Source organism: Coregonus clupeaformis, chromosome 34, assembly GCF_020615455.1.
Source record: "Coregonus clupeaformis isolate EN_2021a chromosome 34, ASM2061545v1, whole genome shotgun sequence".
In the NCBI taxonomy this organism is placed as follows: domain Eukaryota; kingdom Metazoa; phylum Chordata; class Actinopteri; order Salmoniformes; family Salmonidae; genus Coregonus; species Coregonus clupeaformis.
The window spans coordinates 34101085-34206475 of record NC_059225.1 but is presented as its reverse complement, the minus strand read 5'-3'; the positions used below and the strand labels follow the sequence as shown (position 1 = coordinate 34206475).

Here is a 105391-nt window from a genome sequence, read left to right as displayed (position 1 = left end):
ACAACATTTGTTTTCTTTATCAATCTACACACAATACCCCATAATGACAAAGCGAAAACACGTTTTTAGATTTCTTTTTACAAATAAATACCTTATTTACATAAGTATGCTGACCCTTTGCTATGAGACTTGAAATTGAGCTTATGTGCATCCTGTTTCCATTGATCATCCTTGATGTTTCTACAACTTGATTGGAGTCCACCTGTGGTAAATTCAATTGATTGGACATGATTTGGAAAGGCACTCACCTGTCTATATAAGGTCCCACAGTTGACAGTGCATGTCAGAGCAAAAACGAAGCCATGAGGTCGAAGGAATTGTTGGTACAGCTCCGAGATGGGATTGTGTCGAGGCACAGATCTGGGGAAGGGTACCAAAACATTTCTGCACCACTGATGGTCCCCAAGAACACAGTGACCTCCATCATTCTTAAATGGAAGTAGTTTGGAAGCATCAAGATTCTTCCTAGAGCTGGCCGCCCACCCAAACTGAACAATCGGGGGAGAAGGGCCTTGGTCAGGGAGGTGATCAAGAACCCGCTGGTCACTGATAGAGCTCCAGAGGTCCTCTGTGGAGATGGGAGAACCTTTCAGAAGTACAACCATCTCTGCAGCACTCCACCAATCAGGCCTTTATGGTAGAATGGCCAGATGGAAGCTACTCCTCAGTAAAAGGCATATGACAGCCCACTTGGAGTTTGCCGAAAGGCCCCTAAAGGACTCTCAGACCATGAGAAACAAGCGGCAAGGTTTTTCAGCGGCAGGGACTTGGAGACTAGTCAGGCTTGAGGGAAAGATGAACGGAGCAAAGTACAGAGAGATCCTTGATGAAAACCTGCTCCAGAGCGTTCAGGACCTCAGACTGGGGTGAAGGTTCACCTTCCAACAGGACAACGACCCTAAGCACACAGCCAAGACAACGCAGGAGTGGCTTCGGGACAAGTCTCAATGTCCTTGAGTGGCCCAGCCAGAGGCTGGACTTGAACCTGATCGAACATTTTTGGAGAGACCTGAAAATAGCTGTGCAGCGATGCTCCCCATCCAACCTGACAGAGCTTGAGAGGATCTGCAGAGAAGAATGAAAGAGACTCCCCAAATACAGGTGTGCCAAGTTTGCAGCGTTATCCCAAGAAGACTTGAGGCTGTAATCGCTGCCGAAGGTGTTTCAACAAAGTACTGAGTAAAGGGTCTGAATACTTATGTAAATGTGATATTTTAGTGATATTTAATACAGTTGCAAACATTTCAAACCTGTTTTTGCTTTTCATTATGGGGTATTGTATATAGACTGAGAAAAAACAAAACAATTTAATCCATTTTAGAATAAGACTAATGTAACAAAAGGTGGAAAAGGTCCAGGGGTCTGAATACTTTCCAAATGCAGCGTGTCTGTTTGCTTTCTCTTATATTCTTTGCTTCAGTCCAAGGCATTGAAGTTTGCCTTGTTCTGAAGCATGGAACTCACTCCTCTTTCTCCGTCCTCCCCGTAGAGATTGATGCCTTTTTAAGGTTCTCCAAAAATGAGGTATATTATTTCAGCACTTATTGAAATGTTTGTAGAGCAGGTCTCTGACATGTAACCCTGGTCCTGGAGAGCTTCAGTCAGTGGCTGCTGTCTGACTTTTTCTTTTTGGGCTTCAAACCACCTGATCTGTCTCCTCTCATGAACCAATGAGGTTATCACAAAGGTCAGGTGGTTTAGATTAGAATAACCATGTTTGCATTTCCTTAGGTTGAACAGAGGGTTAGAACTAAGAAGAGCTGCAGTTGTGTTCATACATTTTTGTCAAAGCCAATCGAAATGAGATGTAGAATTGGCAAATGGATGTTCAGAGTTGTGGAGGGCACTGTAGCACGTGACGCATTCTATGGTCCTCTGCCAAAACATTATGGGTGGAAGTAGTGAAAATGTCTACTGAGGACTCTTAGTCGAAGAACAGTTTAACAAAAAATAAACAGTAATCCTTGTGAAGGGTGTCCTGTCTGAGTTCTTAACCTGGAAGTAGCTGTTTGTTACAGGTAAGCTAGATGTTCAAGTAAAAGGCCACACTGAGAAACCAGTCTGCATGAGTACTGGCAACTGGTAAGTACTGCATTTCAGTAAGCACAATAATGCACATGGTCTAATTAATTATATTTTTGAGCACCATCTTGGGTTGAGCCTTAAACGTCATTACAATTTAAAATTGGAAAAAGTTCAAACCACTTTAGGCTCAGGTCTTATTTTTTGGACAAATCTTTGGTAAATATAGGGAGTGGACTAGGCACATTTATGACATTATCAGAGACCACAGATTTATTTTTTCCCAATGCTCTTCATTGGCTTCCTTTCCTTGTCTCTGTCTCCACAACTTCATGACTACTGACCACAAAGAACTAGTCATAACATGAGTAGTCATAAAGAAGAGGAGGCAAAGAGAGGAAGCCAATAGGACTCGTGAGTACCGGGACCTAGCCAAAGACTGCTACAGGTGCAAACAATATGTAAATCTATTGTCTTTCATCTGGTGCAAAGGCTTATTAAATATTAGCTGAGTTTACTCAACTCCACATTATAAATTGGGTGGTTCGAGCCATGAATGCTGTTTGGCTGAAAGCTGTGGTATACCACAGGTATGACAAAACATGTATTTTTACTCTTCTAATTACTTTGGTAACCAGTTTATAATAGCAATAAGGCACCTTGGAGGTTTGTGGTATTTTTTACATTTTTTAGTCATTTAGCAGACACTTATCCAGAGCAACTTCCAGTTAGTGAGTGCATAAATTTTTCATACTGCCAATATACCACAGCTAAGGGCTGTATCCAAGCACTCCGCCTTGGTATGTTGGCCATATACCACACCCCCTTGGGCCTTATTGCTTAAATATACAACAGAGTTGAGTGGCAACGAGTGTGGGCCGACTACATCGAGTCGCTGTCAGTCAATATATGTAAAAATGTCCATTAATGCTTTCCATGTACAGTGCCTTCGGAAAGTATTCCGACGCCTTCACTTTTCCCATATTTTGTTATGTTACAGCCTTATTCTAAAATGGATTAAATAAATAAAACATCCTCACCAATCTACACACAATACCCCATAATAACAAAGCGAAAACAGTTTTTTGTTGTTGAAATTTTTGCAAATGTATATAAAAATAAAAAACAGAAATACCTAATTTACATAAGTATTCAGACCTTTTGCTATGAGACTCGAAATTGAGCTCAGGTGCATCCTGTTTCCATTGATAATCCTTGAGTTGTTTCTACAACTTGATTGGAGTCCACCTGTGGTAAATTCAATTGATTGGACATGATTTGGAAAGGCACTCACCTGTCTACAGTGGGGGAAAAAAGTATTTAGTCAGCCACCAATTGTGCAAGTTCTCCCACTTAAAAAGATGAGAGAGGCCTGTAATTTTCATCATAGGTACACGTCAACTATGACAGACAAATTGAGAATTTTTTTCCAGAAAATCACATTGTAGGATTTTTTATGAATTTATTTGCAAATGATGGTGGAAAATAAGTATTTGGTCACCTACAAACAAGCAAGATTTCTGGCTCTCACAGACCTGTAACTTGTTCTTTAAGAGGCTCCTCTGTCCTCCACTCGTTACCTGTATTAATGGCACCTGTTTGAACTTGTTATCAGTATAAAAGACACCTGTCCACAACCTCAAACAGTCACACTCCAAACTCCACTATGGCCAAGACCAAAGAGCTGTCAAAGGACACCAGAAATAAAATTGTAGACCTGCACCAGGCTGGGAAGACTGAATCTGCAATAGGTAAGCAGCTTGGTTTGAAGAAATCAACTGTGGGAGCAATTATTAGGAAATGGAAGACATACAAGACCACTGATAATCTCCCTCGATCTGGGGCTCCACGCAAGATCTCACCCTGTGGGGTCAAAATGATCACAAGAACGGTGAGCAAAAATCCCAGAACCACACGGGGGACCTAGTGAATGACCTGCAGAGAGCTGGGACCAAAGTAACAAAGCCTACCATCAGTAACACACTACGCCGCCAGGGACTCAAATCCTGCAGTGCCAGACGTGTCCCCCTGCTTAAGCCAGTACATGTCCAGGCCCGTCTGAAGTTTGCTAGAGTACATTTGGATGATCCAGAAGAGGATTGGGAGAATGTCATATGGTCAGATGAAACCAAAATAGAACTTTTTGGTAAAAACTCAACTCAGTCGTGTTTGGAGGACAAAGAATGCTGAGTTGCATCCAAAGAACACCATACCTACTGTGAAGCTTGGGGGTGGAAACATCATGCTTTGGGGCTGTTTTTCTGCAAAGGGACCAGGACGACTGATCCGTGTAAAGGAAAGAATGAATGGGGCCATGTATCGTGAGATTTTGAGTGAAAACCTCCTTCCATCAGCAAGGGCATTGAAGATAAAACGTGGCTGGGTCTTTCAGCATGACAATGATCCCAAACACACCGCCCAGGCAACGAAGGAGTGGCTTCGTAAGAAGCATTTCAAGGTCCTGGAGTGGCCTAGCCAGTCTCCAGATCTCAACCCCATACAAAATCTTTGGAGGGAGTTGAAAGTCCGTGTTGCCCAGCGACAGCCCCAAAACATCACTGCTCTAGAGGAGATCTGCGTGGAGGAATGGGCCAAAATACCAGCAACAGTTTGTGAAAACCTTGTGACTTACAGAAAACGTTTGACCTGTGTCATTGCCAACAAAGGGTATATAACAAAGTATTGAGAAACTTTTGTTATTGACCAAATACTTATTTTCCACCATAATTTGCAAATAAATTCATTAAAAATCCTACAATGTGATTTTCTGGATTTTTTTTCCTCATTTTGTCTGTCATAGTTGACGTGTACCTATGATGAAAATTACAGGCCTCTCTCATCTTTTTAAGTGGGAGAACTTGCACAATTGGTGGCTGACTAAATACTTTTTTCCCCACTGTATATAAGGTCGCACAGTTGACAGTGTATGTCAGAGCAAAAACCAAGCCATGAGGTCGAAGGAATTGTTGCTACAGCACCGAGACGGGATTGTGTTGAGGCACAGATCTGGGGAAGGGTACCAAAACATTTCTGCACCACTGATGGTCCCCAAGAACACAGTGACCTCCATCATTCTTCAATGGAAGTAGTTTGGAAGCATCAAGATTCTTCCTAGAGCTGGCCGCCCACCCAAACTGAACAATCGGGGGAGAAGGGCCTTGGTCAGGGAGGTGATCAAGAACCCGCTGGTCACTGATAGAGCTCCAGAGGTCCTCTGTGGAGATGGGAGAACCTTCCAGAAGGACAACCATCTCTGCAGCACTCCACCAATCAGGCCTTCATGGTAGAATGGCCAGACGGAAGCCACTCCTCAGTAAAAGGCATATGACCGCCCACTTGGAGTTTGCCAAAAGGCCCCTAAAGGACTCTCAGACCATGAGAAACAAGATTCTCTGGTCTGATGAAACCAATGTTGAACTCTTTGGCCTGGATGCCAAGCTTCACGTCTGGAGGAAACCGGGCACCATCCCTACGGTGAAGCATGGGGGTGGCAGCATCATGCTGTGGGGATGTTTTTCAGCAGCAGGGACATGGAGACTAGTCAGGATCGAGGGAAAGATGAACGGAGCAAAGTACAGAGAGATCCTTGATGAAAACATGCACCAGAGCGTTCAGGACCTCAGACTGGGGCAAAGGTTCACCTTCCAACAGGACAACGACCCTAAGCACACAGCCAAGCCAACGCAGGAGTGGCTTCGGGACAAGTCTCTGAATGTCCTAGAGTGGCCCAGCCAGAGCCCGGACTTGAACCCGATCAAACATCTCTGGAGAGACCTGAAAATAGCTGTGCAGCAATGCTCCCGATCCAACCTGACAGAGCTTGAGAGGATCTGCAGAGAAGAATGGGAGAAACTCCCCAAATACAGGTGTGCCAAGCTTGTAGCGTCATACCCAAGAAGACTCGAGGCTGTAATCGCTGCCAAAGGTGCTTCAACAAAGTAATAAGTAGTGTCTGAATACTTACGTAAATGTGATATTTCCGTTTCCAAACCTGTTTTTGCTTTGTCGTTATGGGGTATTGTGTGTATATTGATGAGGGGAAAAAACAATTTAATCAGTTTTAGAATAAGGCTGTAACATAACAAAATATAAAAGAAGTCATGGGTCGGAATACTCTCCGAAGGCACCTTACCTATGTTTGTCCTGTGTAAATGCAAGATATTCTTTGGGTGCTGAAATCCGTTGATGTGCAGACCTAAGTGACCACACACTCAAATGGACAGACAGCTTGGGTAAGATTCTTCCATCATTCACACACAGTAGATAGACATGGTGTAAACCACCATGTTGTCAACAAAATGCTATCCTCAACGCTTATGGTGTATTGTGTACGACTCAATTTGTGGAAATGCTGTGATCACTCATCGTCTTTAATGTTGTGATTCACAGACACACGATGACCACGATTTGAATGCTGCAACTGAGGCGGAATGATGAGGCTTCAAGGGACAAGCACTGATGGTGCTTCCAAGGCAGGTCAAATCATGACGTCAGTGATCTTCAGGTCAGAAAGTCAGAGCTCTAGAAAGATGCCAGAATTTTCCCAGTCGGAGCAGTTTTATTTGTATTTTTTATTTGTCTTGAACGCACAGAAGTCTGAGATTTCCGAGTTCCCAGTTGTTTTGAACGCAGCATGAGACTCCGAGTATCACTGGACATCAGTGGAAGATGCTGAAGGAAGGACGGTTCATAATAATGGCTGGAATGGAGCGAATGGAATGACATCAAAAACATGGAAACCATGTGTTTGATGTATTTGATACCATTCCGCTCCAGCCATTAACTCAAGCCCGTCCTCCCCAATTAAGGTGCCACCAACCTCTTGTGCTGGACATGGGCAGGATATTTGTGACGACTTAAAAGGTGTACAGAAGCACATCAGCACCCAATGTTGTGTTTATTCTAGGGCCAACCCTCTATCTACCCCTTATTCCACACAATGCCCCATGGTCCCTCAACTCTGGAACTCTCAATCTTATCTCTATAAGCCCACCCTACCTTCACCCACTTTCCCTATGCTTCTTCCTTCACTTGTTCTTCTCCTGATTTGATAACGTCTAGACTCAGTAACACGTTTTAAAAGTGTTGTGGTGTACTGTTTTTTCTACCTTTTGGTTTCACCTGTGTAATGCTGTCCTCCTGCTTATGCTGGGGTTTAGACTGAATGCAGTGGTAAATGGCCTAGTATTTTATATTAAACCTACCTCACGCATTCTGTTTTTCCAATTGTAACTCACCCACCAAAGATCACAATATGCTGTTTTAAATTTTGTGTTATTTGTGCTGGTCTAATTCCTAAAATGGAAAAGCAGAAGAATCTTTGCGCTCTCGGATAGTAATAATAGTTCATATGGTGCTCTTCACTGTCCCAGATTTGGGGCATTGATAAGTAATTTAATGTTTACTTCAAGTCAGATGTATAAATACATATATGTTATGTATAAAATCCATATGTATGCATTATTTACTATTGTGATTTCTTTAAAGCATTGTAATTGTTGGAGATCAGGTGTTTGATTGGTGACTAGGTGCATTCTTGTCAAATAAATATGCTTATTCATTCATGATTATGGATACATTCTGCAATGAGTTAATATGGATTTTAATTTGTATGTCAACAAGTTAAGTCATGAATTGAAATAGATTTCAGGTGTTCATGTAGTTGGGAGAAATTATAAGTGATTAAATATACTGTGGAACTCCACCGGCTGAAGGAGAAGAGGATCTGGTAAAATAAGGAAGGGTATGTTGCTAATATCATCTAGGTAGATAGCTAGTTTCTTTGCAACAAAAAAAACTAGCCTAGTATTCATGGCACATTGTAAATATGACTGCTACAAGAAAGGGTTAATTAATAACACACCCTCTCATATTCCTACACACTTGCACATTTTCTCTCTTTCTCAATTCCTGACCTTAGAACGTCAACTCTGAAAATATATGTTTTTACTACTTCTATACTGTAAACTTTTTTGTTAAATATGACGAGGGCGAGGAGGGTTTTGTCCCGCAGGGGAGCGTGATTAGTCCTCTGTTGTTCTCAATCATGATCAATGATGTTTATTCTCAGGTACAGCCGGATATAGGGAGGTCGTTATTTGCAGATGATGGTGCCTTATGGAAGAGGGGAAGTAATGTGCCATACATAGTCAGGAAGGTACAGGAAGCAATTGATGAGGTAGAGCGGTGGGCATTAATGTGGGGATTCAGGTTCTCTGTAAACAGAACTCAAACAGTGTTCTTTACCAGGAGGAAGGTGGGAGATGAGGTATGCTTGGGGTTATATGGGAGAAACTTGGAGAGGGTGGGGGCCTTCAGGTTCCTTGGGGTATACTTTGATACTAGACTGACCTGGGCAGAACACATTGAGAGAGTGGTTGGAAAGTGTAAGAAGGTGCTAAATGTGATGCGCTGTCTGACGGGGAAGGAGTGGGGGACTGGGCGTTCCTCATTGAAGACCATGTATGTTGCATTGATCCGATCTGTAATAGACTATGGAAGTATAGTGTATGGTTCGGCAGCCCGGACCTCACTGGAAAGGCTAGATGTCATACAGGGGCAAGGACTCAGAATATGTAGTGGGGCGTTTCGGACATCCCCAGTGGCTGCATTACAGGTGGAGATGGGGGATATGCCGTTGCAGATTAGGAGACAGCAGCTGGCAATGAATTATTGGGTCAACCTACAAGGACATGGGGTGTCTCATCATGCAAAAGGGATTTTACAGGCATGCTGGGAACATAAGCGAAGAGTTTAGTCCAACGGTAGTTATTCCTGTAAGTCCACCATGGCTACTCCCGCCTCCAGTACTTGATCTAGAAGTGTTGGAGAGACTACAGAAAGATAGGGAAGGGGTTGATCCAGCTGATTTCTTTAAGAGACGTCTGGAAAATGTGTCTCAGGATTTTGTGGCCATTTACACAGATGGTTCAAAAGATCCAAGGACAGTACGTACTGGGTCAGCATTTGTAGTGCAGGAATGTGGGGTGGAAGTCAGGAAACATATTACAGATCATCTGGCTGTATATATGGCGGAGCTGATGGCCATACTGTTGGCCTTGCAGTGGGTGGAGGAAATTAAGCCAGACAGAATAGTTATTTGCTCTGATTCATGTGCAGTGTTAATGAGTCTCCAGTCCTTTAGCTCACGTAGCAGACAAGACCTGTTTTATGAAGTGCTACAAACCCATGGCAGGATTAAACAGATGGGTATTCAGATAAGATTTACTTGGGTTCCAGCCCATGTGGGGGTGGAGGGAAACGAGGCAGTAGATGAACAGGCTAAACAAGCACTTAGTAGTGGGGATGTTGATGTTGAAGTGTCAATGAGCAGGCAGAGGCAAAAAGACTGATATATACAGTGATGGTGCAGAGATGGCAGGAGCAGTGGAATATAAATAATAAGGGAAGGCATTTCTTTCAAGTATAGAGGAAAGTCGGGGAGGACGGCAGGAAGGGACAGAAGAGAGGAGGCTATTTTTACAAGATTAAGGGTGGGACACAGCCAGTTGAATTAGACATTAAACGTGATAGGAAAGCATCCATCAGGAAAGTGTGATTATTGTCAGGAAATAGAGACTGTGGAGCATGTATTGCTAGTGTGGGCAGTATCAGAGGGAAAGGGAGAGGATGAGATTTAGTATGAGGGAGAAGGGGATACAGAGAATTAGTTTAAAGAGTATATTGAGCAGAACGTCATTAGATATAGTCTCAAATAGTTTAGATTTTTTAAGAGAAACGGGGTTGGCAGGTAGGATTTAGTTTCTCCCTGTCTCTGGCCCACATTCCAGTACGGTAGGTGGCGGTAATGCACCATAACGTTGGATGCCAACCGCCGATAAACCCCACTGAAGAAGAAGAAGGGTTTTGTCCACTGGGGGTTCATTCTTTAACTTTTTTTTGTCGAGCAATTGGTGAGTGGAATTTTCCTATGAGTCATGCTAACTAACGTTAGCTGTGTTGGCTAATTAGCTAGCTTCACTCACAGTGCTCATAAAATGGTAGCTAATAATAACATTGTAGTAGCGCATATATAAATTGTATTCCATTGTAAATACAGATGTGAGATGTGTGATAATTAGCTATAAACTAATCAGAGAAAGTGTTTCGAATCAATTTGGGTGGATGTAACGTTACCGTTAATAGCTAGCTAGCTAATGTTAGCGAGAAAGAACTATGCTAAATTGTGAACGAGATTAACATTAGTTATGATTTTTTAAGGGTATTTCGTTAGCCGCTCAAGCTGACATTAGTTACCAGTTGTGCTCTGCCATGCTTTGGGTGAAAGAAAATAGAATATACTGACGTGACTGAAAACAGAACCAAATGTGCTAACTAACATTATACAGTACAGGTACAGACACAGCCTTTTGCTTTGTAGCTAGCTAAGTCGTTGTTTCAAATGATGAACTAGGTAGTGATTTATTGCCAAATGGCGAACTTGTCACCAATCGCTGATCAGACAACATGGACTCATTCCCTCTTCTAAGCTAAACTACAACTAAAGTGTTGTACTTCCTTCTGTAGGTGGAAACCTGGTGAAAATCCAGTTAGGTCAAAATGTAAAAGAAAATACACTTTTGGCTGACTACTGTTCTCGCTTCTTGAAATTACATAGCTAGCTAGTTGTAATGGCTACTCATACAACCTAGCTACAGTCCCAATTATGAATTTAATCTGTGATTTAGAGCTGATGAGAAATGATATGAATGAACTACTGACTGTAACTAGCCTTCTGCAGGATGTTGAATTGCAATACAGCTAAACCTTTCTATTCTCTCAATCAACAGACATGATGGAGTACAGATTCGGAAGGGAAACGGAACCTTTACTTGGAAGTTGTGAACTGGTGGACCACTCACACTATAACGGCTTTCGATTACAAACTGATGTGAATTGACATGGGAGAGTGGACATCATTTTCAGAAGCTGCCTTCAACCTCTTTTACAAGTTGTTGAGTAGCATTAAATGGCAACGGCCAGGGTGCAACTTTCTTTGGGGGGAGGGGGGGGGACATTCTGTTTATTCGCAGTGCTGAGCTAGAATTTGTAACTGACATGTAACGTTAGCTAATGTTTCATCCCCTCTCGACTGAGGTGAATGAATAAGCTTCGCTAGTGAGTAGCTACCACAGCCAGGTCAGCTCTATCCTCTAGTTATCTGTCAGGTAGCGATATGAGGTGGCTATTATTACTATCTAACAGCAGTTGTTTGTAGCCTTTGTTTTGTCCAGTTTCAGAAGTAAGTGAACTTGGCAAGCGAGAGAGAGCTGGTCAAAAGTTGGCTTACATTAGCTATTATTTGATATGGCTTTCTGTCAGACTCCCACCCGCTACTGGAAGATCTGGTCCCAAACCCAACCGTAGTCCCGCAATGTTATTTTAGGCGTATGTGACGCAGCTCACCTGCCAGCCATGGTCCCAGCAATTTTGGGCCCTATAGGCAATATCAAATGCCACAAAATAACTTAAGAAATAGGTTAAATTACCAGAAATTCTCACATGGCCCTTACATTTTATTACTGGGGTATATCAGCCAAAATGCTAGATTTAGTTTGAAGAGAGCAGAGTTGGAGGGACTTGTACTTTCTCTTTAGCTATTTTTATAGCCTAACTTTTAGGAGTGGGTGATCAATATGTAGGCCTATTTCTAGGTAATGTAGTAAACTATAGCCTAATCATAGGCCTATTCAGGAAGTACATTTCCTTGGGAAGATAACTGCCCTGTGCTTCTCCGCCCATGTATACATAGGCTATAGCCTACTCTATTTAATTCAGACCACACACGCACCTGATCTCGCAGGTATGGCTACTGAACTGGAAGCAGCAAGAATGACGACAGCGACACTTGTTACGTCTTGCATAGTCCTATAGGTTATAGCCTACCGTTTAGGAGGAGGATTTGCAGGCAGAGACAAATAAATGGGTAATCAATATTTATTGAAAATGAAAAGGTGCAACGCTCGCTCACCATAGTAGCCTAACCAATGTGCGCGTTGTGCCTTTTCCTTTTCAATGATGATTACATTTTTTGATTGCACTTTGACTCACGTTGATTGAGCGCTCTCCACTTCTTTTCATTATCAATATTTATTTACAGACACTGTAGTAAACTACAGTCTAATCATATTTAAGTTAATTTCATATTTATGTTAACTGCCACATGATTCTCCGCCCATGTAGTCAGCCTTCTCTATTTCAATGAGACTACACATACTTGGCACACTTGAACTCTCACGCCCAACTAGGAGAGGTAGGCTACTGAAGTTGAAGCAGCGAATTCTGACTGTGTGAATAATGCAAAAAATATTTGCTTTTAATACAATTGATAGGTTAACGCATATAAAGCAGAAAGAGGACCGTTTCAAAATAATCAGTGGGACAACAAAAATATGGAATGCAGCCCTCTAGTGCAGTCAGTACACAACACTATGCTCATCATCTTTTAGCAGGGTCAGATGGTGACAGGGGTCCCAGCAGTGTCAGACAGCCAGGGAAGACCAGTCTACAGAGCTAAGGTACATTTTGCAGTATATTCAGTGAATAATACAAAGTTCCATTTTGAATTGATGGGTAGACCTACAGTAGCTACAGGACATCAGTTTCAGCTTAAAGCTACAGTCTGGGATCTGGGAATAATGGTCATTTCAATTATTGAACCATTGATTCTATTCTTGGATAATACAATGTATAAATGTACACCAAGGTCATTCTTTGTCATGTCTCATTTTAGGAGGATCAGATGGTGATAGGGGCCTCAGCAGGGTCAGGCAGCAAGGGAAGACCAGTCTGTGACAGAGGTGAGGTGAGGTGAATTTTTGCAGATAGAACACTTTATTATTTCTGTCCAGCAAACACTGGACAAGCCAGATTTTATTTTAAGACAGTCTGACAAACCTCCAAATTTGATTTCCAAACTGTATCAAGGGGTTGATAGAAGCTTTTCCACATGACATAAAACATGTCAAACAAAAATGTGAGGAAGACCTGGGAGACGCTATTGATGATGATGATGAATGGATCTCATATAATCTCATACATAAATTACTGCAGTTTAAGACCATCCATAGAATGTACTATATGCCAGTGAAACTGAATATCATGCACTCAGAAATTTTAATATTCTGCTGGAGGTGTAAAACTCAAAAGGAGACATATTTGCATATGTTGTGGTCTTGTGAAGGCTGGCTGAATTCTGTCAAAGAGTATGTCCTTTTATCTCAGCATGTCTACAGATTCTCCCTTCTCACTGTTTTTGTTTGCTTGGAAATGTTGATACTGGAGACTGTTATCAGATGAAAATGTGAAACCTAGCATTTATAGTGGCTAATAAATGCATTGCCATTAATTGGAAGGTTGGTTATCCTCCCACAATGAATGGAAGAAATGTCAAGTTATGTACAGTATCACTAGATTTGTTTTAAGATTAAGGGTATACTGTGCAACTTTCATAAGGTCTGGATGCCTTATATGGAATACTATAAGACAAAAGGAGTCTGTATTGAAAACATGCCCACGTCAGGGAAGATACCTATTTAGGCAATCCCTAGCTGCTGGGCTGCTCAGTCCTGGCCCTGGGGGTCTGGTGTACTGTTGTCACTCTGGACTTGGCCTAACACACCTGAAACCAATAATGAATGTTTCACTAAGATCCTGAAGCTGAGTGGGGTGTGTTGGTGGGTTACGCTACAGGGCCGTGGACCCCTAAAGGCAGGACGGGGAGACCCAGCTATATTGTGTGCAAGTAAAAATACCTCTACTGTACTATTAGGCATATGATATGAATTATATGGAGGGTGTACTTTTTCTAGGTGTATGTGTGTTTTCATTCAACTTTTGTTTTCCAAACCTTTCCCTTGAAAGTATTCAGACCCCTTCACTTTTTCAACATTTTGTTACGTTACAGCCTTATTCTAAAATGGATTAAATCGTTTTCCCCCCTCATCAATCTGCACACAGCAAAAACAGGTTTTTAAACATTTTTGTACATTTATAAAAATAAAAATAAACATTTACATACAGTACCAGTCAAAAGTTTGGACACACCAACGCATTCAAGGGTTTTTCTTTATTTTGACTATTTTCTACATTGTAGAATAATAGTGAAGACATCAAAACTATGAAATAACGCATATGGAATCATGTAGTAACCAAAAAAGTGTTCAACAAATCAAAATATATTTGAGATTCTGTTATGAGAATTATTTAACAAACTATTTCAGTGTCTCTGTGCGTCTCCCAAAATCAAGAAACGGACAGAGTCCCGGTCTGCATAGTCAGAGATGTTTATTCATTGAGAATTCTGCCACAAAATGGTCGTACAATATTTTTATACGCACACTTCATATGAAAATCCCTCCCCTCTGTAGGCAGGCTGTAGTTTACCACTTTATAATTGCTCTCCTGACCATCAGTTCACACACACACTTTCTTATCATAGCCTACTCCCTGCATTCCTCAGTTATCGCCGTTCTCACAATATTCTGCACCATGTTTAACAGTTCTCCTTCTTCTTCGCCGTCTGGTCTAACTCCTACTCACATTGCTAAATAGTAACACAATGTCATAATCTTTACTGGTCCTACACTCACACATTACCAGGTAGTAGATTCTAACTTATCTCACACAGTTTCGGAGTATAGTAATTAGTCACTACTAAGAAAGTACTAATCACTTAAAACAAGAACATTTCACAACTATATTTAAGGGTGGAACATTTAGTCATTACTTTTAACCTGTATATATTTTAATTTCTATATCAGATTCTTCAAAGTAGCCACCCTTTGCCTTGATGACAGCTTTGCAGCTTTTTCCAACAGTCTTGAAGGAGTTCCCACATATGCTGAGCACTTGTTGGCTACCTTTCCTTCACTCTGCGGTCCAACTAATCCCAAACCATCTCAACTGGATTGAGGTCTGGTGATTGTGGAGGCCAGGTCATCTGATGCAGCACTCCATCACTCTCCTTCTTGGTCAAATAGCCCTTACACAGCCTGGAGGTTTGTTTTTGGTCATTGTCCTGTTGAAAAACAAATGATAGTGCCACTTAGCGCAAACCAGATGGGATGGCGTATCGCTGCAGAATGCTGGTTAAGTGTGCCTTGAATTCTAAATAAATCACTGACAGTGTCACCAGAAAAGCCCCATCACACCACCTCCTCCATGCTTCATGGTAGGAACCACACACCTACTCAGTGACTCACAAAGACACGGCGGTTGGAACCAAAAATCTCAAATTTGGAATCATCAGACCAAAGGACAGATTTCCACCGGTTTAATGTCCATTGCTCGTGTTTCTTGGCCCAAGCAAGTCTGTTCTTCTTATTGGTGTCCTTTAGTAGTGGCAATTCGACCATGAAGGCCTGATTCACGCAGTCTCCTCTGTCTGAATAGTTGATGTTGAGATGTGTCTGTTACTTGAACTCTGTAAAGCATTTATTTGGGCTGCAATCTGAGGTGCAGTTAATTGCAGATTTATGAGGCTGGTAACTCTAATGAACTTATCCTATGCAGCAGAGGTAACTCTGGATCTTCCTTTCCTGTGGCAGTCCTCATGAGAGCCAGTTTCATCATAGTGCTTGATGGTTTTTGCGACAGCACTTGAAGAAACTTTCAAAGTTCTTGAAATTTTCCGGGTTGACTGACCTTCATGTCTTAAAGTAATGGTAGACTGTCGTTTCTCTTTGCTTATTTGAGCTGTTTTTGCCATAATATGGACTTGGTATTTTACCAAATAGGGCTATCTACTGTATACCAACCCTACCTTGTCACAACACAACTGATTGGCTCAAACGCATTAAGAAGGAAAGAAATTCCACAAATTAACAAACACCTGTTAATTGAAATGCATTCCAGGTGACTACCACATGAGAGAATGCCAAGAGTGTGCAAAGCTGTCATCAAGGCAAAGGGTGGCTACTTTGAAGAATCTCAAATATAAAATATATTTTGATTTGTTTAATACTTTTTTTGTTACTACATGATTCCATATGTGTTATTTCATAGTTTTGATGTCTTCACTATTATTGTACAATGTAGAAAATAGCAAAAATAAAGAAAAACCCTTGAATGAGTAGGTGTGTCCAAACTTTTGACCGGTACTGTAAGTACTTTGACCCTTTACTCAGTACTTTGTTGAAGCACCTTTGGCAGCGATTACAGCCTTGAGTCTTCTTGGGTATGACGCTACAAGCTTGGCACACCTGTATTTGGGGAGTCTCTCCTATTCTTCTCTGCAGATCCTCTCAAGCTCTGTCAGGTTGGATGGGGAGCGTCGCTGCAAAGCTATTTTCAGGTCTCTCCAGAGATGTTTGATCGGGTTCAAGACCGGTCTCTGGCTGGGCCACTCAAGGACATTCAGAGACTTGTCCCGAAGCGACTCCTTTGTTGTCTTGGCTGTGTGCTTAGGGTCGTTGTCCTGTTGGAAGATGAACTTTTTCCCCAGTCTGAGGTCCTGAGCGCTCTGGAGCAGGTTTTCATCAAGGCCTCTCTGTACTTTGCTCCGTTCATCTTTCCCTCGATCCTGACTAGTCCCCAAGTCCCTGCCGCTGAAAAACATCCCAACAGCATGATGCTGCCACCACCATGCTTCACCGTAGGGATGGTGCCTGGTTTCCTCCAGACGTGACACTTGGTATTCAGGCCAAAGAGTTCAATCTTGGTTTCACCAGACAAGATAATCTTGTTTCTCATGGTCTGAGAGTCCTTTAGGTGCATTTTGGCAAACTCCAAGCGGGTTGTCATGTGCTTTTTACTGAGGAGTGGCTCCCAATGGACACTCTACCATAAAGGCCTGATTGGTGGAGTGCTGCAGAGGTTGTTGTCCTTCTAGAAAGTTCTCCCATCTCCACAGAGGAACTCTGGAGCTCTGTCAGAGTGACAATCGGGTTCTTGGTCACCTCCCTGACCAAGGCCTTTCTCCCCCGATTGCTCAGTTTGGCTGAGCGGCCAGCTCTAGGAAGAATCTTGGTGGTTCCAAACTTCTTCGAGGACACAACCATTCAATCTCCATAGACAACCATTGGCAGTATAATTGCCTTACTGAAGAGCTCTGTGACTTTCAACGTGGCACTGTCATATTATATTTCCTTTCCAACAAGTCAGTTTGTCAAATTTCTGCCCTGCTAGAGCTGCCCCGGTCAACTGTACAGTGCATTCGGAAAGTGTAAATGTGATATTTAAGTTACATTTTTTACATACATTTGCAAAAATTGCTAAGAAACTGTATTTGCTTTGTCATTATTGGGTATTGTGTGTAGATTGATGAGGTGAAAAAAACTATTTAATCCATTTTAGAATAAGGCTGTAACGTAACAAAAGCCGAGACTCATACTGTCACGATCGTCTTCAAAAGGAGCAGACCAATACGCAGCGTGTTGAGCGAACATGATGACTTTATTATACTAAAGTGCAAAACAATAAACGATTCATGAAGTCCACAGTTACAATGACCGTAAAGGAACAAAAACCCACAACACTAAGGTGAACACTGACAGTTTAAATATGGCTCCCAATCAGAGATAACGAGCCGACAGCTGACACTCGTTACCACTGATTGGGAGTCACACGACCAAACAATGAAACACAACCAAATACAACACAACCAAATGAACACACCCTGGCTCAAAATACACAGTCCCGGTGCCAGAGCGTGACAGTACCCCCCCCTAAAGGCGCGGACTCCGACCGCGCCTACACCCCAAATAGGGAAGGGCTGGGTGGGTATTGCTCCTCGGAGGCGGCTCCGGCTCGGGCTTGACCACCACCCTACTACAATCCCCCGTAGTGCCCCCAGTCCGATCTGACCCAGCTAGCTGGATCAGGACTGCCGACGCGCACCCCTGGCTTGGCGCGTGAGGCAGGAATGGACCGGACCTGGCAGACGATACGCACCCTTTGCATGGTGCGTGGAGCCGGAACAGGCCTCACCAGGCTGAAGACTCGCATCCCTGGCTTGGTGCGAGTAGCAGGAATGGGCTGAATCCGTCTGACGACTCGCACCCTTGGCTTGGTGCGAGTAGCAGGAATGGGCTGAATCAGGCTGACGACTCGCACCCTTGGCTTGGTGCGAGTAGCAGAATGGGCTGAATCCGGCTGACGACTCGCACCCTTGACTTGGTACGAGTGGCAGGAATGGGCCGGACTGGGCTGGCGACGTGCACCACAGACCTGGTGCGGAGAGCAGGAACGGGCAGAGCCGGGCTGACGAGACGCACCACAGGCTTGATGCGGAGAGCAGGCACGGGCCGTGCCGGACTGACGACGCACACCACTGGCTTGGTGCGGGAAACTTGGATGGGCCGGACTGTACTGGGGACACACACCACTGGTCCTACACCGGGATCTGGAACGGGCCGGACCGGACTGGCAACACACGCCAGTACCTCTCGCCGTGCCTCTACTTCCTCCATCCCCTCTTCGACCAGTGGCCCCCGTAACCCGGCGGCCTTCTCCGGCAACCCACTGGGCCGCTCTATCGCGGCCTCCCGCTGGTCCGACGGCGTTAGCCCCCCCCTAAAAATTTTCGGGGCGTCTCTCCTACCCGTGGACCAGGTCTCCATGTCCCTCGCCAGCCTCTCGCCCTTCTGCCATAATGTCAAGCCCTTCTCTTCCTCACTCGGCTTGACCCAGTCCAGGAGGCGAAGGAGATCTGTGAGGGATCTCCCTGGCGATGGCTCCTGGACACGCTGCTTGGTCCCATCTTGGTGGGTTTTTCTGTCACGATCGTCTTCAAAAGGAGCAGACCAATACGCAGCGTGTTGAGCGAACATGATGACTTTATTATACTAAAGTGCAAAACAATAAACGATTCATGAAGTCCACAGTTACAATGACCGTAAAGGAACAAAAACCCACAACACTAAGGTGAACACTGACAGTTTAAATATGGCTCCCAATCAGAGATAACGAGCCGACAGCTGACACTCGTTACCACTGATTGGGGAGTCACCCCACTGTTTCAAACAATAAACACAACCAAATACAACACAACCAAATCTGGCTCAAAATACACAGTCCCCGGAGCCACGTGACACTGCAGAGTAGGAACTGATTCTCGTTGTAGTCTAGGTAGATCATACTGTCCGGACCAGATGCTTCAATGATGAACTAGGTTTAACCCACATTAAACCTCGACATGATGATACACTATAAATACAAAAGTATGTGGACATCGCTTCAAATTAGTGGATTCGGCTATTTCAGCCGACCTCGTTGCTGACAGGTGTATAAAATCGAGCACACAGCCATTCAATCTCCATAGACAAACATTGTCAGTAGAATGGCCTTACTGAAAAGCTCATTGACTTTCAATGTGGCACCGTCATAGGATACTACCTTTCCAACAAGTCAGTTTGTCAAATTTCTGCCCTGCTAGAGCTGCCCCGGTCAACTGTACAGTGCATTCGGAAAGTGTAAATGTGATATTTAAGTTACATTTTTTAAATACATTTGCAAAAATTGCTAAGAAACTGTATTTGCTTCGTCATTATTGGGTATTGTGTGTAGATTGATGAGGTGAAAAAAATGATTTAATCCATTTTAGAATAAGGCTGTAACGTAACAAAAGCCGAGACTCATACTGCATGCCTATAGATACAGGTCAACCTCAATCTGACCTGTTTTTCTATAGATATTGTCACTCCTTACACCTAAACATTTTCTATATCTCTCTATCAATAGGAATTCAGAGAAGGTTCATTAAGGAATAGAACTACCTTCAGTGGTGAGTTATTACATCAAGACCATGAATAAGCTTTCTCCATGCCATTATGGGGAGGTAGAATGGCTGTTGAGGCCATGTGTGTTGACATAACTGGTGAGTCCACTCTCACTTTAAAACAGCATACAGTCCCAATGATTACAAAAAAAACAATTTTCTTTCATTTGAACCGATATGAAATTACAAACCCATGAGGTACTGTAGCTAGCCTACTGCAGTTATTTAAGATTTTTTTGTGCATCTCGCTAATAAAATCTGCACCTTTCATTATCTAGGCTTTGCTTCCTCCTGTACGGTCGTCTGGGGGATTGCAGGCTGGACTCAACTCACTGGTATGCTAGTACTCCCTTATCTTTGCCAGAATAATGATAATTCTCTGTAACCACATGATGATATGTACTTTCTTGCTGCTGAGAATTTGTATTACCTGACACACTGCAGAGTAGGAACTGATTCTCGTTGTAGTCTAGGTAGATCATACTGTCCGCCGGACCAGATGCTTCAATGATGAACTAGGTTTAACCCACATTAAACCTCGACATGATGATACACTATAAATACAAAAGTATGTGGACATCCCTTCAAATTAGTGGATTCGGCTATTTCAGCCGCACTCGTTGCTGACAGGTGTATAAAATCGAGCACACAGCCATTCAATCTCCATAGACAAACATTGTCAGTAGAATGGCCTTACTGAAAAGCTCATTGACTTTCAATGTGGCACCATCATAGGATACTACCTTTCCAACAAGTCAGTTTGTCAAATTTCTGCCCTGCTAGAGCTGCCCCGGTCAACTGTACAGTGCATTCGGAAAGTGTAAATGTGATATTTAAGTTACATTTTTTAAATACATTTGCAAAAATTGCTAAGAAACTGTATTTGCTTTGTCATTATTGGGTATTGTGTGTAGATTGATGAGGTGAAAAAAACGATTTAATCCATTTTAGAATAAGGCTGTAACGTAACAAAAGCCGAGACTCATACTGCATGCCTATAGATACAGGTCAACCTCAATCTGACCTGTTTTTCTATAGATATTGTCACTCCTTACACCTAAACATTTTCTATATCTCTCTATCAATAGGAATTCAGAGAAGGTTCATTAAGGAATAGAACTACCTTCAGTGGTGAGTTATTACATCAAGACCATGAATAAGCTTTCTCCATGCCATTATGGGGAGGTAGAATGGCTGTTGAGGCCATGTGTGTTGACATAACTGGTGAGTCCACTCTCACTTTAAAACAGCATACAGTCCCAATGATTACAAAAAAAACCATTTTTCTTTCATTTGAACCGATATGAAATTACAAACCCATGAGGTACTGTAGCTAGCCTACTGCAGTTATTTAAGATTTTTTTGTGCATCTCGCTAATAAAATCTGCACCTTTCATTATCTAGGCTTTGCTTCCTCCTGTACGGTCGTCTGGGGGATTGCAGGCTGGACTCAACTCACTGGTATGCTAGTACTCCCTTATCTTTGCCAGAATAATGATAATTCTCTGTAACCACATGATGATATGTACTTTCTTGCTGCTGAGAATTTGTATTACCTGACACACTGCAGAGTAGGAACTGATTCTCGTTGTAGTCTAGGTAGATCATACTGTCCGCCGGACCAGATGCTTCAATGATGAACTAGGTTTAACCCACATTAAACCTCGACATGATGATACACTATAAATACAAAAGTATGTGGACATCCCTTCAAATTAGTGGATTCGGCTATTTCAGCCGCACTCGTTGCTGACAGGTGTATAAAATCGAGCACACAGCCATTCAATCTCCATAGACAAACATTGTCAGTAGAATGGCCTTACTGAAAAGCTCATTGACTTTCAATGTGGCACCGTCATAGGATACTACCTTTCCAACAAGTCAGTTTGTCAAATTTCTGCCCTGCTAGAGCTGCCCCGGTCAACTGTACAGTGCATTCGGAAAGTGTAAATGTGATATTTAAGTTACATTTTTAAATACATTTGCAAAAATTGCTAAGAAACTGTATTTGCTTTGTCATTATTGGGTATTGTGTGTAGATTGATGAGGTGAAAAAACGATTTAATCCATTTTAGAATAAGGCTGTAACGTAACAAAAGCCGAGACTCATACTGCATGCCTATAGATACAGGTCAACCTCAATCTGACCTGTTTTTCTATAGATATTGTCACTCCTTACACCTAAACATTTTCTATATCTCTCTATCAATAGGAATTCAGAGAAGGTTCATTAAGGAATAGAACTACCTTCAGTGGTGAGTTATTACATCAAGACCATGAATAAGCTTTCTCCATGCCATTATGGGGAGGTAGAATGGCTGTTGAGGCCATGTGTGTTGACATAACTGGTGAGTCCACTCTCACTTTAAAACAGCATACAGTCCCAATGATTACAAAAAAAACCTTCATTCTTTCATTTGAACCGATATGAAATTACAAACCCATGAGGTACTGTAGCTAGCCTACTGCAGTTATTTAAGATTTTTTTGTGCATCTCGCTAATAAAATCTGCACCTTTCATTATCTAGGCTTTGCTTCCTCCTGTACGGTCGTCTGGGGGATTGCAGGCTGGACTCAACTCACTGGTATGCTAGTACTCCCTTATCTTTGCCAGAATAATGATAATTCTCTGTAACCACATGATGATATGTACTTTCTTGCTGCTGAGAATTTTGTATTACCTGACACACTGCAGAGTAGGAACTAATTCTCGTTGTAGTCTAGTTAGATCATACTGTCCGCCGGACCAGATGCTTCAATGATGAACTAGGTTTAACCCACATTAAACCTCGACATGATGATACACTATAAATACAAAAGTATGTGGACATCCCTTCAAATTAGTGGATTCGGCTATTTCAGCCGCACTCGTTGCTGACAGGTGTATAAAATCGAGCACACAGCCATTCAATCTCCATAGACAAACATTGTCAGTAGAATGGCCTTACTGAAAAGCTCATTGACTTTCAATGTGGCACCGTCATAGGATGCTACCTTTCCAACAAGTCAGTTCGTCAAATTTCTGCCCTGCTAGAGCTGCCCCGGTCAACTGTACAGTGCATTCGGAAAGTGTAAATGTGATATTTAAGTTACATTTTTTAAATACATTTGCAAAAATTGCTAAGAAACTGTATTTGCTTTGTCATTATTGGGTATTGTGTGTAGATTGATGAGGTGAAAAAAACGATTTAATCCATTTTAGAATAAGGCTGTAACGTAACAAAAGCCGAGACTCATACTGCATGCCTATAGATACAGGTCAACCTCAATCTGACCTGTTTTTCTATAGATATTGTCACTCCTTACACCTAAACATTTTCTATATCTCTCTATCAATAGGAATTCAGAGAAGGTTCATTAAGGAATAGAACTACCTTCAGTGGTGAGTTATTACATCAAGACCATGAATAAGCTTTCTCCATGCCATTATGGGGAGGTAGAATGGCTGTTGAGGCCATGTGTGTTGACATAACTGGTGAGTCCACTCTCACTTTAAAACAGCATACAGTCCCAATGATTACAAAAAAAACAATTTTCTTTCATTTGAACCGATATGAAATTACAAACCCATGAGGTACTGTAGCTAGCCTACTGCAGTTATTTAAGATTTTTTTGTGCATCTCGCTAATAAAATCTGCACCTTTCATTATCTAGGCTTTGCTTCCTCCTGTACGGTCGTCTGGGGGATTGCAGGCTGGACTCAAATCACTGGTATGCTAGTACTCCCTTATTCTTTGCCAGAATAATGATAATTCTCTGTAACCACATGATGATATGTACTTTCTTGCTGCTGAGAATTTGTATTACCTGACACACTCCAGAGTAGGAACTGATTCTCGTTGTAGTCTAGGTAGATCATACTGTCCGCCGGACCAGATGCTTCAATGATGAACTACGTTTAACCCACATTAAACCTCGACATTATGATACACTATATATACAAAAGTATGTGGACATCCCTTCAAATTAGTGGATTCGGCTATTTCAGCCGCACTCGTTGCTGACAGGTGTATAAAATCGAGCACACAGCCATTCAATCTCCATAGACAAACATTGTCAGTAGAATGGCCTTACTGAAAAGCTCATTGACTTTCAATGTGGCACCGTCATAGGATACTACCTTTCCAACAAGTCAGTTTGTCAAATTTCTGCCCTGCTAGAGCTGCCCCGGTCAACTGTACAGTGCATTCGGAAAGTGTAAATGTGATATTTAAGTTACATTTTTAAATACATTTGCAAAAATTGCTAAGAAACTGTATTTGCTTTGTCATTATTGGGTATTGTGTGTAGATTGATGAGGTGAAAAAACGATTTAATCCATTTTAGAATAAGGCTGTAACGTAACAAAAGCCGAGACTCATACTGCATGCCTATAGATACAGGTCAACCTCAATCTGACCTGTTTTTCTATAGATATTGTCACTCCTTACACCTAAACATTTTCTATATCTCTCTATCAATAGGAATTCAGAGAAGGTTCATTAAGGAATAGAACTACCTTCAGTGGTGAGTTATTACATCAAGACCATGAATAAGCTTTCTCCATGCCATTATGGGGAGGTAGAATGGCTGTTGAGGCCATGTGTGTTGACATAACTGGTGAGTCCACTCTCACTTTAAAACAGCATACAGTCCCAATGATTACAAAAAAACCTGGCATTCTATTTGAACCGATATGAAATTACAAACCCATGAGGTACTGTAGCTAGCCTACTGCAGTTATTTAAGATTTTTTTGTGCATCTCGCTAATAAAATCTGCACCTTTCATTATTTAGGCTTTGCTTCCTCCTGTACGGTCGTCTGGGGGATTGCAGGCTGGACTCAACTCACTGGTATGCTAGTACTCCCTTATCTTTGACAGAATAATGATAATTCTCTGTAACCACATGATGATATGTACTTTCTTGCTGCTGAGAATTTTTATTACCTGACACACTGCAGAGTAGGAACTAATTCTCGTTGTAGTCTAGTTAGATCATACTGTCCGCCGGACCAGATGCTTCAATGATGAACTAGGTTTAACCCACATTAAACCTCGACATGATGATACACTATAAATACAAAAGTATGTGGACATCGCTTCAAATTAGTGGATTCGGCTATTTCAGCCGCACTCGTTGCTGACAGGTGTATAAAATCGAGCACACAGCCATTCAATCTCCATAGACAAACATTGTCAGTAGAATGGCCTTACTGAAAAGCTCATTGACTTTCAATGCGGCACCGTCATAGGATGCTACCTTTCCAACAAGTCAGTTCGTCAAATTTGTGCCCTGCTAGACCTGCCCCGGTCAACTGTACAGTGCATTCGGAAAGTGTAAATGTGATATTTAAGTTACATTTTTTAAATACATTTGCAAAAATTGCTAAGAAACTGTATTTGCTTTGTCATTATTGGGTATTGTGTGTAGATTGATGAGGTGAAAAAAACGATTTAATCCATTTTAGAATAAGGCTGTAACGTAACAAAAGCCGAGACTCATACTGCATGCCTATAGATACAGGTCAACCTCAATCTGACCTGTTTTTCTATAGATATTGTCACTCCTTACACCTAAACATTTTCTATATCTCTCTATCAATAGGAATTCAGAGAAGGTTCATTAAGGAATAGAACTACCTTCAGTGGTGAGTTATTACATCAAGACCATGAATAAGCTTTCTCCATGCCATTATGGGGAGGTAGAATGGCTGTTGAGGCCATGTGTGTTGACATAACTGGTGAGTCCACTCTCACTTTAAAACAGCATACAGTCCCAATGATTACAAAAAAAACCTGGCATTCTATTTGAACCGATATGAAATTACAAACCCATGAGGTACTGTAGCTAGCCTACTGCAGTTATTTAAGATTTTTTTGTGCATCTCGCTAATAAAATCTGCACCTTTCATTATTTAGGCTTTGCTTCCTCCTGTACGGTCGTCTGGGGGATTGCAGGCTGGACTCAACTCACTGGTATGCTAGTACTCCCTTATCTTTGACAGAATAATGATAATTCTCTGTAACCACATGATGATATGTACTTTCTTGCTGCTGAGAATTTTTATTACCTGACACACTGCAGAGTAGGAACTAATTCTCGTTGTAGTCTAGTTAGATCATACTGTCCGCCGGACCAGATGCTTCAATGATGAACTAGGTTTAACCCACATTAAACCTCGACATGATGATACACTATAAATACAAAAGTATGTGGACATCGCTTCAAATTAGTGGATTCGGCTATTTCAGCCGACCTCGTTGCTGACAGGTGTATAAAATCGAGCACACAGCCATTCAATCTCCATAGACAAACATTGTCAGTAGAATGGCCTTACTGAAAAGCTCATTGACTTTCAATGCGGCACCGTCATAGGATGCTACCTTTCCAACAAGTCAGTTTGTCAAATTTCTGCCCTGCTAGACCTGCCCCGGTCAACTGTACAGTGCATTCGGAAAGTGTAAATGTGATATTTAAGTTACATTTTTTAAATACATTTGCAAAAATTGCTAAGAAACTGTATTTGCTTTGTCATTATTGGGTATTGTGTGTAGATTGATGAGGTGAAAAAAACGATTTAATCCATTTTAGAATAAGGCTGTAACGTAACAAAAGCCGAGACTCATACTGCATGCCTATAGATACAGGTCAACCTCAATCTGACCTGTTTTTCTATAGATATTGTCACTCCTTACACCTAAACATTTTCTATATCTCTCTATCAATAGGAATTCAGAGAAGGTTCATTAAGGAATAGAACTACCTTCAGTGGTGAGTTATTACATCAAGACCATGAATAAGCTTTCTCCATGCCATTATGGGGAGGTAGAATGGCTGTTGAGGCCATGTGTGTTGACATAACTGGTGAGTCCACTCTCACTTTAAAACAGCATACAGTCCCAATGATTACAAAAAAAACCTGGCTTTCTATTTGAACCGATATGAAATTACAAACCCATGAGGTACTGTAGCTAGCCTACTGCAGTTATTTAAGATTTTTTTGTGCATCTCGCTAATAAAATCTGCACCTTTCATTATCTAGGCTTTGCTTCCTCCTGTACGGTCGTCTGGGGGATTGCAGGCTGGACTCAACTCACTGGTATGCTAGTACTCCCTTATCTTTGCCAGAATAATGATAATTCTCTGTAACCACATGATGATATGTACTTTCTTGCTGCTGAGAATTTTTATTACCTGACACACTGCAGAGTAGGAACTGATTCTCGTTGTAGTCTAGTTAGATCATACTGTCCGCCGGACCAGATGCTTCAATGATGAACTAGGTTTAACCCACATTAAACCTCGACATTATGATACACTATATATACAAAAGTATGTGGACATCGCTTCAAATTAGTGGATTCGGCTATTTCAGCCGCACTCGTTGCTGACAGGTGTATAAAATCGAGCACACAGCCATTCAATCTCCATAGACAAACATTGTCAGTAGAATGGCCTTACTGAAAAGCTCATTGACTTTCAATGTGGCACCGTCATAGGATACTACCTTTCCAACAAGTCAGTTCGTCAAATTTGTGCCCTGCTAGACCTGCCCCGGTCAACTGTACAGTGCATTCGGAAAGTGTAAATGTGATATTTAAGTTACATTTTTTAAATACATTTGCAAAAATTGCTAAGAAACTGTATTTGCTTTGTCATTATTGGGTATTGTGTGTAGATTGATGAGGTGAAAAAAACGATTTAATCCATTTTAGAATAAGGCTGTAACGTAACAAAAGCCGAGACTCATACTGCATGCCTATAGATACAGGTCAACCTCAATCTGACCTGTTTTTCTATAGATATTGTCACTCCTTACACCTAAACATTTTCTATATATCTCTATCAATAGGAATTCAGAGAAGGTTCATTAAGGAATAGAACTACCTTCAGTGGTGAGTTATTACATCAAGACCATGAATAAGCTTTCTCCATGCCATTATGGGGAGGTAGAATGGCTGTTGAGGCCATGTGTGTTGACATAACTGGTGAGTCCACTCTCACTTTAAAACAGCATACAGTCCCAATGATTACAAAAAAAACCTGGCATTCTATTTGAACCGATGTGAAATTACAAACCCATGAGGTACTGTAGCTAGCCTACTGCAGTTATTTAAGATTTTTTTGTGCATCTCGCTAATAAAATCTGCACCTTTCATTATTTAGGCTTTGCTTCCTCCTGTACGGTCGTCTGGGGGATTGCAGGCTGGACTCAACTCACTGGTATGCTAGTACTCCCTTATCTTTGACAGAATAATGATAATTCTCTGTAACCACATGATGATATGTACTTTCTTGCTGCTGAGAATTTTTATTACCTGACACTGCAGAGTAGGAACTAATTCTCGTTGTAGTCTAGTTAGATCATACTGTCTGCCGGACCAGATGCTTCAATGATGAACAAGGTTTAACCCACATTAAACCTCGACATGATGATACACTATATATACAAAAGTATGTGGACATCCCTTCAAATTAGTGGATTCGGCTATTTCAGCCGCACTCGTTGCAGACAGGTGTATAAAATCGAGCACACAGCCATTCAATCTCCATAGACAAACATTGTCAGTAGAATGGCCTTACTGAAAAGCTCATTGACTTTCAATGTGGCACCGTCATAGGATACTACCTTTCCAACAAGTCAGTTCGTCAAATTTGTGCCCTGCTAGACCTGCCCCGGTCAACTGTACAGTGCATTCGGAAAGTGTAAATGTGATATTTAAGTTACATTTTTTAAATACATTTGCAAAAATTGCTAAGAAACTGTATTTGCTTTGTCATTATTGGGTATTGTGTGTAGATTGATGAGGTGAAAAAAACGATTTAATCCATTTTAGAATAAGGCTGTAACGTAACAAAAGCCGAGACTCATACTGCATGCCTATAGATACAGGTCAACCTCAATCTGACCTGTTTTTCTATAGATATTGTCACTCCTTACACCTAAACATTTTCTATATCTCTCTATCAATAGGAATTCAGAGAAGGTTCATTAAGGAATAGAACTACCTTCAGTGGTGAGTTATTACATCAAGACCATGAATAAGCTTTCTCCATGCCATTATGGGGAGGTAGAATGGCTGTTGAGGCCATGTGTGTTGACATAACTGGTGAGTCCACTCTCACTTTAAAACAGCATACAGTCCCAATGATTACAAAAAAAACCTGGCATTCTATTTGAACCGATATGAAATTACAAACCCATGAGGTACTGTAGCTAGCCTACTGCAGTTATTTAAGATTTCTTTGTGCATCTCGCTAATAAAATCTGCACCTTTCATTATTTAGGCTTTGCTTCCTCCTGTACGGTCGTCTGGGGGATTGCAGGCTGGACTCAACTCACTGGTATGCTAGTACTCCCTTATCTTTGACAGAATAATGATACTTCTCTGTAACCACATGATGATATGTACTTTCTTGCTGCTGAGAATTTGTATTACCTGACACACTGCAGAGTAGGAACTGATTCTCGTTGTAGTCTAGGTAGATCATACTGTCCGCCGGACCAGATGCTTCAATGATGAACTACGTTTAACCCACATTAAACCTCGACATTATGATACACTATATATACAAAAGTATGTGGACATCCCTTCAAATTAGTGGATTCGGCTATTTCAGCCGCACTCGTTGCAGACAGGTGTATAAAATCGAGCACACAGCCATTCAATCTCCATAGACAAACATTGTCAGTAGAATGGCCTTACTGAAAAGCTCATTGACTTTCAATGTGGCACCATCATAGGATGCTACCTTTCCAACAAGTCAGTTCGTCAAATTTGTGCCCTGCTAGACCTGCCCCGGTCAACTGTACAGTGCATTCGGAAAGTGTAAATGTGATATTTAAGTTACATTTTTTAAATACATTTGCAAAAATTGCTAAGAAACTGTATTTGCTTTGTCATTATTGGGTATTGTGTGTAGATTGATGAGGTGAAAAAAACTATTTAATCCATTTTAGAATAAGGCTGTAACGTAACAAAAGCCGAGACTCATACTGCATGCCTATAGATACAGGTCAACCTCAATCTGACCTGTTTTTCTATAGATATTGTCACTCCTTACACCTAAACATTTTCTATATCTCTCTATCAATAGGAATTCAGAGAAGGTTCATTAAGGAATAGAACTACCTTCAGTGGTGAGTTATTACATCAAGACCATGAATAAGCTTTCTCCATGCCATTATGGGGAGGTAGAATGGCTGTTGAGGCCATGTGTGTTGACATAACTGGTGAGTCCACTCTCACTTTAAAACAGCATACAGTCCCAATGATTACAAAAAAAACCTTTTTCTTTCATTTGAACCGATATGAAATTACAAACCCATGAGGTACTGTAGCTAGCCTACTGCAGTTATTTAAGATTTTTTTGTGCATCTCGCTAATAAAATCTGCACCTTTCATTATCTAGGCTTTGCTTCCTCCTGTACGGTCGTCTGGGGGATTGCAGGCTGGACTCAACTCACTGGTATGCTAGTACTCCCTTATCTTTGCCAGAATAATGATAATTCTCTGTAACCACATGATGATATGTACTTTCTTGCTGCTGAGAATTTGTATTACCTGACACACTGCAGAGTAGGAACTGATTCTCGTTGTAGTCTAGGTAGATCATACTGTCCGCCGGACCAGATGCTTCAATGATGAACTAGGTTTAACCCACATTAAACCTCGACATTATGATACACTATATATACAAAAGTATGTGGACATCCCTTCAAATTAGTGGATTCGGCTATTTCAGCCGCACTCGTTGCTGACAGGTGTATAAAATCGAGCACACAGCCATTCAATCTCCATAGACAAACATTGTCAGTAGAATGGCCTTACTGAAAAGCTCATTGACTTTCAATGTGGCACCGTCATAGGATACTACCTTTCCAACAAGTCAGTTTGTCAAATTTCTGCCCTGCTAGAGCTGCCCCGGTCAACTGTACAGTGCATTCGGAAAGTGTAAATGTGATATTTAAGTTACATTTTTTAAATACATTTGCAAAAATTGCTAAGAAACTGTATTTGCTTTGTCATTATTGGGTATTGTGTGTAGATTGATGAGGTGAAAAAAACGATTTAATCCATTTTAGAATAAGGCTGTAACGTAACAAAAGCCGAGACTCATACTGCATGCCTATAGATACAGGTCAACCTCAATCTGACCTGTTTTTCTATAGATATTGTCACTCCTTACACCTAAACATTTTCTATATCTCTCTATCAATAGGAATTCAGAGAAGGTTCATTAAGGAATAGAACTACCTTCAGTGGTGAGTTATTACATCAAGACCATGAATAAGCTTTCTCCATGCCATTATGGGGAAGTAGAATGGCTGTTGAGGCCATGTGTGTTGACATAACTGGTGAGTCCACTCTCACTTTAAAACAGCATACAGTCCCAATGATTACAAAAAAAACCTGGCATTCTATTTGAACCGATATGAAATTACAAACCCATGAGGTACTGTAGCTAGCCTACTGCAGTTATTTAAGATTTTTTTGTGCATCTCGCTAATAAAATCTGCACCTTTCATTATTTAGGCTTTGCTTCCTCCTGTACGGTCGTCTGGGGGATTGCAGGCTGGACTCAACTCACTGGTATGCTAGTACTCCCTTATCTTTGCCAGAATAATGATAATTCTCTGTAACCACATGATGATATGTACTTTCTTGCTGCTGAGAATTTTTATTACCTGACACACTGCAGAGTAGGAACTAATTCTCGTTGTAGTCTAGTTAGATCATACTGTCTGCCGGACCAGATGCTTCAATGATGAACTAGGTTTAACCCACATTAAACCTCGACATGATGATACACTATATATACAAAAGTATGTGGACATCCCTTCAAATTAGTGGATTCGGCTATTTCAGCCGCACTCGTTGCTGACAGGTGTATAAAATCGAGCACACAGCCATTCAATCTCCATAGACAAACATTGTCAGTAGAATGGCCTTACTGAAAAGCTCATTGACTTTCAATGTGGCACCGTCATAGGATGCTACCTTTCCAACAAGTCAGTTCGTCAAATTTGTGCCCTGCTAGAGCTGCCCCGGTCAACTGTACAGTGCATTCGGAAAGTGTAAATGTGATATTTAAGTTACATTTTTTAAATACATTTGCAAAAATTGCTAAGAAACTGTATTTGCTTTGTCATTATTGGGTATTGTGTGTAGATTGATGAGGTGAAAAAAACTATTTAATCCATTTTAGAATAAGGCTGTAACGTAACAAAAGCCGAGACTCATACTGCATGCCTATAGATACAGGTCAACCTCAATCTGACCTGTTTTTCTATAGATATTGTCACTCCTTACACCTAAACATTTTCTATATCTCTCTATCAATAGGAATTCAGAGAAGGTTCATTAAGGAATAGAACTACCTTCAGTGGTGAGTTATTACATCAAGACCATGAATAAGCTTTCTCCATGCCATTATGGGGAGGTAGAATGGCTGTTGAGGCCATGTGTGTTGACATAACTGGTGAGTCCACTCTCACTTTAAAACAGCATACAGTCCCAATGATTACAAAAAAACCTTTCATTCTTCATTTGAACCGATATGAAATTACAAACCCATGAGGTACTGTAGCTAGCCTACTGCAGTTATTTAAGATTTTTTTGTGCATCTCGCTAATAAAATCTGCACCTTTCATTATCTAGGCTTTGCTTCCTCCTGTACGGTCGTCTGGGGGATTGCAGGCTGGACTCAACTCACTGGTATGCTAGTACTCCCTTATCTTTGCCAGAATAATGATAATTCTCTGTAACCACATGATGATATGTACTTTCTTGCTGCTGAGAATTTGTATTACCTGACACACTGCAGAGTAGGAACTGATTCTCGTTGTAGTCTAGTTAGATCATACTGTCTGCCGGACCAGATGCTTCAATGATGAACAAGGTTTAACCCACATTAAACCTCGACATGATGATACACTATATATACAAAAGTATGTGGACATCCCTTCAAATTAGTGGATTCGGCTATTTCAGCCGCACTCGTTGCTGACAGGTGTATAAAATCGAGCACACAGCCATTCAATCTCCATTGACAAACATTGTCAGTAGAATGGCCTTACTGAAAAGCTCATTGACTTTCAATGTGGCACCATCATAGGATGCTACCTTTCCAACAAGTCAGTTCGTCAAATTTCTGCCCTGCTAGACCTGCCCCGGTCAACTGTACAGTGCATTCGGAAAGTGTAAATGTGATATTTAAGTTACATTTTTTAAATACATTTGCAAAAATTGCTAAGAAACTGTATTTGCTTTGTCATTATTGGGTATTGTGTGTAGATTGATGAGGTGAAAAAAACGATTTAATCCATTTTAGAATAAGGCTGTAACGTAACAAAAGCCGAGACTCATACTGCATGCCTATAGATACAGGTCAACCTCAATCTGACCTGTTTTTCTATAGATATTGTCACTCCTTACACCTAAACATTTTCTATATCTCTCTATCAATAGGAATTCAGAGAAGGTTCATTAAGGAATAGAACTACCTTCAGTGGTGAGTTATTACATCAAGACCATGAATAAGCTTTCTCCATGCCATTATGGGGAAGTAGAATGGCTGTTGAGGCCATGTGTGTTGACATAACTGGTGAGTCCACTCTCACTTTAAAACAGCATACAGTCCCAATGATTACAAAAAAAACCTTGTCTTTCATTTGAACCGATATGAAATTACAAACCCATGAGGTACTGTAGCTAGCCTACTGCAGTTATTTAAGATTTTTTTGTGCATCTCGCTAATAAAATCTGCACCTTTCATTATCTAGGCTTTGCTTCCTCCTGTACGGTCGTCTGGGGGATTGCAGGCTGGACTCAACTCACTGGTATGCTAGTACTCCCTTATCTTTGCCAGAATAATGATAATTCTCTGTAACCACATGATGATATGTACTTTCTTGCTGCTGAGAATTTTTATTACCTGACACACTGCAGAGTAGGAACTAATTCTCGTTGTAGTCTAGTTAGATCATACTGTCTGCCGGACCAGATGCTTCAATGATGAACTAGGTTTAACCCACATTAAACCTCGACATGATGATACACTATATATACAAAAGTATGTGGACATCCCTTCAAATTAGTGGATTCGGCTATTTCAGCCGCACTCGTTGCTGACAGGTGTATAAAATCGAGCACACAGCCATTCAATCTCCATAGACAAACATTGTCAGTAGAATGGCCTTACTGAAAAGCTCATTGACTTTCAATGTGGCACCGTCATAGGATACTACCTTTCCAACAAGTCAGTTTGTCAAATTTCTGCCCTGCTAGAGCTGCCCCGGTCAACTGTACAGTGCATTCGGAAAGTGTAAATGTGATATTTAAGTTACATTTTTTAAATACATTTGCAAAAATTGCTAAGAAACTGTATTTGCTTTGTCATTATTGGGTATTGTGTGTAGATTGATGAGGTGAAAAAAACGATTTAATCCATTTTAGAATAAGGCTGTAACGTAACAAAAGCCGAGACTCATACTGCATGCCTATAGATACAGGTCAACCTCAATCTGACCTGTTTTTCTATAGATATTGTCACTCCTTACACCTAAACATTTTCTATATCTCTCTATCAATAGGAATTCAGAGAAGGTTCATTAAGGAATAGAACTACCTTCAGTGGTGAGTTATTACATCAAGACCATGAATAAGCTTTCTCCATGCCATTATGGGGAGGTAGAATGGCTGTTGAGGCCATGTGTGTTGACATAACTGGTGAGTCCACTCTCACTTTAAAACAGCATACAGTCCCAATGATTACAAAAAAAACCTGGCATTCTATTTGAACCGATATGAAATTACAAACCCATGAGGTACTGTAGCTAGCCTACTGCAGTTATTTAAGATTTTTTTGTGCATCTCGCTAATAAAATCTGCACCTTTCATTATTTAGGCTTTGCTTCCTCCTGTACGGTCGTCTGGGGGATTGCAGGCTGGACTCAACTCACTGGTATGCTAGTACTCCCTTATCTTTGACAGAATAATGATAATTCTCTGTAACCACATGATGATATGTACTTTCTTGCTGCTGAGAATTTTTATTACCTGACACACTGCAGAGTAGGAACTAATTCTCGTTGTAGTCTAGTTAGATCATACTGTCCGCCGGACCAGATGCTTCAATGATGAACTAGGTTTAACCCACATTAAACCTCGACATGATGATACACTATAAATACAAAAGTATGTGGACATCGCTTCAAATTAGTGGATTCGGCTATTTCAGCCGACCTCGTTGCTGACAGGTGTATAAAATCGAGCACACAGCCATTCAATCTCCATAGACAAACATTGTCAGTAGAATGGCCTTACTGAAAAGCTCATTGACTTTCAATGTGGCACCATCATAGGATGCTACCTTTCCAACAAGTCAGTTCGTCAAATTTCTGCCCTGCTAGAGCTGCCCCGGTCAACTGTACAGTGCATTCGGAAAGTGTAAATGTGATATTTAAGTTACATTTTTTAAATACATTTGCAAAAATTGCTAAGAAACTGTATTTGCTTTGTCATTATTGGGTATTGTGTGTAGATTGATGAGGTGAAAAAAACGATTTAATCCATTTTAGAATAAGGCTGTAACGTAACAAAAGCCGAGACTCATACTGCATGCCTATAGATACAGGTCAACCTCAATCTGACCTGTTTTTCTATAGATATTGTCACTCCTTACACCTAAACATTTTCTATATCTCTCTATCAATAGGAATTCAGAGAAGTTTCATTAAGGAATAGAACTACCTTCAGTGGTGAGTTATTACATCAAGACCATGAATAAGCTTTCTCCATGCCATTATGGGGAGGTAGAATGGCTGTTGAGGCCATGTGTGTTGACATAACTGGTGAGTCCACTCTCACTTTAAAACAGCATACAGTCCCAATGATTACAAAAAAAACCTGGCATTCTTATTTGAACCGATGTGAAATTACAAACCCATGAGGTACTGTAGCTAGCCTACTGCAGTTATTTAAGATTTTTTTGTGCATCTCGCTAATAAAATCTGCACCTTTCATTATTTAGGCTTTGCTTCCTCCTGTACGGTCGTCTGGGGGATTGCAGGCTGGACTCAACTCACTGGTATGCTAGTACTCCCTTATCTTTGACAGAATAATGATAATTCTCTGTAACCACATGATGATATGTACTTTCTTGCTGCTGAGAATTTTATTACCTGACACACTGCAGAGTAGGAACTGATTCTCGTTGTAGTCTAGTTAGATCATACTGTCCGCCGGACCAGATGCTTCAATGATGAACTAGGTTTAACCCACATTAAACCTCGACATGATGATACACTATAAATACAAAAGTATGTGGACATCGCTTCAAATTAGTGGATTCGGCTATTTCAGCCGCACTCGTTGCTGACAGGTGTATAAAATCGAGCACACAGCCATTCAATCTCCATAGACAAACATTGTCAGTAGAATGGCCTTACTGAAAAGCTCATTGACTTTCAATGTGGCACCATCATAGGATGCTACCTTTCCAACAAGTCAGTTTGTCAAATTTCTGCCCTGCTAGAGCTGCCCCGGTCAACTGTACAGTGCATTCGGAAAGTGTAAATGTGATATTTAAGTTACATTTTTTAAATACATTTGCAAAAATTGCTAAGAAACTGTATTTGCTTTGTCATTATTGGGTATTGTGTGTAGATTGATGAGGTGAAAAAAACTATTTAATCCATTTTAGAATAAGGCTGTAACGTAACAAAAGCCGAGACTCATACTGCAGCTCTATAGATACAGGTCAACCTCAATCTGACCTGTTTTTCTATAGATATTGTCACTCCTTACACCTAAACATTTTCTATATCTCTCTATCAATAGGAATTCAGAGAAGGTTCATTAAGGAATAGAACTACCTTCAGTGGTGAGTTATTACATCAAGACCATGAATAAGCTTTCTCCATGCCATTATGGGGAAGTAGAATGGCTGTTGAGGCCATGTGTGTTGACATAACTGGTGAGTCCACTCTCACTTTAAAACAGCATACAGTCCCAATGATTACAAAAAAAACCTTTTTCTTTCATTTGAACCGATATGAAATTACAAACCCATGAGGTACTGTAGTTAGCCTACTGCAGTTATTTAAGATTTTTTTGTGCATCTCGCTAATAAAATCTGCACCTTTCATTATCTAGGCTTTGCTTCCTCCTGTACGGTCGTCTGGGGGATTGCAGGCTGGACTCAAATCACTGGTATGCTAGTACTCCCTTATTCTTTGCCAGAATAATGATAATTCTCTGTAACCACATGATGATATGTACTTTCTTGCTGCTGAGAATTTGTATTACCTGACACACTGCAGAGTAGGAACTGATTCTCGTTGTAGTCTAGGTAGATCATACTGTCCGCCGGACCAGATGCTTCAATGATGAACTAGGTTTAACCCACATTAAACCTCGACATTATGATACACTATATATACAAAAGTATGTGGACATCCCTTCAAATTAGTGGATTCGGCTATTTCAGCCGCACTCGTTGCTGACAGGTGTATAAAATCGAGCACACAGCCATTCAATCTCCATAGACAAACATTGTCAGTAGAATGGCCTTACTGAAAAGCTCATTGACTTTCAATGTGGCACCGTCATAGGATACTACCTTTCCAACAAGTCAGTTTGTCAAATTTCTGCCCTGCTAGAGCTGCCCCGGTCAACTGTACAGTGCATTCGGAAAGTGTAAATGTGATATTTAAGTTACATTTTTTAAATACATTTGCAAAAATTGCTAAGAAACTGTATTTGCTTTGTCATTATTGGGTATTGTGTGTAGATTGATGAGGTGAAAAAAACGATTTAATCCATTTTAGAATAAGGCTGTAACGTAACAAAAGCCGAGACTCATACTGCATGCCTATAGATACAGGTCAACCTCAATCTGACCTGTTTTTCTATAGATATTGTCACTCCTTACACCTAAACATTTTCTATATCTCTCTATCAATAGGAATTCAGAGAAGGTTCATTAAGGAATAGAACTACCTTCAGTGGTGAGTTATTACATCAAGACCATGAATAAGCTTTCTCCATGCCATTATGGGGAGGTAGAATGGCTGTTGAGGCCATGTGTGTTGACATAACTGGTGAGTCCACTCTCACTTTAAAACAGCATACAGTCCCAATGATTACAAAAAAACCTGGCATTCTATTTGAACCGATATGAAATTACAAACCCATGAGGTACTGTAGCTAGCCTACTGCAGTTATTTAAGATTTTTTTGTGCATCTCGCTAATAAAATCTGCACCTTTCATTATTTAGGCTTTGCTTCCTCCTGTACGGTCGTCTGGGGGATTGCAGGCTGGACTCAACTCACTGGTATGCTAGTACTCCCTTATCTTTGACAGAATAATGATAATTCTCTGTAACCACATGATGATATGTACTTTCTTGCTGCTGAGAATTTTTATTACCTGACACACTGCAGAGTAGGAACTAATTCTCGTTGTAGTCTAGTTAGATCATACTGTCCGCCGGACCAGATGCTTCAATGATGAACTAGGTTTAACCCACATTAAACCTCGACATGATGATACACTATAAATACAAAAGTATGTGGACATCGCTTCAAATTAGTGGATTCGGCTATTTCAGCCGACCTCGTTGCTGACAGGTGTATAAAATCGAGCACACAGCCATTCAATCTCCATAGACAAACATTGTCAGTAGAATGGCCTTACTGAAAAGCTCATTGACTTTCAATGTGGCACCGTCATAGGATGCTACCTTTCCAAAAAGTCAGTTCGTCAAATTTCTGCTCTGCTAGACCTGCCCCGGTCAACTGTACAGTGCATTCGGAAAGTGTAAATGTGATATTTAAGTTACATTTTTTAAATACATTTGCAAAAATTGCTAAGAAACTGTATTTGCTTTGTCATTATAGGGTATTGTGTGTAGATTGATGAGGTGAAAAAACTATTTAATACATTTTAGAATAAGGCTGTAACGTAACAAAAGCCGAGACTCATACTGCATGCCTATAGATACAGGTCAACCTCAATCTGACCTGTTTTTCTATAGATATTGTCACTCCTTACACCTAAACATTTTCTATATCTCTCTATCAATAGGAATTCAGAGAAGGTTCATTAAGGAATAGAACTACCTTCAGTGGTGAGTTATTACATCAAGACCATGAATAAGCTTTCTCCATGCCATTATGGGGAGGTAGAATGGCTGTTGAGGCCATGTGTGTTGACATAACTGGTGAGTCCACTCTCACTTTAAAACAGCATACAGTCCCAATGATTACAAAAAAAAACCTTTCTTCTTTCATTTGAACCGATATGAAATTACAAACCCATGAGGTACTGTAGCTAGCCTACTGCAGTTATTTAAGATTTTTTTTGTGCATCTCGCTAATAAAATCTGCACCTTTCATTATCTAGGCTTTGCTTCCTCCTGTACGGTCGTCTGGGGGATTGCAGGCTGGACTCAACTCACTGGTATGCTAGTACTCCCTTATCTTTGCCAGAATAATGATAATTCTCTGTAACCACATGATGATATGTACTTTCTTGCTGCTGAGAATTTGTATTACCTGACACACTGCAGAGTAGGAACTGATTCTCATTGTAGTCTAGGTAGATCATACTGTCCGCCGGACCAGATGCTTCAATGATGAACTAGGTTTAACCCACATTAAACCTCGACATTATGATACACTATATATACAAAAGTATGTGGACATCCCTTCAAATTAGTGGATTCGGCTATTTCAGCCGCACTCGTTGCTGACAGGTGTATAAAATCGAGCACACAGCCATTCAATCTCCATAGACAAACATTGTCAGTAGAATGGCCTTACTGAAAAGCTCATTGACTTTCAATGTGGCACCGTCATAGGATACTACCTTTCCAACAAGTCAGTTTGTCAAATTTCTGCCCTGCTAGAGCTGCCCCTGTCAACTGTACAGTGCATTCGGAAAGTGTAAATGTGATATTTAAGTTACATTTTTTAAATACATTTGCAAAAATTGCTAAGAAACTGTATTTGCTTTGTCATTATTGGGTATTGTGTGTAGATTGATGAGGTGAAAAAAACGATTTAATCCATTTTAGAATAAGGCTGTAACGTAACAAAAGCCGAGACTCATACTGCATGCCTATAGATACAGGTCAACCTCAATCTGACCTGTTTTTCTATAGATATTGTCACTCCTTACACCTAAACATTTTCTATATCTCTCTATCAATAGGAATTCAGAGAAGGTTCATTAAGGAATAGAACTACCTTCAGTGGTGAGTTATTACATCAAGACCATGAATAAGCTTTCTCCATGCCATTATGGGGAGGTAGAATGGCTGTTGAGGCCATGTGTGTTGACATAACTGGTGAGTCCACTCTCACTTTAAAACAGCATACAGTCCCAATGATTACAAAAAAACCTGGCATTCTATTTGAACCGATATGAAATTACAAACCCATGAGGTACTGTAGCTAGCCTACTGCAGTTATTTAAGATTTTTTTGTGCATCTCGCTAATAAAATCTGCACCTTTCATTATCTAGGCTTTGCTTCCTCCTGTACGGTCGTCTGGGGGATTGCAGGCTGGACTCAAATCACTGGTATGCTAGTACTCCCTTATCTTTGACAGAATAATGATAATTCTCTGTAACCACATGATGATATGTACTTTCTTGCTGCTGAGAATTTGTATTACCTGACACACTGCAGAGTAGGAACTGATTCTCATTGTAGTCTAGGTAGATCATACTGTCCGCCGGACCAGATGCTTCAATGATGAACTAGGTTTAACCCACATTAAACCTCGACATGATGATACACTATAAATACAAAAGTATGTGGACATCGCTTCAAATTAGTGGATTCGGCTATTTCAGCCGACCTCGTTGCTGACAGGTGTATAAAATCGAGCACACAGCCATTCAATCTCCATAGACAAACATTGTCAGTAGAATGGCCTTACTGAAAAGCTCATTGACTTTCAATGTGGCACCATCATAGGATGCTACCTTTCCAACAAGTCAGTTCGTCAAATTTGTGCCCTGCTAGACCTGCCCCGGTCAACTGTACAGTGCATTCGGAAAGTGTAAATGTGATATTTAAGTTACATTTTTTAAATACATTTGCAAAAATTGCTAAGAAACTGTATTTGCTTTGTCATTATTGGGTATTGTGTGTAGATTGATGAGGTGAAAAAAACTATTTAATCCATTTTAGAATAAGGCTGTAACGTAACAAAAGCCGAGACTCATACTGCATGCCTATAGATACAGGTCAACCTCAATCTGACCTGTTTTTCTATAGATATTGTCACTCCTTACACCTAAACATTTTCTATATCTCTCTATCAATAGGAATTCAGAGAAGGTTCATTAAGGAATAGAACTACCTTCAGTGGTGAGTTATTACATCAAGACCATGAATAAGCTTTCTCCATGCCATTATGGGGAAGTAGAATGGCTGTTGAGGCCATGTGTGTTGACATAACTGGTGAGTCCACTCTCACTTTAAAACAGCATACAGTCCCAATGATTACAAAAAAAACCTTTTTCTTTCATTTGAACCGATATGAAATTACAAACCCATGAGGTACTGTAGCTAGCCTACTGCAGTTATTTAAGATTTTTTTGTGCATCTCGCTAATAAAATCTGCACCTTTCATTATCTAGGCTTTGCTTCCTCCTGTACGGTCGTCTGGGGGATTGCAGGCTGGACTCAACTCACTGGTATGCTAGTACTCCCTTATCTTTGCCAGAATAATGATAATTCTCTGTAACCACATGATGATATGTACTTTCTTGCTGCTGAGAATTTGTATTACCTGACACACTGCAGAGTAGGAACTGATTCTCGTTGTAGTCTAGGTAGATCATACTGTCCGCCGGACCAGATGCTTCAATGATGAACTAGGTTTAACCCACATTAAACCTCGACATTATGATACACTATATATACAAAAGTATGTGGACATCCCTTCAAATTAGTGGATTCGGCTATTTCAGCCGCACTCGTTGCTGACAGGTGTATAAAATCGAGCACACAGCCATTCAATCTCCATAGACAAACATTGTCAGTAGAATGGCCTTACTGAAAAGCTCATTGACTTTCAATGTGGCACCGTCATAGGATACTACCTTTCCAACAAGTCAGTTTGTCAAATTTCTGCCCTGCTAGAGCTGCCCCGGTCAACTGTACAGTGCATTCGGAAAGTGTAAATGTGATATTTAAGTTACATTTTTTAAATACATTTGCAAAAATTGCTAAGAAACTGTATTTGCTTTGTCATTATTGGGTATTGTGTGTAGATTGATGAGGTGAAAAAAACGATTTAATCCATTTTAGAATAAGGCTGTAACGTAACAAAAGCCGAGACTCATACTGCATGCCTATAGATACAGGTCAACCTCAATCTGACCTGTTTTTCTATAGATATTGTCACTCCTTACACCTAAACATTTTCTATATCTCTCTATCAATAGGAATTCAGAGAAGGTTCATTAAGGAATAGAACTACCTTCAGTGGTGAGTTATTACATCAAGACCATGAATAAGCTTTCTCCATGCCATTATGGGGAGGTAGAATGGCTGTTGAGGCCATGTGTGTTGACATAACTGGTGAGTCCACTCTCACTTTAAAACAGCATACAGTCCCAATGATTACAAAAAAAACCTTTCTTCTACTCGATATGAAATTACAAACCCATGAGGTACTGTAGCTAGCCTACTGCAGTTATTTAAGATTTTTTTGTGCATCTCGCTAATAAAATCTGCACCTTTCATTATCTAGGCTTTGCTTCCTCCTGTACGGTCGTCTGGGGGATTGCAGGCTGGACTCAAATCACTGGTATGCTAGTACTCCCTTATCTTTGACAGAATAATGATAATTCTCTGTAACCACATGATGATATGTACTTTCTTGCTGCTGAGAATTTTTATTACCTGACACACTGCAGAGTAGGAACTAATTCTCGTTGTAGTCTAGTTAGATCATACTGTCCGCCAGACCAGATGCTTCAATGATGAACTAGGTTTAACCCACATTAAACCTCGACATGATGATACACTATAAATACAAAAGTATGTGGACATCCCTTCAAATTAGTGGATTCGGCTATTTCAGCCGACCTCGTTGCTGACAGGTGTATAAAATCGAGCACACAGCCATTCAATCTCCATAGACAAACATTGTCAGTAGAATGGCCTTACTGAAAAGCTCATTGACTTTCAATGCGGCACCATCATAGGATGCTACCTTTCCAACAAGTCAGTTCGTCAAATTTCTGCCCTGCTAGACCTGCCCCGGTCAACTGTACAGTGCATTCGGAAAGTGTAAATGTGATATTTAAGTTACATTTTTTAAATACATTTGCAAAAATTGCTAAGAAACTGTATTTGCTTTGTCATTATTGGGTATTGTGTGTAGATTGATGAGGTGAAAAAAACTATTTAATCCATTTTAGAATAAGGCTGTAACGTAACAAAAGCCGAGACTCATACTGCATGCCTATAGATACAGGTCAACCTCAATCTGACCTGTTTTTCTATAGATATTGTCACTCCTTACACCTAAACATTTTCTATATCTCTCTATCAATAGGAATTCAGAGAAGGTTCATTAAGGAATAGAACTACCTTCAGTGGTGAGTTATTACATCAAGACCATGAATAAGCTTTCTCCATGCCATTATGGGGAAGTAGAATGGCTGTTGAGGCCATGTGTGTTGACATAACTGGTGAGTCCACTCTCACTTTAAAACAGCATACAGTCCCAATGATTACAAAAAAAACCTTTTTCTTTCATTTGAACCGATATGAAATTACAAACCCATGAGGTACTGTAGCTAGCCTACTGCAGTTATTTAAGATTTTTTTGTGCATCTCGCTAATAAAATCTGCACCTTTCATTATCTAGGCTTTGCTTCCTCCTGTACGGTCGTCTGGGGGATTGCAGGCTGGACTCAACTCACTGGTATGCTAGTACTCCCTTATCTTTGCCAGAATAATGATAATTCTCTGTAACCACATGATGATATGTACTTTCTTGCTGCTGAGAATTTGTATTACCTGACACACTGCAGAGTAGGAACTGATTCTCGTTGTAGTCTAGGTAGATCATACTGTCCGCCCGGACCAGATGCTTCAATGATGAACTAGGTTTAACCCACATTAAACCTCGACATTATGATACACTATATATACAAAAGTATGTGGACATCCCTTCAAATTAGTGGATTCGGCTATTTCAGCCGCACTCGTTGCTGACAGGTGTATAAAATCGAGCACACAGCCATTCAATCTCCATAGACAAACATTGTCAGTAGAATGGCCTTACTGAAAAGCTCATTGACTTTCAATGTGGCACCGTCATAGGATACTACCTTTCCAACAAGTCAGTTTGTCAAATTTCTGCCCTGCTAGAGCTGCCCCGGGTCAACTGTACAGTGCATTCGGAAAGTGTAAATGTGATATTTAAGTTACATTTTTTAAATACATTTGCAAAAATTGCTAAGAAACTGTATTTGCTTTGTCATTATTGGGTATTGTGTGTAGATTGATGAGGTGAAAAAAACGATTTAATCCATTTTAGAATAAGGCTGTAACGTAACAAAAGCCGAGACTCATACTGCATGCCTATAGATACAGGTCAACCTCAATCTGACCTGTTTTTCTATAGATATTGTCACTCCTTACACCTAAACATTTTCTATATCTCTCTATCAATAGGAATTCAGAGAAGGTTCATTAAGGAATAGAACTACCTTCAGTGGTGAGTTATTACATCAAGACCATGAATAAGCTTTCTCCATGCCATTATGGGGAGGTAGAATGGCTGTTGAGGCCATGTGTGTTGACATAACTGGTGAGTCCACTCTCACTTTAAAACAGCATACAGTCCCAATGATTACAAAAAAAACCTTTTTCTTTTTTTTTTAACCGATATGAAATTACAAACCCATGAGGTACTGTAGCTAGCCTACTGCAGTTATTTAAGATTTTTTTGTGCATCTCGCTAATAAAATCTGCACCTTTCATTATCTAGGCTTTGCTTCCTCCTGTACGGTCGTCTGGGGGATTGCAGGCTGGACTCAAATCACTGGTATGCTAGTACTCCCTTATCTTTGCCAGAATAATGATAATTCTCTGTAACCACATGATGATATGTACTTTCTTGCTGCTGAGAATTTGTATTACCTGACACACTGCAGAGTAGGAACTGATTCTCGTTGTAGTCTAGGTAGATCATACTGTCCGCCGGACCAGATGCTTCAATGATGAACTAGGTTTAACCCACATTAAACCTCGACATGATGATACACTATATATACAAAAGTATGTGGACATCCCTTCAAATTAGTGGATTCGGCTATTTCAGCCGCACTCGTTGCTGACAGGTGTATAAAATCGAGCACACAGCCATTCAATCTCCATAGACAAACATTGTCAGTAGAATGGCCTTACTGAAAAGCTCATTGACTTTCAATGTGGCACCGTCATAGGATACTACCTTTCCAACAAGTCAGTTTGTCAAATTTCTGCCCTGCTAGAGCTGCCCCGGTCAACTGTACAGTGCATTCGGAAAGTGTAAATGTGATATTTAAGTTACATTTTTTAAATACATTTGCAAAAATTGCTAAGAAACTGTATTTGCTTTGTCATTATTGGGTATTGTGTGTAGATTGATGAGGTGAAAAAAACGATTTAATCCATTTTAGAATAAGGCTGTAACGTAACAAAAGCCGAGACTCATACTGCATGCCTATAGATACAGGTCAACCTCAATCTGACCTGTTTTTCTATAGATATTGTCACTCCTTACACCTAAACATTTTCTATATCTCTCTATCAATAGGAATTCAGAGAAGGTTCATTAAGGAATAGAACTACCTTCAGTGGTGAGTTATTACATCAAGACCATGAATAAGCTTTCTCCATGCCATTATGGGGAGGTAGAATGGCTGTTGAGGCCATGTGTGTTGACATAACTGGTGAGTCCACTCTCACTTTAAAACAGCATACAGTCCCAATGATTACAAAAAAAACATTTTTTCCATTTGAACCGATATGAAATAACAAACCCATGAGGTACTGTAGCTAGCCTACTGCAGTTATTTAAGATTTCTTTGTGCATCTCGCTAATAAAATCTGCACCTTTCATTATCTAGGCTTTGCTTCCTCCTGTACGGTCGTCTGGGGGATTGCAGGCTGGACTCAACTCACTGGTATGCTAGTACTCCCTTATCTTTGCCAGAATAATGATAATTCTCTGTAACCACATGATGATATGTACTTTCTTGCTGCTGAGAATTTGTATTACTATTCAATCTCCATAGACAAACATTGTCAGTAGAATGGCCTTACTGAAAAGCTCATTGACTTTCAATGTGGCACCGTCATAGGATGCTACCTTTCCAACAAGTCAGTTTGTCAAATTTCTGCCCTGCTAAAGCTGCCCCGGTCAACTGTACAGTGCATTCAGGAAGTGTAAATGTGATATTTAAGTTTTTAATTAATTTGCTTTGTCATTATGGGGTATTGTGTGTAGAGAGAAAAAAACAATTGAATCAATTTTAGAATAAAGCTGTAACGTAACAATGTGGAAAAGGTCAAGGGGTCTGAAAAGCTTCCGAATGCACTGTAAGTGCTGTTATTGTGAAGTGGAAACGTCTAGGAGCAACAACGGCTCATCCGCGAAGTGGTAGGCACCACAAGCTCACAGAACGGCACCACCCAGTGCTGAAGTGCTTAGTGTGTAAAAATCGTCCGTCCTCACTACTGAGTGACAAATTGCCTCAGGAAGCAACGTCAGCACAATAACTGTTCGTCGGGGGCTTCATGAAATGGGTTTCCATGGCCGAGCAGCCACACACAAGCCTAAGCTCACCATGCGCAATGCCAAGCATCGGCTGGAGTGGTGTAAAACTCGCCGCCATTGGACTCTGGAGCATTGGAAACGCATTCTCTGGAGTGATTAATCACGCTTCACCACCTGGCAGTCCGATGTACGAATCTGTCTTTGGCAGATGTCAGGAGAATGCTACCTGCCCCAATGCATAGTGCCAACTGTAAAGTTTGGTGGAGGAGCAATAATGGTCTGGGGCAGTTTTTCATGGTTCGGGCTAGGCCCCTTAGTTCCAGTGAAGGGAAATCTTAACGCTACAGCATACAATGACATTCTAGACGATTCTGTGCACCCAACTTTGTGGCAACAGTTTGGGGAAGTTCCTGTTTCAGCATGACAATGCCCCCGTGCACAAAGTGAGGTCCATGCAGAAATGGTTTGTCAATATCGGTGTGGAAGAACTTGACTGGCCTGCACAGAGCATTGACCTCAACCCAATCGAACACCTTTGGGATTAATTCGAAGGCCGATTGCGAGCCAGGCCTAATCGCCCAACATCAGTGCCCGACCTCACTAATGCTCTTGTGGCTGAATGGAAGCAAGTCCCCGCAGCAATGTTCCAACATCTAGTGGAAAGCCTCCCCAGAAGAGTGGAGGCTGTTATAGCAGGAAAGCGGAGACCAACTCAATATTAATGGCCATGATTTTGGAATGAGATGTTCGACAAGCAGGTGTCCACATGCTTTTGGTCATTTTGTTGCCAACATGGGCTCATTTCTGGAGAGGAATATTGGCATGTGTGTGGTGCGCGCAGACTTCAATATTGGTATTAAATTGCATTCCAAGTGGCATTAAAAAGGTCTTAAAAAGTCTTCAATTCAACTTCATGGAACCTGCAGATACCCTGTTTTTTTCTCTTTGTTTTACAGTTGACTGTCCTGCATGTTATGAGATGGCAGGTGAACTGGGCTCTTAAATATATTGGCATGTGGCTTTTATCCTATTCCTTGATTGGATACTTCAACCCCATTATGACTAGTTTGACATCTTACAACGTTTAACCCATTCCTTTTGCTGAAAGTAATGATATCCTTTCTGGAATCTTGTTCGCCTGAACTCCTTTTAAGGAGTGGAATAGCTGACTATAGCCGAGGACAGTACCCCTCCCTGCACCCTTCGGGTCTCAGTCCCCATCCAGACCTGAAACCTTTATTTTGTCTTCCTAGGTCCTCTTTCTATGAGGCTGAGACAGGAGCTGGGAGCTCTCCACAGGTGAGTTTAAAAAAAACTTTTTTCCGGGCCATTGTTTATTTCCCAGAGCCATTTGGCTGTCTTGCCACAAGCTATAACCTGAATAGTTGTGTTATAATACACTGCAAACAAAGTGCTAATACTGGTTCATAATATGTGACAGACCAATACCTCACGAGGCTTCTTCTCTCTAAGCTGAGACCTTGAAACAGCGATATCTTTCTCCTCACGTTCTCAAATCAAGGTCTGGGCGTGCTGCCAAATTGCAGATTCTGATAAGTGAGGATAAGTCCGATCAGTCACTTGCATGAACACAGAAATTGGTTATTAGAACAGCACATGAAGGGAACATAGAAATGTATAGAAAAGCACCAACATTAACATTTCCATCACAGTCTAAAAACACGTTTCACTTTGTTATTATGGGGTATTGTGTGTAGATGGGTGAGAAAAAAAATCGATTTAATCCGTTTTGAATTCAGGCTGTAACACAACAAAATGTGGAATAAGTCAAGGGGTATGAATACTTTCTGAAGGCACTGTATGTGCTAACTGTCTAGTCTTGGGGTTATTGTTTGGTTTAGAACTATCTTCTCTTCTTCTCCCTTGGTAGCCTGGTGACTGATGAAGCTGTGTCATGGTGGAGCCGGAATGGAAGGTGTGTAGTCGCAAGTCAGGTGTCTGTCCAATCAGCTGCTGCTCACAAATGATGGGCAGGTGCGGGTTTAGGCACATGAAGAAATGTGGCACGCTTGTTATGGCCAAAACTGTTGCTGTTTTACCAGATTTCCACACAGGTTTTTTGTGTAACACGGCTTTGAGCCAACGTTTCCATTAGCTCAGGAAGTGCAACGCAAAACGCCTTAGTTGTAATCTTTGTTAAAACGGCACACAGTAAGTGTATCTTTTGTATTTGAACAATTATTTTGGGGTGATATCAAAGTACAGTTTATGAGGTTTCCAAAACCATATTGCACACAATTATTATTAACTGTTAGACTGAGCGTCGGGACAATAGTACACATTGGCCCCACTGTGGTAAATGGTTGGAATGAGAACCCAATGGCCTTGGGTTCTAGAGAGCTAAACAAATACCAAGCGTATTACGAATGCATTTTGGCCTCTACCAAAGTTATGAACCTTAGGACTGATGGAACAAAACAAACAAAACAATTGCCACACACACACACACCCCTCCTCCCAGACCCCCACACACCCACTCACACATGAGCCAGCCAGTGCACTGTATCATATTTTCACTAATGGCACCGACCGAATCTTCTACTGGACCGAAAGTTTAACCCTGTTGTAGGCTAAATGTCGAGTTTCAGTTCAAACGGGTCATTGCTGTACAAAAAATGTCATATTTTTGTAAAAAAACTTTATTAGATAAAGGATTCACACGCAAGTATAAATTACTGCTAAAGGACACTGGGACACACGCAAGTATAAATGAGTCAACAGTTGAGTCATCTACTTTACAGCCTTATGCGCTCCTATTGGTGAACTGCTTTCGTGTGTCCCGTTTATAGCTTGCAGCGAAGGGAATGTGCACAGACACATGCCACAGTTGTGAAGGACAGACTTTTGCCCATATGAGAATCTCCCCCTGACTGTACAAAACATAGGGCTCGATTCAATCTGTAGCGCTGAAGGTTCGCATTACGGGGTGATTGAAATTTAAAAGCAATGTTCCCGGTTCGCGGAGACTGCATTCACAGTAAACACTGCATAGGTAAACGCTGCATATGTTGGCTCAATTGGAAATTACCTTTCAATATAGCGCAGATCTTCAGTGCTACGGATTGAATCGAGCCGTTATTGACTACTGCTGTGACTATTGCTGTCAAATTTCCCCTCCCCAAAACTGACAGTCACCTCATCTAACCTCATCTAACCCCAATCCACTATTCCCCTGTCCATTCCCCCTCCAGCAGAAGCGGGACTTCAGCTCACTCACCATAAATGCACACACTTGTGGCAGCATTCCCCTGCTTGGGCGTTGCATGCATCAACCAATGGGTGTGTAATGTGCCACGTCATCGACTGTGCCGTCGGGCACCAGATTGCTATAACATAATGTGGTTAGCTGATACGTAAAATACCTATCCAGGCGTTGTAAGATCTGGCATGTGTCAGCAACGCCTAGGCAGAGGAATGCACCCTATATATCTTTCAGTTGCATGAGTGTTCGTTGCAAGACGTTTTGTTCTTGTAAACTTTTTCTTTGTGTTTTGACAAAGTTTATATCAGGTTTACAAGTTTATTTTTTTATTTTAATTTTTTTGGGGGGGGTGGATCAGCTTAATATTGCAGATAGATTGTATCTTCTATCAATGTAATTGTCTGCATCACTTCCAATCCCCCATGTTTTTTTATATATATACTCTCCTTTATTACTTTTCAACCCCGCCATCCTTTCCCTACTTGGAGTAAATTAGTGAACAATGCCCAGGCCTCTACTTCCGGTCTATACTTACTATCTACACCTTATGGACACAGTTAATTTTACAATAATTATATAATATATATATATATTTTTTTTGCTCCTGAACTTCTTCTACTCTCAACCTCTCCGATCATTTTCATGATGTCCATCCGGTTTGCTTCTATATGCCATATCTTTCTAACTGTGCTCTTTCCCAAAAGCTCCCAACATACAACCTATATACTTATTATGGACACAGTATGCTTACGTTATTAGTTATCTTGTTATTATTTGTTGTTATTAGTCCCATCCTTCAACTCCATTCAATACCTCCCATCTATCTCTTAACACCATCCATATAGGATTTCTATTTGCCATATATATTTCAACCGTACTGTGATGTTTTACAAAAGTTCTGAACCTTTCTATTCTCATTGCTTCTACAGATTGTGAATTTTAAAAAAAATGTTTTGCTAAAAGTATTATTATATTATTGATCGATTGACTATGACTTTTCAGATCACCCAGTAAAGCTATCTGCAAGGTTAGCTCCAGGTAAATATTGCAATCCTTTAGCCATTCCTGGACCTGTGTCCAAAAACAAGCTACAAATGGACAGAACCAAAACAAATGATCTAATGATTCTGTCTCTTCACAGCAAAATCTGCAGAGCTGGGAAGATTGTATCCCCCATATAAATAACATTATATTGGTAGCAAGAATTGTATATAATAATTTAAATGGAAAGATTCTAATTTTTTAATCCGGTTTCGTTTTGCGTGTCAGTTCATAAACACTATGCCATGGGATCGGTACGTCAAAAATCTCTTCCCAACTATTTTGCAATCTATATGGGACGGTTGTCAATCCTTTGGTCCTTAAGTGAAACTGATATACTTTTTTATTTATCACAGTTTTCCTTAACCAATTATGTTCTTTAATGCAAGGCCGACAGACAAGTTCCTTACTTTCTTCCTCTTCCACTTTTGCGGTAAGGCTGCAATTATTTGGTTGTAATTTTGGGTAGAGCAGACATTTCCATATGTTTTTGTTAGCTGCATGTGCGACATAACTTTTTTAAACATTCTGTCAAAAAATAAAGGTTTTTTGTCAATTAGTATATTTAAATTTAACCACAATATTTGTTGCATTATTTGTTCTGTCGTTTCTGAAGGATTAAATTGAAATTGCAACCAACTTTCTATGGCTTGTTTTAGAAATAGTGATATTTGGGAGATGATTTCCTTTTCAAATAACTGCAAATGAGTTGTTGTAATCTGAATAAAGGGGAAAAGGCCTTTCTTGAACATTGGGTGAGACAATCTTACTAATTTGCTTGAGAACCAGTTCGGATTTAAGTATAACTTTTGTATGACTGAAGCTTTTAGTGATAGGTCTAATGCTTTAATATTTAATAATTTCTGTCCTCCGAATTCATATTCATTATAAAATATGTCCTTTTAATTTTGTCTGGCTTGCCGTTCCAAATCAAATTGAATATTTTTTTCTCATATAATTTAAAAAACTGTTCGTTAGGCGTAGGCAAGACCATAAGCAAGGTAAACTGGGATAATACTAAAGAGTTAATCAGGGTGATTTTTCCACAAATTGACAGGTATTTTCCTTTCCATGGAAGTAAGATCTTATCTATTTTTGCTAACTTTCTATTAAAATTTATTGAAGTGAGATCATGTATTTCCTTTGGGATATGTATTCCGAGTATATCCACATCACCATCAGACCATTTTATTGGTAAACTACATGGTAATGTAAATTTTTTATTTTTTAGTGGTCCAATACGTAATATAGTACATTTGTCATAATTTGGTTGTAATCCAGAGAGGTTAGAAAATGTATCTAGATCCTCTATGAGGCTGTGGAGGGATTCTAGTTGTGGATTTAAAAGAAAACATGAATCATCAGCGTACAATGACACCTTTGTTTTTAAGCCCTGGATTTCTAATCCTCTGATATTATTATTGGTTAAGTTTATGTCAAAGTTAGTTTGTATTCCTTTTATGTTGTACCTTTTTGATGTGAATATTTATTGTTTCATATTTTTATATATTTGTTTTCCATATGCATTTGTTTTACTCTTGTTTGACTCTATTGCCCCTGTAGTATTTATTCCTTTGAAATGTAATATTGATATTTTGTATTGCGATTCATGAGTACATTTGATTTATATGCATTTGGTTTGACCTTTTCTATGAAATCACTGCCATGTATGTTTTTTCCTTGTTTCCTAGTTAATCATCCTTTACCATCAATTAATGTGTTCAACCAGTAATTATAATATACCATTTTTGGAAGAAAAACAATAAAGAAATGTTTCGCAGACCACAGGTTGAACACCACTGGTTTATTGGACACACCACCACGATAGCCCTAACTCAAACCAGGAATAGTTAACAGCAATACAGTCCTTTAATAATCAATAAACAAACTCTCAAAAGTGTTTAGAACTGCTGATATAAAAGGATTTACAACTGCTGATAGGATTGTGTTCTCGGTGTTTGCATAGGGTCTAGTAGTGGACTCCATAGTGGGCTGAGTACCTGTGTATACCAAACCATGGGGAGTCTCCTGTAGTAAAATATGTGACAGTCATTAATATAAAAACACAAATGTCAAGTCCTTTAGTCTACAATGCATAGCTACACTCACACACACAAAAAGGTGACTCACTTGTTGTTCCTGTTCTCCAAACCCATCTTCATTTTCAAGGGGAACCCTGGAACCTTTTGGCCACTGAAATAATGTATTATAAATATGAATATTAGCCCATTCATCTCTTAACAGTGTCATTGTATTTTAACTATTTGTCCCCAAAATAAATAGCTAAATAAAAACACGTGGTAAACATAGCTGCTTTGACTGGGGTTAACCAACACCCTTAAACCACTGATTTCTATTTATGTAAGAGTATGAATTCCCGTATCTGTGTGTTTACCCTGTTTCAGGAAGGCCATTGACACCAGACAAAGCAAATATCAAACGATTCCATATACACTTTGTTGTGTTCTCTAACAAAACCCATTGAACATTATATGATATGAAAGTATGCCTTTATGCTTTCCATAATCCCAGTAATAATTTGTAATTTATGACGTTTCCATTTTTGCAGGGTCCATTATGATCTTTACTGAAGTATCTTGAAACAACTAAAAATAGGAACTCGGTGTTCAAAAAGTGTTATCCATTGACTCCGAGTTTGTTTAATCAAAATGATCTCAGAGGATTTTTGTATGAGAATTTATTCAAAACAGTCAAAAATATAAGTTATATAAGTGTAACCTAGGAGTTCTTTCAGCCTATATTAGTATTCACTCAAATAACATTATTTCTTACCAGCCGTTTTTGTTGTTGAGGTTTAGGCAGAGCCAGGACAACACCCAGAAGACTGAGCAGTATTATTCCTCTCATCTTCCCTTTATGCTTTATTCAGAGAGACATCAGCACTGTTCAGTTTTATAGCGATGGGAATGTCACATGCCCCATAGAGGGCATGTTCAAAATGGGCTGTCAATTTTTACCCTTTACATCAATGATGATGAAAGTGACTTCCAAGTCCAACAGTTCCATTGGGCATTGCATGAGCGCATTGGAATACACTGGACTAGCATGCCATTTTGGTTTTGTCCCTACATTTAAGTAGCCATCACAAATTGATCTCAGTTAATTGAATCACTGCCCCATGCAATAGTTCTGAGTTTGTAATGTCCCCCCAAAAATGAATATATGTATTTTAGCATTTATCACCAATGACAATACAGATGATGACTTTATTCTGCCCAGAGGAAAAATTACACTGAACAAAAATATAAAACGCAAAATGTAAAGTGTGCCTCAGGATCTCGTCACGGTATCACTGTGCATTCAAATTGCCATCGATAAAATGCAATCGTGTTCGTTGTCCATACCATAACCCCACCGCCACCATGGGGTACTCGCCCACACACGGGGTCTGCAGTTGTGAAGCCGGTTGGACGTACTGACAAATTCTCTAAAAAGACAAAGGTGGCTTATGATAGAGAAATTAACATTCAATTCTCTCGCAACAGGTCTGGTGGACATTCCTGCAGTCAGCATGCCAATTGCACGCTCCCTCAAAACATGAGACATTGTGTTGTGACAAAAGTGCAGATTTTAGAGTGGCCTTTTATTGTCCCTAGCACAAGGTGCACCTGTGTAATGATCATGCTGTTTAATCAGCTTCTTGATATGCCACACCTGTCAGGTGGATGGATTATCTTGGCTAAGGAGAAATGCTCACTAACAGGGATGTAAACTAATTTGTGCACAACATTTGAGAAAAATATACTTTTTGTGTGTATGGAAAACTTCTGGGATCTTTTATTTCAGCTCATGAAACATGGGACCAACACTTTACATGTTGCATTTATATTTTTGTTCAGTATAGATTCAGCCGCGGGACCCTTTTTTTATTTTCTTGAGTGGATGGTCAAGGGGCCATAACATAATTACAAATAATTAGTAGACTGCAAATTGACCGAAAGTAGTCCAAACATATAATATTTGACTAACACATAATCAATTCAAACCTTGCTTACATTTGTATACGATCACATACTGTACAGTCGTGGTCAAAAGTTTTGAGAATGACAAGTATTGGTCTCCACAAAGTTTGCTGCTTCAGTGTTCTTAGATCTTTATGTCAGTAGTTACTACGGTACACTGAAGTATAAGTATTCCATAAGAGTTAAAGGCTTTCATTGACAATGACATTCAGTTTATGCAAAGAGTCAATATTTGCAGTGTTGACCCTTCTTTTTCAAGACCTCTGCTATCCGCCCTGGCATGCTGTCAATTAACTTCTGGGCCACATCCTGACTGATGGCAGCCCATTCTTGCATAATCAATGCTTGGAGTTTGTTAGAAGTTGTGGGTTTTTGTTTGTCCACCCGCCTCTTGAGGATCGACCACAAGTTCTCAATGGGATTAAGGTCTGGGGAGTTTCCTGGCCATGGACCCAAAATGTCGATGTTTTGTTCCCTGAGCCACTTAGTTATCACTTTTGCCTTATGGCAAGGTGCTCCATCATGCTGGAAAAGGCATTGGTCGTCACCAAACTGTTCTTGGATGGTTGGGAGAAGTTGCTCTCTGAGGATGTGTTGGTACCATTCTTTATTCATGGCTGTGTTCTTAGGCAAAATTGTGAGTGAGCCCACTCCCTTGGCTGAGAAGCAACCACACACATGAATGGCCTCAGGATGCTTTACTGTTGGCATGACACAGGACTGATGGTAGCGCTCACCTTGTCTTCTCCGGACAAGGTGTTTTCCAGATGGCCCAAACAATCAGAAAGGGGATTCTTCAGAGAAAATGACTCTACCCCAGTCCTCAGCAGTCCAATCCCTGTACCTTTTGCAGAATATCAGTCTGTCCCTGATGTTTTTCCTGGAGAGGAGTGACTTCTTTGCTGCCCTTCTTGATACCAGGCCATCCTCCAAAAATCTTCGCCTCACTGTGCGTGCAGATGCACTCACACCTGCCTGCTGCCATTCCTGAGCAAGCTCTGCACTGGTGGTGCCCCGATCCTGCAGCTGAATCAACTTTAGGAGACGGTCCTGGCGCTTGATGGACTTTCTTGGGCGCCCTGACGCCTTCTTCACAACAATTGAACCTCTCTCCTTGAAGTTCTTGATGATCCGATAAATGGTTGATTTAGGTGCAATCTTACTAGCAGCAATATCCTTGCCTGTGAAGCCCTTCTTGTGCAATGATGACGGCATGTGTTTCCTTGCAGGTAACCATGGTTGACAGAGGAAGAACAATGATTTCAAGCACCACCCTCCTTTTAAAGCGTCCAGTCTGTTATTCTGACTCAATCAGCATGACAGAGTGATCTCCAGCCTTGTCCTCGTCAACACTCTCACCTGTTTTAACGAGACAATCACTGACATGATGGCAGCTGGTCCTTTTGTGGCAGGGCAGAAATGCAGTGGAAATGTTTTTTGGGGATTAAGTTCATTTTCATGGCAAAGAGGGACTTTGCAATTCATCTGATCACTCTTCATGACATTCTGGAGTATATGCAAATTGCCATCATCAACACTGAGGCAGCAAACTTTGTGGAGACCAATACTTGTGTCATTCTCAAAACTTTTGACCACGACTGTATATCTCTCTACTATGCGTCAGAATACTTTGGAACAGATTTCCAAAATGTGTATCACTTGGAGCTGATTTGCTGGTGTTTTTACAGTCTTATGTCCAACAATAAAACATTTAAATAAATAACAAATGTTTATGTAGTTTTTGCTCAGAAAACTTGGGTGGCCAAATAAAATCACCCACGTGAAACCATACATTGAGTGCACAAAACATTAAGAACACCTGCTCTTTCCATGACATAGACTGACCAGGTGAAAGCTATTATCCCTTATTGATGTCACATGTTACATCCACTTCAATCAGTGTAGTTGAAGGGGAGGAAACATGTTAAAGAAGGATATTTAAGCCTTGAGACATGGATTTTGTATGTGAGCCATTCAGAGGGTGAATGGGTAAGACAAAATATTTAAGTGCTCCGGTTTGAGTGTCTCAAGAACTGCAACGCTGCTGGGTTTTTCACGCTTAACAGTTTCTCATATGTATCAAGAATGGTCCACCACCCAAAGGACCAGCCAACTTGACACAACTGTGGGAAGCATTGGAGTCAACATGGGCCAGCATCCCTGTGAAACGCTTTAGACACCTTGTAGAGTCCATGCCCCAACAAATTGAGGCTGTGCTGAAGGCAAAAAGGGGAGTGCAACTCAATATTTGGAAGGTGTTCTTAATGTTTTGTACACTCAGTGTATGTTCACATGTATTACATTTAGAGTTCACATGTTAACACCACCGTTTCATGTGTGAGAAGAACATGAATACATTTACAGTTTCACATGTGAAAAACGTTCACGTGAAAATCGAATTTGCACTTTCACATGTGAAAATTAACTGTCACATCCCACTGGGCACAAACTAGTTGTAATCAATGTTGTTTCAACATAATTTGTCAATGTATTGTAAAGTGGAATCTGTGTGCAAAATAAATTTGATTTGAAAAAAGTAATCAACATAAACTGTTGTTTTCAGGTTGGAATTTCAACCACAAGATTTTGTCATCATTGTAACGATTTTTCAATAGACAAACGTTGAATAGATAAAACATGTTGAATCTGTACCTTTGAAATAACATCAGATCTTCCAACGTTCTATCCACTATCAGAAAAAAACCAATAGGCTGGGCAGCACCTCCAACAGATTTTCATTTCCCATCCAGGGTTTTAACGAAGCCCAGCGTTGACATTTGTCACTGACTTCTACCAATGTGCTATCGTGAGAATTATTATTGAGAGATCTCTTAATAACTACACATATTCACTGTTGCTATCGAAATCATTCCAAAGAGTAGGTTTAATTGCTATTGTTTCAATTCAACCCAGGGTTCAACAAAAAAGAAACATTACATATAGGCCTATTGTTTCAAACTTTGGTTGATTTCAAATGTAATCTTCAAGTTAATCATTAATACAGTACCAGTCAAAGGTTTGGACACACCTACTCATTCCAGGGTTTTTCTTTATTTTTACAATTTTCTACACTGTTCTACACAGTTACTACATGATTCCATATTTGTTATTTCATAGTTCTACAATGTACAAAATAGTAAAAATATAGAAAAACCCTTGAATGAGTAGGTGTGTCCAAACTTTTGACTGGTAATGTATGTTGGATTCGTCTCAATCTCAACCAAAAATCTAAGTTAAAGAATAGGACAAATAAAACTTAATTGAAAGTGCATTTAAAATTGGATTAGATTAAGTCCTATTCTTTAACCTAGATTTTTGGTTGAGATGGAGACGTGAATCCAACATATAAATTATTAATTTGTAGACAAACTGGAATTAAAGCCAGACTAAGTCAGTGGCACAGATGGAACTATCCAAGCAGTAGAAACATCTCCTTTACTAATTGTTAATATTTGGTCGTGTTGACAACCAAACACAATTCAATATTACTTTTGTAATACATTAAATAGCCTAAAGTTAAGGCTGTCTTACAAACGAATGTAACATTCAACCTTCAAATGAGTAACACATCCACGGCCATATTTTGATGTGACCGTAACTATAAATGTATTCTTATTTAATCATATAAAGGGTGCATGTTCAAGGTAACATGCATAGGTCGTCGCATGTCTGTGGAGATCTTCACAATTGCTGTAATAATCTGTGCAGAATCTCGAATGGCATTGATCACTTGCATACTTTTAATGAAATCTCAACTGCAATCCAGGTCATTTGGTTCTGCTATTAGATGAAGTACAGTGATAACACACTAATCTGTTGTATAAACCAAAAATCAGACATTGTTTTTCCATTGGAATTTGGTTGTGCTTTTAGATGGTTGAAAGCATAGTGAAAACACATTGAAAATTCAACTAACTTTTGGCAGTCTTTTTGAGTGGGTGAATATAGGTTGTAATCTCATTGATCAACATCTTAACCAAATATTACCCAATTATGCACATTGAAGTTACGTGGTGTGTGCCAGTGGGATCACATGTGGAATTGCATTTTCACATGTGAAACTTTGTTGAAATTTTGCAACCCATGTTGTCTCATTTATTTAGCATGAGATCATGTTTGTACATGTGCTCAAATTTGTAGTTTCATGGTATCACATTTTGAAATTTTATCACATGAAATTCATGTGGGTTTTTTGTAAGGGAAATGTCCATGTGAGGAAGGAGAGAGCGGGTGCATCACGGTCATAGCCAGGGGAAAGCCTCGGGAGCCTCGGTCAGACGGGTCCAGTCTCGAAGCAATGATGACTGTTGTCCAGAGCCATTAAACAATACTAAGTCTGGTCTTAGCCGGTAGCTAGACAGCTACTCCTCGACCACCACTTGGGTGATGCCCTGGCAGCCGATGGGGCAGCGGAAGGCTCAACGCAGCGGTAGTCCAAAGTAGCCGCCCCGAGCATTTGCGATACCTCTAAAACACCAATATATCTTGATTAGATAAGTATTAAACCCCCTGAGTCAATACATTTCAGAATCACCTTTGGCAGCGATTACAGCTGTGAGCTTTTCTGGGTAAGTCTCTAAGAGCTTTCCACACCTAGATTGTGCAACATTTGGCCATTATTCTTTTAAAAATTCTTAAACCTCTGTCAAATTGGTTGTGGATCATTGCTAGACAACCATTTTCAGATCTTGCCATAGATTTTCAAGCAGATTTGTCAAAACTGGAACTCAACATTCACTGTCTTCTTGGCAAGCAACTCTAGTGTAGATTTGGCCTTTTGTTTTAGGTTATTGTCCTGCTGAAAGGTGAATTCATTTCCCAGTGTCTGGTGGAAAGCAGACTGAACCAGGTTTTCCTCTAGAATTTTCCCTGTGCTTATCTCCATTCTGTTTCTTTTTTATACAAAAAAACTCCCCAGTCCTTAACAATTACAAGCATACCCATAACATGATGCAGCCACCACTATGCTTGAAAATATGGAGAGTAGTAGTAAAACCTTGTATTCAGGACAAAAAGTTAATTACTTGTTGCAAACAGCATGCATGTTTTGGAATATTTTTGTTTTGTACAGAATTCCTTCTTTTCACTCTGTCAATTAGGTTAGTATTGTGGAGTAACTACAACGTTGTCGATCCATCCTCAGTGTTCTATTAAAGCCATTCAACTCTGTAACTATTTTAAAGCCACCATTGGCCTCATGGTGTAATCCCTGAGTGATTTCCTTCCTCTCCGGCAACGGAGTTAGGAAGGAGGCCTGTCTCTTTGTAGTGACTGGGTGTATTGATGATACACCATCCAAAGTGTAATTATTAATTTCACCATGCCAAAGGGATATTCAATATCTGTTTTTTTTAAATATACCAATAGGTGCCCTTTGCAAGGCTTTGGAAAACCTCCCTGGTCTTTGTGGTTGAATCTGTGTTTGAAATTCAATGCTCAACTGCGGGACCTTACAGATAACTGTATGTGTGGGGTACTCCTGAACTTATTTAGGCTTGCCATAACAAAGGGGTTGAATACTTATTGACTCAGGACATTTCAGCTTTTAATTCCACTTTGACATTATGGGGTATTGTGTGACAAAAAAGTAACATTTAATCAATTGTAAATTCAGGCTGTAACACAACAAAATGTGGAAAAAGTCAAGGGGTGTGAATACTTTCTGAAGGCACTGTAGATCAATAAAGACAAATACCTTCTATTTTTTGCGAAAGTATTCACCCCCCCTTGGCATTTTTCAAATTTTGTTGCCTTACAACCTATAATTAAAATAGATTTTTTGGGGGTTTGTATAATTTGATTTACACAACATGCCTACCACTTTGAAGATGCAAAATATTTTTTCTTGTGAAACAAACAAGAAATAAGACCAAAAAAAAAACAGAAAACTTGAATGTGCAGAACTATTCACCCCCCCAAAGTCAATACTTTGTAGAGCCACCTTTTGCAGCAATTACAGCTGCAAGTCTCTTGGGGTATCTCTATAAGCTTGGCACATCTAGCGACTGGGATTTTTGCCCATTCTTCAAGTTGGATGGGTTCCGCTGGTGTACAGCAATCTTTAAGTCATACCACAGATTCTCAATTGGATTGAGGTCTGGGCTTTGACTAGGCCATTCCAAGACATTTAAATGTTTCCCCTTAAACCACTTGAGTGTTGCTTTAGCAGTATGCTTAGGGTCATTGTCCTGCTGGAAGGTGAACCTCCGTCCCAGTCTCAAATCTCTGGAAGACTGAAACAGGTTTCCCTCAAGAATTTCCCTGTATTTAGCGGCATCCATCATTCCTTCAAATCTGACCAGTTTCCCAGTCCCTGCCGATGGATGGTGTTCTTGGGGTGATGAGAGGTGTTGGGTTTGCGCCAGACATAGCGTTTTCCTTGATGGCCAAAAAGCTCAATTTTAGTCTCATCTTACCAGAGTACCTTCTTCCATATGTTTGGGGAGTCTCCCACATGGCTTTTGGCAAACACCAAACGTGTTTGCTTATTTTTTTCTTTAAGCAATGTTTTTTTTCTGGCCACTCTTCCGTAAAGCCCAGCTCTATGGAGTGTACGGCTTAAAGTGGTCCTATGGACAGATACTCCAATCTCCTCTGTGGAGCTTTGCAGCTCCTTCAGGGTTATCTTTGGTCTCTTTGTTGCCTCTCTGATTAATGCCCTCCTTGCCTGGTCTGTGAGTTTTGGTGGGCGGCCCTCTCTTGGCAGGTTTGTTGTGGTGCCATATTATTTCCATTTTTTAATAATGGATTTAATGGTGCTCAGTGGGATGTTCAAAGTTTCAGATATTTTTTTATAACCCAACCCTGATATGTACTTCTCCACAACTTTGTCCCTAACCTGTTTGGAGAGCTCCTTGGTCTTCATGGTGCCGCTTGCTTGGTGGTGCCCCTTGCTTAGTGGTGTTACAGACTCTGGGGCCTTTCAGAACTGGTGTATATATACTGAGATCATGTGACACTTAAGATTGCACACAGGTGGACTTTATTTAACTAATTATGTGACTTCTGAAGGTAATTGGTTGCACCAGATCTTATTTAGGGGCGTCATAGCAAAGGGGGTGAATACATATGCACGCACCACTTTTCCGTTATTTATTTTTTTGAATTTCACTTCACCAATTTGGACTATTTTGTGTATGTCCATTACATGAAATCCAAATAAAAATCCATTTAAATTACAGGTTGTAATGCAACAAAATAGGAAAAACGCCAAGGCATATGAATACTTTTGCAAGGCACTGTATTTGTTTCTCCGTTTTTTGTAATTGGTGTTATCACCTTGAAAATCATTAATTACGAGGATATACAAGGACCTTGAGCATTCCCTCCATTGTTATCGGGGGACGGGTCTATATTAAACAAAATTATTAGACAATCACATCCTTTTATTGTGTATACGTAATATATTTTTGTCACACCCTGATCTGTTTCACCGGTCTTGTGATTGTCTCCAACACCCACCAGGTGTCTCCCATTACCTTCGGTAATGGTGATTAAAGACGAGCTCGCAGGCCGGGAGTTGCCCATGGACCTCGACTCCCTCATAGCCTTGACCATCCAGATCGATGGCCGGCTATGGGAACGTAGGAGGGAGAGGGGTCTGTTCCCTGTCGCCTTCGAATTCCACCTCGCCTCCGGGTAATCCCGGAAATCCCAGAAGTCTACATTTCCGAGAGAGTCTGGTGTCATCCGAGTTCCCTCTGAGATCACAGAGGGCTGCCGACTCGCCTCCTCCGGAGCCCATGCAACTGGGCAGGGCTAGATTGTCTAATGCTGAGCGCTTACGCAGACTGAACACTAAGAGCTGTCTGTATTGTGGAGCTACGGGACATTTCTTATCTACCTGCCCATTAAAAGACCAGGCTCATCAGTAGGTACGAGTACACTGGTGAGCCGTAAGGGGAGTTTCCAATATCTCTCTACTCTTAACCCCCTCTATGCTGCCCTGTTGTGGGGAGATCAGTCCAAATCCATCCGGGTGCTCATTGACTCTGGGGCCGACGAGAGCTTTATGGACACTACCCTGGTTTTGGAGCTGGGTATCTCCACTCAACCCCTTTCCATCCCGATGGACGTCAGAGTGCTGGATGGGCGCTCTATGGGCAGAGTCACTCACAATACGGTTCCTATCAACCTGCGAGTGTCAGGCAACCAAAGTGAGGCTACGCAGTTTCTGCTCCTGGAGTCTCCTCATGTACACCCATGGTTTTGGGGTTTTTATGCTCCAGAGGCACAACCCTCTGCGTCTGTTTATCGACTACCGGGGTCCTAATGACATTACGGTTAAAAAAACGTTACCCGCTACCACTCATCTCCTCGGCTTTCAAGCCTCTCCAGGGGGCGGTCATCTTCACCAAGTTGGACCTTCGGAATGCCTACCATCGGATACGGGAAGGAGACGAGTGGAAGCCAGCCTTCAACACGGCTAGCGGGCACTACGAGTACCTGGTGATGCCGTTCGGACTGACCAACGCTACCGCAGTGTTCTAGGCCCTGGTCAATGATGTGCTCCTTGACATGTTGAACCAATTTGTGTTTGTCTACCACGACGACATCCTCATTTATTACCGGTCAGCTTGAGCACGTTCTCCATGTCCGACAGGTTCTCCAGCGTCTCCTGGGGAAGCAGCTTTTCGCGAAGGCGGAGAAATGTGAGTTCCATTGCTCCACCATCTCCTTCCTAGGATACGTCATCACTGCAGGGAATATTCAGATGGACCCTGACAAGGTGAGAGCGGTGGTGGATTGGCCTCAACCCACATCCAGAGTGTAGCTGCAACGTTTCCTGGGGTTTGCTAATTTCTACCGTCGTTTCATCTGGGGTTACAGCACCCTGGCTTCCCCCCTCTCTGCACTCACCTCTCCCAAGGTTCCGTTCATATGGTCTCCAGCAGCTGACAGGGCTTTCTCAGACCTCAAGCAGCAATTCACTTAAGCTCCCACCTTAATCCATCTGGACCCGTCCCGTCAGTTCGTGGTGGATGTCAACGCCTCGGACGTCGGAGTGGGGGCTGTCCTTTCCCAGCATTCTGCCCAGGACCAGAAGCTGCATCCCTGCGCCTTCCCTTCCCATCGTCTTATCCCCGCTGAGAGGAACTATGACATGGGAAATCTCTTCCCGTGCTCCAGTCTTGGAATTGGCATATTCCTCAAGACTCACCTGTAATCCTGGCTCCCGTCGGACCATGACTTTCGTCCGACAACGTTTTTGGTGGCCCACTATGGTTCCTGACGTCTCTGCGTTCGTTGCCGCCTGCACTGTGTGTGCGCAGAACAAGACTCCGCAGCAAGCTCCGGCTGGCCTCCTTCAACCACTCCCTGTTTCTCACCGCCCCTGGTCCCATAAATCCTTGGACTTCGTCACGGGTCTCCATCCGTCAGACGGCAACACCACCATCCTTACGGTGGTGGATAGGTTTTCCATAGCCGCCCATTTTATTCCCCTTCCTAAATTGCCCTCAACTAAGGAGACAGCGTTCCTCAGTTCTCATCCCGGTTCTGGAAGGCGTTCTGCACCCTCATTGGGTCGTCGGCCAGCCTGTCCTCTGGTTTTCATCCCCAGTCTAACGGCCAGTCGGAGCGAGCCAATCAGGACCTAGAGACGACTCTTCGTTGCCTCGTCTCCGCCAATCCCACCACCTGGAGCCAGCAACTCGTGTGGGTGGAATATGCCCGCAACACCCTTCCCTGTTCTGCTACGGGTCTCTCACCTTTTGAGTGTTCCCTAGGATATCAGCCCCCGCTCTTCCCGGAGCAAGAAGAAGAGGTCAGCATACCTTCTGCCCAGATGTTCGTCCGTCGCTGTACCTGGAAGTGAGCCCGGGCCGCTCTTCTCAAGACCACCTCCAGGTATCGATGACAGGCGGACCGCCACCGCCCTGCTCCCCGCTACCGTCTTGGGCAGAGGGTATGGCGTTCCACTCGGGATCTGCCCCTCCACGTGGCGCCCCTAGAGGGGGGGGGGGTACTGTCACACCCTGATCAGTTTCTTCTGTCTTGTGATTGTCTCCAACCCCCACCAGGTGTCTCCCATTACCTCGTGTATTTATACCTGCGTTTTCTATTTGTCTGTTGCCAGTTCGGCTTGTCCCGTCAAGTCCTACCAGCGTGTTCCTGTGCTCTAGTTTTTGCTTTTTCTAGTCTTCCCAGTTCGGACCTTTCTGCCTGTCCTGACCCTGATCCTGCCTGCCGTCCTGTACCTGCCTGACTCTGATTTGGATTACGACTCTTTGCCTGCCTTGACCTTCCGATTGCCTGCCCCTTGTACTGTAATAAACACTGAGACTCATACTATCCACCTCCTGTGTCTGCATCTGGGTCTTAGCCTGAGCCGTGATAATTTTGATGATTCCATTGATCATTTGGTGTCTAAATCCAGTTTCACTTGGTGTTACTCAATTTAAATTAAGGTAAATTACACTGTGAGCAAAATTATTAATCACATCACATGTATTATTTTTAAAGGGTTAATGACCTTAGATTTGAGAATCTGTGGCCTCAATTTCAGAAATTCCTCAATGTATAAATTGGTGTTACTACTCCTACTGGTGGCACAATGTTATCGTAATTATCAAAATTATTTAAAGTAATTAAGCTGCCATATTAGTTTATTTAGAATGGGAAAATATACCTAAATACATTTAAATAAAGACAAATCTAGAAAAATAAATGTTTCCCCAAAATAAATGTTTTCAAGAATCAATGAGTAAGTTATATGAATTGATATGACCATTGAACAGATTCCAAGATTGCGGAGTGTACTTTTTACCAAGAGCATACTTGAGGGGAATGTCCTCTTAATAGTCTCTTCCATCTAACACATTTTACACATGGGTTTTGTTACGTTTTCTTAGTCATTGTGAATATTTATTCAGTGAGTTCGCAGATGTCTTTTCAGACTTGATGCTAACTTCAAGTGAGTTCCACACAAATGACATTGAACTCCCTCCCCTGTATGAACCTTCATATGTGCAGTCAGGCTTCCCTTCAGACTGAAGCATTTGCCACATTCGTTGCAGCGATGTGGTTTCTCCTCTGTGTGAGTCATCATATGCTTTGTAAGGGTTCCCTTGTCACTGAAGCATTTGCCACATTCTTTGCACCGAAATGGTTTCTCCCCTGTATGAGTCCTCATATGCAATATCAGGCTTGCCTTAATGCTGAAGGATTTTTCACATTCTTTGCACGGATAGGATTTCTCCCCAGTGTGATTTTGCTGATGGAGTTTCAGACTTCCTTTTGTTGTCAAGCATTTTCCACACAAATCACACTTAAAAGCTGGCCCTGTATGAGTACCCATATGATTTTTCAGGTTATTCTTGTGATTGAAACATTTGCCACATACGGTACAGCAATGTTGTCCCTCCTCCGTGTGAGTCTTCATGTGCCGGATCAGGTAGCAGTTCAGTACGAAACCTTGTCCACATATGTCACACATGTATGGTCTATCTTCACTGTGCCTATTTTTCCCATGCATTTGTAGACCACGTCTTGTCACAAAGCATTTTCCGCAAACGTCACATTTTAGATCAGGCAACTCACTGGTTTCTTTCCTTGGCCGTCCTCTTGGTCTCTCTTCAAGATGGCGATTTTGTCTATGTCTTTTCAGACTACGTGCTGTCGCCAAGCATTTTCCACACACATCACATTTCAGGTCAGGCAACTCACTGGTTTCTTTCCTTGGCTGTCCTTTTGGGCTCTCTTCACTGTGCCAATTTTGTTGATGCCTTCTCAGACCACCTGCTGTCGCAAAGCATTTTCCGCACAAGTCACATTTCTGATCAGGCAACTCCCTGGCTTCTTTCCTTGGCCGTCCTCTTCCTCTCTTTGATTTAAGAGGCTTTAACCGTGACAGTGGTATTCTATTCTCCCCTTCATCCTCTTTTCCATGATCACTTTCACTGTTGTCACTGTTTGGATTTACTTCAGAGGGGGGCTGATATTCACTGGTTGAGTCAGACTCTCTGTAGCTCTCACCATCAAATTCTGTTTGGTTCTCTACAGTTATGATGTTGATAGAGTTCCATATAGACTCTTCGGCATCAGACTCGACCGGCCCCAAATTGGCGCTCCATTCCTGCTCATAGTGCTGTTGCTCAGGGTTAACCTCCTCTTCAGCGAGAGTGAGCTGCTGGAGGTCTGGAGGGAAGGAGAAAGGAAGACATTTAATGAAAACTGAAATGCTTAAAAGAGACAAATAGGACTACTAACTATACAATGGGGCTTCACAATTGGATCATCCAATTCATGAAAAACACATAATTTAAGATATATCTAAAATAATATTCGGATTCGTGAATTAATTTACTTATAGCCGATGCCTGTTATTTGAAGCTCGAGAAGTGAGACACAGCTCAAAAAGTTGAAAAAGTCTCATGTGAACTACAACTCCCACAAGTTTGGATTACACATCACACTTGAGTCGCTTGAGCTGAACACTCACAGGTAAGGACCACCACTGGTAAGAACATACTATACAGATCGTTTCTGTGTTGTATATTACAGATTTTCTTTTACTGAACATCGCCTGCATTATCGGATGCACTATTTGTCAAGCTTTAGGGTGTTTTTGAGTTTACCCATGCTAAGAGGTGACTGAAATAGGAAACAACTTTGCAATGATACAAAATAAATGTTATCCCCAAAAAGTAACCACGTAACACATGTTTTCAACCTGATAATCCTTAAATAGCAACAGTATTACCACATCACACATTATTAGAGCTTTATGAACAGACATTATGACAGTAGCTGTCCTGTGTCACTCAATCTGCTGTGTAGATCCAACTAAACTCAGCAAAAAAAGAAACGTCCTCTCACTGTCAACTGCGTTTATTTTCAGCAAACTTAACATGTGTAAATATTTGTATGAACATAACAAGATTCAACAACTGAGATATAAACTGAACAAGTTCCACAGACATGTGACTAACAGAAATTGAATAATGTGTCCCTGAACAAAGAGGGGGTCAAAATCAAAAGTAACAGTCAGTATCTGGTGTGGCCACCAGCTGCATTAAGTACTGCAGTGCATCTCCTCCTCGTGGACTGCACCAGATTTGCCCGTTCTTGCTGTGAGATGTTACCCCACTCTTCCACCAAGGCATCTGCAAGTTCCCAGACATTTCTGGGGGGAATGGCCCTAGCACTCACCCTCCGATCCAACAGGTCCCAGACGTGCTCAATGGGATTGAGATCCGGGCTCTACACTGGCCATGGCAGAACACTGGCATTCCTGTCTTGCAGGAAATCACACACAGAACGAGCAGTATGGCTGGTGGCATTGTCATGCTGGAGGGTCATGTCAGGATGAGCCTGCAGGAAGGGTACCACATGAGGGAGGAGGATGTCTTCCCTGTAATGCACAGCGTTGAGATTGCCTGCAATGACAACAATGTCAGTCTGATGATGCTGTGACACACCGCCCAGACCATGATGGACCCTCCACCTCCAAATCGATCCCGCTCCAGATTACAGGCCTCGGTGTAACGTTCATTCCTTCGAAGATAAACGTGAATCCGACCTTCACCCCTGAAGAGCCAGCCCTGTCTGGTCCAGCGACGGTGGGTTTGTGCCCATAGGCGACATTGTTGTCGGTGATGTCTGGTGAGGACCTGCCTTACAACAGGCCTACAAGCCCTCAGTCCAGCCTCTCTCAGCCTATTGCGGACAGTCTGAGCACTGATGGAGGGATTGCGCGTTCCTGGTGTAACTCGGGCAGTTGTTGTTGCCATCCTGTACCTGTCCCGCAGGTGTGATGTTCGGATGTACCGATCCTGTGCAGGTGTTGTTACACGTGGTCTGCCCCTGCGAGGACGATCAGCTGTCCGTCCTGTCTCCCTGTAGCGCTGTCTTAGGCGTCTCACAGTACGGACATTGCAATTTATTGCCCTGGCCACATCTGCAGTACTCATGCTTCCTTGCAGCATGCCTAAGGCACGTTCACGCAGATGAGCAGGGACCCAGGGCATCTTTCTTTTGGTGTTTTTCAGAGTCAGTAGAAAGGCCTCTTTAGTGTCCTAAGTTTTCATAACTGTGACCTTAATTGCCTACAGTCTGTAAGCTGTTAGTGTCTTAACGACCGTTCCACAGGTGCTTGTACCAGCTTAAAAAATTGATAGTTTAGTGCCTAAAATATATATCTCTCAGATATAGGACAGAAAAAAACTTCCTTTAGATTTTTTTGGGGACTATCTGTTGTTCCATGTAGTGAATCTGTTATTCAATGTGTTTTTATTGGCTAATAGCAGTAATGCCAAATTCAATGTTTCATCCAATATTTTTTTGTGATACCTTAAGGGGTCTTAAAATTCTAAATCAAATAGCTAAATGATCCTTGGTATGACCATCTTAAAATAATTCCATATGTTAGCTTAGAAAACATTGAATTTGATGCTGAAAGCATTGCCAATGGGGACTATGGCGAAATCTGAAAACAGCAGTTTGTGGAGAGGGCACCCCTCAAACATGAACAATTTAGAACAGTTTGCTGATGCAGCAAGCTCATTGAATATGTTCACATGCAAACTAATAATTCAATATTAAACTGATTATTAGTCATGGATATTTCTCTGTAAAAGGACCCATGAGCACCAACTTGTGAAGTTCATAGGATCATGTCAAATTGGCTGTCAGATGAAAGCTAAGAGTCTATCTTTTTTTCAATCATAGTTGGGTCACCTGCTACTGTTCTCCCTTCCACTGGCATACTGTTATGTTCAGCTCATAACTGTTTTCTTTCTCTTTCTGTCATCTGGTGGTCAAAGCAAGAATGTGAAAAGTCAGGACAACCCCTCCCTCTCCCCCTTCTCTCTCCAGTTAATGTCACCTCTCCCGGCTCTTACTGACACCTACCCATGAGCCCCCTCTCTTTCCATTTACTGTAACCAGCATCCTCACCCACTGAGCACCGTCGACACCGGACGTCGAAAAGTAGTCTAAATTAGGTCAGTCTGCCCTGGTTTCAGCGTCCACAGACATCTTTTTTTTGGTCCGATCTGGACCAGCCCTGATTTCAACGTCAACAGACATCTGGACCGGCCTTCATTTGGCCCAAATATAGATGTCCGGACCAGACCAAATCTGAATCAATCATTGACGTCTATGTTTCACAAGTTTGGACATTACAGTACAGTAGAGCACAGTAAAGTAAAGAGAAGTAGAGTAGAGTTCAGTACAGTACACAGTAGAGCACACTAGAGTTGAGTACACTATAATGTGCTGAACTCTACTGTACTGTACTCTACTGTTCTGTACTGAACTCTACTGACCTGTACTTTGATGTCCAAACTTGTGAAACATAGATGTCTATGATTGGTTCAGATTTGGTCCGGTCTGGACCAACCAAATCTGGTCTTGTTTGGTGGCGGAGCTCATTAAAATAATAGCCAGTGTGTAGAATAATACCCAAATATGCAAAGTAGGATATTGCATATTTCTATATTTGTACACCTATTTAACATACATCACCATGAAGAGAATTACATTCGTATCCATAATTATGCATTTCTGTGTAGTATAGATCAGGGGATCCATGATGAAATTCTGTTACCGCAATTCTGTTACCGGGTGTTAATCCACTTCACTTAAACTTTGAAATCAATGGTTTTTGTTTGGCATACATTTTAAGTGACAAATCTGAGTCTCAGCGCAATTCCGTAACCGTGGAATTGCCCTCATGTAAACACCTTACTCTGCTTATCTTAATCGGCATAAAGTCATAATCGAAGTATGCATAAGCCGATTAAAACACCTGGTTTTCTGAACAATTTTCGAATTATTGGGACATGTACAGTAACCAGCTGAATCGGAGTTCCAGTGGTATATTTGATCTGAGTATATGCCAGCACCAGCTGCAAGTGAAGTGAATTCAGAAAAACTTACCAAAGTATGCATCTTAGAAATAGTTTTCACATACAAACTTTATATGTCCAAACTCAATCAAATGGGCTTCCCAAAAATAACCTGTTAGAACGTTTATTTTGATTGGCAATTTTCTGCATTTATCAAAGTCCCATCAGGTACCCTGTTTTCAGATGTGTCCATGTAAACAAGATTATTAGGGAAATTGTTCTGGTAATACTTTATTATAAGGGTCAGTAATAAACCATTTATATGCCATTTATAAATGTGTTCACCATTTATTAATCATTACTCCCACATGAATAAACCATTTACTAATCATTAGTAAAATATTTTTGCAGTCCCTAATCTAAAGTGAGTGCTATTTATACTTCATAAATACTTCATAAATGTTTTGAGTGAACAGTATCATTTCTGACAAAAAGATGGGCATGCCATTGGTAGACATTCCTGCAGTACCTTGCTAACATTTACAAATGTGGGAGTAATAATTAGTAAGTGGTGCGCAAACGGTTTGTAAATACCATATAAACGCCTTATACATGGTTTATTATGGACCCTTAAAATAAAGTGTTACCATCCTTCTTGCAAAGCATGTAGCCCTAAACGTTTAAATCAAACTATTATATTAAACTGACTATTCACAATAATCGCATTGGGTTCATGTAACACTCTACTCAGCAAATTGGATGTAGTCTATCACAGTGCCATCCGTTTTGTCACCAAAGCCCCATATACTACCCACCGCTGTGACCTGTACGCTCTTGTTGGCTGGTCCTCACTACATATTCGTCGCCAAACCCACTGGCTCCAGGCCATCTATAAAGCACTGCTAGGCAAATCCCCATCTTATCTTAGCTCATTGGTCACCATAGCAACACCAACCTGTAGTCTGCATTCCAGCAGGTATATCTCACTGGTCATCCCCAAAGCAAATACCTCCTTTGGCCGCCATTCCTTCCAGTTTTCTGCTGCCAATGACTGGAACAAACTGCAAAAATCTCTGAAGCTGGAGACTCTTATCTCCCTCACTAACTTTAAGCATCAGTTGTCAGAGCACCTTACCGATCACTGCACCTGTACACAGCCCATCTGAAATTAGCCCACCCAACTACCTCATCCCTATATTGTTATTTATTTTGCTCATTTGCACCCCAGAATCTCTATTTGCACATCATCTCTTGCACATCTATCATTCCAGTGTTATTACTAATTGTAATTATTTTGCACTATGGCCTATTTATTGCCTTACCTCCATAACTTGCTACATTTGCACACACTGTATATAGATTTTCTATTGTATTTTTTACTTTATGTTTTGTTTTACCCCATATGTAACTCTGTGTTGTTGTTTTTATCGCACTGCTTTGCTTTATCTTGGCCAGGTCGCAGTTGTAAATGAGAACTTGTTCTCAACTGGTTTACCTGGTTAAATAAAGGTAAAATAAAATAAAAATAAAAAATAGGCTGGTTTCCATGGTAATTCGACAAAAAGAAATGTCGCAACAAAAAAAAACATCGCGACAAGTATAATGGCAACATATATGACATTTTCTAAAGATCGACAAAAAAATGGTTCCGTTGGACAGGGGTGGATATTTCTTTTGTCGAACTTTCTTTATTGCGACAAATGATGATGGAAGTGGTGTTTATCGAATAAATGATGATTGCCGAATACTTTTTTAAAGGTAGTATTAGGCTACAATGTCAAATTTATGTCAAATAGAGACGTCACATACCTGCAAATCTATGCAACTTAATCTCTGGTTTGAAAACCAAATCCAGCAGTCTTCGTAGACGTGCATTAGCCTGTTTCAAACGGTAGATTTCTTCCTGGTACTCTGCGATCGTTTTTTTAACTACCACGGATATCTCCAAAGGAACTGCTTTTAATTTTTCGTTGAGAAACACATTGATCTGTTGTAGTTTAGACATTTTGGGGAGAAAAGGGATAGGTGGGGAAAATGTAGTTATTTTGCTGTCACTACTACGGATCCGTGTTTGTGAAACAGGAAATGTCTAGAAGAATGACTTCTTCTTCTTTAAATCTGTTTTTGCAAATGGCAACCAACAGAAAGGTGCCTACTGCCTACACCGGCACCTACTGTACTGGAGTGTGATGCCGCTCACCACCTACCTACACCACTGTGTTATTTTATGTATGTATTAAAATCCTGTATTTCTAATAAAATAAACTAGGGCTCCATTTAATCCGTAGTGCTGAAGTTCGGTGTTACAGCGTGATTTAAATTTAAAGGCAATGTTCCCGTGTTAGCAGACTGCATTCACGGTAAACGCTGCATTTGTCGGCTGAATCGGAAATGACTTTATCGTGCAATCTATAACGCTTCAGCGATACAGATTGAATCGAGCCCTGTGGATGAGGAATACCAACAACAAGTGTAAGGGCTCGATATTATCTGTACTCTGATGTAGCCGGACGAGATTGTGGAGATGTTGTGGAACGTGGCCTTCACTGGCCTCTGCTTCTTCATCCCTGGATTCATCGTCATGCTCAGCTACAACAAAATACTGCAGGTAGGATGGCTAGGCTGTTGTTTGACGCCAGTCAAAAACTTTGTTGCATTGCCAGATTGATTTACATTGACTAAATGATGTACATACAGTAGGGAAAAAAAGTATTTAGTCAGCCACCAATTGTGCAAGTTCTCCCACTTAAAAAGATGAGAGAGGCCTGTAATTTTCATCATAGGTACACGTCAACTATGACAGACAAAATGAGGAAACAAATCCAGAAAATCACATTGTAGGATTTTTAATGAATTTATTTGCAAATTATGGTGGAAAATAAGTATTTGGTCAATAACATAAGTTTCTCAATACTTTGTTATATACCCTTTGTTGGCAATGACACAGGTCAAACGTTTTCTGTAAGTCTTCACAAGGTTTTCACACACTGTTGCTGGTATTTTGGCCCATTCCTCCATGCAGATCTCCTCTAGAGCAGTGATGTTTTGGGGCTGTCGCTGGGCAACACAGACTTTCAACTCCCTCCAAAGATTTTGTATGGGGTTGAGATCTGGAACTGGCTAGGCCACTCCAGGCCCTTGAAATGCTTCTTACGAAGCCACTCTTTCGTTGCCCGGGCGGTGTGTTTGGGATCATTGTCATGCTGAAAGACCCAGCCACGTTTCATCTTCAATGCCCTTGCTGATGGAAGGAGGTTTTCACTCAAAATCTCATGATACATGGCCCCATTCATTCTTTCCTTTACACGGATCAGTCGTCCTGGTCCCTTTGCAGAAAAACAGCCCCAAAGCATGATGTTTCCACCCCCATGCTTCACAGTAGGTATGGTGTTCTTTGGATGCAACTCAGCATTCTTTGTCCTCCAAACACGACGAGTTGAGTTTTTACCAAAAAGTTCTATTTTGGTTTCATCTGACCATATGACATTCTCCCAATCCTCTTCTGGATCATCCAAATGCACTCTAGCAAACTTCAGACGGGCCTGGACACGTACAGGCTTAAGCAGGGGGACACGTCTGGCACTGCAGGATTTGAGTCCCTGGCGGCGTAGTGTGTTACTGATGGTAGGCTTTGTTACTTTGGTCCCAGCTCTCTGCAGGTCATTCACTAGGTCCCCCCGTGTGGTTCTGGGATTTTTGCTCACCGTTCTTGTGATCATTTTGACCCCACGGGGTGAGATCTTGCGTGGAGCCCCAGATCGAGGGAGATTATCAGTGGTCTTGTATGTCTTCCATTTCCTAATAATTGCTCCCACAGTTGATTTCTTCAAACCAAGCTGCTTACCTATTGCAGATTCAGTCTTCCCAGCCTGGTGCAGGTCTACAATTTTGTTTCTGGTGTCCTTTGACAGCTCTTTGGTCTTGGCCATAGTGGAGTTTGGAGTGTGACTGTTTGAGGTTGTGGACAGGTGTCTTTTATACTGATAACAAGTTCAAACAGGTGCCATTAATACAGGTAACGAGTGGAGGACAGAGGAGCCTCTTAAAGAAGAAGTTACAGGTCTGTGAGAGCCAGAAATCTTGCTTGTTTGTAGGTGACCAAATACTTATTTTCCACCATAATTTGCAAATAAATTCATAAAAAATCCTACAATGTGATTTTCTGGAATTTTTTTCTCAATTTGTCTGTCATAGTTGATGTGTACCTATGATGAAAATTACAGGCCTCTCTCATTTTTTTAAGTGGGAGAACTTGCACAATTGGTGGCTGACTACATACTTTTTTTCCCCACTGTACGTGGCATAAATAAGAACAAAATGTTTTTAGAAAATTGGTTTGGTGTTTTGATTTATGCACACTTTTATAACATATGCATTGTTCACTAATGGTCATGTCAGGTGGTGATCAAATCATATATTTTTATAAGTGTCTTGACTTATTGTGCTTTAAATGTGAACAGTATCATCATCAATGCAAGTTTCCTTTTCCCTAAAGTGCCACGGGACATTGAGACATATTTTGTTTTCCATGTAAATAGAATGGCTGTTTGTGTGTGTGTGGAACACAAGTGTGTGTCCTATTGATTCCCGAGGCAGGTAACACCAGTGTGAACACCATGTGCTGAAGAGCTGTGTGTTCAGGGCTTTACATTATCATCTGTAACTATATATTTTTTTGTGCAATATTCAAGCTTTGGCTCATGGGCATTGGGTGGTGTGCCCCTTTCTGTCCAATCAGGTAATTTCGGGACAATATTCTGTCCATTAAGGCAAGTATGGGTAACTAAAATGGCGGACAGAAACCAGGACAGAAACAAGGAAGGAGAGAAAAAGAAGAAAGAGAGCATCTTTGACCTGTCAAAGTACATTGATAAACAAATCCGTGTGAAGTTTCAGGGAGGACGAGAGGCCAGTGGAGTTCTGAAGGGGTTTGACCCCCTGTTGAACCTGGTATTGGATAGCACCATCGAGTACTTGCGGGATCCTGACGACCAGTTCAAGCTGACCGAGGACACGCAGCAGCTGGGCCTGGTGGTTTGTAGAGGGACGTCCGTGGTGCTCATCTGTCCTCAGGACGGCATGGAAGCCATCCCCAACCCCTTCATCCAGCAGCAGGACGGATAGTCGGCCAGCCTCGTTCTCTAGGATGACCTCACAGTAGTCCAATTCCTGGTGTGTATGTCAATTGTATTTCCTTGATTCCTTGCATCCTCTACTTGCCTCCTCCTCAAAATGCATTGGAGGAGAAGATCAGAGGAGAGGAACCTAAGATCTACTCCAATGTGCTTTGAGAAGGCAGGATGTGAGGATTCAATTAAATATTATTGCGGTTAGTATGAAAAAAAAAAAAAAAAAAAAAAATTGGATGCACTCACTCTGGATAAGAGCGTCTGCTAAATGACTAAAATGTAATTGAGTGTGTTTGAAAGTGTCTGTTGTGAAATAAGTGGGTGTATGAAAACATAACAGCTAATTGGGCAGATTAGTTACCACTCAAGACCGTTTTGCGTGGCTTCTTGCTGCTTCCTTATAACATTTTATCTAAGCCGGTTAGGCAAGTTAGGATAATTCATGTAGGAGGTTAGGATAATTAACGTAGCAGGTTAGGAGAATTAACGTGGCAGGTTAGTGCTTCATTCTATAGCTAGAGGACTCCTGAAATCTCCAGGAGTGATAGGGTCAAGAACATCGGTCTGAGAGAAATAGTGACAGTGTTTTGGAAAGAAAAGAAAGGGATACTGGTCTGTAGGGTCTGAGTGGCTAGGGTTGGAGGAAAGGGAGACAGAAAAGGAAACAAAGTAGTGATCAGAGACCTGGAGGGGGGTTGCAGTGAGATTAGTAGGCAAACAGCCTCTAATAAAGATGAGGTCAAGCATATTGCTTGCCTTGTGAGTGAGAAGGGACTGGGAAAGGGTGAGGTCAAAAGAGACAAGGTGGGGAAAGAAAGAAGGCAGATGTCGGGAGGTTGAAGTCGCCAAGTACGAAGAGCGGTGAGTGAGCCAATGTCAGGAAATTAGCTAATTGAACACTCTCATAGGCACCTGGTGGGCGATAGATGGCGCCGATAGACATGGCCGCCTTATTTCAGGCTCCTAAGCAACTTTGCAGTATTCTTTTTTTTAAATGTTATTTCTCACGTTATTAGCCCGTTATGGGCATTATTACATACAGCCGGAAATAACTTTTAGATATCAGAGAGGCAGCAACTCACCAGCATTTCAACCAGGAATACGACTTTCCTGAATTGGATCCTTTGTACCTTTCAAGCCGATTGAACTTATCCCAGAGGCTGGTCCAAGACGCCGCCGGTGGAGAAGAGGTATTCGGAGTGGACTTTTAGTCCAACTCAGGAGGAGTGCACACCATCCACCGCTTCCGAGTATATTACTCGCTAATGTCCAGTCCCTGGACAATAAAGTAGACGAGCTCAGGGCGAGGATCTCCTTCCAGAGAGACATCAGGGACTGTAACATACTCTGTTTCACAGAATCATGGGTCTCTCCGAATATACTGTCCCCGTCCATACAGCCAGCTGGGTTTTCAATACATCGCGCAGTCAGGAATAAAGAACTCTCCGGGAAGAAGAAAGGCGGAGTTTCATGATTCACTTCTTATGGTGTGATTGTGGTAACATACAGGAACTCAAGTCCTTTTGTTTACCCGACCTAGAATACCTCACAATCAAATGCATTACCTCCCTAGAGAATTTTGTTCGGTTATCGTCACAGCCATGTAATTCCCCCTCAAGCCGATACCACGACGGCTCTCAAGGAACTACACTGGACCTTGTGCAAACTGGAAACTGCATATCCTGAGGCAGCATTTATTATAGCTGGGGACTTTAATAAAGCAAATCTGAGGAAAACGCTACTAAGGTATATTCAACGCTGATCTGACCAATTGGAATCCATGCGCCAAGACTGTTTTGATCACATGGACTGGCGGCAAACCGTGCCAATACAGTGCCTTCGGAAAGTATTCAGTTCCCTTGACCCTAACCAGTCAGGCTTCAAGACGGGTCACTCAACTGAGTCTCTACGCACTGCCAAAGTTGACTCTCTCTCCTCTGTTCTTATCCTCCTAGATCTATCCGCTGCCTTTTACATTGTGAACCATCAGATCCTCCTCTCCACCGTCTCAGGGCTGGGTGTCTCAGGCTCTGCACACTCTTGGATTGCATCCTACCTGGCAGGCCGTTCCTACCAGGTGACGTGGAGAGGAACTGGTACCCCAGTGGAACCAGCTTCCGAAACCCTGAAGCTAGGACCTCAGAGTCCCTGCCCATCTTCTGAAAACATCTGAAACCTTACCTCTTCAAAGAGTCTCTTAAATAATCTCACAGCACCCCCTCCTACCTTTCGTGAACTAACACAACTTTTTTCCCCCCTCACTAGCTCTGAGTTTGCTGAGAGCTACTTTATTGTGGAAAAATGTACTTACTATGACTGTGATATGTGGTTGTCCCACTGAGCTATCTTAAGATGAATGCACTAACTAAGTCGCTCTGGATAAGAGCGTCTGCTAAATGACTAAAATGTTTAAAAAAAACTTCAATGTAGGATAATTAATGTGGCAGGTTAGGATAATTAACATAGCAGGTTAGGATAATTAATGTAGCAGATTAGGAGAATGAGGTTAAGGTTAGGAAAAGGGTTAGGCTTAGCTAAAATGCTCCAGTTGTCAACAATCGACTCATCATGCAGCCCAATCAGCCACGCAAAACGGTCTTGAGTGGTAACAAATTGCCGTTCCATACACCCACTTTTGTTGATCCTCACACTTCTGTTGACACGCCCACTTTCAGACACACTCCATGTATGCAGTTAGTTACCCATGAATCCATTTTGGGACCCTTTTTGGCTCAGGAGCTCCCCCAGAGGCATGTGTTCAGTATAGCCTCTAAACTCCACCTTCCTCTGTTCCCAGATCATTAAACTGTCCAAGAGGAAAATACACCCCAAAGGCCTCTCCTTCTCTCCCAACAAGCCCCGCCCCTGAGAGTACCCCGGGGTCTCCTGCCAGGACATCAAGCTCTTCCGCACGCTCTTCGTCCTCATGCTCTCTTTCCTCATCTTCATCATCACCTTCGTCATCCTAGCCCGCAACTTCCAGGGCCACATCTTTGTCTCGTCCACCATTTTCTTCTGGATTGTGATCTTCACATTGGCCAACTCGGCCCTGAACCCATCTTCTACTCCATGTGCCAGTTTAGACACGGCTGGCGCCGAGGAAACAAAGTGCCAACAGGCAGGGGAAGGGAGAAAGCCCACCACACATATTCACCAGAAACACAGTCCAGGGGAGAGACTGGACCTTACTCTAACCCCATGGGGAAACTTACCCTGAACCGATCATGCTTCCACAGTCCAGGGGAGAGAGTGACCCTTACTCTAACCCCATGGGGAAACTAACCCTGAACCCATCATGCTTCCACAATCAAGGGGAGTGACTGACCTGGGTCGTGACCGAATACTCGTCCTAATGATATTGATATTTGCTTACTGCATACATTTTTTGTAAATAGTATGTTCTAAATAGTAGACAGTATCATTAGTAAATTTTAAGTAAACGGTAGGTTTTGGAAAACCTATACAGCTCCACCCCACAATGGCACAATCTAGGGGGAAAGACTGACAATTGTGTAGGTGTGCAAGTACTGCCTTAAGATTTGTATTCATAAATGTGTACACAGTGCGATTGCATCTAATATTGAAATGTGTATAATACATATGTATATAACACATCGGGCAACATTTCCGTGGTGCAAAAGAGCACAGATCAGTGCAAAAATACCATAAACCTCAATCTGGCAGTGTGATTTAATACAAAACTGTACTTCAACAAGTTCTAAAGTCAGCATAAAGAAAATATGTGCATTTTCCCACAAGTGGTGTGTTTCCACCAAACTGACTGGTTGCAGATAGAAATCAGTGTGTGATGACAGTGCACACAATGTACTTTTTCGCTTAGGTTTTCATGTACCGAATACAAATCTGAAGTTCAACGTGTTTCCATCGCATTGAACTCTACCGATAGTTTGTCACAAAAACGGTTGCTTTAAATAGCAAATGTCCCTACTCTGGTCTTGCACGTGCGCTCTAGCCAACAGCTCGCAGATACGGTGTGGGTAGGCTAGTCTACATGATGAGATTATGGATATTTTTATTTGTCAAATGGCAGTCAAGCATCGATCATCATGTCACCAGAATAAGACCCTCAATATTTATTGGAAAGGAGCATCAAGTGGTCCTCTGTAGCTCAGCTGGTAGAGCACGGCGCTTGTAACGCCAAGGTAAAGGAGCATCAAGTGGTCCTCTGTAGCTCAGCTGGTAGAGCACGGCGCTTGTAACGCCAAGGTAAAGGAGCATCAAGTGGTCCTCTGTAGCTCAGCTGGTAGAGCACGGCGCTTGTAACGCCAAGGTAAAGGAGCATCAAGTGGTCCTCTGTAGCTCAGCTGGTAGAGCACGGCGCTTGTAACGCCAAGGTAGTGGGTTCGATCCCCGGGTTTGGATAAAAGCGTCTGCTAAATGGCATATTATTATTATTCATCGCCGTGCACTTTCACCACCATGTGAAGTTCATCATAATTTATTTAATCTGCGTAGCCTAATAAACTGCATGGTTTCCTGAGTCGTAGTTGGAGGACCACACACCATATCATCACGTGACTCCAAGTTTACTTCGAGATGATGGTTATTATATCAATATTTGCGCATAAAGGCGTTTCCACCGCCATTTCTCACATAATTAATTTTACAGACACAAAAAGATCCCACCATGTTGAACAAACAAATTCTGTCGGCATTTACATTTTTTTACCGAAACTTCCTGTTTCCATCAAAGCTGTCATGATTTTATTTTTTTTTAAGTGTATGACTTTACTCGCATAAAAACTGTGGATGGAAACGTGGTTAATGTGTGTTAGGAGGTGAATATGTATGCATTGCTCAGTTTACTACACTCTAGTTAGTAGTTAAGGTAGAGTCAGCGACATGATGTGGATGCATACAGTAAACAGCATAATGGAACAATTTCCGCAAAAACGAAGAGCGAACTTGTCTGCAGTGTTGGTCCCGATACTATGTGTGACTGTGTGAGAGCAAAGTCTTGCATCGTGCTCATCGCAATATCTGTGGTGCTGCTCATCGTGCAACATCATTTCGCTGACTCTACCTTTAAATAATCATCTCCTTATAATGGAGGGCCAAGCTTCCTGCCATCTATATACTAGGCGGTGTCAGAGGAAGGCCCCAAGAAATGTCAAAGACTCCAGTCACCCAAGTCATACTGTTCTCTCTGCAAGCGGTACCGGAGCGCCAAGTAGGTCCAAAAGCCTCCTTAACAGCTTCTACCCCCAAGCCATAAGACTGCTGAACAATTCATTAAAAGGACCACCCGGACAATTTGCATTGACCCCCCCTCCCTTTATTTTTACACTGCTACTATTTTCTGATGCTGTGGTACATGCACATGCAATGGCGGAAATATACTTGATTCTAGGGTTGGGTTCAATTCCAATTTAACTTAGAATTCCAATTCAATTCTGGAATTCAAGCATGAAGTAGAGAATTTACTTGGAATTGAATTGGAATTGAATTGGAATTGTAGCAATCCTCCAATATTGGATTTGAGACTTTCTTTAATTGAAATTGAAAAATCGAATCATCCTTGGAATGGAATTTAAATGGAAATGTAGACTGTCTGATTTGGAATTATATTATAATTGTCTTGGTTCCAATGTACGGAATTTATTACATGAGACAAAATTCACAAATTCTACAGCACAATGGCTGAGTCATGTCTTAAGTGTAAAACGAACAATGACGCAATAATCCATGCCTTCTGGGAATGCTATAGTCCAAAAGTTATGGGCGGAGTTAGAATGTTGGCTGTCAGAAGTATTACAATGTAAATTCACTTTTAATCCGTCTGTCTCAATATTTCAAGACATGGCATATTAGGGTGCAGTGAGCAACTCGATGGGTTGGACGATACTTTTCTCGTCAATCATGAAAAAACATATACTTAACTGGAAATAAACCAATCCTCCATTGTTTAACACAATGGAAAGGCCAAATGCTTTATTATCTAAATGTTGAAAGTTCATGGTGCAGTTTGATGCCATGTGGCGGAGAGTGATGGCACTGGAGATGGGGGTGTGAGCAGGTGGGTCCGGGCAGGGGTGATGTGGATGTTTGTGTGCGTCTGTATGTTGTCATTTGTATGTGGATGTTTTGTATAAAAAAAATTATGATATACAGTGCCTTCGGAAAGTATTCAGACCCCTTGACTTTTTCCACATTTTGTTACATTACAGCCTTATTCTAAAATTGATTAAATCGTTTTCCCTCAATCTACACACAATACCCCATAATGACAAAGCAAAAACAGGCTTTTAGAAATATTTGCAAATGTATATATAAAAAAAAATGAAATAGACCCTTTACTCAGTACCTTGTTGAAGCAACTTTGGCAGCGATTACAGCATTGAGTCATCTTGGGTATGAGTCTACAAGCTTGGCACACCTGTATTTGGGTGTATTCTTCTTTGCAGATCCTCTCAAGCTGTGTCAGGTTGGATGGGGAGCGTTGCGGCACAGCTATTTTCATGTCTCTCCAGAGATGTTCAATCAGGTTCAAGTCCGGGCTCTGGCTGGGCCACTCAAGGACATTCAGAGACTTGTCCTGAAGCCACTCCTGCGTTGTCTTGGCTGTGTGCTTAGGGTCGTTGTCCTGTTGGAAGGCGAACCTTCGCCCCAGTCTGAGGTCCTGAGCAGGTTTTCATCAAGGATCTCTCTGTACTTTGCGCCGTTCATCTTTGCCTTGATCCTGACTAGTCTCCCAGTCCCAGCTGCTGAAAAACATCCCCACAGCATGATGCTGCCACCACCATGCTTCACCATAGGGATGGTGCCATGTCTCCTCCAGACGTGACTATTGGCATTCAGGCCAAAGAGTTCAATCTCGGTTTCATCAGACCAGAGAATCTTGTTTGTCATGGTCTGAGAGTCCTTTAGCTGCCTTTTGGCTAACTCCAAGCGGGCTGTCATCTTTTACTGAGGAGTGGCTTCCGTCTGACCACTCTACCATAAAGGCCTGATTGGTGGAGTGCTGCAGAGATGGTTGTCCTTCTGGAAGGTTCTTCCATCTCCACAGAATAACTCTGGAGCTCTGTCAGAGTGACCATCGGGTTCTTGGTCATCTCCCTGACCAAGGCCCTCTCCCCAATTGCTCAGTTTGGCCGGGCGGCCAGCTCTAGGAAGAGTCTTGGTGCTTCCTAACTTCTTCCATTTAAGAATGATGGAGGCCACTGTGTTCTTGGGGACCTTCAATGCTGCAGAAATGTTTTGGTATCTTCCCCAGATCTGTGCCTCGACACAATCCTGTCTCGGAGCTCTACGGACAATTCCTTCGACTTCATGGCTTGGTTATTGCACTGACATGCAACTGTGGGACCTTATATAGACAGGTGTGTGCCTTTCCAAATCATGCCCAATCAATTGAATTTACCACAGGTGGACTCCAATCAAAGTTGTAGAAACATCTCAAGGATGATCAATGGAAACAGGATGCACCTGAGCTCAATTTTGAGTCTGATAGCAAAGGGTCTGAATACTTATGTAAATCAGGTTTCAGTTTTTTATTTGTAATAAATTTACTAAAGATTCTAAAACCTGTTTTCGCTTTGTCATCATGGGGTATTGTGTGTAGATTTTAGGCAAATAATGTATTTAATTAATTTTAGAATAAGACTAACGTAACAAAATGTGAAAAAAGTCAAGGGGTGTGAATACTTTCTGAATGCACTGTAAATCGTCGTGCAACGTCATGGGTAAACTCTGGCCATTGTCTTTCAGCTCGAAAAAGTGGATTTCTACTGGTGTGGGTGTTTAAGCTAGTTTACCAAACAAGAAAACAGTTTGTTAGGAAACAAAGACAGCTGGGGATTTGAACCAGAGATCTGTCGCATCGCAACCCACATTTTACACCCTGCACCACCCTCAAACCTACCTACCACATAACAAGGTTTTTCCCCATTCGACTCTAACCTGTCACTGTTGCCCACTAATCATTTAGCTAAGAAGACATTAACCACATCTGGATTCTAACCATCCAAACAATCTCATTCGTGCTAGCCTCATAACAAGAATGAAGGAGGAAACTTCCACTGAGCCAAGAAGGAATGGGTTCACTGCGGCTTTTTGTGTCAGATTCCTCATCAGTTTGGACAGAATACATTCATCTAGATTCTAGTATACAAAGACACAATGCAATGAATCAGCTTGTTAAATGAAAAGTAAACTTTATTATTCCTGAACCACAAAATAGACCTCTTTGGTTGTACAAATTCACTAGTTACAGTCTTGAATGAGTTCTAAGCCTTGACCCCAGCACTTCTGCCCTTTCCCTCTGACGCGTTTGGAAAAACAGTCCCCCAAAAGCATTCAAGAGAAGAGGATAACCAAAGAAAGTTCAAACAGTTGTTTTGCATAGAAAATGTTGTGAATCCCATATTTTATGCAAAACAACTGTTTGAACTTTCTTTGGTTACCCTCTTCTCTTGAATACTTTTGGGGGACTAAGTAAGTAAAAAAATTATAATTTGTCAGCCATTCGCAAATGTTATCATCCTAACTGAATTTCAGTCAGCGAGAGCAACACAAAGATATGATTAGTACATTCAATTAAACACTAATTTTACTCTTTGTCATGATTCTCCAACAAAGCTGCCATCAGATAACATCCATGACAGCAGCATGTAGAGCAGAGGAAAGACAGATTGAGAATAATGGTCGAATGAGATACATTTCAAAAGGGATTAACAAAACGTCTTCAGCCTCTACAGGTTCTCCCAGTAAAGCCAATATATTGTACATGCAGAGAGAGAGAGAGAGAGAGAGAGAGAGAGAGAGAGAGGAGACAAGAGAGAGAGAGAGAGAGAGATCCCCAGTCCAGACTGGACTAGCAGTCCAGACACTTGCTTGGTCTTGGCTTAGTAGACTGGCTCAATTTCAACCGTTAAGTTTTGCTTTCCATTCAGTATTTTGTACATTATTCACACAATAATAGACAGATTTTCAAAAAAGCAAACACCTGCTACCTTCACCGACCAAATCTGGAATACCATCCAGATATGAGTGAGATTCACATTGACACATGATGCCCCCCAAAAGGGCAGGGAAAGTACCGTATATGTAAATGAAGCTGAGATTATGTTCCCAAATTGACAGGCATTTTGAGTAAAGACTAGTGGCTTATCTGATTTCTGTCTATGTGTGTGTGTGTCTGCTGGTCTCTCCAGTGTAGTTACATTCTCTAGAATGGGAATGTGACAGAATCTGATAAACCTGGTCCAGGAAAGCTACAGATCCTTTACTCTGATCCACTGAGATCAAAAACTGTACTGGGATCAGTATCCTACAAGTCTGTGACAGCATGTTCCTTGTAATGTACCATGCTATAATTAGGGACATTTCAGCAGTCAGAACCTGGTTAAGGCCTGTGCACCAACAAAGTGAAAACAAATGTATTCATTGTAAAATAAAATGCCTTGGTGATATGGATTAAACATGTGCTTGCCTCATAAGATCCTTATGAATAATACAAGGTATTTAAACATTTGAATTAATATGATATCATGATATGCATTGATGTCATTATGATAAATAAAATGATATGCATCGCTCCATTGTGCCGTTGCACTCAAAAGTACAGGGGGAACAACAATGTATTACAGGGGAGGCTTTCGATTAGAGTAATAAAATACAAGCAAAATAAATTATTTAAAAATAAACATGTTTTCTAAGCAGGGTGGTAGTGCAGTTGAGATATGTATATAGTGTTTAAAACGTGGCAGTGAAGGTAGCAGTATGTTCCCAATATATACACTCCCACTCCCCGAAGCCCGCTAAAAACCCTGACATTTCACAATCTATTCACTGAAAACCTCAAAAATAGCATCTGAAGAGTTAGTATTACAGCTACACAATTCATATTTTTTCCTCTCTCTTCCAGAACACATTTTTCTTTTAAAACCGCAAAAATCAGAGGGTCAAAAATAAAAACATATCAGTCGCCTGTTAATATAATTCAGCTTCTAAAACGTAAACTGAAGAGAAAGAACACAAATAAAGAAAGAGAATGGTCTTTTTGAAGCGTAATGCTAGCTCCCCTCACCGGCCCTCCTCCTCCCTGGCATCAAGAACGTTGGGCCTCGTGTTCATGCCAACACATCCTCAGACTGTAAAGGCAAGACTGGCACGCAGGATATGACATGGTGTGTGTGTGTGTGTTGATTATCAGCATCATGGTCTCTGTAGTGGTTACATGGGATGCATCTCCCAAACCTGTGAGTGTGTGTAGTGACCCGGTGCCTCCTCTGTGTGTGTATGTCTCCCGAGTCTCCTGTGGTAGATGTGCGTGAGGTGTTATGTGGGCACGGCGGTCTCCAGGCTGCGGCGGCCCTGCCTCAGCTTGCGCTTGTTGCTGTAGAGGGCCATCTCCTCCAGCGCCGAGGTGGCAGTGGGCAGTGCAGCGGGCACCTCAGTCCCGGGATCCGCAGCGCGCACTGGCGGGCACAGAGAAACCAATATTAACATGACACCCTGGTGAATGGCTAAACCTAGGTTCACCTTTCAGTGACTCATAGTGACCCCTCAGTCTCCCGCAATGCCAGCGCTGTGGCAGTAGTGATGTGTAGTTCGCGAACGATTCGTTATTTTTGAACTACTCTTTTTACTAACTTCAGGCATGATAATGTTTTTCTGAGTGACTCGTTCATTTTAGTCGTTTGTTTGACCTGTTAGTGCTGGCCGCAATGAACCCTACAGCAGGGTTAATACACACTCTTCCGGCTCAGCAGCTCCAGAGACGCACTCCGACCACCAACTGTCTGTCATATGCTAGCAGGGAAATAGATCATGAGCATAGAGAAGAAAAATACATGTTTAGAACTGATCATTGATCGCATGGTGCAAGAATTAATGCAATCCATTTATTATTGAACGTTATTGACACCGCTTTGTAGAACCAAAACATAGGAAGCCTCTGCTCAACAAACTCGAGGACGAATCGTTGGGGGGAGGGGGGTGCAGTTCGCAAGCGACATTGTGCTTATCACCCTCATGGCAGTCAAGAAATGCATTCCAGCCAAGAGTCAATCTAGTCCGGTTCTGGCCACAACTAGACCTTGTTTCAATTGTATCAAGAAATAATCTTATTTGTATGCCTAGCAATCAGCAAATGTACATGGTACATTTATTACATGTATTCACTCACTAACTGTAAGTCGCTCTGGATAAGAGCGTCTGCTAAATGACTAAAATGTAAAAATGTAGAATTATGACACTTTCGAGTTTTCAGTTCATTGTTCGCCGGTAGGGGGTCTACTGGGCATTACTGACTCAAATGAACGAAATTATTTTGACTAAACGAGTTGAAAAGACCAGAGTCAGTAAAAAGACCAGAACCTGCCTCCCATCACTAGTGGGCAGTAATAGCAAGCTCTGCTTTGAGAGAGATTAGAGAGTGAAAGCATGGCTAGTCTGCCCGGCAACACCAGCAAGACAGTTCCTTATAGGAAGGTGGCTGAGAGGGGAAAGGAGAGGCTTGGTCCTGAACAGACCCCAGTAACCTGCAAGGGAAGCCCAACTCCACACCCAGCAGCTGCAAAGCAAACCATCTAGTCCCATTTGAAAGTAGAAATTGAATAATAAATAATGGCGCCGGAGGGGATGGCTGCCGTTTTACGGGCTCCTAACCAACTGTGCTATTTTGTGTGTTTTCTCACATTGTTTGTAACTTATTTTGTACATAATGTTGCTGCTACTGTCTCTTATGACTGAAAAGAACAGCTACGTCTGGTAAGACGAGGGGTGGGGGTGTGTACCTATTTGTCAATAACAGCTGGTGCGTGATGTCCCCCTCCTCCCTCTCTGTGGATGACTTCGTCAACCATTTTGAAAAGAAGGTTGACGACATCCGATCCTCATTTGTTAAGTCAAATGACACTGCTGGTCCTGCTCACACTGCCCTACCCTATGCTTTGACTTCTTTCTCCCCTCTCTCTCCAGATAAAATCTTGCGACTTGTGACGGCAGGCCGCCCAACAACCTGCCCGCTTGACCCTATCCCCCTCTCTTCTCCAGACCATCTCCGGTGACCTTCTCCCTTACCTCACCTCGCTGATCAACTCATCCTTGACCGCTGGCTATGTCCCTTCCGTCTTCAAGAGAGCGAGAGTTGCACCCCTTCTCAAAAAAACCAACACTCGATCCCTCCGATGTCAACAACTACAGACCAGTATCCCTTCTTTCTTTTCTCTCCAAAACTATTGAGCGTGCCGTCTTTAGCCAACTCTCTTGCTATCTCTCTCAGAATGACCTTCTTGATCCAAACCAGTCAGGTTTCAAGACTGGTCATTCAACTGAGACTGCTCTTCTCTGTGTCACAGAGGCTCTCCGCACTGCTAAAGCTAACTCTCTCTCCTCTGCTCGTCCTTCTAGACCTGTCTGCTGCCTTTGATACTGTGAACCATCAGATCCTCCTCTCCACCCTCTCCGAGCTGGGCATCTCCGGCGCGGCTCATTCTTGGATTGCGTCCTACCTGACCGGTCGCTCCTACCAAGTGGCATGGCGAGAAGCTGTCTCCGCACCACGTGCTCTCACCACTGGTGTCCCCCAGGGCTCAGTTCTAGGCCCTCTCCTATTCTCGCTATACACCAAGTCACTTGGCTCTGTCATATCCTCACATGGGCTCTCCTATCATTGCTACGCTGACGACACACAACTAATCTTCTCCTTTCCCCCTTCTGATAACCAGGTGGCGAATCGCATCTCTGCATGTCTGGCAGACATATCAGTATGGATGACGGATCACCACCTCAAGCTGAACCTCGGCAAGACGGAGCTGCTCTTCCTCCCGGGGAAGGACTGCCCGTTCCATGATCTCGCCATCACGGTTGACAACTCCGTTGTGTCCTCCTCCCAGAGTGCGAAGAGCCTTGGCGTGACCCTGGACAACACCCTGTCGTTTCTCCGCTAACATCAAGCCGGTGACCCGATCCTGTAGGTTCATGCTCTACAACATTCGGAGAGTACGACCCTGCCTTACACAGGAAGCGGCACAGGTCCTAATCCAGGCACTTGTCATCTCCCGTCTGGATTACTGCAACTCGCTGTTGGCTGGGCTCCCTGCCTGTGCCATTAAACCCCTACAACTCATCCAGAATGCCGCAGCCCGTCTGGTGTTCAACCTTCCCAAGTTCTCTCACGTCACCCCGCTCCTCCGCACACTCCACTGGCTTCCAGTTGAAGCTCGCATCTGCTACAAGACCATGGTGCTTGCCTACGGAGCTGTGAGGGGAACGGCACCTCCGTACCTTCAGGCTCTGATCAGTCCCTACACCCAAACGAGGGCACTGCGTTCATCCACCTCTGGCCTGCTGGCTCCCCTACCTCTGCGGAAGCATAGTTCCCGCTCAGCCCAGTCAAAACTGTTCGCTGCTCTGGCACCCCAATGGTGGAACAAGCTCCCTCACGACGCCAGGACAGCGGAGTCACTCACCACCTTCCGGAGACATTTGAAACCCCACCTATTTAAGGAATACCTGGTAAGTAATCCTTCTACCCCCCCTTTAATCCAACCCAACCCAACCCCCCCCCCCCAAAAAAAAAAATAAAAAAATAAAATAAAATAACCCATTGTAAAGTGGCTATCCCACTGGCTATAAGGTGAATGCACCTATTTGTAAGTCGCTCTGGATAAGAGCGTCTGCTAAATGACGTAAATGTAAATGTAAGGAGGTCTCGAGGTTTTGCTTGCCTGAGGTAGAGTACCTCATGATAAGCTGTAGATCCACTATCTACCAAGACAGTTTTCATCTATATTTTTCGTAGAAGTCTATTTACCTCCACACACCGATGCTGGCACTAAGACCGCACTCAACGATCTGTATAAGGCCATAAGCAGTGGCCGGGGACTTTAATGCAGGCAAACTTAAATCCGTTTTACCTAATTTCTACCAGCATGTTAAATGTGCAACCAGAGGAGAAAAAAAAAAAACTCTAGACCACCTTTACTCCACACACAGAGACGCATACAAAGCTCTCCCTCGCCCTCCATTTGGCAAATCTGACCATAATTCTATCCTTCTAAGTCCTGCTTACAAGCAAAAACTAAAGCAGGAAGTACCAGTGACTCACTCAATACAGAAGTGGTCAGATGACGCGGATGCTACGCTACAGGACTGTTTTGCTAGCGCAGACTGGAATATGTTCTGGGATTCATCCAACGGCATTGAGGAGTATACCACCTCAGTCACTGGCTTCATCAATAAGGTCATCAATGATGTCATCCCCACAGTGACCGTACGTACATATCCCAACCAGAAGCCATGAATTACAGGCAACATCCGCACCGAGCTAAAGGCTAGAGCTTCCGCTTTCAAGTGCCCAAGAAAGCGAAGGTAACCTGCCTAAATGACTACCGCCCCGTAGCACTCACATCAGTAGCCATGAAGTGCTTTGAAAGGCTGGTCATGGCTCACATCAACACCATCATCCCGGAAACCCTAGACCCACTCCAATTCGCATACCGCCCCAACAGATCCACAGATGATGCAATCTCTATTGCACTCCACACTGCCCTTTCCCGCCTGGACAAAAGGAACACATACGTGAGAATGCTGTTAATTGACTACAGCTCAGCGTTCAACACCATATTCCCCACAAAGCTCATCACTAAGCTAAGGACCCTGGGACTAAACATCTCCCTCTGCAACTGGATCCTGGACTTCCTGAAGGGTCGCCCCCAGGTGGTAAGGGTAGGCAACAACACATCTGGCACGCTGATCCTCAACACTAGGGCCCCTCAGGGGTGCGTACTTAGTCCCCTCCTATACTCCCACGACTGTGTGGCCAGGCACGACTCCAACACCATCATTAAGTTTGCTGATGACACAACAGTGGTAGGCCTGATCACCGACAATGATTAGACAGCCTATAGGAAGGAGGTCAGAGACCTGGCAGTGTGGTGCCAGGACAACCACCTCTCCCTCAATGTGAGCAAGACAACGGAGCTGATCATGGAAAACAGGAAAAGGAGGGCCGAACATGCCCCCATTCACATCGAGCGGGAGCGGGTCGAGAGTTTCAAGTTCCTTGGTGTCCATATCACCAACAAACTATCATGGTCCAAACACACCAAGACAGTCGTGAGGAGGGCACGACAAGATCTTTTCCCCCTCAGGAGACTGAAAAGATTTGGCATGGGTCCCCAGATCCTCAAAAAGTTATACGGCTGCACCAGAGAGCATCCTGACTGGTTGCATCACCGCCTGGTATGGCAACTGCTCGGCATCCGACCGTAAGCCACTACAGAGGGTAGTGCATACGGCCCAGCTTCCTGCGCGGGGCCAAGCTTCCTGCCATCCAGGACCTATATACTAGGCGGTGTCAGAGGAAGGCCCCAAAAATGGTCAAAGACTCCTGTCACCCAAGTCATAGACTGTTCTCTCTGCTACCGCAGGGCAAGCGGTACTGGAGCGCCAAGTCTAGGTCCAAAAGGCTCCTTAACAGCTTCTACCCCCAAGCCATAAGACTGCTGAACAATTAATCAAATGGCCACCTGGACTATTGACATTGACTCCTCCCACACCTGTTGTATTCGGCGCATATGACAAAATTATTGAATGGAGGAACATTTATTAGAAATACTTGGATGCTTACCCTGAAAGTAGCTAGCGTGGCTAAAGTCTGCTTAAATTCGTAGTGGCTCTTTAAAGAAAACTGAACCATGGATTACAGTTTCTCCTGGCCCATAGACTACTTTCAGGGTGAGGAACCATCTAACATTAAGTTGCAAAATACTGAACATCCCCTTTAAGTCTTTGGTTTAGCCAATTTGAGTTCATGCAGGATCTGGATCTGCAGTAGAGTGTCAGTTTGTTTAACACACCAAATATTATGTACAGTACTGTAGCATGTTTGACAGATCTAGCTAAAGTAGCTGGTTGACACGTGAGGAATGGTTAGCAGGCAAAGCCATCAATGGTAAAGCAAACCCCCTCCCAACGTTGGAAAACATCCCATGCCCTGATATGGTTTTAGCCTCCATAACGGTAGAAACTGTTACAAAGGCTACAGACATATCAGGGCAAACCATGCCCTACTACTCTATAAAGCTGAGAGAGAGAAAGAGAGAGCACTACGAACATATGGTCCTACTATGCTATGGTTTTTCACACTTGACTAACAGGGGTACACAGTTCAGAGAAACACACACACACACACAGAAACCGGCAGTATGTAAATCCTACCAATAGGAGTCGCTTATCCCAGGAAGTCACCTGAATCAAAGGGATAAAAGTGATCAGGGTAACATATTGTACATTATGGGCTAGGGTTGCAAAATTCTGTTAACTTTCTGAAAATTCCCAGGTTTTCCAGATCACAGTTGGAATATTTCAGAAATCAGGAGGGAATAAGTAGGAAATCTAGGAATCCTCCAACCAGGATTTCTAGAAAACCTGGAAATGTTGGTAAAGTTACTGGAATTTTGCAACCATAGGGCCAATCCTACTTAAAGCACACTATTTTACCAACAGAGATGCTGGACCCCACTTGATGTGGTTGTCAAGAGGTTCTGTTGACTCTGACCCACTGACACTCACCTGGGTTACTGGAGCCATCGTCAATGAACTGAATGTCATCCACCACGTCAGGGGACTGCAAGAGAAGGACACAGAGAGAGTGTGTGAGTGGAAGAAGGCTAGGGGATGTGGCCACCTATAATTCCAGAACCCCTTCACCAAGTTGGGCTAGGGGACTAGCAGTGGGTGGGTGTGGCTCTTCACCCAGGCAGTCACTGTGGCAGCAAGGGTGGGGAAGGTAGGTTCCACTTGCCCACAGCAGTCTGGTCAGACTGATGTTAGGATTGGGGAAGTTAAAGGTAGGGTTGTGTTAGTCCATCAGTTCCGGGGGTTGTTCCATCACCCAGGCACATCACAGAGAGCAGCTGTTCACAGGCAAGGAAGCATTACAAGACACTTAGCCAAACCACAGTCACCAATGCAGCAGAGAAAATCACAGCACAGCCCAGCCCACTACACAGGTCTCTCCCACTGGACTAAGCACAAATACAGTAGCCCATCTTGGTGTGAATTCAACACTCAAACACATACCCTGCTTCCCGGTTCTCCAAAACACTTCTCCCTAAGTGTGCACTTGCACACTCCCTGATTGAACCATTGTTAACCCATCACAGGGAGTATGCATGACAAGTGCACACTTTGTGAGACATGTGGAGAATAAGGTTGCACACGTATTGTACACTGAGGTCTATACCCACTGTTAAAGCCCACCAAATAGCAGCTCAGTAACCGTATGCCAGAAGTTATGCACATTCCAGTGTCCCCGAGTTCGTGAGAAGCACATTAGTATCAGAGAAGCCTATTGGCCTCTACAGTAGTTCTACTGTATTTAGGTCACGAGGCCTCAAGACTAGGCAAGCTTGTTATAGAACAGCATGTTAAATTTAGAACTCCAAGGCCAAATTAATATTGGGAGCAGTGGAGGAATATTTGGTGGCCTTTCAGTGTGGAAGACTGATTGATAAAACACTTAATCTACAGAGACTGGAAAAAAGACTGATAGCAGCACAGACTACAAAATACTGGACCAGAAACCACCAAACCACTGAGAAATAAGTCTCCCTGACCCCCAAGGAACCCCTGTAGAATCATCCTTATGCAGGCTGAGATCCAAGCTTAGGGAGACCTCATTACGTTTAGCCCAGGAAGTTCCCATCACCAATATGTTGGTTAAGTGATAGACTGGAAAATGTTATGCACTAGGAGTCAAGAGCATGACAGGACAGGAGATCCCAAAAGGTGATGCGTTGTTGTCAGGTCTGCCTGATACTGGGAGAGGTGATCAGGAACCAGGACAGACACGGCTCTGAGCCCCGGCCATGGAGAGAAAGGGAGAGCTGGTGAGAGTGAGAGTGACTGAGAAGGAGGGAGAGATGCAGGATCTGGGCAGTTTCCCCCGGAAGCTGATTGGGGGCTGGTTAGTGGGGCTGAAATCAGTGGTTGGTGGTTGGTGAGTGTTGATGTTGCCTGGTGGAGGCTGGTTGTTTGGAAATAAATGAAGGTGATTGGTTGGTAATGTTTTGGAAGGCGAGTGGGAGAACAGGGATGTTGAGAAAGCTTTGAGTGGAGGTAAGAGGTCATCCTGATAGAAAACTGATCCAGGACCTGATTTGATTACGTGGTCAGTATCTTACTGGTGTATTAGTGTATTAGCATTATGTTTCCAAGATCCATTCATCAACTAAATTGGAGGCAGCAACTAGCAAACCACATCCCCAGAATGGAGCAGCGGAGCAGGGAATAATCAATCAGGGGGAGAGCCAAAATGGCGGCAGCTGTAGAAGCAGTGGCACCACCAGCGCTGCTGTAAGGTCTGATTACTGGAGGACCAGAGGGGGATTGGGGCGGTGGCAGAAGGGAAAGTCAGGAGAGGGATGGGGCCTGGGAGCTCAGCATGCAGTCAATACCTGAATGTCGTATACGGGTTTGGAAGAAGGAATGGCAGCAAACTGTCGGTAGTCAAACTTCTTTTCCGACAGGGACTAGAAGGATAGCAAAAAGGAATGAGCAGAGGAAGAGGTGAGGAAAGAGGGAGAGGGACAGGGATGGGTAAAGGGAAAGAGGGAGGGAGAATGAGAGAGGAGGCAGTGGAGCTGGATGGATGACTCATACTACAGTCCAGTGTGGCTTGTGGAGGGAGAGGGATTTGATTGGCTGTAGTGATGATCAAGGCATTTGATAGGCTGAAGTGATTGTGTACAATGGTGGCGAAAAATGTACATGTGCCTTAAAGCCCATCAAAACAACTTTTCATGATGGAACACCGGAATAGCGACTTAAAAGGAAGGCTTGTGTTAGATTGTGACATTGTTATTCTCAATTAAAATGAGCTCTGGTTGTCCAAGCAACAATCCGAGTCTCTTTTACCCTGGATTGAAATAGGTCAGTGGAGACATCTCTATGAACTCTCATTTAACAAACAAAAGCAGTAGAGATCTCGATCCTTACCAGTCTGCCTGGTGACGTCACTCCTTGTGGACTGAAATCTGTTAGACAGAAAAAGGTTATGAGTCTGAATCCACTCGATGATTGAGGTGTGGTATTGAGTGAGAGGCTGCATCCCAAACGGCACCCTATTCTCTCCATATATTTTTTTTACCAGGGCCCATAGGACACTGGTCAAAAGTAGTGCAATATATAGGGAATAGGGTGCCATTTGGGACTCAGACATTGAGTGAGAGTGAATGAATGTAGGGGCTAAGCTGTGTGAGTGCATGAGACGGCCACTGACGTACCTTCCAGAGGGGTGGGGGATGGCGTGGGGGCGGGCGAGGGCGACTCGGCCAGCTGGTCCATTGTCCCACGCTTCTTTCCCTCCCGGGACTTAGCGATGACCATCTGAGCCTTCAACGCATCCTGCTCCAGAGACTTCATCCTATTGGAGAGAGAGAACCCCGTCAGATAGAGAGATGGACCGGGGGGGGGGAAGAGAGAGAGAGAGAGAGAAAGAGAAAGAGAAAGAGAAAGAGAGAAAGAGAGAGAGAGAGAGAGAGAGAGAACTAGGGCACGTTGCTCTAATGGAGTGGGGAGGACAACCAGACAACAGCAGCTGTTGGGTGTTCCTTGTCCTGGCCTGCGGTGGTTCACTCAACTCAGAAATGCTTGTTTTTAAGACTATAGTATAAAGTACAAGACCAGCGTGACAGAATCCAGGAGAAGGACTACCTAGCCAGGCCCTCAGCTCACAGACAGCTACAGCCACACTGGGGACTGTATGTTAGTACGATGAAAGATGCGTTAAAACCAAGAGAGAAGCGAGAGAAAGAAAGAGAGAGTGAAACAAAGTGAGAGAGAAAGGAAGAAAGCTAGCAGAGTGAATCAACACCCCCCCCACACCAAACCAAAGCACCCCAGGCAGCAATACCCCCACAATGGTGTGCGGGTCAGGACTGGTGAGCAGACCTGAGCTGGGAGGCAGCGGAGGAGGTGGCAGCGTTTTGGGACTGAGGGGGTGGCGCGGTGCCCTGAGACGCCCTCACTCGCGACTGGTAGAGCCTCTTAGCCAGGTCCTGCTCATACTGCCTAACATCCTCCTCTAGGCCATAGGGCCTGCACCCACAACGAAGGGGAAGGTGGGCAGGGAGAGGAGGAAGAGGAGGAAAGGAAAACACACAGAGGGATGGAGAGACAGGGCACACAGACAGAGGTAAAACATTGAAACGAATAGGAGAGAGAGAGTCCAATGAGACCAGTCTAGCAGTAAGAGATGAAAACAGTGAGAGGGAGGAGATCAGAAGTAGATACACAGTGCCTTCAGAAAGTATTCACACCCCTTGACTTTTTCCACATTTTGTGTTGCCCGAAATGAAAATGTATTAAATTGAGATTGTGTCACTGGCCTACATACAATACCCCATAATGTAAAAGTGGAATTATGTTTTTAGAAATGTTTACTATTTAATTAAAAATGAAAAGCTGAAATGTCTGGAGTCAATAAGTATTCAACCCCTTTGTTATGGCAAGTAAGTTCAGGAGTAAACATTTTGCTTAAAAAGTATTATAAATCACATACTGTAAATCACATAAATTGCATGGACTCAATCTGTGTGCAATAATACTGTTTAACATGATTTTTCTACAACGGGTTGGTCAAAACAAGCATTGTGATTGGTTGAGAAAAACGTTTAGCACCGGTAAGCCTTTGGTGCAAAAATGGGAATCTTGTTTTCTGCTCCATCTGAGAAATCCCTGCTCATCCTGTCCCATCAGCCCAGCCAGTCAATTCATTAACTTGATCTCCACTGTAAAAACGCCTCTAGACATTATCTCCCCTTGCTTCTAGCCTAACATTTGGTTTGCAACAACTTTGCTGTCTGTCTCTTGACATTTGCAACATAGTTTCAATATTACACAACATGTAAAGTGTGTTGGTCCCATGTTTCATCAGATGAAATAAAAAATCCCAGAAATGTTACATACGCACAAAAAGCTTATTTCTCTCAAATGATGTGCACAAATTTGTTTATATCCCTGTTAGTGAGCATTTCTCCTTCGCTGAGGAGTATTTCTGTCTGTAATAAAGCCCTTTTGTGGGGAAAAACTCATTCTGATCGGCTGGGGCTGGCTCCCTAGTGGGTGGGCCTGGCTGCACCCCTGCCCAGTCTTGTGAAATCCATAGATTAGGGCCTAATGAATTTATTCCAATTGACTGATTTACTCATATGAACTGTAACTCAGTAAACTCTTTGAAATTGTTGCATGTTGCGTTTATATTTTTGTTCAGTATATATTACATCCCCACTGTCCTATTGAGAATTTACGTTCATTTCGGAAAGTATTCAGATCACTTCACTTTTTACACTTTGTTACGTTACAGCCTTATTCTAAAATGGATTACAATTGTTTTCCCCCCTCATCAATCTACACACAATACCCCATAATGACAAAGCAAAAACAGGTTTTTAGACATTTTTGCAAATTTATAAAACATGAAAAAATGAAATATTACATTTACATAAGTATTAAGACCCTTCACTTTAGTACTTTGTTGAAGCACCTTTGGCAGCGATTACAGCCTCGAGTCTTCTTGGGTATGATGCTACAAGCTTGGCATACCTGTATATGGGGAGTTTCTCCCATTCTTCTCTGCAGATCCTCTCAAGCTCTGTCTGGTTGGATGGGGAGCGTCGTTGCACAGCTAGTTTCAGGTCTCTCCAGAGATGTTTGATCGGGTTCAAGTCCAGGCTCTGGCTGGGCCACTCAAGGACATTCAGAGACTTGTCCCGAAGCCACTCCTGTGTTGTCTTGGCTGTGTGCTTAGGGTCGTTGTCCTGTTGGAAGGGAAACCTTCGCCCCAGTCTGAGGTCCTGAGCGCTCTGGAGCAAGTTTTCATCAAGGATCTCTCTGTACTTTGCTCCCAGTCCCTGCTGTTGAAAAACATCCCCACAGCATGATGCTGCCACCACCATGCTTCACCATAGGGATGGTGCCAGGTTTCCTCCAGACGTGACGCTTGGCATTCAGGCCAAAGAGTTCAATCTTGGGTTCATCAAATCAAATCCAATTTTATTTGTCACATGTGCCGACAGGTGACCTTACCTTAAGAAAATATTTACTTAAACTAAAGTAAAAAAATACAATAAAAAGTAATACAATAAAATAACAATAACGAGGCTATATATAGGGGGTACCGGTACCGAGTCAATGTGCTGGGGTACAGGTTAGTCGAGGTAATTTGTACATGTGGAAAGGGGTAAAGTGACTACACATAGATAATAAACAGCAAAACAGGATGCACCGGAGCTACATTTTGAGTCTCATAGCAAAGGGTCTGAATACTTATGTAAATAAGGTATTTAATTTTTTTTATAAATGTGCAAAAATGTCTAAAAACCTGTTTTCGCTTTATCATTATGGGATATTGTTTGTAGATTGACGAGAAAAAATTATAATTTAAATCAATTTTAGAATAAGGCTGTAACGTAACAAAATGTGGAAAAAGTAAAGGGGTCAGAATACTTTCCGATTGCACTGTATACAAAGAAATGTCAATAGAAAAACAGGTAAAACGACATTAAATGCAGCTACTTTTCTGTTATTCTAGCTGCACGGTTTGACGTGACTGTGTTAGCCGTAGTAGGCTAGCTAGCAAGCAAGGGATAAGAGTTTTGCCAGCCAGCATGGCAACGGAACATTTAGAACGAACGACTGGGTCGCGTCCTTTGATATAGAATAAAAAGACTTCACGACTGGGTCACGTCTCTGGCAACCTAACCAATAGAATTAACTGACATTTTTTCTCAGCCAGTCGAAATCATGAATCCGCATAATTTTTATGGATATACAGTGGGGAAAAAAAGTATTTAGTCAGCCACCAATTGTTCAAGTTCTCCCACTTAAAAAGATGAGAGCGGCCTGTAATTTTCATCATAGGTACACGTCAACTATGACAGACAAATTGAGAAAACAAAATCCAGAAAATCACATTGTAGGATTTTTAATGAATTTATTTGCAAATTATGGTGGAAAATAAGTATTTGGTCACCTACAAACAAGCAAGATTTCTGGCTCTCACAGACCTGTAACTTCTTCTTTAAGAGGCTCCTCTGTCCTCCACTCGTTACCTGTATTAATGGCACCTGTTTGAACTTGTTATCAGTATAAAAGACACCTGTCCACAACCTCAAACAGTCACACTCCAAACTCCACTATGGCCAAGACCAAAGAGCTGTCAAAGGACACCAGAAACAAAATTGTAGACCTGCACTAGGCTGGGAAGACTGAATCTGCAATAGGTAAGCAGCTTGGTTTGAAGAAATCAACTGTGGGAGCAATTATTAGGAAAAGGAAGACATACAAGACCACTGATAATCTCCCTCGATCTGGGGCTCCACGCAAGATCTCACCCCGTGGGGTCAAAATGATCACAAGAACGGTGAGCAAAAATCCCAGACCTAGTGAATGACCTGCAGAGAGCTGGGACCAAAGTAACAAAGCCTACCATCAGTAACACACTACGCCGCCAGGGACTCAAATCCTGCAGTGCCAGACGTGTCCCCCTGCTTAAGCCAGTACATGTCCAGGCCCGTCTGAAGTTTGCTAGAGTGCATTTGGATGATCCAGAAGAGGATTGGGAGAAAGTCATATGTTCAGATGAAACCAAAACATACCTTTTTGGTAAAAACTCAACTCGTCGTGTTTGGAGGACAAAGAATGCTGAGTTGCATCCAAAGAACACCATACCTACTGTGAAGCATGGGGGTGGAAACATCATGCTTTGGGGCTGTTTTTCTGCAAAGGGACCAGGACGACTGATCCGTGTAAAGGAAAGAATGAATGGGGCCATGTATCGTGAGATTTTGAGTGAAAACCTCCTTCCATCAGCAAGGGCATTGAAGATGAAACGTGGCTGGGTCTTTCAGCATGACAATGATCCCAAACACACTGCCCGGGCAACAAAGGAGTGGCTTCGTAAGAAGCATTTCAAGGTCCTGGAGTGGCCTAGCCAGTCTCCAGATCTCAACCCCATAGAAAATCTTTGGAGGGAGTTGAAAGTCCGTGTTGCCCAGCGACAGCCCCAAAACATCACTGCTCTAGAGGAGATCTGCATGGAGGAATGGGCCAACATACCAGCAACAGTGTGTGAAAACCTCGTGAAGACTTACAGAAAACGTTTGACCTGTGTCATTGCCAACAAAGGGTATATAACAAAGTATTGAGAAACTTTTGTTATTGACCAAATACTTATTTTCCACCATAATTGGCAAATAAATTCATTAAAAATCCTACAATGTGATTTTCTGGAATTTTTTTTCTCAATTTGTCTGTCATAGTGGACGTGTACCTATGATGAAAATTACAGGCCTCTCTCATCTTTTTAAGTGGGAGAACTTGCACAATTGGTGGCTGACTAAATACTTTTTTCCCCCACTGTATATACAAAGAAATGTCAATAGGAAAACAGGTCAAATGACATGAAATGCAGCTAGTTTGCTGTCTTACTAGCTTCAGTTTGAAGTGATTGTGTTAGCTGTGTAGTTGGTTAGCTCCTCTGAACAGTGTCCTGACGAGAGAGCACATTTTCTATGCCAGGCGAAATCCAAAACAGCCTAAACAAACACACATGCAGCTACTTTGCTGTTATTCTGGCTGCACTGTTTGACCTGACTGTGTTAGCCGTAGTTGGCTAGCAAGCAATGTATAAGAGCGTTGCCAGTCAGCATGGCAACGGAACATTTAGAACGAACGACTGGGTCATGTCCATAGATATAGAACAAAAATACTTAACGACTGGGTCATGTCTCTGGCAACCTAACCGACAGAATGAACGGCCAGCTTGCATGGCTAGCAACCATAGATGTGTCAGGACTAGGCCTATATTTTGAGGGATGAAATAGTAGCCTATGAATACATTGATCAAAATAACGTATTTTATTTCATTGGTAACCCGTTGTAGAAAAGCAATTGTACACTTGAGGTTGTGCAAAACAACTTTTTTAGCACGGCTGTGCTGATCTACGGTACTTGGCTCAGCCTCGTACATATGATCGCAGCACAGCCGTGCTAAAAAAGTTGTTTAGCACGCCCTCTGGTGTACAATTGCTTTATTTAATGACTTCCTCATCTCTTTACCCCACACATACAATTATCTGTAATGTCCCTCAGTCGAGCAGTGAATTTCAAACACAGATTCAACCACAAAGACCAGGGAGGTTTTCCAATGCCTTGCAAAGGGCACCTAAAAAAGCAGGCATTGAATATCCTTTTGAGCATGGTGAAGTTATTAATTACACTTTGTATCAATACACTCAATCACTACAAAGATTCAGGCGTCCTTCCTAACTCAGATGCTAGAGAGGAAGGAAACCGCTCAGGGATTTCACCATGAGCCAATGGTGACTTTAAAACAATTACAGAGTTTAATGGCTGTGATAGGTGAAAACTGAGGATGGATCAACAAAGTTGTAGTTACTCCACAATACTAACCTCAATGAGTGAAAAGAGGGAAGCCTGTACAGAATAAAACATTTCTAAAACAAGGCACTAAAGTAAAACTGCAAAACATGTGGCAAAGAAATGAACTTTATATCATGAATATGTTTGGGGCAAATCAAACACAATACATTAGAGTACCACTCTCCATATTTTCAAGCATGGTGGTGGCTGCATCATGTTATGGGTATGCTTCTCATCGGCAAGGACTAGAGAGTAAAGGTAAACGGTAAAAATAAACGTAATAGAGCTAAGCACAGGCAAAATCCTAGAGGAAAACCTGGTTCAGTCTGCTTTACAACAGACTGGGAAACAAATTCACCATTCAGCAGGACAATAACCTAAACACAAGGCCTAAAATACACTGGAGTTGCTTACCAAGACGACATTGAATGTTCCTGAGTGGCCTAGTTACAGTTTTGACTTAAATCAGCTTGAAAATCTATGGCAAGACTTGAAAATGGCTGTCTAGCAATGATCAACAACCAACTTGACAGAGCTTCAAGTATAAAAATAAATAAAAGAAAATGCAATAATATTGTACAATCCAGGTGTGCAAAGCTCTTAGAGACTTACCCAAAGACTGACAGCCGTAATCGCTGCCAAAGGTGATTCTAGCATGTATTGACTCAGGGGTTTGAATACTTATTTAAAATATGTCTGCATTTCATTTTCAATAAATTTGCTACGTTTCTAAAAACATGTTTTCACTTTGTCATTATGGGGTATTGTCTGTAGATGGGTGAGAGCGTGGTAGAACATGGCACTTGCAACACCAGGGTTGTGGGTTTGATTCCCACGGGGGACCAGTACGAAAATGTATGCACTCTACTGTAAGTTGCTCTGGATAAGAGCCTCTGCTAAATGACTAAAATGTAAAAACCCAAGTTCTTTTAAGAGGAATCTCTGATAATCAGTCACTATAACGCATGGAAAAGATGAGAAGAAACAGGACAAAAAGCAAAAATAGTAGAAACACAGAAAGGTTGGGAAGGCAAAGAGGAATCTTGTCCCTGCTGTTCTCTACCTGGCTCTGTATTTAGAACATATTGATCTATGTCCCTTTAGTTTCTTCACACATATTCAAATGTCCTTTTGTGATGTGTGTGACGTGTGTGTGACGTGATTGTGTGTGTGTGTGTGTGTGTGACGTGATTGTGTGTGTGTGTGTGTGTGTGTGATTGTGTAAGTGTGTCTGTACCTTGCTGCCCTCCACATGGCTCTCTTCTCGGCTTCCAGAGCCCGTTTCTCGGAGGGGGAGAGGTCCTTGTCTCCGGCTGGGGTCAGCTCTGGACTATGCATTCTCAGCCGCTCCTGTTGCCTCCGCTCTGCCTTGGCCGTCCGGATGGGAGCCCCCGACTCTCCAGGGTACACTGGGATCAGACTGGGTGGAGAGGGAGGAACACACAATGTCAAAACGCACTGCTAACACACCACATAACACCTCACACACACACGTTTGGGAGACCACTGCAGAGACTATAAAACAGTGTCACACACACGGATTTGTGATTTAAAATCTAGGACGTGTTTGGTTGTTTTTACCCAGTCATGGAGTTGGGCCTCTGCTGCTCCAACCTGAAGCTCTCCTCTAGGGAATTCCTCTGGGAGTCTCCTTTACCATCCACTAACGAGGGTCTATGGGCACAAACATAAATGAGGGGACATTAAACAGCTGAATTTAAAATAAAAAACCTCCACAATATAATCTTCCATTACTCAAAACATAGGCATCTGATAATGTGCAATCAATGAATCTTAATTTCAAGCGTATTTCCTAATAAATTCAAGAGAAAAGGCTGTACCCTGAGCTGCCACAGTAGCTGGGGGGCGTGTTACAGTGCCTGGGGGGCGTGGCTACAGGCTCCACCTTGTACTCCACCCCGTCCAGCAACACCTTGCCCGTGGCCTTCAACACTCCCATCTGCGTCACCAGGTCATCCTCCTCCTCGTCATCGTCATCCATCAGGTACTCCCGTGCCCGCTGCTCGAATCTCCTCTCTGGGATTGTAGAAACATAGTTCCATTAGGATGCGATTCATCAGAGCTTATGCTGCGTTCATAACAAGTGGGAAACTCTGAAAATACTACTTGTATACTGGGAGCAACGAGTTCCTTGCATTCACATGCTTTGAACTCGTTGAGAACGCCAATTGACTAATGGCAAACACGCTGCTTAAACCTGCACTAAAATTACAGCTATCATACTCGTAAACAAATTAGTGTTCAAAAACCATATTAACTGATTATTAATTTTTAAAAATAATGTTTTGTTGTTGCATTTAACTGCCGAAAATGCTGTTATCGAGGTAATTTCCTTAGTATGTGACGTCAGAGTTCAGCGTGTGGGAGAAGTCGGAGCTCAGAGATGAGAGACGATTTTCCCACTAGTAATTACCAGTTGGAAGGGCGTTCAAGTAGATATTTCCAAGTGGTATGCTGGTATTTAAGAATTTATGAGATGTTATGAAGGCAGCATTAGTCTCTCTGACCAAAATGAACCAGAGATTTGTACCATTCACAGAAGTTTCCCAAAAATTCCAAGATATTCCTTAATTCCTGGTTGGATGAGTACTGGAATCATGAAGGATTAATGCATCAAATTCAGAAACCTCATTTTGGGAAAGTTATCAGAAATGTGCAACCCTAGAAGGGGGTAAAGGGTATTATTTGGGCTTGAAATAAAGGAGCTGGCTGGCACAAACCTTCCTCCTCCCTCATCTTCTTCAGGTCGTCTGCTCCCACCAGGGACACGCGGCCTTTGGGCTTGCTGTCGGGCGTCTGTTGCTTCACGTCGATCTCAAAGTACTTCTGTCTGTCCCTGAAGGAGCGCTGCTCCAGGCTGTCTCTGCCCCCAGGTGATGGAGTCTGTGGGGGAGGGGACCATAGGGATAGGGGGGTTAGGATGCTGGAAGAGCAACAGTTCGTACACCAACATTACCCACACCGCCCTCTGAAATGGCCATGGGGACAGAGGTTGGTTTCAACATGCCCAATCAAACATTCAATGGACACAGACACATACGTAAGCCAGATCCCACAACAATGTCCATAAAAATAGCCAGTCCATAAAAACATGAAGATTCTTTTAATAAACTGAAATATTTTGATTTGACCATTTCATTTGAGAATCATCAGAAAGTTAAGAAGGTTTTACAGTAAATCCAGCACAGTATTAATTGATTGTTAAGCAGGTGGGAAAAATATAAATTAGGCAGTCGAATCACAACCCAGGATCCCACCTCTGACACCAAATGTAGCACCGCCGCCCCTTCTCTCTGTAAGTAACAGTGATATAGCACTGCCATCACCACCAAAGCAAAGGAGACCACAGCCCGATCTCAGCCCGATTGGGGACACCCACGGTGGGGTGGGGGGGGTACCTTTACGACCATGTCCATGGAGGCTCTGGAGAGGCGTGGCACTGCTGCCAGACTCATATAGTCCCGACGGTCAGAGGAGAGGGAGGGTCGGGGAGAGACTGGGGCTGCCTGACCTCTACCCACTCCTCCGTCCCCCTCTACCTCATCCTCAAACACCTCGTTGTTCAGCTCAGGCTGAAAGAACCACATGTACAGAAGTCGTCTCGTCACCGGAGTGTCAGCCCAAAGGGACATGACCAACCGCCAATTTGTCACTTTAAGACAGGTTTTATCTGCACTTTTTCAATGTCTTCTAATTAACATTAACACATACTGACCTGCGTTGCCATTCAAACTCATTCGATATCACACAGACTAACACAAAACACACTTATGACCCTTAATGCTGTCCCTATAACTTGTATTGTAACTGGTGGTACAAAGGCTCACCTCTGGAGAAGGAGAAGGCTGATTGGGGTGGACATTGTTCCTCTGGCCAAACTGATCCTGTTGATGGACACAGAAGATAAAGCGTGAGGGAAACAGGAGGTAGCCATTGGACAGAAAGGAAAACACACAGTGGAGAGGCACAAACATAGAAATAGAATCCTAGATAGAATCATAGATAGCATAGATTCTATTTCTATGGGCACAAAGCAGGCAAGTTGATGAGAATGGTTGAGATGGGACTTAAATGGATGGGACTTCTGAGCACAGACGGCTGATGATCAATGATTGCTTTCAGAATGGAAATTGTGAACAACAGCACCAGTACAAAAACAAAGACTACACACGACTGCATTCCAACACAGTACGGACCACGGTTACAGGCCGAGACGGGGGACAGGCTGTTAGGGTGGGCGGCCTGCACCAGTCGTGGGGGGGGGG

General features: G+C 42.1%; 3 protein-coding genes and 2 long non-coding RNA genes across 26 annotated transcripts in view; 2 read left to right on the top strand and 3 right to left on the bottom strand.

Moving 5' to 3' along the window:
- Positions 1–19664: 19664 nt before the first annotated feature.
- On the top strand, positions 19665–48428 carry LOC121550049. 8 transcript variants are annotated; one of them, XR_006657760.1, is made up of 51 exons: positions 19665–19744; positions 20017–20073; positions 20827–20869; positions 21143–21199; positions 21951–21993; positions 22267–22323; positions 23078–23120; positions 23393–23449; positions 24202–24244; positions 24515–24571; positions 25325–25367; positions 25639–25695; positions 26449–26491; positions 26763–26819; positions 27573–27615; positions 27887–27943; positions 28695–28737; positions 29009–29065; positions 29819–29861; positions 30134–30190; positions 30944–30986; positions 31258–31314; positions 32068–32110; positions 32383–32439; positions 33193–33235; positions 33507–33563; positions 34317–34359; positions 34631–34687; positions 35441–35483; positions 35756–35812; positions 36565–36607; positions 36880–36936; positions 37691–37733; positions 38004–38060; positions 38813–38855; positions 39131–39187; positions 39941–39983; positions 40254–40310; positions 41064–41106; positions 41379–41435; positions 42189–42231; positions 42497–42553; positions 43307–43349; positions 43622–43678; positions 44434–44476; positions 44750–44806; positions 45560–45602; positions 45873–45929; positions 47479–47508; positions 47776–47821; positions 48414–48428. It is a non-coding gene; the product is annotated as an uncharacterized LOC121550049 (long non-coding RNA). The 8 variants fall into 8 exon arrangements; XR_006657759.1 differs by lacking the exon at positions 47479–47508; XR_006657763.1 differs by lacking the exons at positions 20827–20869; positions 47479–47508.
- A 4147-nt stretch (positions 48429–52575) lies between these two features.
- On the bottom strand, positions 52576–53690 carry LOC121549577. The gene is made up of 3 exons (XR_005996832.1): positions 53580–53690; positions 52917–52979; positions 52576–52814 (listed from the first exon to the last, which is right to left on the bottom strand). It is a non-coding gene; the product is annotated as an uncharacterized LOC121549577 (long non-coding RNA).
- An 11668-nt stretch (positions 53691–65358) lies between these two features.
- Positions 65359–72634, bottom strand: LOC121549576 (zinc finger protein OZF-like). The gene is made up of 2 exons (XM_041861363.1): positions 72370–72634; positions 65359–66907 (listed from the first exon to the last, which is right to left on the bottom strand). Exons 1-2 carry the CDS (start codon positions 72563–72565, stop codon positions 65640–65642), a joined length of 1464 nt encoding a protein of 487 aa, XP_041717297.1. The 5' UTR covers positions 72566–72634; the 3' UTR covers positions 65359–65639.
- Positions 72635–75348: 2714 nt separating this feature from the next.
- LOC121549612 (U6 snRNA-associated Sm-like protein LSm7) lies at positions 75349–75761 on the top strand. The gene has a single exon (XM_041861398.2). The coding sequence runs from the start codon at positions 75349–75351 to the stop codon at positions 75682–75684; it is 336 nt and encodes a 111-aa protein (XP_041717332.1). The 3' UTR covers positions 75685–75761.
- An 8077-nt stretch (positions 75762–83838) lies between these two features.
- Positions 83839–105391, bottom strand: part of LOC121550048 (protein scribble homolog) — a 119042-nt gene continuing 97489 nt past the window's right edge. For 9 of the 15 annotated variants that reach the window (XM_041862133.2, XM_041862136.2, XM_041862137.2 and 6 more), the window contains 12 exons: positions 104954–105010; positions 104525–104698; positions 103847–104009; positions 102947–103142; positions 102687–102779; positions 102343–102525; positions 95613–95759; positions 94946–95085; positions 94659–94696; positions 94118–94192; positions 92232–92286; positions 83839–86128 (listed from right to left, as the gene is read on the bottom strand). In XM_041862133.2, the coding sequence (XP_041718067.2) occupies positions 85989–86128; positions 92232–92286; positions 94118–94192; positions 94659–94696; positions 94946–95085; positions 95613–95759; positions 102343–102525; positions 102687–102779; positions 102947–103142; positions 103847–104009; positions 104525–104698; positions 104954–105010 (1461 nt within the window). In that variant the 3' untranslated portion in view covers positions 83839–85988. Of the gene's footprint in view, positions 86129–91877; positions 91908–92231; positions 92287–94117; positions 94193–94658; positions 94697–94945; positions 95086–95612; positions 95760–102342; positions 102526–102686; positions 102780–102946; positions 103143–103846; positions 104010–104524; positions 104699–104953; positions 105011–105391 lie in introns of all 15 variants that reach the window. The other 6 variants (XM_041862140.2, XM_041862143.2, XM_041862141.2 and 3 more) reach the window with 6 other exon arrangements.

Coding starts and splice junctions, on each gene's coding strand:
- LOC121549576 (XM_041861363.1), bottom strand. CDS start 72,565: ATGTCTAAACTACAACAGATCAATGTGTTTCTCAACGAAAAATTAAAA. Junction 66,908..72,369: donor TAAGTTGCATAGATTTGCAG/GTATGTGACGTC, acceptor CCTTCCCTCCAG/ACCTCCAGCAGCTCACTCTC.
- LOC121549612 (XM_041861398.2), top strand. CDS start 75,349: ATGGCGGACAGAAACCAGGACAGAAACAAGGAAGGAGAGAAAAAGAAG.